Source organism: Jaculus jaculus, chromosome 10 (assembly GCF_020740685.1).
Source record: "Jaculus jaculus isolate mJacJac1 chromosome 10, mJacJac1.mat.Y.cur, whole genome shotgun sequence".
NCBI classification, from domain to species: domain Eukaryota; kingdom Metazoa; phylum Chordata; class Mammalia; order Rodentia; family Dipodidae; genus Jaculus; species Jaculus jaculus.
The window spans coordinates 46188827-46333005 of NC_059111.1; the positions used below are offsets into that span (position 1 = coordinate 46188827).

Below are 144179 nucleotides of genomic sequence, written 5' to 3' on the forward strand. Positions count from 1 at the left end.
CATTTAGTAACAACCTAACAATTCAGTGGCTTTTTTTTTTTCAACATTTGCCTAGAATCTCTAGTAAAATAATTTTGATTTGGGACCTATGTGTCTTTAACTATAAGAGGGCACATATGCCAGGCTAGCCTCCTTTACCTTCCTACATAATCCCAGCTTGTCCCAAAGCCAATGTCTTCCTTTCTGATTTGCCAAGTCAAAAGCTCAATGAAAGTAATGGTGAGGACATATTTATTAACAACATAGCCAGCCAATGATGCACACTGCCCTTTTTAGCTCTAACTTTTGTTCCTCCTTCTCTCTCATCAACTTATCCTGACTCTTTTTTCTTCTATGTTCCTCATTCTGATTCAATCCATTCAAACCTCAAACCAAAATATCTCCGATAATGTTTGCTTATTTTTCTGAATTTAGAATGGGTAGAAAAAGTGATGGAGGCTGGAAGGAGTTTCCAAATATTGGATTCTCACTTCTATCACCAGGCCATTTGATGTCTGAAAAACACAGATTCTCAAGGATAAAAATGAATGTAAACATGCATTCAAGTCTACACTATTCTCTGTACAGATCATCCAGTCTAGATGTTTGCATCTAAGTTAAGAATGAATAAGCTTTTGAGACTGTCTTTTGTGGCAACTGGACACCATTTCCCCTCACATGAAAGTAGCAAAGTTTTGTTTGCTGTGGCTTTCAACACTTCTATACCTATCACCTTGAAAGCAAATAATAATGTCTATTGCTTCTGACTTCTGACCTTTCCACAGTCATTGGGAAAGGATTAACAGGCTACTTGTATCTTCTCGTTCTTACATTAACTGTCCATAATTTTCTCTAATGATATCTTATGACTCACTTTAAATTTATTTTAAAACCTGGTGTCCTTAGCTAAATGTGTTCCAATTTGTCTCTTAACATATGTGTCTAAGTCTCTTAGCATATGATGTTCAGTGTTATTCAGCAATAAAAAAAAAATCAAATAATGAGATGGACTACAACATGGGAATATCTTGAAAATGGTAAGTGCAAGTCAGTCAGAAATGGTGCTCTTTGTTTGTGTGAAGTGTCTAGAAGAGTCAGAGGTAAAGAGAAATTAGACTAGTGGTTATTTAGGCCTTGAGTAATGGGGCGACTGAGATGATGGTAAAGGAAGGTGAGGCTTCTTTTGGTGGTGAGGAAAATGTTCTAAAATGGCTATGGTTATGGTTGTAGAACTGGAAGATACTAAACGTTCTTGAAAGGTATGCTCCAACTGGGCACATTTCTATTCTTACAATTGTCTCGATAAGGCTGACAAGTTTTATCTCAATAAAGCAAACATGATGTTCAGAAGGAAGACTAATACTCTGAAGCAGAATGTCCTAATTTCTGTAATTTGAATTTCATGCTATAACATAGATGAGTTAATGTCTGCTCCGCCACCTGGACAAGGTTGTAACATCATAATTACATAAGTTATTCATCTGAGTGACTCTTACCACCTCATATCTGGATTACTAACACCATTGACTTGTTTGTAACTTATGTGCATGATAGGAAGAGATTTTTTTCTTTTAAACATCTGATAAAGCCTGAGAAGAATGTGAGAAACACTTGATACTCATTGCATCAAGCCCAACTCTTCACCTCAATGTTTATAGTTCTATTTTGTCACACATGTCCTGTTATTCACCATACATCCAAATTACATCTTGACCATGAAATCATTGGATCTTCTTTGTGCAGTTTGTGTATTAACTCTCAAGCTGGTTTTTCTTGAAACAAAGTATTTCCCATTCTGGACTGAATGCTTTTGTTGCCGCAAAACTCATAAGTGAAAGTATTAACATCCAATGTGATGACAGGAGACACAACCTCTGGGAAGTAGGTATGTTTAGGTGAGATGTTGGAAGTGGAGCCCCTATAACCGTTAAGAGAGAAATCAGAGGTCTCCCTGTTTCTTCCCCTTCTTTTGCTCTCACCCCATTTACCATGAGCCCAGATAGTAACAAGGGGACCCTATGAAAGCTAGGAAAAGAACCCTCACTGTTATAATCCAGCCAGCTGGCACTTTCGCCTTAGATTTCCAAACTTTGAGAAATGTGAGAAATACTTTCCTGTTGTTTAAGTCTTCTGATATGGTATTTTGTCATAGCAGCCCCTTCTGACTAATACATACTCCTTGAAAATCCCCACTGATATTCTGCCACCACATCCTTCAATATAATTTCAAGTGATTTTCTTTTGGAATTCCCTTCCCTGTCCTGTACTCGTCACTCATTTACATCCTCTTGGAAGTTTTGCAGTTCAGTCTATTTTGCAGTTCTTATTTAGATTATATTTTAACTCCTCACCTACTCAAATTACAGGGCTAGTTCATGTAATTCTGTTACAACTTCCTTTCTCCACAACACAGTTCTGTAGTCATTTCCAGCAGCCCTCGCCCATGATTCATCTCTCTTTTGTTGAAAGCATTGTTTCTACCCTCATCTGGCCTGAAGCCTTTGAGACAACTGATAATCACATATGGGTAATATATAAACACAGTGTTGAAAGTTGGTTCCTTGTTTCTGGAGGGCATATGACCAACGCACCATTAAAGATAGCATGCTCTCTTATGTTGTTATATTATGAAAGGCCATGGGAAACGTTGAGGCAGGTCATGAAACTGCATGTGGGTTTGAGTCTTTTCACAAAGATTCTGCTAACTCATTAGCCTGGTGTGAGAGGCCTAACTCAGAGCCATGGTGCCTCCCTCTTCTTAGACTTTCCAGCCCTGTGGTCACAAATGATTTTTAGAAAACACAGTTTTCAGAAGGAAAAGCTAAAGAGCAGTTTCCCAATTTTCAATTCATCAAGGACATTTTCTTCTATACTTTCTGTGGTGTCTATAAAGGAAGTTAATCTTATGCTCATTTATCCCAACCAGGGTGGATGCCTTGGACGCCTTGGGTTGGGGCTGGAAGGATGGAACAATGGTATAAATCAACTGCTCATTTCTATAAAAAGGAACGAGATGCCCTATTTGGCTTGACATGGGGTTTAATCATATGTGACCCAGAGGAGGTGCGTTACCTTGGTGGTGGAGACTTGTGTGTTTTATCACTGTTGTCATTTTCCAATATACTCTGGTTCTTGGCCTCACGAATTTTCTCAGTTCTTGAAAAAATACTTCAAAATGTGTGTACTTATGAAAAGCAAGCATGGATCGAAGAAGGGAAGGCTAAGGGAAAGGAAAACATCACCACCATCAAGTGAAAGGAAGTTGACCTTGGGGCCCCATAGGACCCCTTCTTGGGGCTGGCGTAGGCTGCCCACTGTCCCTACTTATGGTTTCTCCAGGGTTCCATTCCCTTTCCTGCACAGGCTTACATTGTAGCAAACCCCTGCGTGGCTGGGCATGCTCAAACGCCCGGGACTGGCTTTTTTTGGTTTGCAACTTTGGCTGCTCTCCCACCCTGCATCCGTAGGACATGCGGAGGAGCCAGCGCCCATCTCGGCGGACAGGCCGGGAAGCGGCGGCGCGGTCGGCGGCCACGCGGGCGCGCGGCAGGGAGGGGAGGGGAGGGGAGGGGAAGGGGCGCTGTCGGAGGGCACGTGCGCGCCCCCGAGGACTGGTCGCGGCGCTGGGGGCGGGCGGGCGCGCGCTCCGGGAGTGGTCGCAGGGTTAGGGGCGGGGCCGCGGTGGCGCGCGCGCGGACGCCGAGCTTCCCTGGGCGGTCCGGGCGGTGCGCGGCGGCGGCTCGGCTACGGGCGCGCGGGACGACGGCAGCCACCGGATCCCGCGCCTCGCCGCGCCTCCCGGAACTCAGCGGCGGAGCCGGCGGAGGGCACGGCACGGCGCGGCTGTCGCGCGCCTCGGTTGCTCTTTCGGGGGAGGACGTGGCGGGGGCGGCGCGGCCGCCGTCGGGAGCCGCCGGCAGTCTCGGGGAGAGCCTGCCTTCCCCGGAGCCCGCCGCCAGCAGCGCGCTGGGCGCGGCGCCGCTCGGGCACCATGGGCTGCACGCTGAGCGCTGAGGACAAGGCGGCGGTGGAGAGGAGCAAGATGATCGACCGCAACCTGCGCGAGGATGGCGAGAAGGCGGCGCGCGAGGTCAAGCTGCTGCTGCTTGGTGAGCGCCGGGGGTGGGGTGGGGGGGTGGGGGGCTCAGACCTCCGCCCTGGGGGCTTTGGGCGACCGCGGGGAGCCGAGCCCAGAGCGGGCCCGGCGGCCGCGCGCGTGGGAACCCTCCTCGGGAAGTTGAACTCAGCCCCACAAAGACGTAGGGACATTCGGGACCAGGAAAGCAAACCCTCCCACGCTGGGCGTCGTGCCGGGGGGCTGCTGGCTCTCGCCGGGAGTGCCACGTTGGGTGGGCTCAGAACCGTTTGGGGGCGGGCTGTGGGGTGGCTGAGTCTCTGCGGTCAACTTCCCGAATCCGTGAGTGTAAAAGAGCAGATTGTGTTTATCCTGCATAAGGAAATGGACTGCGCTGCATGCTTGGTTTGGTCCCTGCGGGGGATGGAAAGCACCGAAGTTGGGTTACGTTAGCTCCGGTAGTAGGAGAGGAAGATGCTCAGCGTTGGAAGCCGCCTGGAGAGATTCGAAGGGGTCACAGCAGAACGCACGGTTCTCTGGCCCTGCCAGGCTTTCTCACCTGTGAGGTTTGACAGGCACACGCCAGGCATTATTTGTGTCCTCAGCTCTGTTCTGCTGAAATGTGACGTGGAGGGCTTTTTCCATTTATTTAAAAGGAAAGAAAGGGAGGGAGGGAGGGAGGGAGGGAGGGACGAAGGCAGGAAGGAAGGAAGGAAGGAAGGGAGGGAGGGAGGGAGGGAAAAAAAAGACCACAACCTTGATTGAGGGATCTATCAGGGAAATAGTCACAGCTTTGGATGCTCAGATCTGGGAGTTAGGGTTTCTTTTTGTTTGCTTGTTTTCTTCCCACACTCTAGGTATTACAGTAGATGAAAGATTTCCATTTGTAGTTTCAGAGATGGCTTGTCTTTTTCTAATAGTTGTATTAAGAGAAATATTACTGCACAAACCTGTTTTCAGTAAGCTTCTGTTTCATTGGTTTAATGACTGCGGAATCATGGTGGTTTTTTTCTCCATTGCTGGTAGGCTTAGACGAAGCAAACTTGCCATGAATAAAAGTAATAATGATCTGAGTCATTTGGCAAGCAAACTGTGAAATAACTTTGCATTTTAAAGACCTGGGTGGCTGTTTTCACCTTCCATTGCCTCCTCCATAAATCAGATAACCCTAAGGAGAGCATTTTTATGTTAATATGAATACCATAGTTTGACAAAGCCAGTGGCACAACTTGATAACCAACCATGTAGAGGCGCATGTGTTTACACAGAAATGGAACAAAAGGATTCTGAATATATGCATGCATTTCAGTCTGACTCTGGGAGCCAGCCATCCCCTATGTTTAAAGCAATTGAAAAATGAGGCCTGTAGTTGTGATGCTTCGCCTTTTCATTCCTTGAGATGCTCTAGTGTCAAGGCTTGAAAAGTAGTATTTTGCTTCTGTGGTATTCACCAGGCATTGGTGTTTGTTCTAGCACTGTTGACAAGCAGAATAGCTATTCTTTACTCTTCTTGTGTGTGGTAGGATGTTCAGTAACATCTTTAGTGTTTACCCACTATATTCTAATTACTCCCCTCTCCTATCCGTGACCCTCAAAAATTTCTAAATGCCCTCTGGAGACAAAATTTAACCTGTGTTGAGAACTGTTTTAGATATATAGTTGAATGTGTAACATAGACCCCACGTTCCTCTCTTTAGGTGGCTAAGGTGAGTTAATGAGAGAGATGTACCAGTGACATTAGAAAGATTTCAAAACAGTTACTTTTCATTTAGCTAAATGAATTCCTTCGGCTGTCTATTCTAGTTGAGTTTTTACTTTTCCCCACATCTTATCTGTATCTAGTCCCATTTCTGTCTTGTTATCTCAGAGCTGCTCCTCTTTCCTCCCTTTTACTCTCCCTCCGGTCTAGTCTTTTGCCCAGAGTCCTGGCACCTTAGCTCTTATAAACAGAACGCTGACATGCTTATTTCTTAAATCTTAATTCTTAGAATGCTGAAAAACATTTCCTCCTACATTTGACTTTCCCACTGAATTTTGAGTTATTTGGATGGCCTGCTTTGGGTGTGAGCAACTCTTAAAAAATGGCAACCATATCAACTGGAGGAGTAAATTGGTTTCTAGGTAACTTTACCTAACCCATGTTATTTCAGTCTACACCCCAGGTGGTCTTCCTCTTTAGTTGCTTTTTTTCTTCCTCATTGAAGAGTTTTAAACATTCTTTAAGGCATAAAACATTTGGAACAGCTTATTAAATAGCCTGTTATCCTCACAAAATGTGTTGCTTTTGCAGGCATCTAGCTGAGAGATTTGGGAGTGAGATTTGCACAAGTTTAGTAGAATGTGGTGCTGAGCATCAAATACATCAAGTGTAAGTTTCAGGTATGTCGCTGCCTAAGTAGGCGTGGAGAATTAGGTATCTTAAAAAAGAGGAGACCCTGTCTTATCACTGACCTTTAGGAAATTAGGTTAGTGCTTGGGTCACTTAAATTGTTCAGGTTAATTTACAGGTTTACAATTTGAATAATAATCCCAAGGAAATATATAATAAGACAAATTTTCTTATTATAAATGGTAATTTTTTTCAGGGGATGGTACCTATTTTAAGAATATTGCAATGCCTCATTATTTTAAGGTCAGGATCTTTAAGAGCAGGTATTTTTGATATTTACTAAATTGTATTTTACTATGATTGTCAAAGATATATAGGGTTAGATTATATACAAGTGCAATTTTTATGAATTACTTGGTTCCGACTTGAATTTTCACTCTGAAGCTTTGGATTATGTTTTTACTTTGTCCCTCCAACCCCCCCCCCCCGCACTGACTCCTCTTCACCTACTTCTGAAATCACTGGCAAGCAGTGGTCTAAGCCATCCTCTCCTTCATCATAGCTACAACCACAGACAAACAGCCGTCCATGCCATCCTCTCCTTCAGCATAGTTACAATTACAGGCAAACAGCTGTCCATGCCATCCTCTCCTTTAGCATAGTTACAATCACGGACAAACAGCGGTCCATGCCATCCTCTCCTTCAGCATAGCTACAGTCACAGACAAACAGCCATCCATGCCATCCTCTCCTTCAGCATAGCTACAATCACAGGCAAACAGCTGTCCACGTCATCCTCTCCTTTAGCAAAGTTACAATCACAGACAAACAGCGGTCCACGCCATCCTCTCCTTCAACATAGCTACTACAGTCACAGACAAACAGCGGTCCACGCCATCCTCTCCTTCAGCATAGCTACTACAGTCACAGACAAACAGCGGTCCACGCCATCCTCTCCTTCAGCATAGCTACAATCACAGGCAAACAGTGGTCCACGCCATCCTCTCTTTCAACATAGCTACGACAGTCACAGACAAACAGTGGTCCATGCCATCTTCTCCCTCAGCATAGCTACAGGCACAGGCAAACAGTGGTCCATGTCATCCTCTCCTTCAGCATAGCTACAGTCAGAAAAACAGTGGTCCACGCCATCCTCTCCTTCAGCATAGCTACAGTCACAGGCAAACGTCGGTCCATGCCATCCTCTCCTTCAGCATAGCTACAGTCACAGGCAAATAGTGGTCCACGCCATCCTCTCTTTCAACATAGCTACTACAGTCACAGGCAAACAGTGGTCCACGCCATCCTCTCCTTCAGCATAGCTACAGTCACAGAAAAACAGTGGTCCACGCCATCCTTTCCTTCAGCATAGCTACAACCACAGGCAAACCGTGGTCTGCGCCATCCTCTTCTTCAGCATAGGTACAATCACAGGCAAATAGCAGTCCACGCCATCCTCTCCCTCAGCCTAATTCGCTCTGACAAAGTTGGTTAACATACAGTGAGACATTGGGCATGTGTGTGAAGGGAATTTTCTGGTGCTATTTGAGGTGCTACATCATTAATCTCGCTTTCTTTGAATTTGCACTGTGACTTCCCCCTGTTGAAAAATGCTGGCCTTGCAGGGCTTCCCATTCTGCATTGCTTTTACTCAGTCCTTACAATTGGCTCAGGACTGAGTTAACCGGGTATTTCAGCAAGGGCTGTGTCCCTGGTCTCTGTATGAGTTACTTTACTAGCAGCCACAGGTTGAGGTGGAACGTGTTGTGAATGCACTGTTTTCTGTGCCTTACCCTTTCCTCTCTCACACTTTCATGTTCAGTCCTCACCTTGTTCCTGAAGGTTTTCCTGCTTACTGGTCTCTCCCCTTCTTCCTGCAGTTGGTACCAGGTTACTTGATCCACCAAAAGCCTTGATGGCCTTCTTCCTTGCCTGCAGAATGAGAGCTTCTTTTAGATATGGCTTTCCTCCATCTTTGCAATACCTTACCCAGGGCCTTCCTGCCCCCCTCACAGGAGCAATTAGCATATTGACACTTGGCTTCTAGTGCCATTTAGTCTGTTGCCTTGCCTGTTTCCCTCCTGTGAAAGAACACATTAGGGGGTAAAATCTTTATGTTGTCCTTGTGTTCCTGACCTTCTTACTGAGCCATGCATAAAATGTTGCTAAATTTTGTAAAATCTGTAATCCACAGTCTTCAGTATCTATGGGGATAAATAGCTAAACAGTGTTTCAAAGAATAGTAAAAGTATGCAATAACCAAAATAAATACGCGATATGTAAAGGTAGGTAGTTTAGTTTAATACTTTATTTGATTCTAAGAGCTCTTATAGGCCTTCACTATTTGGTAGCTGAAATGGATTTTAAAAAGTGGTGGTTGTACTGTACTCTTGTACATATTTTGGTTGTAATATTATTCCTGATTTTTTTCTTTTGGTATTTGTAGATCTCATTTCTAATACTTCTTTTTGACTTTGTCATATAGAACATGAGGCTTGTGAAGTTTATCCAGGATAGAACATCTAATACCTACCTTATAAGATGTAATAGATGAATTTAGGAAACACAGTGGTTATCTCTCAGAACTTAGTAGGTGTTGCTAAACCTGGGGAAGATTGCTGTAAGTTTTGGAACAACAACTTCAGTATTCAGGCACAGATTTCATTTTTATTTTTTTTTATTCATTTCTCACTGCCTTGGAAAAAGATATAGCATATTTATGTGAGGTGACTGGAGTGTTTTGGTCACATTTGTAGGTCACATTATTTCTTGATCACATGTCCTGGCATGTATTTACTCCAGTGTGTGACTACCTAGAATATGACATTGAAGAAGTTCAGATCCCAGATGGCATCTGTGTTCTGAACTTAGGTTACCAGTGCATAATCTTTTATGTGCTTTTAGCCATACATTGTCACATGGTGATTACAGACCTTAATAAAAGGGAAAATAATTTGAAAGTGTTTGTTGCCCTACATCTAGTGGCCTCACACTACACAGAGCTTATTATATGGTTCTGGAGGTTAGAAGTCAAGAAATGCTTTGTTTCCACTGGGCTAAAATCTGGATGTTGGCTGAGCTTCTTTTCTGGAGGCTGCCTGCTTCATGGGCTCCTGTTGCCTTTCCTCACCTTTAGTGACCAGTGCAGTTTTCCCTTATGGTGTTACTCCTCTATGATTACATTAGACTCATCCTTGAATTACAGGATAATGGCCCCATATCAAGATTGGTACCTATAGCCACAAAGTATGTTTTAATACATAAGGCAATAGTCACAGGATCCAGGGATTAGGACATATATCTATTTGGGGGCTGTCATTGTGCCTACCTTAGCCCACCTCTGGCTCTTAAAAATTCAGGTCCATTTAACATAGAAAATGCCTTTTCCCTAACAACTCTAAAGCCTCAGTGCTTCATGGCACCAGCAGGATTGCCAACACATGGTCTGCCCTAAGAGTGGGTAAGATTCTAGATATCAGTACTGGAATAGATGTCTTTATGTTTGGACCTGTAGAACTAAAAAATTATCTGCTACTGGATTGCAATGGTGGTATAGATTCTGGTTATCAGTTATAAATATTCCAATTCAGAAGGGAGGAAATGGAAGTGAAAATGGAAAAAAGGAATGATCACTGAGGCACTCTCAAACTTCACTAGGCTTCCAGTCCTGGGCATAGTCAACTGTGACTGTTATATCTATGAGCACTACCCTTTGACCATCTTCCCTTCCTAATGAAAGGGGAAGTTTTATCAGTCTTCTTCTTGCTCACAGAATTTTGGTGGGCTGACATGATTTTATTTTTTAAAATTTTTATAGTGCATGTGTTTTCCATTCCCACTTTATTGTGTCAAGGAATGGGAGCAAGCAAATAACAAACAAACAAACAAAAAACCCCAAACCAAAGCAAACAAGCATAAAAACCAGATCAAACCTTTAATACTATGCTTGGAAGCTTTTCATCTAAATATCCAAGTTCATGGCTTATAAGGATGCTTTCCACTTAAATGCAAGACCTAATTCAGCTGAGCTTCCGTGTACATAGCAAGGACAGTCTTTATCGTCTTTCTTCCTTTCCACCCCAGCCTTCACCAGCAGTCGTTGTCTCATGGTAAATTGGGTGTTTGCTAAGATTACATCATCTCCCTCCCTCCTGAGCTCAACATAGTATGTGTGCTGACAGTATAAAGTGCCACTGTACCAGTTAAATTCATTGATGTCTTACATATAACTCCATGGAATACATAATGATTATAATATATATTGTCTATTTTATATATATATATATATATATATATATATGAATGAGATCATCATGTATTTATTCTATATTCCAGCCATGGAAATTTACTAATGTCATAATGTGTCCAGTGTGCTTCCTTTGTAATGAAGATTTTCTTGCTCATCTAGTCTAAATAAATCCTCCTCCTCCCTTCCCAATTGCACCATGGTACAATCATCTTCTCTGCTTACTTTTTAAAATTTTAATTGTTGGTTGACTCTATCTTGGCTCCTTAGAGCATGAGGCCTGCAGGACTTATTTACTATTTGTTGGGATGGCACTTGGAAGCCATCTTAAGTGTTGGCAAAATGGCTGGATACAATAGCGAGCATGATGTTTGATTAGTAGTCCTTTAATGAGGCACAACTGACACTTTTCCTTTGTGTCTTGGATAATTTAAGTGAATTTTAACTCAATATGTTCCCATTTTTTCCATATATATGTATGTATGTATGTATGTATGTGTATTTTTTTTTTTTTTTTTGAGGTAGGGCATTGCTCTAGCCCAGACTGACCTGGAATTCACTATGTGGTCTCAGGTTGACCACAAACTCATGATGATCTGCCTCCCAAGTGCTGGGATTATAGGTGTGCAGCACCATACCTGGCCCCATTTGCTTTTTTAATATCTTGCTGGATAGCGTAACTAAAATCTAATATATTATTAACATAATTGTATAAATTAATTTTTTAAACTATATTTTGTTTATTTTATTTACGAACTCCAGATGCATGTGCCCCCTTGTGCATCTGGTTTATGTGGGTTCTGGAGAATCAAACCAGGGTCTTTTAGTTTTGCAGGCAAATGTTTTAACCACCAAGCCATCACTCCAGTCCCCTACAAATTAATTTTAAGGACCAGATCCTAGTGTGTGATTGGGGCAGTATTGTGACTCTTGGTAAGTGAAGTGGAGTGAAAGGGGAGTTTTGTGCCCATATGTGTGCGTGCACGTGTGTGTGTGTGTGTGTGTGTGTGTCACACACACACACACACATACATACATGTGTGTATATATATATACACATATATAATATATATATCCATATATATTATATATTATATATAATATATATATCCACATATATTATATATTATATATATAATATATATATATATATATTATACTATATTTTCAGCAGTAATTGTACATTGTTGCTTCTCACTTGACTACTTTCTTAAACTATGTTTGTCTTATGAGAAGGCATGGGATCTCATAGCTTACCCTTGCTTTCACAAGTCATCAGGCTACTTAGAACCTTGCCCCCATTTGTTCTTTATTTCATGCCTGTCCGTATATAGACAGAATTATTGTGGTGGTTGTAAAGTGTATCCTATGCTTCTGTTTTCAGGCCATGGCTTATGCTAATGACAAATGGGGAAGAAAGTGAGTAGGAATAGGGATACTAAGAGAGTTTAGTATTGGGGCTCTCAGGTTTACTCTACTGGAATGGAAGTAGAATACCTTGGCGAGTACTGTAAGTATAAATTTGTCAGTTTCACTCATTTTGTTCTGGGCGTCTTTAATCTTAATTGCCTGTAAGGTTTGCGTAGTGTAGAAGGTGTGAAGACACTTTTGCTTTCTGAATTATTTTCTTCCATTCTTCATGCATAAGGAATTTTTTTCCCTCTGATGTTTGTTTAGCCTCTTGTAAGAGGGCTCTCCTTATAGAAGACAGTCCACTGAGAACTCTGGTAGTAAGATATTTTTCTTTAGATATTAGTTAAATAGTTCATATTCTTTAAATTTCAGTTTTCTATATGTGCTGGATAAAAACTATCTATCTTACAGGCCTGGGGACAAAGTAAGTTCATATATTAAAATGCTTAGAATGGAACAAAGCACATAAACTTAATAAATATAAGCTGTTACTACAAACACTGCATTCCCCACCCTCTCTTGTGGTAAGATCTATTTACAGTCTCATACATTAATACTTTCTTTGGCTTTTCTTAGTAAAGGTGTGTATATAGCAAATATGTCAAAAATAAAAAATCAATTTTAATTACTAGCTTCTCATTCTACTAGAGATTCCTTGTGGAACTGGATTTCTGTTAGCAGCTTCCATGCTGGAAGCACATGAGGCAAATGCCTGGGCTTTGTTTTGAATTCTCTAGAGACTGAATTTTAAGAAATTAGAAGAGTCCTAAAAGCAGTTCTCTCTCCATGTTATTATTATTGATGGAAGAAATTCTGTGGTTTCTTACAGAGTTTCTTCTTAGGTTTCCTGCAAACAAAACAAAGTAGTTAGTGTAAATTAGGAAACATTATTAGAATTGATTCAGAAGAATATGTCTTTCCCAGGAGGAGGGGGAGAGCACAGTTAGTTTCACAAATTTTAAAATCTTGCTGAAAGTTCCTGTATTATTGGCTACAGAGATTTTATGAATTTTGAATTTTATGAATTTTACATGAATTTATCTTTAAGAGAAGAAAGTAGTAGTAACCTGTACTTAACTATGGTGAGGTATTGGCTTCATTATAGAATTTGTACCCTTTAATAAAGTGAAAAGAGTCCCTTATGACTCAGCCTGACTCAGAAGTGTCTCCTGTTCACTTTGCCTGCCCAGACTTGCTGCCGTTTGTTTATTTATTTTTACCAGTTTACTTATCTGTATTACATATTTCTGTTCATTGGAGACACTTTTTATTTGGCAGTCTTAGGGCATATACCATTTGTTATTCATGTTATTTAAGAGGTATAGGATTTGGAAGTCAACTACAGTTGACTATTATGATATAGTGGGAGTTAGAAGGAGGGGATGGTTCTGAAGTCAGTTCAGTTTGAAGAATGATACTTATTTCTGAACAAGCTATAATTGTCCATGTGTGATAGTGCACAGATTTCACCAACAGCTCAGGACAATGTTGTCACTAGTGAGATGGGAAACTGTGAAGGATGTATCATGGCTACAAAGTCACAGTGCTGATAGTCAAGCTGCCTGGGTTGCCACCTCTTGGTTCTTCCCTCCCTGCCTCAGCACCTGTCTTTCACCTTAATTCTCTCTGCAACCCTCATGTTGCCTTAAGACTTCTGTGTCCTTGTTCATAGACCTTTTCAAGTCACACCTAGCATTAAAGTAAGAAAACCCAAAGAAAACTGATCCTCCACCCTTTAATAATATTTAATCTCTTTTTACTTGAACTTTTCAGAATATTAGACTGTACTTCATTTCTTTTTCTTTTTTATTTCCTAGTCATGCTTCAAATTAATAGATATTTATTTATCTATTTTTTGTGGTGTTAGATAACGAACTGAGGGTCTACGGATCTGAGTAAGGCGTGTTATTGAGTTACATACTCAGTCTCTGCATTTTTTAAATTTTTTTTTCTTCAATGTTGTGAAGGGTCTCCCTAAGCCTTGACCTCACTCCTCACTCTATAGCCCAGGCAGGCTTTGAACTTGTGATTCTTCTTGTATTCTCCTCTTGAATAGCTGGGATCATAGGCATCACTAACTTACAGATATTTTTCATTGATTGAAACACATTTTTAGAAGCATTGAGTACTTACCAGGCACTCATATGACCACAGTTAGCTCTTTCTACCTAGAGAGATCACATCCTTCCTCTTTCCTCCTGTATGGGTGAAGTAGTTTACATGTTGGTTGGGCCTCTCCATGCCTTTTTATGTTGGTTATATATCTTGTAGACTTATTTCATCTGTTTAGTAATAACCTAAACTGCCTTTAATGATGACATTTGTATTTCTAGAAAGGATTTATCTTTTTAAAAACATCTTTATTTATTTATTTGAGAGGGAGGGAAAGAGACACACAGAGTATTGGTACACCAAGGTCTCTTCCTACTGCAAACAATACTTCAGACACATGTGCCTCTTTGAACATCTGTCTTGACATAGATATTGAGGAATTTAGCCTAGGCTGTCAGGCTTTGCAAGCAAGCACCTTGAACCATTGAGCTATTTCTCTAGCCCTGATCTCTTTTCTGTCTTTTGTAGTCAAGCTTTCTGTCTTTTTCAGTCATTTCCATTCCACCATGCCAGCTTTGCAATTTGGAAAGTTCAAGAACTCATTGTCCTGACGGCATCCCATGGTGAATGTGTCCTCTCATAACTCTTGCCTGTCATGACTGGACATTATCACCACATTATTTGAGTGTGGTGTATTCTACATTGGCTGCAGCTTTCCACTCAGTTCTGTGAGGAAGGAGGGGAAAGCCAGATTTTCTTCCTTTCTCTAATATAGGATGTCTAAGACTTAAGACATAGTTTCTTATCCTTTATTATCACTTTCTCTTCCTTCTTTGTTCTTATTTTGTTTTGCATGTGTATATGTGTGGTGTACATGTGTGTGTGTGTGTTCATGTGTGTTCATGTGTTTGTGTTCATGTATTGATTTTGAGTATTTTCCTTGATTGCTTTCTATTTGGAGACCATGTTTCTCACTTAAACCCTGCAGAAAATTCCCTGGCTCTTCCTCGTGAGTGCTGGGATGGCATTCATGCTATAACACCCACCTGACATTATGAGGAGTCTGGGGATTCTAACTGAGGTCTTCACACTTGTGCAGCAAGGAAGTACTTTATTCACTGGGCCACCTCTGCAGCCTGCCTCTTTTGCTTCTTCATTTGACAGCACCACCAATCCTTGATATCTTGGGGAGAGGTGGGATCTCCTAGATATTGTTGGGATCTTCATTGACTTCTGTGATTCATTGCCCCTGATTGCCGGCATATTTCCTTCCTGTTGGCATCCTCTGCCAGAGTGTGATGTGCTTGTTAGTCCACTTTCTCTCTTTGTCTCAGCCAGGATCATCTCAAGTCTCAGGAGGGTCACACGTGGTATCTGCTGTGTCCTGGTACCCAGGGACTGGGAGAGGTGAGCTCCGGCTTTCCTACCATACTTTACCAGGCTACATGGTCTTTCTTATTTCACACAGGCCCCTCTGTCTTTAGCAATCTCTTCATCTTTTATGACCTCCCTCTAAACTTTGGCCCAGAGGGTAAATTATGAGAGGGATTAATTTCTTGGATGTCTTCTTCCCATCTGTCTTCAGTCCTTGCTGCCAGCGTACTGTGCCTCTCTGACTTATAAGCATTGTCAAGTGGTCTGGGAAAGTAAACTGCTTGCATCCTGCCAGGATAACAATAATGTTTGCCTCTTTTCTCATTATTTTTGTTAAGTATAAAGGAAATGAAAGGCCCACTAGTAATAAAACATTGCATTCTATATTGCTTGCTTTGAAGCTTTTAAATTTTTTCTTTCTCAGTCGTTTCTCTTTTATGTCCCCACTTGTGCTGACATAGCTTTTCTAGAGCTACTCTTTGTAAACTTTTAATAATTTGAAACTTTTTACTTGTAGATTCCCTCTCAGTATGTCCTGGATAGGGCCCGATTCTGCATTCTTCACAAGCTGCTTGATCTACGTGCCCACAGATTCAAGTCCTCAAGAAGAAAATCCTTTGGCCTTTTGACATTTATCCATTTCATAAGCATTTCAAGTCTTACCTGTTTTTGTTACATTCTTGAAACCACCTGTAAGCTTATCAAGAAAGTGTTTCCGACAGTACCTTATACAAAGTATACCCTTATGTTTTCACATTCACATAAATGCACACACATAAAACATCGCACTTAAATGTGTTATTCTGGAACCTAGTTTTAGTAGTGCATTTTGAGAAAAAATCATTTAGAGCCGGGTGTGGTGGTGCACGCCTTTAATCCCAGCACTCGGGAGGCAGAGGTAGGAGGATTGCTGTGAGTTCAAGGCCACCCTGAGATTACAGAGTTAATTCTAGGTCAGCCTGGACAAGAGTCAGACCCTACCTCAAAAAACCACAAAAAAAAAAAAAAAATCATTTAGTACTGTCTTATGTGAAAACATGAACTTCCCGAGGAGTGACTAAAAACTGTCATGAGTGATTATCACCTTCTCTTTCTGTGTGTGCAGGAGCCTTCAGTGACTTCCTTTTCATGTTGAGGTTTTCAGGTCAAGTTGAAGGTCCCCTCACATCATGTTGTTATTATGTTTTCATCTGCTGATGTCCCTGATGAGGTGAAATTCCTTTGCTGGAAGTCAATAAAAGGCAGTTGGTACTGTGGGCCGAATGCTTGTGTCTGCCCCAAATTCATGCAAATATGCAGGTCCCCAATCACTAGATAACTAGAGATGGGCCTGTGGTAGGTGATGAGGGTTAGATTTGTTCATGAGGTCATGTGATTGCGATGGATCATGATGATATCCTGGGCTTGAGCTTCCAGACTCCAGAATTGAGAAATATATGTTCAGTTGAAGACATCTAGGCTATTTTTGCTATCATAGCAGTCTAAGACAACAGAGGCATTTGTGAAGTAAGGTGCTGGAGTCTCTGATATGGCTTAAGAGTAATCAGACTTGAAATCATTGATGATGCTATTTTTAATATAACCCACAGTCAAAATATGATTTGCATTGCCTCTAAAAGGAATTCTAATATTGTAAAACTAACCTTTACATGAACATTAGGTGATAACCAGTTGTGACTAAGTGCAGCCCAAGTGTTCTATAGCTTATTTCTTTCATCATTCACTGATTGGGCTTGCTTTGAAGTTAATTATCACATCTGGTTCTCAGGAAATGTGTGCAATGCATTTAACAAATATTTATGGAATTCCATTCTATGTCCTGTGTGCTTTGGATATCTCAGAATGGAACAATCTTTTGGGAAGTAATACAAATTAAAATTCTGTTTTTAATATTTGCCATTAGAGAAAACAATAAAGTTATTTGATCTTGTTTTTATTATGAGTTACAGTATCTAAAAAATGGGTTCTTGGTATTTTCTTTCTCCTATCATCTTAGTATGTCAATGACTATTTTAACTTTGTTTTGAATGACTGAATGTCATAGGTCAGGTTATTACGATTACTTTTATTTTTTTGCCAAAAGATTGTGAAACACTTGAGTAAAGACTTAAGTAATGATATCTACAATAATTTATATAGTGCACATGAAGATGCTTGGAGTTTCAGGAGAAGAAAATCCATCAATGGAGAAATACAGTGCATTGTAGATTTAGCAGTCATGTTTGAAATACTGTGCTGTAATTTAAAAATAAAATAATTATACACAGTGATTTTGAATAAACTATAAGACTCTTGGTATGCTTGATTGTTTTTGAAGCAGCTTCTTGCTCTGGCCAAGGCTGACCTAGAACTTGCTCTTTAGCCCGCCCCCAGCCTGGCCTAAAACTCAGTGGTTTTCTTAACTTAGTCTCCAAGTGCTGAGACTTAGGGCATGTACATGGCCGCAAATGTGAAACTCTTAATGATTTTTATTTGTGGTTTCCTTGGGGGAAACAGCAGGGCTTAGCTTTATAACCATAGACTTAGGTAGACTTTGAATTGAATTTGGTGCATGTGAATGTTTTGGTTCATTGCTAACCAACTACTATTTTGTAATTAAAACATGAAGAAAAAAACTGAAATATTTAAGGTCTGAGTAATTTTGCCAGATAAGCTTCTTAATGTTATGAGCATGTAAGTGAACACTTGTTGGGAGAAATTTCTAGAATGTGTCTGTAGCAGGTAAATAAGCTCATAGACAGACTGCTATTGGAATTACATGGTGACATTCCCAGAAATAATTTTACACATTGGTCTGTACTTCTGAAGGTAAAGAATAAGTATTTTTTTTAGTTGATAATCACATTATTCATCAGTTGTGGCTAAATGTAGACACAGTTGGCCAGATTGACAAAACTTTTCAATTAAACATATAGGTGTAACGTACTTGTCCTTTATTTGCCATGGTTACAAGTCTGTGAGGAAGAGTTGGGTTTTAATAACATGTATCATTTTCATAAGTAGTATTGTCAGTGATGAGTTTATAATAAAGGTTATATGTGAGTGCCTTAAATCACTCAACCAGAGTACTCACTTATGACAGAAATCCTCTGATACTAATGATGAATTTTGTGTTGTGATCCAAGATGACATCATACTTTAATGCAGTCTACTATTGCAACTTTAGTGGAAAGAGATATTTCTGTAACATTTTTGCCCATAAAATATTTGCAAAGTGCTTTTCTTTGCTCTCTCTCATCTTATAGTTAAGTGTTTAGATATTATTCTTGAAGTTGGCATGATTGCCGTGTAAATATCTGGCATGATGTATGAAGACTAGTTCAGATTTGTGGTTTGCTCCTCCATGTGCTTCTGGTCAGTCTGCAGGATTGATACGGTGAATTCAGGTTTTCCACAGCACAGTCAGGACAAGTCCAATCCCTTCCCATTTCCTGTCTCAGGACCCCTGAGCTCAGTTCCTTTACTAACCTCAGGTTTTACATTTGTTTTCGAACAGCAGATGAGTCTGATGTTGTCCTAGGCTGTGGATTCCTGGGCTTTCAACTGGTAGAAATTGGGCTGCCTTTTCGTGTAACTCTACCCTGGTCCAGGCTGTTGTGATTGGGGAATGCAGGGCAGAGACACTGTGCCCACTTGGCAGCCAAAGTAAAGAAAATGCTGTTAGACCTTAAAAAAAAGTGCTTGTAATGCTTCCCAATCATTTATCTCAATGCATACAAATCATTTATATCCAGTATCAGAACATAGCTTATGGGGGCAGGAGAGATGGCATAGCATTCAAAGGCTTTTGCTTAAAATGCCTGGTGGCCCAGGTTCAGTTTCCCAGTACCCAAGTAAAACCAAATACACAAAGTCAGATACATCTGGAGTTTATGTTTGCAGTGGCAGGAGGCCCTGGAGTGATCTCTCTCTCCCTCTCATAAATAAATAAAATAATATTTTTTAAAAGAACATAGCTTATGTTTTGGTCTTCTAAATAACAGTGAAGTAGCTTTTACTAAGATTTTCTGTTTTGGTTAACCACCTCTCTTGTTTGAAGTGTTCAGTCTTCAGACCAGCATGTACTAACTGATAGCTCCATGAAATTTCAGTGCCCTAAGCTCCATGTAGCAGCAGTAATTTACTGTAGAAGACATTATAGATATTACTATAGTTTATATGGTATTTAATTTTTCCACTGTGGTTTTCTGTTATAGAATGTTAGGTGCACATTATGGGCTTTCAGAACACTTAAATTTTTAGTAAGTTTTTTTTTTCTCTGAATTTTGAATAGATGCTGTCCTATTGTGTGATGTTTTTGGTTTAAATCTCTAACCAACATTAAAAATCTTCTATAAACCTTCTATAAGTTCTAAGCTTAGTGGCTTTGTAATCTTTTTTTTTTTTTGGAGGTAGGGTTTTCACTTTGGCCCTGGCTGGCCTGGAATTCACTATGTAGTTTCAGGCTGGCCTTTAACTCATAGTGATCCTTCTCCCTCTGCCTCCTGAGTACTGGGGTTAAAGGCATGCGCCACCATGCCCAGCTTTATAATTCTTCTATAGTTCTTCCATAGTTTATCCAAGCACTCTAATGTTGAACATTGAGGTCTTCCAGTTTTATAGTAATAAAACTGCTGTGATGATCATATTTTGGGAGTATATCATTGCTTGTGTTCCTATTATTATTAAATTACTTAGTGAATATTTTGAGCTTGTCTTCATAGGATCTTTAGAAGAGGCATCCAGAGTACTGCGATGTTTTAACTTTCACACTGGGTATGGCGTGCCCAGATACTTATGTCATTTGATATTTGGAAAAAATACTTCAAATAAAGAGAAAGTGTGTTATTATAGGTCAACTCTTGTCAATGTTGTCACCTTTGTTTCCTATGTGTTAACATGGCTGTTTCCTGAGCCTTGAATACTCTTCCCTGGCAGTGTGAGGTGCTTTGTCCTCTGTGTTTCCATTTGTACATCAGTCTGTGGAATATCCTCCTCCATGGTCATACTGCCTACACACTTATGCCCTTCTGTCTATTTCAGCATCCTGAATGACAGCTTTGATCTTATCAGCAGCTGTTCAGAAGTCTCTAGTGGTTTCCCATTATTTATAGATACCATCCTGATTATTAGTATGGTATTCCGGAGCCTCTCTGTTTTGGTTGCCACCCTTTCTCTCTGTGTTTCCCATGGCTCTTATTTTGACACTTTCCAGCCCTTCCTCTGATTCTGTGTGATATTATACACGTCAGTATGGCTTCTCATTTGATACCTTTAAATGCCATTCCTTTTGCTAGAAATGTCCTTCCACTCTTACTATTTCTAGTTTGGCCCATCTTTGCTCATGAGTCCAGTTCTGGACCTTTGTTTTCCAGAACTGAACATCTGGATCCTTAATGGATCCTTAATGATTCCTAATAACAACTTAAGTGAATTTAAATATCCTTTGGATATATACAATTAAACTAACATATAATGAATTATAAAAGTTGTGTTTGTGTCCCGGGTCACGACAAAGCCAAGCAGTAGCACTGAGACCACAGAGTAGTGCGGCTTCACTCTGCTCACTTGTCCTGTGTTGGGTGTGATGCAGGCAGGTGTGACTCTGCCTTTGGCACACTGTCTCACATGCCAGAAGATGTTCTAGCACTCTCTTCTTTCTTTCATTGCAAAACGTCATTCCTAGAATGGTCCTGCCTTTCCTGTAGGATGCATTCTTCAATGACATAATCGTCTATGATAGGAAGCAAAGTCTCTTACTGTGCTGAGTGCCTGCTCTTTTTGTTTTAAGAGATGAAAAGAGCATATCCAGCATATCCAGGCCCAAGTTCAGATTGCCTAGGTGTGCAGTTCATCATCCAATGCATGTTAAATTATTTTCTGTTGTGACAAGAATTTTGTGGGTCCAAACATAGATTCTGGTCTCAGGAAGCTTGGTGGCAAAAGAGAAAAAGAAACATCACTTATGGAAAGGAAGAATAAATGCTGGGGTGTGGGATATGAATTACGTATGAAAACACTTGAGTTTTGGGTTGAGCTGTTAACCCCTTAGCTATTTTAGCTCCTAAAGAACATAAGTAAGGATATGAGGACTGCATGTTCATTTTTTTTTTCATTGTGAAAAAGTCTTTATTTTAAGAAAAAAATTTAGTTAAAAAAATTTAACAAGTTTCACTTAGCAAAATACACCCAGAGGAAATCACAGTACAAGGAAAGCTTTAAGTCAAGGCCTCACCAATTCCTACAGTATTAGTATTGTGTCTCAATTCTCAAAACTAATTTTTAAAAAGCTTAAAACTTAACCTAAAAGATTTAAATGAAAATATAAACCAGAATGAACATGAGAAATGCTTCTTTAAATCGGGGATCTAGCACCTTTGAGTTCTCCAAAGTACATTTCCCCAATGTGTTCACTGTGGTATGCTGGAAGGATCCACACTTCATGTACTTAAAAACTACTTTTAACTCAGATAACATCAACCTGAAGTATACTACCAAAATGTTAATTGAGAAAAGTGAAGAAAATATTTTAGTTTACCCAAATATTACACGCTAGAAGAAAAGTTTGCATGAGAAACACCGAAGAGGTAATTTTTTAATCCAGATTTCACAGACTCATGGTGCAAAGTAGGTCCCACAGCTTCCTCTAGTTATAAACTGCTTTTCACTGCTTATTGGCTGCCTGTGAAATTTTGATTGAAATAACTCAAATGTTCCTACAATACTAATCATATCCGCCCATGCTGTTCTGACCGCTGTAGCTGGTCCTGTAACAGCCACTCACTGACTGACTCTCCAGGCCACTATAGGTGGCCTGAGCTGCTGACACACCCATGCCCTGCATCACCTGGCTGCTATAAGCCCCATTGCTGGCCCTCATTGTTGAATTCAGAAAGAGTTCTATATATCTGTGCTGCATGTTGGCCCTGTCTTTTGACATAGCTGCCACAGCTTCTTCATGGGTGGCAAACTCAACATCAGCTTCGCCCGTCACTCTTCCATCAGGGCCAATTTCAATATGGACTCTCACAGGGTTGAGTGGAGAAGAAGAAGTTATAAATGTCATTTTCGGTTGCTTTGTAGGGCAGCCCCCTCATGTGGACGCAGTGGCCAGTGGTGCTCTGCACTGTGAACTTGCTGTCTCCATACCTGTGGTCATACATTCCTGAGAGACAGTAGCTGAGGTCTCTCCCAAACAGGTCTGTGGTGAAGCCATTGCCATCGCTGAGACCACTGTACTCCTCATAGCCCCCATAGCCTGCACTATAAGCACCAGACCTCATCCTATCCAGGCCAGCCTGCTTCACAATGCCAGTGTACCTCCGGGCTGTGCCAGGCCGGTCATAAGGCCCAGGCCTCTGCACAGACATGAATTTTAAAGGTGGATCTGAGTATGACCTAACTTCTTCCTGACTGCTCTTGAACACCTCAATGTATCTGTGTCCTATTCTCTCCTTGTGCTTCCCTAGAGCCTTCTCAGCTAACTCCTGTGATGCAAACTGAACGAAGGCCTCCCCTGTAATCTTGCCCTCTGGGAACACAGGTAATGTGATCCCATTTGGCACAATTTCTAACCCTGAGAAGAACTGAACAATTTCTTCCTTTGTGCATCCAAATGGGAGTCCCCGAAGCCTTACAAAGCCATCGTTGGCACTGTCGGCGCTGTTTGGACGCTGTGCTTCAACACCCAATCCATCTCGGTTCTATGTGACTTGAACACCTCAATATACCGGTGCCCCATGCTTTCCCTGTCCTTTTTAAGAGCCAATTTTACATCATCTTCTGACTCAAGTTCAACAAAAGCTTCACCACCCTGCCTCCCTTCTCTAGTGTAAATGAAATGAAAATGCATGTTCATTTTGAGGTATTTATTCTTTTTGAGGCAATCCCAAAAGACTGGCCTTTTTTTTAAAAAAAAATAGTTTTGTACTCAGTGAATACAGTCAAGTTGGTACTGTTGTTAACCTCCTCCCTGTCCTCCCCCCCGCCACAGGGACCCTTCTTGTTGGGGTATATGGGTTGTACATTGTGGGGTTAGCCATCAGTTATGGGTAGGAGGAAATGTCTTTGTGTAACATGACCCAACCTGTGGCTCTAACATTTTTTCCACTCCCTCTCTCGCAAATTTCCCTGAGCCATGTTGGGTTCATTTTAGGTCTGCGTCAGCCATGGTCTTGGGAGCCTCTGTAAGACTGGCCTTTTTATCTTAAGCGAGCGAGAGAGAACCAGAGAGAGAAAAGAATTGATGAACCGGGGCCTCCAGCCACTGTAATCGAACTCCAGAAACGTGCATGTGTGACCTGGTGTGCTTGCATCACCTTGTGCATCTGGCTTATGTGGGATCTGAAGAGTCCAACATGGGTCCTTAGGCTTTGAAGGCAAGTGCCTTAACCAGTCAGTAGTCTCTCCAGCCCAGTTTTTCTGTTTTTGTATACATGCACTTCTCTATTCATTACCTATTTTCATGATTTCCTCTATCCTTCAGTTTTCCAAGACTAATGTAAACAATGTTAATGTCATGTTTCAAAGCAGGAAATTGATGCTTTGACTATTATTTGCTCAAACACCATGTGATAAGTAAATGGCTAGAGTGGGCCTGAGATTTCTTCTGGTTAATTCTGTTTCTTAACCCTCCTGATCTTCCAAGATTCTTACCCTCTCACTGTGCTTGAATCCAGAAAGCATCCATTCTTGTCTTATTTTATGTGCATATCTTCTGAATGCAGAGGTATGAGGAAAGTTAAGTAGTTAGTGAATAATTTGCAGTAGTTTGCATGAAAGCAAAGTGATCAGGTGCTTCAACTTTTCAATTTTTTAAAGGAAGACTGAATATTACTTACACATTCGAATAATGTAGTCTGCTTTTTAAAAAAAGTTAGCCTGAGAAACAAATTTCAGTATATAATTTGGAGTTAGTAAAAATCCACTGTCATATCTTATGTCTTCATAATCTAGGACTGTAATTTTCCAAGTGAAAAGTGAAGTTTACTTAAAAAAAAACTTAAGGCAATTAGGTGTCCTAAATCTTTGAATATAGACTTAATATAGAATATATATAGACTTTGTACACTCAGACTGTTCTAGTTCTAGTTCTAAACATCAGTGGCTTTCGAATATTTTATAATGTGAGCTTTTCCATGTCAGGAATAGGCTGAACAGGACAGACATCTGACATGGGCAGAGTGTATGATAATAGTCTTAAAAAAGGACCAATAATACACATTTGAATTTTGTATCCTCCTTTTCCTTTAGCCATACTATATTTTTATATCCTGGCTTTAAAGTTTTATTGTAATCAGTTTATCTTAAATATTAGTAGATAGGGGCTGGATAAATGGCTTAGTGGTTAAGGCACTTGTTGGGAAAGCCAAAGGATCCAGGTTTCATTCCCTCGTACCCACATAAAGCTGGATGTGCAAGGTGGCACATGCATCTGGAATTCATTTCCAGTGTCTAGAGTCTGTGTGTGCCCATATTCTCTCCCTCTCTCTCTCTCTTTCTGCCTCAAATTAATTAATTAATTAAATTGAAAAAATTAGTAGATCAAATTAATGCTTACATTTTTCCAGTAGTACTTAAAGTATGCTTGAAAACTGATTTGTCTTAATTATTAAATTAAAATGAAAACCATTTCTACCCCTGTAGGTTCACCAGGAACATGTTGAGTCTATTCTTCTATGTTATATTTGTAAGATTCCCGGGGGAGGGGGAATCTTCCGTGGTGGGAGACCCGCGCCCAAGAACCAAGACCGAGCCACTGGATGCAAAGGCAAGAGGCAGCTTTATTGTTTACACAGGCGCCTGCGGGCACTCCAGTCCTTCGAGAGGCTGAGTGCGCCGGGCAAGGGGAAGGGTCTCTTTTTATAGAGTTAGGGAGAGCAGAAGCAGGTTTACAGAAGCAGAAGCATGATTTCAGTCCCAGCACTGGTTACTGGTTACTTATTAATAGACTTGGAGTCGGTGGGGATCCTCTTTTTTTTTTTCTCTTCTCGGAAGCATCCTGACAGGGTTATCTATAGTACATTAGGCGGAGTTTGTGGTCATGCCTGTCTGCATCTGGGGGTCACAAGGCTGTCTGCATCTGGGGGTCATAAGGCTGTCTGCATCTGGGGCTGTTTTTGGCTCCTGGTATCTTTCCATGGGTTTTACAATATTTACAAGCGAAACCAAAGATGGGGGCTGGATGCATACTCCATCCAAAGTACTCAGGTTATGTACCCACATGTGAGAATGTTGCTGGTCAGTTTATCTCAAGGGGTCATACTGCTAATGACCTCAACGTTCTGAATCACGATCCTAAGTACTCCAAAGGCCATCAAACCTTTGTACCATCATCAAGAGGAAAAAAAAAAATGAACAGAAAATACTGTTTCCGTTCTATATAGATTACATAACTTTCCTAACTTAGTCTTATCTTTCATTTCCTTTAGTATTACACTCAGAAATATTTTAGGCATTCAGTTTACATGAATCTCAGGAAATCAGGCTTGCATAGTTATTAAGTTGATATTTTAAGGAAATAAGTAGAAGGGTGCATACTTATTTTAGTTGCCATTTTTATGGCTATAATGTCTTTTGGTTGAATTCTGGTTTGTAAGTATTTCTCAAGGATGGATTTTTAAGTATCTATGTGAATTTGCTGAATTTTGTATGTCTGTAGTTGTGAAAGCTAGGGTTGAACTTAGTAAAGAGGGAAAAGTCACATTTTTCCAAGTGGGTGGAGCTCTACCTTGGTGAGAGTGTTAGAGGCATTGTTCTGCAAACTCTGTGTGGATGTTAATATCCTGAGTCAAGTTCTCGAGCATTTCCAGATTCTAGTTTTTAATTTGAATATTTCTTACATAAATAAGCTCTTAGCACAATTTATATCTTCACTAGAGTATATTTCTGTAGGTAATGGTTAACAATCCAGGGTTTTTGATTCAGATGAAAGGAAATGACAAGTACATTTTAGATTTAAGACAAAATTTTAAGATACCACTTGAAAATGATATTTTTCCCATGTTGTAAGACTGAGAAAGGATTATTATAACTAGAGCTGTGGGATCAGCAATAGCTTTCTAGGTGGTGGTCCAGTACAACGAGAGGGGTATGATTGTGGAAGGCTTGGATTTATAGTTTATTAGGTTACACATTTAATGTTTGAAAGCTGGCTGTTTTTTTTTCCTCTGTAGTTTTTTTTTTTCCTTAATGTCATACCCATCTATAGGATATAGTATAGAAAAAAGTAAAGTGATCCTTTGTTCATTCTATTTTAATCTGCTTTTGAATTCATCTTAAAATGTGCTGTTTATGTTATAAATGTATTTCTAACTGCAGTACCAACAGTTTTCAAAGTCAATGACTCTATCTGGGATTGTGCAGCTTTTGAAATTTGTGCTTATGTCCGTACAAAGAAAAGATTAATACATTTTGTAGTCAGTCTTCTTACATTAAAAAAGCAAAGTATTGCCAGTTTTTAGTAATCAATTATTTTGTGTTTTGGATACTTTTAGTTAGAGTGAATTTTTCTTAAATAAGTAAAAAATTTTTTTGCTGTATCAATATTAGTCTTGATACTATATTTTGATCAGATTATGCATAAATTATGAAAATTATGCATAAAACGATTTTTTTGATTGTACAAGCTCTATGATGGTTGAAAAATTTAGTGATTTCATAATTTGGTTGTTACAGATTTTACTTTTATTTGTTCTGAAATCAAGTGATTTCAACACAACTGTAGCTCCTATGTGCTTTACCTTCTTTAAATATATTTCATGTAGTCTCGTTCTCAAGATTGTACTCATAGTTATTAAGGTGTCAAACTCAGTGAGTAGGCTGGTGTCTTTATTATTAAAGAACAGTGATTATAATTGAGGTTTTGAAATTTTAAGTAGCAGTGGTATTCCAGGAGGAATGATAGCAGAGTTATGCAGTTAGGTGTTTAAGAAAAAAAAATCTGTGTCATTGAGCAGACTATTAGGAAGCTAATGTACCTGTCAGCAGGCAAGTCTGCCTTTCAAAACTAAGAGCTGTTGGAGCAGGCCATGCTAGTGTGTCACAAGATGCTGTATTATGATGCACATAACCTTTAAAGACACTTTTTCTCAGCTTAAAGTACTAGTTTGTGTTCACTAAGTATCTGTGTACAGTTAGAAGAAGGAAAAGCAAACAGGAAAGAGAAGGTTCTTGGACTCTGGGTGTCATAGCAAGAAAGTTTGAGGTTTTCTTCTTTCCATAAGGTGCAACAAACCCCCAAGTATATAATATCCTACTATTGTAAAAAGAAGAGCATTAGAATTCAGATTTGAAGCCATTGTTTTCTGTTTCTGGAACTTTTGAAAATACTCAGTTTTAGAGTAGTTTTAGGTTTACAGCAATCTTGAGCAGAAGACACCAATTTTCTACCCAACTACTTGTGCTAGGCATAGTCAGTGTCCATCACCAGAGTGGGACAGATTTTTGCAGTTATGCATAAGGGATTCTGTGTGAACCTGCTATCAACTCTGCTTGGTAATTAACCAGGGAAGTTGTTGGCTCCTAGGATAATAATATACTTAGCTTTGTAAAAATCTTCCAACCTCTCTTCAAAAGTGGCTGTTTCACTTTCTATTCCCATCAGTGATAAATCAAGAGCCATTGTTGTACCATACCTTTCCTAGCATTTGGTGTCCAATGTTTGGGGTTGGGCTACTCTGATTCGGGTGTGGTATTATAGTGGGTTTTTTTTGTTTGTTTGTTTGTTTGTTTGTTTTGTTTTGGTTTTGGTTTTTCGAGGTAGGGTCTCACTCTGGTCCAGGCTGACCTGGAATTAACTCTGTCATCTCCGGGTGGCCTTGAACTCATGGCGATCCTCCTACCTCTGCCTCCCGAGTGCTGGGATTACAGGCGTGCGCCACCACACCCGGCTGTTATAGTGGTTTTAATTTGCATGTTTTTGAGGATTCTAGATGGGAAGAATCTTTTTCATATATGAATTTTCCAACTGTGTATCTTTTTGATGAGTTATTAAGGTCACTGTCCTATTTTTAAATATATTTTTAAGAGCGTATATGTGTATGTGTGCACGCATACACATGCATGTGTTTAGGAACATGTGTGCAGGTTAGAGGTTAGAGGGGACTTTTATGTTCTACCTTCTTTGAGAGCAAGACTCTTGCTACTGCAAATACGGCTGACTTTACATGGTTATTGGGGAATTGATTCCAGGCTAACAGGCTTTGCAAGCAAGTGCCTTTAACCCATTGTATCCCAGCCCCACACATAAATATTTATTACTGAGGCTTAAGACTTCCTTGGATACTTTATATTCTAAGATATTTTTAAATTTGGAAGAACCATTTCTACACTTGGCATGATAACTTAAAAAAAAAATAATTCTTCCAGTTTTTTTTTTTTCCCTGTGTCGCTTTTGTTGTTGCTCTGTTGACATTGTCTTTCACAGAAGAGAAGTTTTTAATTTTAATGAGGTCTGGGGTGACATTTCTTTTTTATGTATCATATTTGAATGCTGGATCTTGACTTATCACCAAACCCTACATCTAAATTTTCTCGCTTGCTTAGGGGTTATGTAGTTTTTTACTTTACATTAAAGTCTATGACCAATTTTGAGTTAAATTTTTGTGAAGGATAAAACATCTTTGTTAGAAGGGCTGGAGAGATTAATTAGATTTTAAGGAGCTTGCAGGCAAAGCCAAAAGACCAGATTCAGTTCCTCAGTAGCCACATGAAAGCTGGATGCACAAGGTGGTGCATGGATCTGGAGTTCATTTGCAGAGGCTGTAGGCCCTGGCATGCCCATTTTCTGTCTTTACAGTTTTTTCCCATTATTTTCTTTTGTCCCCCTTCTCCTCTCCATTCCACTGGGCCCATTCTTTCTAACTAGTCCCTCTTATATCTTGATGTGTGACCTCCCATCATCTGTGATAACATGCTGATAGGCCTAATTTGTACAGGTAATGACAGCTGTGGTGAGGTCATGAATACTGTGGTGGTTTGATTCAGGTGTCCCTCATAAACTTAGGTGTTCTGGATGTTAGGTTCCCTAGCTGATGGCAATTGGAAATTAAAGCCTCCTGGATGCAGTGTGTTGTTGGGAGCGGGCTAATGGGTATTGCAGCCAGTTTCCCCATGCCAGTGTTTGGCGCACACTCTTGTTCCTGTTGGCCACTTCGGTGGGCCAGGAGTGATGTCCACCCTCTGCTCATGCCATCGTTTTCCCCTGCCATTGTGGAGCTTCTCCTCGGGCCTTTAAGCCAAAATAAACCAATTTTTCTCACAAGTTGCTCTTGATTGGATGATTTGTACCAGCAATGCAAACCTGACTGCAACAGTAAAGAGGAACCAAGGAGTGGGATTGCTGCTAGACACCTGACTGTGTGGCTTTGGCCTTTTGGAGCTGATTTTCAAGAGGAATGTGGAAGCAGTTGAAACCTTGGCCTAAGAGATGACTTGCAGTACTGTAAGTACAGCTTGATTCTGGTCAGAGCTGCAAGACTTGAATGCAGTAAGAACTATGGACTCTGAGGTTTGGATTATGAGGGTGAGAAAGAGCTTTGCTTGGACTGGGCTAGCAGTTTGTGTGAGAAGCTTGCTTTTATGCCCATGGCCTGAGAAATTGTGCAGGGTTGCTTTGCATTGAAATGAACTTGTGTGAGCAGAGGGATATGACACAGAAAGAAAAATCTTTGGGTGAACTGTTGCCTGTTCAGCTGCAATTGAGAGATTACAACCTTTGAGACTGGGCCAGCTGACCTGCACTGGGACAACAGGAAGAATGTAGACTCTTTTGGAGGGGCCTGAGTGCTCTAGAAGTGTCCTGTTCTTCAAAGTCTGCTTTATTCCCCCCTAGATTAATAAATTGGTAGCCTGCCTGTTATTGTGGAGTATAAGAAATGCAAGAAAGAGGGTCTTTGAGTTTGCAACATGGTCTTGTGTTTTGGAAATGGTCATGAGCAGTGTGAAGCAGGTTTGCTGGATGTCTGCATGGAGACCCCATGGAGCTATGAGGTTGAACCATGGATTGCAGTGGAGACCCAGTGGAAATGCTACGACCATGAGATGGCTGCTAAGGAAAGCTGCCGGCCCCAATGAAGTTTTCCAGGACTGTGAGTAGCCTAGCTGGAGGGGCAGAATTGGAGTGCCAGAGACTTGCTGCTGATAAGAATTATCAGACTTGGAGATTTATCACTAACTAGAGTTGTTACACTTGAGCTATAGAGTTTGATGTTTGCCCTGGTTGTTTTAAATCTTGTATTGTTTAAATATTTCTTTGCTATGCCCAGTGCCATCTTTTGCAGTGTGATGTTTATTCTGTGACATTATGGGTTTTGGGGGGGATTTTTTGGTATTATGGCTCAGTTAGAAGATATTGAACTGTGGGGCTGTATGAACATCATTGGAATTGATAAAAACTATGAGGACTCTTAAAGTTGTACTGAATGCATTGTATTTTATATCACATATGGATATCAGTTCATGGGGGCCAGGGGCAGAATGTGGTGGTTGATTCAGGTGTCCTCCATAAACTTAGGTGTTCTAGATGTTAGGTTCCCTAGCTGATGGTAATTGGAAATTAAAGCCTCCTGGAGGTCATGTATTGTTGGGGGCGGGGTTATGGGTGTTACAGCCAGTTTCCCCATGTCAGTGTTTGGCACACTCTCTGGTTTCTGTTGTCCACTTATGTGGGCCAGGGGGTGATGGCCACCCTGTGCTCATGCCATCGTTTTCCCCTATCACTGTTGAGCCTCCCCTTGAGCCTGTAAGCCAAAATAAATCTCTTTTTTTTTCCCACAAGCTGCTCTCGGTTGGGTGATTTCTACCAGCAATGTGAACCTGACTGCAACATATACCATGGCTATTTTGTGCCTGGAAGACAGCTTTCTACAGCATTCCTCCCCAAACTTTGGCTGACATTATTTCTCACACCTCTTTTCCAGTGTTCCCTGAACCTTGATGGGTATGGCAGAAATGTTTCATTTAGTGCTAAGCACTTAAATGTCACGTCTTCTGAAGACATTGCTGAATGTTGAGTCTTTTCAGTACCCACTGCCATCAGCAGTGAGACTGGTCCTTTGATTTAAAGCAGTCTGCGTGGGGTGGCGCTCAGCATTCCCAGAGTGATGTCTGGAAATCACTTGAAAAACTTCTTTCTCTCTTTGGATAGTAGGAAACCTTTAGTTATAGTTCTCTACATATGGTTTTCCTTCATTTCCCTTTCTGTGTTGAAAGCGTACAATGTCTACATAAAGTGGAAAGGCATGGCTGGAAGCAGGAAGAGAGTCAGTCCCCAGACAGTCAGCACGTCCAGTGCCAGAAGGTGCTACATGGGCACCTGGGGGGAAATGACCAATAATCTGTCCAAGCAACTCATGGTCTCACCTACTTAGCAGCAAATAACCTGTTGTGATGCCCACACAAGTGCAATAGTGGCACACAGCCATGGTGGGGTACCAACTGCTCTTGATTTGGCTAACTGATCCCCTCAGTGGTACGGGACCCATAGCTGGAGCTGGGAAACAAGTCAGGACCATATCCAAACATAAGCCCGCTCTCCACTATCAAGCAACCACCAACTGTGGGCTACAAGAGGGCCTACACCTATTAAATTATTTATAAAAAAGTAAGGGTTATCTCACTTGTCTGGTGGGAGAATGTGCTTCTCTTTTTCAGATAGATGTAGATCCTAAGGAGAGAGCCACCCCGTCATACCTCAAAATAGCCCCGTTTGAAACTAAGAACAATTGGTGAAACAAGCAAGGGTGCTGTTTTCTTGGTGAACCAGGTACCAGCACAAAGGTGAAGGAGATCAACACAGAGAAAAATCAACTCCTACCAAATCAGAGATCCAGAGACCCAGAGTCCTCCAACACCTCATCACTGAAGCAGACCCAAAATGAACCCAACATGGTTCAGGGAAATTTTGCAGCAGAGGGGCCGGAAAGAATGTCAGAGCCACAAATGGAGAATCCTTACCTCCAGCAAAATCCAGACTGCTGTGTCGTAAACTCTTCTTCCATTAGAATGCTACAGTAACCAGTGAAGGCCCATGAAGGGACTTGGGACTAGTTCTTAGGAGAACCATATCAATACAATTTATAAAGCAAAGAATTGCATGATTAAGACTAAGATCTTTTTGGTGACTAACCCTTCAGTTCTTTCAAATCTTATTAATACCCATAATCAGTAACCTACCAAGAAAAGCCCTTACTTGGAGAGTGTGACATTTGTATTTGGAAAAGCTGCCTGGAGAGAAGAGTTGTGTCCTTTACAGCAATTCAACAGGACTCGATGAGGGATCAAAATCATAATTCTTAAGTATATATTATCTTTGTTTTTTCCAGTCCTCACAAATACAGAAACTGTAACTGAAATTAACTTTTCTTTTTTTAAAAAAAATTATATTCAGTTTGCAGTAGACATTCCTTAAGTATTTGTATTTATTTATGATTATCAATTTTACGTAACATTAATATTGTATCAAACCTTATGAGAATGAATATGGATGTTCACAGTATGTTTGATTTTTATCCACAAGAATGAATCTGATTCAGAATGCTTTTCAGCTGACATACAGAGCACTAAATAGTTTAAAGCAAGTCCATAGGTCTGACTCTCTTAAGAATTCTCAGTCCCTATGGAATTTAGGGAGGAATTATAAATGCATTAATCCTTATAGTCAATTCTGTGCCTCGGATTTTGCAAGGGAACAGTTCACTGACTAGGACAAGCACTACATTTAGAACGGAGCATTAGTGCACTGGGAGGGGTCTTTACCGCTTGTGCTTGGCATGTCATTGTTTTCATTTGACATTAGGCCTTTCCAAGATGAATGTGAGGAATTGCTTTCCCTTCAAGACTTTTCTTCTTTTCACTAAAACTTTAGGAGGTGTTATGGGGATGGGAGGGGAACAAAAATCCTTAAACTTTTTATTTGGTTTCTGCCATGTTATGATCATGTACCTTTTAAATAAGGGGAAATGGTATCTTTAAAGTCAATGTCTAGCTAAGAGTTTAGCTAATGAAGAATTCAACTGCGATGTTGATTGGTGCTTCGTGTAAATACATCTTATCGCTTGGATTAAGAGGGGTCTTAAGAAGGACAGTTCATTGTAGGAAAGCAATTCTGTACATGAGTTCAAACATACTTGTTGCCTTGTCTTTGCAGATTCTATTTTTGTTTACAATAGTAAAATGTATGTTAGCAAAGTGGGTGGATTTTCAAATAAAACGCAGCTTCCACGAAACTTGTTATGGAAAAGAAAAGAATGTCAGAGCTACATGTTGGGTCATGATGTGTAGACATTTATCTTACCCATAACTGGGCTAACTCCAGAATGCATGACCCATATACTTCAACAAGGAGGGGCCAAGGGGAGGGGTAGATAATGGATGAGCCTAATAATGGTACCAAATTGACTGTATTCGCTGATTACAAAACTAATTAATTAAAAAAAAAGGAAAGAAAAAGAAGAAAAAAAGACTGCAGTGTCTAAAAGAGAGGCCAAATTTCCACATCCCTATGTGAATCATTTATGGGGCAGTGGTGGCACATTTCTAAATATTTTGGAAATTCAGTCTCTATATCATTAAGTTGGCTGAAGCTGCTGTCACCGGGGACCATGAAGAATAGAGAGAGGATCTAGTCCCAGGCATATGCTGCATGCTCGTTATGTGGTGCTGAGGTTGACTTGGGTTGATTGGATTACTCATGAACCATCAGTAAGTAAAGGAATGGCTCTGTTTCCTCATAGGTCTGAGCTGAGAAGTAGCTCTCCTGCAGATTAGTTCTTTGCTGGAAGATTTCTGCTTGTCTTTTGAATGATTACACCAACGTCCTACAAGTGACCTATGTCTCCCATTAGGCAGTTCTATTTTACATAAGGACAGCTGCAGACATTTCCTTCTTAGAAATCTAGAGGGAAGCAGTACATTTGCTAATGTGAGTGTGGAACATTCAGGGTGTACACAAAAATACAATATCCCACAGAGCTAAGTGCCCAAGTTCTCTGGATCATGCATTGGTGACTAGGAAAATAGGATGAATGATGTGATCATACAAGGACTATTCTAGATTCAAAAAAATTGTTACTCCATGAGAGAGGTTTGCATTTTAGACTGTTGGTTTATGTATTTTTATAGGGAGTGTCTAGGAAAAATTTATTTTTGTCAGTTTGTAATTTGATAAGACAGTTTACATCCCTTTTGTTATGGCATTAAAAGATCTTAAAGAAGACTTCTTATATCCATTGCATATCAGATTCAGTTTTTAAATTTTTTTGTTGTTCATTTTTATTTATTTGAGAGTGACAGAGAGAGAGAGAAAGAGGCAGATAGAGAGAGAGAGAATGGGTGCACCAGGGCTTCCAGCCACTGAAAACGAACTCCCGACCCATGCGCTCCCTTGTGCATCTGGCTAACGTGGGTGCTGGGGAATCAATCCTCGAACTGTGGTCTTTAGGCTTCACAGGCAAGTGCTTAACCGCTAAGCCATCTCTCCAGCCCCAGATTCTTAAGTAATATGCCAGAGTATATATTGTGGTGTCTTTTTAAATGACAACATTCAAAAATATTTTTAAGAAGTTTAAAGTTCATTTTTAAGAAAAATAGTATGTTGAATTATTACATTTTATTATATTCTTCATAACAGTGTGAAAATCTGTTTAGTTAAGCAGAATGTTTTGGTAAAAGTATTTGAATATCCCCTAAAGAAGGCAGGCAGTATATATTTTATATTCTTTCCTTTTAGTAATTTTAGTCAGATGGCTTCTTTAGCATTCTGTCCAACAGATGTTGAGGCAAAGAAAAATGTAGCTTTAAAAAATGTGGTACTCTTGAATCTCTAGTTTATTGGTGTGAATTGTAAATCTTCCAATGGAAAGTGTAGTCAACACTGTATTTGAGTAGGTAGCTTGGTCTCTACAGAACACCTCTTTTTTTTTTTTTGAAGACATCACTCACTGTGGCGTGCTTTATTTCCAGTTCAGACATTTCAATTAGATTCTTTCTAAATGCTGCCACTCTCTTCCGTTTGAAATTCACCAGCTCTTCTTTTGCAGATTCAGAAAGCTCTTCAAATTTCTGGCAGCATTCTTGTTGGTGTGCCTCAGCCAATTTGACATCTTTGCTCTTCAACCGGGCCTTGTCCAAAGCTTTATTTGAATTCTCATAGTCAATGAGGGCTTTGGTGCGCCTATATAAGAGATCCTTTGCAGCCTCGATGTTGAGCATATAGTACCGGAGCAGCTCTGTCAGCTTTAAATCTTCATCTGATGAGACTCGACCCTCTACTTTCCTAAGTTTTTCAAATAGCTCTGCAACCTTCAATAAGTACTTTTTAATGACTGTGGGTTCTTCCAAGGCCAGGCTATGCAGGCTGAAATTTTTTTTTTTTTTGGTTTATTTTTATTTATTTATTTGAGAGCAACAGACAGAGAACGAGGCAGAGAGAGAGAGAGAGAGAGAGAGAGAGAGAGAGAGAGAGAGAGGGAGAGAGAATGGGCGCGCCAGGGCTACCAGCCACTGCAAACGAACTCCAGATGCGTGCGCCCCCTTGTGCATCTGGCTAACGTGGGACCTGGGGAACCGAGCCTCGAACCGGGGTCCTTAGGCTTCACAGGCAAGCGCTTAACCGCTAAGCCATCTCTCCAGCCCCTACAGAACACCTCTTGACATTATTCTTGTTAGTGTCTCAACAGTAGTTTGTGAGAAATTGAATAGTTATTTGTAGTCAATATTGCATTCAGACGTCCTTTGATTGTCATGTTGAGTGTTGTTTTCCTGGTCAGGTTTGCGAGCACCTGAGAAACTGTGGTTACCTTATTAAGGCACTCATACTTAGTGACTTGAAAATTAGTGTGTGTTAAGAAGGAAATTAGATCTGAAAGTAGCCACCATGACTTTTCATACGAAAAGTATTTGAAAAACAAATTGAGTGTGGCTATGGTGATTCGAAAGGGATCTGTTAGAAGACAGTGATTTGGAGGATGAGGAATGTCAACTCTGGGCATGCTAGTGAAATTTTCCACTCCTTAATTATGTTTGTAAAAAAGAGAATTTCTTTAAGGATCACATATTTTTAGAAATATATTATGGCTTTGCAATATAAACTTACTAGATTCTTACTAAGTTAAATTTAAATGTATACTAATGTATAATGTTGCAGTTTAAGGCTACATTTGTTTCTGAAGTGGGAGCTCAATAATCCAAAACATCCAGAGTTAAAATTACCAGGAAATTGAGTGCAAAGAGATTCTTGAAATTCCTTAATCCATTTTCCTATTGAGAAAAAAAAGTATTCTTGGAGCCAGTGGAAAGGAGCTCACTTGTTGTAATTCTTGATGTATATTTCTACTATTCTAATCATTTGTCCCAAAGGATCTGTAAATGTCAGATTATTTAGGTAGGTGTGCTTTGAACTACATGTGTGCCCTCGCCATAAATTGTTTTGAATCCTCAGCACATAATATAATGGGATTTAGTGCCCCTTAGGGCCTTTGAAAAGTAGTTGAGTTTGGATGAGGCCATGAAATAGAATCCCATTGATGGTACTGATGTCCTTACAAGGAATGAAGGAGAATTTTCTGTGCCACGAGAAAGTAAAGCAGGAAAAAAGCTGTTTATAATAGAGAGAAGTTATATAGCCTAGCAAGAACCTGGCCATGCTGGCAACTCAATCTCAGAGTTTTAGCCTCAGAAGAACAAGAAAGTAAAGCTTGTTTGTTAAGCCAGCTACTTGGTGGTGTTCATTTGCACAGTCCAATCAGACTATGATGATCTGCTAATGTGCCAAGGAGCTTGCTTAGTTCTTTAAAGGGTTTTATTAAATATCACTGAGAAAGTTGGTTTTATGCTCATTTATAGCTGAGGAAACAGATATTTGTCTAATCTCATGCTTCTCAAACTGAAGAGACACAGCTGTATGACAACATCACTATAAGCTGCATCTTCATAATTTAGTTTCCTGAGGCCAAGGAAAAATCAGCTGTGTTCTTTTCAGCTTCATATTTTCAAGGAGCAAGGTTAATTCTTGAAGTTGCCACTTCATTGTCAATACAAATTATCTCTACCTAGAAAGTAATACTTCTAGGTTGAATGAATGCTTTTAACAACCCCTGGGGGTTAGGGAGAGGTGAATGAGGCACTCACTTACCTAAGAGATGAAATAAATAGTACTTGTTCAGGAGTTCACCACATTTGGTGTGGCTGAGGGTGATGTGATGGATCTTGAAATGGCAATGTGGAAAGGACTGCAGAAAATTGAATCTTGCATTGGCAAGAAGGCTGGAGGAAGAATGGTTGTGTGAAAGTTGTGTTGGTAGGTTTCTGCTTAGTATTGTATGATATAAATGTCTTTCACAGTTTCCTACATTAAATGTTCCTTTTCAAAAATAATTTGTAAAGTTTTACTTGTTATAGGGGATATAGCCACTGACTCACTACAGTCTAAAGGAGTTCATAGGCTTGCTTAGGCCACCCCCCTGAGAAGCCAGGATATCTTGGGTTCATTATTCTCCCTAGTGTTTGTGTTCATTTGCCTCTTCCAATAAATGTGTCCTTTCTTCTACAGAATTTGAAAGTACTGGAAGTACAGGACGGCCCTTGCCCTTCCCTGATCAACATTTTTTGAAATAATTTTATTCCTGTTACCATTTTTGTTACATTCCCCCCTTCCCCCGCTGCCAGTGCCTTACCATTCTAGGAGCCCTTCTGTCAGCACACTAGTAGTTTTCCTTATTTTTTATTCACTCTCTGCCACCGTACTAATTATCAAGCACATTGTCCACATAGGGGTTAAGCAGTGTTCTTTCAGTAGAGTTGTTCTACCAGGTACAAACTCACCTGAATTTGACGTTTTATTCTTATATTGAACACAAGAATATCATGGGGTGTATTAACAAAGGCTTGACAAGATTAGGCCTTTCTAGGTATCGTGTATAGTCATACTATTTTCTCTAATAGTCTTATCTAAAGAAATCCTTCAGTGATCCTATACTACTTCTAGCATTTTCTTTTTTGAATATTTACAATGTTGTCTTCAAAACTGCTAGAGATCGGTTTCATGCTTTATCCTTTACCAACTTCCCCTTTTAATTTGGGGGTTTGTCCATCTATACTTTTCTCTGACGTGCTTCATGATTCTTGAGATCCTGTTTGGTGAATATACAAAGATACCAATGGTGGGAAAGCTACTTAGAGCACCAACCACTTCATTCCTGGTCCCTGAACAGTAAGGGAGAAGTACCACAGGAACAGTTTTATTTAAGTTGAGAAAGAAAAACCTGTGAGACAAAGCTGAAGATGGCATCATTTGTCCCCAAGGGGAGAAGACTGAAGACTTTATGTGAGGGTACATTGTAATGGGTAGATGTTTACAGCACCTCAGAGACCAAACAAAGGGAAATGGATTTAAGCTGTAGTATTCCAAGATTTATTTTGAATGTAAATGGAATTTTATGATTCCAAATATTTCTTATTTCTAGAGTGAGTTTTTGGAAGGAGGGGTGTGATTTTTCCTCTCTCCCAGTCTCTAAAAGTAACAAATTTTCATGTACAGTAGTAACGGTAGAGTCAGAGTCTGCAGTGCTTCCGAGGCTAACGGGTCCTGGGTACCCTTCATAAGTCCTTTCTTGCTCACCCAATGCTCTCTTCACTTTCTGGTGAGCATTAAACTCACTTTTTCTCTTCCTAGCTGTCATTTAAAGTACTGCTAACATTCCATCATGGATCTGCTAATGGAAAAGTGACCATGCAGTTTAGTGTGCTATTTCCAGTGTAAAAATAATATGTTACCTCACAACTTTAGCTAAAACATAAATATTTCATGGTGTATGTCAGTAATTTAAAAAGCATCAAAAACTTGTTATCCATAAAAGTTATCATTTTTTTTACATTCAATTTTGCCATAGTGTTTTTTTTCTCTTGTGAAATTGAACACACCATGCTTCTTAATTTTTCCTTCAAACAGTTCATCAGTAGATAGTTTTTTCTAAGTTATTCTGTAATTAAAAGTATTTTCATGCTACTATTTTAAATGCTACACTTTTTTGTTGTTGTTTTGTCTTTTGAGGTAGGATTTTCCTCTAAGCCAGGATGATTTGGAATTCACTTTTGTAGTCTCATAGTTTCAGACTGGCCTTGAACTAACAACGATCCTTTTATCTTAGCCTTTTGAGGCTGGAGTGCTAGGATTAAAGGTATGCACTACCACGCCTGGTGTAATACTTTTTTTTAGGTACTACTAAACAGGTCATACTGTCTGTAAAATAACAAGTGCTATTTGAGAATATCATGCCTGACAGTGTCTGATTTAGAAATGAAATAAATAATACATATAAATGCCTATATAGGCAGATATGAAGTATTTCTGTACACTCTGGGCAACATGTTGCCATGTCATCTTACTTTGTACTTTAATAAAAATTAGAGATAGAGAAGGTAAGGGAGTAGAAATTTTGACTTCTGGATCTCTGCATACAGATGATGTGTCTTTGAGGCTAGGCCTGGTGGCTCATGCTTTTAATCTCAGCAGGAAGATTGTGCTATAGCTTCAGGTTAAACCTGGTCTAAATGATGAGTTCAAGGCTACTCAGGGCTACATTATGAGAGTGAGGCCCCTTCTCAACAGATGCTAAAAACCAACAAACAAAAAAGAAAAAAAATCATGTTTCTTTAAACAGTTTACTTAATCTTTTTTAAGCTTAGTTTTTCCATTTGTAAAGGTAGCATGATGATATGGTGCTTGTTAAGATCAATGAAAGACTAAGCAAAATGTTTAGCATAGTGCTGGTGACATCATATGATCTTAAAGGGGATTATTTTAGCCATTAATGAAAAGAGGTTCATTAGCAATGTACTAAGGGAAAGTACTTCTTTCTATTTCTGAGGTAATTCTCATGGTTATGTGGGAAATGTGGATGGAAATGAGTAATTATAATGAAAGAAGGGTTACAGAAATAAAGCCTGTCAGAGTATGGAGTTGGTTAGTTTTATAACATTATTGCAGTCAGGTTTGCATTGCTGGCAGACATCGCCCGACTAAGAGCAGCTTTTGGGAGAAAAAGGGGTTTATTTTGGTTTACAGATTTGAGGGGAAGCTCCATGATGGCAGAAGATGGACATCATCTCCTGGCCAGCATCAGATGGACAATAGTAGCAACGGAGTAATGGCAAGGGGACCTTGGCTTTAATACCCATAAACCTGTCCCCAGCAATCCACTGCCTTCAGGAGGTGTTAATTCCTAAATCTCCATCAAACTACCACATTCTACCCCTGGCCCCTATAATCTGATAACCATATATGATATAAAATACAATGCATTCAGTCCATTTAAAAATTCCCATAGTTTTATCAATCCCAGTGATGTTAAATATTCTTGTCATCCAATGTCTTTTAACTGAACCATAATGCCAAAAAATTCCCCCAGAACCTATGATGGCACAGAATAGATACTTACACTACAAAAGGTGGCGTTCAGCATAGCAAAGAAATATTCAATCAATGGAAGATTTAAACAGGGCAAACATCAAACAGCAGGATAATTCTAACCAGCAACAAACCTCTGGAGTTCTAATTCCAGCCCTCCAGGTAGGTTACTCATAGTCCTGGACAGCTTCAACTCTCCAAAGCAGCCATGTCATGGTCCAGACATCTCCACTGGGTCTCCATTGCAACCCACTCTCCATCCTCATGGCTCTATCGGGCACCTCCACTGTAACCTACTATCTGTCCTCATGGCTCCATCGGGTCTCCATGTAGTCATCCAGCAAACCTGCTTCATACTGCCCATAGCTGTTTCCAAAGTATAAGACCCTGTTGCAAACGCAATGACTCTCTCTTTCCTACATTTCTCATACTCCACTATACCAGGCGGGGTGCCAATTTGTTAATCTTGGGTGAGATAGAGCAGACTTTGAAGAACAGGACACTCGTTGAGCATTCAGGACCTTTTAAAAGAGTCTACATTTTTCCTGTTGTCCCAGTGCAGGTCAGCTGGCCTAATCTTAATGGTTGTAACCTGTCTACAGTTGTAGTTGAACAGGCAGAGGCTTCAGCCCAAAGATTTCTTTCTGTGCCATATTGCTCTGTTCATACCAGTCCATTTCTGTGTAATACAACCGTGCACAAATTCTCAGGACATAGCCATAACAGCAAGCCTCACACAAACTGCTACTACCCTGGTCCAGGGAAAGCTTTTTCTCAACTTCATAAGCCAAACCTCACAGTCCATAGTTCTTACTGCATTCAGGACTTTCAACTCTGACCAAAATAGGTCATCAAGCTGCACTTACAGCACTGCAAGCATTTCTTAGGCCAAGGTTTCAAATCTTTCACATCCTCATGAAAATCAGCTCCAAAAGGTCAAAGCCACTTAGTTGGGTTTGTAGCAGCAGTGATGCCACTCTCAGTACCAACTTTCCTGTTGGAGTCAGGTTCATATTGCTGGCCGAACTCACCTGACCAAGAGCAGCTTTTGGGGAAAAAGGGGATTTATTTTGGCTTACTGACTTGTGGGGAACCTACACGATGGCAGGGGAGAACGATAACATGAGCAGAGGGTGTACATCACCTCCTGGCCAATATCAGGTGGACAACAGTAGCAGGAGGGTACCAAAGACTGGCAAGGGGAAACTGGTTACAATACCCATAAGCCCTACCCCCAACAATTAACAATGCACTGCCTCCAGCGGGTATAAATTCCCATATCTCTTATCAGCCGGGCACATAGCATTCAGAACACCTAAGTTTATGGGGGACTCTTGAATCAAAATGCTAGTAGAGAGAGAAGCTTCATTTGCTTAAGTATAAATAATGCAGGACAATTGTAAGAAGGGGAAAAATCTCAGCTCTGTTGTAAAATATTTATAGAGTAATATTAATACTTTAAACTCTTTTAAATTTTAGGATTGTTCACATTGAATTTGTGGGTATGTGATATATATATATGGTGTATGCATATGTGCACAGATGTGTGCAACCAGTATGCAAACTTGCAGAGGCCAGAGGAGGATGCATATTCTCTTCTGCTTTGTTTTCTGGAGACAGAGGCTCTCACAAAACCTGGAGCTTCTTTTGGTTAGTCTGGCAGACATGTGAACCCCAACAGTTCTCTTGTCTCTAGAAGCCCCCACACCATGAAGACTGGGGCATGACAGGCTTGTGTGATTATGTCTAGCTTCTTCTTCTTCTTCATTATTATTATTATTATTATTATTATTTTATTATTATTATTTTAAATAGACTCACCTGGAACTTTGTCTTCCCACACTAGGCTCAAACTGACAGTGAGTCTCCTACCTTTGCCTCCTGAGTGCTGGGGTTAAAGGTCTGCACTACCACACCTGGCTCATGCCTGGATTTTTACATGGATGTTGGGGGTAAAACTTAGGTCCTCATGCTTACACAACAAGCACTGTTATCTACCGAGCCATCTCCTCAGCCCCTCATATTTAATTTTGTTTCTAACTTTTTTTAAAAATTATTTATTTATTTATTTGAGAGCGACAGACACAGAGAGAAAGACAGATAGAGGGAGAGAGAGAGTGGGCGTGCCAGGGCTTCCAGCCTCTGCAAATGAACTCCAGACGCGTGTGCCCCCTTGTGCATCTGGCTAACGTGGGACCTGGGGAACCGAGCCTCGAACCGGGGTCCTTAGGCTTCACAGACAAGCACTTAGCCGCTAAGCCATCTCTCCAGCCCTGTTTCTAACTTTATCTCTAGTTCTATGTAAGATCATTTTAGTACTTTCAGATTACATGGGAATTTTGACAATAATATTTATATTTATAAGGCTATTTTTAGTTTAATTTTCTCCTGCAATAATCTTAATGTCATAGGTTATGAATGTAGTACCACAGATAGCCATCTCATGCTTTATAAAATAAAATAAAACTCGTGCTTCTCAAAGTGACCACTCCAGCTCCCCAAGCAAGTTCTAAGTGCTTTGTTATTTAGTCTTTAGGCTGATAAGTTGACAAGGTCTATGTAGTATTTTAGTCATGACAGATTTATTTGTCCTCATTGGGTATGTTACCTGCGGTGTCTTGTTCATGAAGGATTGATTAGGTAGCAGATGGCAGCATGATAAATAACAGTTAATGGACAGTTGTTTTATAACTGAAGGTCTCAAGTATCATGGGTGCTGTCAGAGTCTTTGAGAGAGAAACTTGGGAGTTGACCCTTATGCAGACTCATAGATAATGCGAGAATGACTTTGCCGTTCTCCCTCTCTTGATGGAACCTCTGAAGCTTGGCACAGGGATAGAAGGAAGAAGAAAGACAAGAAACTTTGTTCTTGCCATGCTTAGCATTCAGTGAAAGATGTGCCTTTGCCATATCTATAATGGGCAGTAGGAGCATACCGAATGAGGTAGATTAGCTACTCTCTACTTAAGAGGCTCACTTGTCCATATCGTGAATATTTAGTCAGATGTGTGGCAAAGCAAAAGAGGTTTAGCTTTGAGATACCTGGTGTTGCTCATCCTTATAAGATTCAGTGCCCCATTTTATAAATTATTTTTGATGCCTCCTATAATGTTTTCAATCAAAATTGTATATAACAACCTGTCTTAATATGTTTACTAAAACCAATCAGTATAGCGTGTTCTTAGTATAAACAATCTTTAGTATGTTTAAGTGCTTTTAATTCTGAGACTCTAGACAACAAGTAAGAACTTCCCATTGCCTCTTCTTCCAAGTTCCTGACAATTGCCATTCTACCATGTGTTTCTTTGAATTTAACTGTTATATATAGGTCATATATGTAGAATCATACAAACATATTTTCCTTTTAGATCTAGCTTATTTAACTGGGCATATCCAGGATTCATCTGTGCTGTGGTGCATGTTATGTTCATCATGCCTCAGAATTTTTTTACTTTTTAAGGCAGACTAGTATTCAATTTTCTTACACATTTACCACATTTGTACATTTGGGTGGTTGTTCTTAGCTGTTGTGAATAATGCTGCCATGAACATTAGCATACACATGTCTATTCAAGACTCTGATTTGAGTTCTTTTTGGTATATATCTGGAAGTAGGATTACTGGATCATGTAGTTATACTATTTATAAAAACACAATTTTTAAATTTTAAACTGATGTACTATTTTTCATAGCATCTGTGCCATTTCACATTCCCACCCACAGTGCACAAGTTCCATTTTCTCCACGCCTTTCTTGTCAGCATCTTTTTTGGTAGTGTTTTTGATTGCAGCCATCCTTATCACAGGTATGAGATGGTATCCCATGGTGGTTTTGATTTGCTCAGAAAGTGAGAAACAATTATAGCCCTAGCCTTGAGGGATACCACATAGTGTAGCACCTTTTAGAAAGTGGTCGATTGTGTATGAATATATTTATGCAGTGTGTTTAGTCTCTGCATGTACTTCCATGACTTCCTTTATTGTGGTGTTTCCTGTACACTGTCCTGTGGTGAGGTTTGGAAAATGATCACTTTTTTTTTTTTTTTTTTTTTGGTTTTTCGAGGTAGGGTCTCACTCTGGCTCAGGCTGACCTGGACTTAACTCTGTAGTCTCAGGGTGGCCTTGAACTCTTGGAGATCCTCCTACCTCTGCCTCCCAAGTGCTGGGATTAAAGGCGTGCGCCACCACGCCCGGCTGATCACATTTTTTTGTATTATATTTTTATTTATTTATTAGAGAAAGAGACAGATAGAGAATGGGCATGTCGGGGCCACCAGCCACTGCAAACTCCAGATGCATGTACCCTCTTGTGAACCTGGCGTATGTCGGTCTTGGGGAGCTGAATCATGGTCATTTTGCTTTGCAGGCAAATGCCTTAACTCCTAAAGCCATCTCTTCAGCCCAACAATCACATTTTTAGTGCTGTTGAAAATACAATGCAGATATACATCTTCATTGTCATTGCTTAAAATGACCCTGCTATTTTTGAACATTTTGGCTAGCTATAGTGTTTTTCATATTGTCAAATGCATGGATCAGCCTAACAATGGTACCAAATTGACTGTATTCACTGAGCACAAAACTAATTAATAAATAAATAAATATATATATATATATATACATACATACATACATATACATATATATATATACACACACATACATACATATATAATGCCTTACATGTGTTGTGGAAAAGGATCTTCGTGCTTGCATTTAGACTTTTGTAAGGCTTTGAGCTATATCAGTTGCCCATTGTGAAAGGTCTCCACAGTTCTGCTTTTCCTAAGTGAGCATCACACACCCTCCCTGCTGCTTCTAACAACTGAGCTGATTGCTCTGACTGAAAATATTGAAAGCACAAAATTTCCATGATAGTGGGTGAGGTCAGTTATCTTTCTGTGTTTATGGGTCATGTGTAAATCATCTGTTGTCAATTCTTCTTTCATTTCTATTTCTTTTTTGTCCTTATTCTATATTGGTGTATTGACTTCATCTTGCCCATGTCAAATGTAAATATTTTCTCATTATCTTTATCCTGTACTTTTGTCCTATATGTCATTTTTTACTACTTTTTTGTTACAGTTTATTTTTAAATCATATTTTTCTCATTGTAAAGTATTATTGGAGTCAAATTAGGGAACATCCTTCACTAAAAGATTATTTGTATGGCTGGATGCTGTGAATTTCATTTGTATGCATGACCACATGGATATGTTGTATATATAGGCTAACATTTTTCATCAGTGAAGGGCCCTTGGTTATTAATAATACTGTTATGATTCTTCATGGGCAACTTTCTGGTTGGGTCTCTGTAAGATTGGAAATGCTGGGTTACATGATAATTGATTAACTCCCTCCCCCCATGGTAGGGTCTGTCTCTGTCTAGACCAGGCTGACTGGAATTCACTAGGTAGTCTCAGGGTGTCCACACACTCATAATAATCTTCCTACCTCAGCCTCCAGAGTGTTCATATTAAAGACATATGCTCCCATGCCTGGCCTGATTAAAGTTTTTGAAGGACCAGCAGAGGGATTTCCAAAGTTCACATGTTCACATTCCTGCTATATGTGAGGACTCCAGTTGTTCCGTATGTCACAAACACTTATATTTAAGATTCTAATGCATTGTTCTTGCCAGCCCAATTAGTAGTTGGTGCAAAGTTGAATCTTTATTGTAGAGTTAATTTATATTTCTTCCATGAATAAAGTTGAAGATCTTGTTTAATTTATTAACTCTTCAAATTTAAGCCTGCCAAATCTCTAATGAAGCTATTGCCTGGTATTAATCCGTTAATGAGGGAAGCAAGGGTCTGGATCATATTTCTTTAATTCGGTCATACACTTTTTTTTACATTTAGCATTGCTAAAATTATCATGCAATAAATACATTATAGCTTTAATAAAGAAATTTTACAAAAGAAAAATACATTTGACAGTTTAAAGGTCTATTGTTTAGTGTTCTATAATCCTACATTGGTTGTACAACTAGACTCTAAAATGGTCTCAAATTAGGTATAAATAGTTCCTTTTCTTTTTTCTGGATGAACCAAAATTCAATTTTAGAATATAGTGATAATTGCACACCACTGTGAATATACTGAAAACTATAGAATTACATATTTTACTGACTATATAATATACTTTATATCTAATAAGATATTTTTTAGAGTAAAATTTCATGAAGCTTCTTTACTTAGATACACTTTCCTGATTGAGTGCCAGTAATTTCCTACTTATCAGAATTTTATAGAATTTGATAAAATATTTATCCTCATTAAAAGTAATTCCCTTTTGGGTTCTGAAAGGCGCAGGCATGAGGCCTAGTGGAACTTCCTGAGCATAGCTAAAGTTTGGCGACCTGTCTCTGGCCAGCTAGGACTCAGCAAGATGCCTAATGGCTTCTGGCCTGCCACTTCCCCTGGCAATTGTAATTACCATTTCAATAGTTACAGTTTACTATTGGCCCTTACCTCCCCCCCCAACCCCGTCCTAAAATCCCTGCCTTCGTCCCCAACATGATATAGGCAACTTCTCTTAGCAATAAAGCGAGTTTTTTTTTCTGTGAGTTCTTGCTTTGCAAAGACTCCCGACTCAGTGTGGTTTTTCTCCAGTGGCCAGGAGAGGTTTCTGAGTTGTCCGATGCTCATCATCCCCTCAACCCCCAGGAAGGAACCAACAGGCCTGGTCCTTCCCTTGGCACTACCTACCTGCCCGGGAAGGAGCTTCACAATTCCCTGTTTCTTTATAACAAAAACATTAAATTATTGAATATGAAGAATTCTGTTCTTTGGAACTTGAGTGGGTTCTTTATTGTGTGGCAGAGGACAGGGACTTGTTGTAGCAGCACTGTCATTTGTCATTAAGCTTACTGTTGTATGGTGGAGATGAATGACGGGGAAAGCAGTAAAGCTAGTCTTTTTTTTTTTTTATTAGTTTTGTACACAGTGAATACCGTCAAGTTGGTGCCATTGTCAGCCTCTTCCCTGTCCTTCCTCCTACCCCTGGCCCCTCCTTTTTGAGGTATGGGTCATGCATTGTGGAGTTAGCTCTCAGTTATGGCTAGGAGGAAATGTCTCTGTGTATCATGACCCAACGTGTGGCCCTGACATTCTTTCTGCCCCTTCTTCCGCAAATTTCCCTGAGCCATGTTGGGTTCATTTTAGGACTGCTTCAGTGATGAGGTCTTGGGAGCCTCTATGTCTCTGGATATCTGATTTGTTAGGAGTTGATTCTTCTCTATGTTGATCTCCTTCACCTTTATGCAGATATTGGTCATTTTCCCCCAGTCACCCATGTAGCACCTTCTGGCATTAGATGCACTGACTGGCTACTGACTCTCTTCCAGCTTCCAGCCATGTCTCTCCATGTTACGTGTCAACTGCATATGGTGTCTACAGCAGCAGGGTCTTACCACTAACCTTTGGTGGGTCATCAAGTACTCTGGCAGAAATGTGTCTTTCTTTTATGAAACCTTGTAGGTCTCACTGATCAAAAGCTCATTGTGGATGATAGGTACTTACTGGTACTGGGAGTTATAGGTCAGTGCCCACAAAAAGAAGGAAGAAGAAGATAAGTAATATAAAAGAGTTAGAGAGAAGTGGGGGGGGGTTGGAGAGAGAGAGAAGCTATAGAAGATTAAGGTCAGTCTTCATCATACCCTCTCCAGTGCCTTGTGACTCAGGTGTTCCCTCTAAGGGCCTGGTGTAAGTTCAATCATTTGGTGTGCCTTTAGGATGTAGAATTTTAAGGTACCATTGCAGTTTGGATCCAGATTTGTGCCCCCCTACCTCCTCCCTTGCCCTCCCTTTCCTCCCCACCAGCTCTATTGTCTGGTCCCCGAGATGCTTGCTGGGTATGTTGGCATCTTGGGTAGATTCAGGTTAGGTGCTGTAGATTAGTGAGACTATGTGGCGATTATCTTTCTGTGATTGGGTAAGTTCACTGATCTGTTCCAGGTTCAACCATTTTTCTTCAAATTTCATTGTGTTGCTTTTTCTTACTGCTGTGTAGAATTCCATTGTGTAGATATACCACATCTTAGTTATCCATTCTTCTAGTGATGGACATCTGGGTTGATTCTAGCTCTTAGCTATTACTAATTAAGCTGCTATAAACATGGTTGAGCAAATCTCTGGACTGTGGTTTAAAGGTTTTAGGGTACATGCCCAGTAAGGGAATAAATGTGCTTGTTGTAACTCTATAGTCAGCTTTTTTAGGAGTCTCCATATTGCTTTCCAGAGTGGATGTACCATCTTACATTCCCACCAGCAGTGGATGAGGGTTCCTGTTTTGCTACATCCTCACCAGCATTTCTTTGTATTTGATTTTTTGATGTGTGCTATCCTTACTGGGGTAAGGTGAAATCTCATAGTTGTTTTAATTTGCATTTCCCTGATAATTAGGGATGATGAACATTTCCTTAAGTGTGTGTTTGTCATTTGTATTTCTTCCTCTCTGAACTGCCTGTCCATTTCCTTGCCCCATCTTGTGAGTGGGTTGTTTGGCTTTTTATTGTTTAGGATTTTGAATTCTTTGTAGATTTTAGAGATTAGGCCTCTGTTAGTTAGATATTCAGCAAGTACTTTCTCACAATCTGTGGGTAATCTATTGGCTCTGCTTATTATATGTTTGCCTGTGAAGAAACTCTTCAGCTTAATGTGATCCCATTGGTTGAGTGACTGCTTAAGATCGTGTGCTACTGGGGTTTTGTGCAGGAAGTCTTTTTCCATTCCTATATCATGGAAAGTTCCTCTTATATTTTCTTCTAGTAGTAGCCGAGTTTCTGGTCTTATATTGAGGTCTTTGATCCATTTGGACTTGAGTGTTCTGCATGGTGAGAGGTGAGGATCAAGTTTCAATTTCCTGCATATGGTTATCCAGTTTTTCTAGCACCATTTGTTGAAGATGCTATCTTTTTCCAGCCTAAATCGTTAGGGCCTTTGTCAAGTATTAAGTAACTGTAATTGCTTGACCCAAAGTCTGGGGACTCAGTTCTGTTCTGTTGGTCTATACTACTGTTTTTGTGCTGTTTTTATTACTATGGCTTTAGATCAGGTATGGAGATGCCTCCAGAGTTATTTCTTTTGCTGAGGATGTGTTTGGATATCCAAGGCCTTCTGCCTTTCCATATGAAATTTGAGATCATTTTTTCTATGTCTGTGAAGAACAACATTGGGATTTTAATTGGAATTGCATTAAATCTGTATATTGCCTTTGGTAGGAGTGCCATCTTCATAGTGTTAATTCTGCCTATCCAGGAGCACAGGAGGTCTTTCCATTTTCTCAAGTCCTCCTCAATTTCTTTTTTGAGTGTTTTTATGTTTTCATTGTATAGATCTTTCACTTCCTTGGTTAACATTATTCCAAGGTATTTTTTGTTGTTGTTACTATTGAAAATGGGACCATGTCCCTTATTTCTTTCACTGTATCTTTTCCATTTGCACATAGAAAGGCTACTGTTTTTTTTTTTTGCATTGATTTTGTATCCTGCTACTTTGCTAAATTGTGTTAATCATTTCCAAGAGTTTTAGATGGTGTCTCTTACATATACAGTCATGTCGTCTGCAAATAGAACTAACTTATCTTCTTCCTTTTCAAGTTGTATCTTTTTAATTTCTTTCTCCTGTCTTATTGCTTGAGCTAGGACTTCCAGTACTATATTGAAGAGCAGAGGTGAGAGTGGACACCCCTGTGTTGTTCCTGTTCTCAATGGGAATTCTTCCAGTCTCTCTCCATTAAGTATTATTTAAATGTATATAAGTATATACAAAACTTTAGGAGCTTTGTATATAGCCTTTATTATGTTAAGATGTGAGTCAACCATGCCAATTCTCTCTTATGTTTTGATTATGAAATGATTTTGTACTTTGTCAGAGGTCTTTTCTGCATCTATCGAAATGATCATGTGGTTTTTGTGTTTAACCTTTTTTTATATGGTGTATTATATTGACAGATTTCCGTATGTTGAACCACTCCTGCATTCCTGGAATGAATCCCAATTGATCAAGGTGGATAATGCTTTTGATGTGTTGTTGGATTCGGTTTGTGAGGATTTTGTTAGAATCTTTGCGTCTGAGTTCATCAGGGCAATAGGCTGGTAGTTTTCTTTTCTTGTGGAATCTCTGCCTGGTTTTGGAATTAGGGTGATACTAGCTTTTTAGAAAGAGTTGGGGAGCTTTCCCTGTTCTTCAGTTGTGTGGCACAGTTTGAGAAATACTGGTTTGAGTTCTTCCAAGAAGGTTTGACAGAGTTCAGCTGAGAGGCCATCTGGTCCTGGACTCTTCTTTTTTGGGAGGTTCTTTTTTACTTTTTCAGTCTCAGTGAGGTTTGTTTAGGAGATTAATCTGCTCTGAGTTTAGCTTTGGTAGATGGTATGTGTCCAGGAATTTATCCATTGCCTCTATATTTTCCAATTTTGTCGAGAAGAGGTTTGTTAAATAAGTTCTGATGATTCTCCCAATTTCACTTATGTCTGTTTTGATCTCTCCTTTTTCATTTCTAATTTTGTTAATTTGAAGTGTCTTTTCTTTTTGCCTGATCAAATTGGCCAAGGGTTTGTCAATCTTTTTTTTTTTTTTTTTAGTTTTTTGTGGTAGGGTCTCACTCTGGCCCAGGCTGACCTGGAATTAACTATGTAGTCTCAGGGTGGCCTCGAATTTAGGGCAGTCCTCCTACCTCTGCCTCCCAAGTGCTGGGATTAAAGGCATGCGCCACCACACAGGCTCTTGTCAATCTTGTTTATTGTTTTCAAAGAACCAGCTCTTTGTGTTGTCAGTTTTGTTAGTTTCTAATTCATTAACTTCTGCTCTGATCTTAATTATTTCTTTCTGTCTGAAGCTTTTTGGGTTGGATTCTTCTTGCTTTCCCAGTGCCTTTAGGTGGATGATTATGTTACTGTTTTGGGATCTCTCTGTCTTTGTTATGAAGGCATTTAATGCTATGATTTTTTCCCCTAACACCACATTCATTGTGTCCCGTATGTTTTGGTGAGATGTTTTCTTACCGTCACTCATTTCTAGAAATTTTGCAGTTTCATTTTTTATTTTGTCCACTACCCATTTATTGTTTAAAAGTGTGTTGTTCAGTTTCCAGGAGCTGACGGGTTTCGTGGTGGGTCTTTTGTTGTTAATTTCTAGCATTATAGAATTTTCATCTGATAATCATGCAGGGAATTGTGTTAATCTTCATAAATATATGGAGGCAGGCTTTGTGACCCAGTATATGATCTATTTTAGAGAATGTTCCATGGGTTGCTGAGAAGAATATGTAGTCTTTGGATTTGGGATGGAATGTTCTATAGATGTCTGTTAGTTCTAAGTGATCTGTGGTTTTGTTGAGGTCTCTTATGTTGAGTTTCTGTTTGGATGATCTGTCTATTATTGATAATAATGTATTGAAGTCCCTAACTATGATGGTGTTGGTGGTTATATCTGTTTTATTGTCAAATAGGTTTTGTTTTATGAACTGTGGTGCCCCTGTGTTTGGTGCATAAAGATTTATGATTACAATATCCTCTTGATGGATTGTTCCCTTGATAAGTAGGACGTGGCCTTCTTTGTCTTTTTTGATTATGTTTGAAGTCTATTTTATCCAATATTAGTAAAGGTGTGCCTGCTTGTTTCTTATTCCCATTTACTTGGAATATTGTTTTCCACCTTTTTACCCTGTGTGCCTTAAGAACAGACTGAGCTCTTGCATGTGGGCCTCCTAAGCAGCCTGAGCTCTTGCGCGGTGGGCCCGTAAGCAGTCTTGAGATCTCATGAGGCAGGCAGATGGGTGGGCAGCGGACATGAGAGGATTGGGCCTGTGCTGGCACGGGGGATGGACAAAGTGAGCCTGAGCTCCTGTATGGTCAGGTTAAATGGGCCTGAGCTTGCACATGGACAGGCTAGCAGCTGGAGCAGCAAGCTGGCAAATGGCCTGAGTGGGCTGAGCTTGAACTGGTGGATGGGTGGCATGTGCAGCGAGCAGATGGATGGATTGGGCCTGAGTTCGGGGGACCAGCGGGCGGAGCCTGCCTGAGGTCATGCGTGAATGGTGGTAGCAGGGCTTTCACCCCTGTGCAGTGAGGCTAGTGGAAATATGCTGGCCTGGGTCCCCTTTCCCATAGTAAGCTGGGGCTATGGCTACGGTGGCTGCTTGAGGGTTTGGGGGACTGGTGGGCCACCCAAGATTTAGAGATCTTTTATTGATCTCCTGTGAACTTTAAACTTCTGCAAAACAAGCATTATGAACTCCTGCAGTAGTTTTTTATTGATGTATATATGAAATGAAATATTTACACTGCTGTCTAAATCACAGCAGATATGCTCTGGTTTTCAGGAGAGTAAACTAATAGTTTTTAATCCTTTTTTTTGTTATTATTTTTATGAGAAAGAGAAAGTAAGACAGGGAGAGAATTGGCACTCCAGGGCCTCCTGCCACCGAAATCTAACTCCAGATGCATGTGCCACCTTGTGCACATGTGCGATCTTGCGCATTTGTGTCACCTTGTGAGTCTGGCTTACATGGGACCTGGAGGGTCAAATGGGTCCTTAAGCTTTGCAGGCAAGCTCCTTAACTGCTAAGCCATTTCTCCAGCCCTACTCTGCTTCTTTTGAACCTACATATTGATGTAAAATGACATCTAGTGAAGCTATGTGCCTTTTACAATAGAGGATCCATGTGGAGGGTGACAGTCCCATTGATAAATGGTACAGTTTTATAGATTCTGGAATCAAACTATTAATAGATGGTTCTTCCAGAGCCAAATTTGCTTCTGTGCTACTGCTGTTATAGATCTTAATGCTGGACTTTTGAGTGTCACATGGCATAACTTCTTTCTCTATGAAGGATCTTCAGTGATCTCTAGACCTCTAGTTTTCCCCTCATCTTTTTTGTTCTCTAAATACTCCTCTTTACCTCACCAGCCCTTAAATGAAATGGGTGGTTATCTTCTATTGAATCTTCTTATTAGAGTCCTTTCTAGAAGAGTGGTTTTAAAAGTGGTAGTTGAGATAGTAGTGGGCTAATGTAAGGTGTGACAAGGCAGTAATTCTTATATTTTGGTATTACATATACTTTTACAATTTTACTTGCATCAAATTTTCTTTCACTGCCATGTTCTTATTTTTGAGTTATATGTATATTAATTTGTTGATGAGCTATGTTAATAGCAGGTGATAGTATTTTATATAAACCATTACCACACAGGAAGTGCTTCTTGCCACCTGTTCTCCTCCTGTAGTGAGCCAAGGAACACAAGCCTTATGTCTGTGGGTTCTTTCCTTCGTGTTTAACATTGTACCTGTTATATAGAAGATGCTTCCTCCAGTTTTTTTGAATGAAGAAACACGTATTATAATTGCTCATTTGCATGGCTATCTCAAAGTCTACACTGAACTTCAGAGAATTAGAAGACCTACCCTTTATTCAACTTTGGCTGAATTTTTTAAAAAAATATTTTATTTTTATTTATTTATTTGAGAGTGACAGACAGAGAGAGAAAGAGGGAAAGAGAGAGAGAGAGAGAGAGAGAGAGAGAGAATGGGCTCGCCAGTGCCTCCAGCCACTGCAAATGAACTCCAGACACATGTGCCCCCTTGTGCATCTGGCTAACGTGGATCCTGGGGAGCCAAGACTTGAACTGGGGTCCTTAGGCTTCACAGGCAAGCGCTTAACTGCTAAGCCACCTCTCCAGCCCAACTTTGGCTGAATTTTTTTTTAATTTTATTTATTTATTTATTTATTTGAGAGCGACAGACACAGAGAGAAAGACAGGTAGAGGGAGAGAGAGAGAGAATGGGCGCGCCAGGGCTTCCAGCCTCTGCAAACGAACTCCAGACGCATGCGCCCCCTTGTGCATCTGGCTAACGTGGGACCTGGGGAACCGAGCCTCGAACCGGGGTCCTTAGGCTTCACAGGCAAGCGCTTAACCACTACGCCATCTCTCCAGCCCTGGCTGAATTTTTTAACATAGTCTTAGATGCAGAGTGCTGTAATGTCCTGTCTGAGTTAATTGAATAGAAGCTGATAGGCATTTGGAACTTTATTTTTTATTTATTTATTCTTTGTGTGTGTGTGTGTGTGTGTGTGTGTGTGTGTGTGTGTGTGTGTGTGTAGTGCCTTGTGCAGAGATTTTCCGTAAAAAGCTAGGCATCTTAGGACAGTTATGAGAGGAAATGGAGATAATTGTGTTCATTTGCAGAGGGAAGTTTCCTCTTCACTAGTGGGATCAGAGTTACCTGTCAATAACAAAATGTCTTAAAGGTAACACCTAAAATATACAAAAAAAAAAACATACCTTTGATTTTATTTTAGTGTAAAACAAGTAAGAACACTGTTTTCCAGAGATCTTTATGTAGATCCAGGAATTTTTTTTTAATTTTTAATTTATTTATTTGAGAGCGACAGACACAGAGAGAAAGACAGATAGAGGGAGAGAGAGAGAATGGATGTGCCAGGGCTTCCAGCCACTGCAAACGAACTCCAGACGCGTGCGCCCCCTTGTGCATCTGGCTAATGTGGGACCTGGGGAACCGAGCCTTTTACCGGGGTCCTTAGGCTTCACAGGCAAGCGCTTAACCGCTAAGCCATCTCTCCAGCCCGATCCAGGCATTTTTGAAAGCATGATTCACTTATTAGATTTTAGACCCCCCCCCCCACATATCCAAAATGTACTTTTCTTTCAAGAGAGTGAGAGTATAAACACAAGCAATTGGAATGAAGTCATTCAAAATGTTAAAGTTTTTTCCCTGTCGAATTGCAATTTTCTCAACCTTACCTACTTTAATACAAGATTTTTTAAAAGTTACTTAATCCTCATTTCTTCTAAGGCAGTCAACTTAGTTTTCAAATGAAAACTATGTAGAAATACTGTATGTCTTAAATTTTGTATCTGTTGACTTGTATGCTATTTATTTGATCTTTTTAAAAAAAAAGACTGCTGGGACAGTGGGCAAGGGAAGAAAGGATAGATTTATGGACTGCAGTAGAGACTTCTGGTCATCCCTGAGTATCCACTGTCCCTTACTATCTAGATAATGTAATGTAACTGGTGACTAGGTTCTGGCCTCAGTGTTGTGAGTAGAATTAATGGCAACCTTTGCATTGTGCTTTCATAAGAAAAAGGCATTCCCTACATTGTCTATCCCACTCCTGGCCAGGCACATATAAAAGTGGAATTGCCTCATATCTGAGATTGAAGCCATCTCATGAAGATGGAAAAGCAAAAGTACAATATTCATGTCCCTTTCCAAATATGCTTAAAAACTCATTATGTATGTTTGAATAGTGAAGGTCACAAGACTTAATTCACATTATTGCTTGCATGTAGAAGGAAATTCTTGAATTTAGTCTAAAATCAGACCAATTCTTGCTACATAGGAAAAGCGACAAAATGTTCAAAAAATTGAAATTCCCCCTCCTTCTACCATATAGGGCCATGTCCCAACTCAGTGTCTGTCAGCTCAGTTAACGTAGACATTGACAATGAGAGGAGCATTGTTTGAGTAAAATGAACCCCGAGCTCTGCCCTCCCCCCTCCCCTGCTTAGACATGCCATGGGCCTTTTAAATGCCCAGATTGGAAGGGGACCCAATGTGGGAAAGAATGTAGGAGATTAATGGGGGCAACGATAATCATGTAACTTTTGAGAATAACAATAACTTGCTATGACTACAGTTTCATATTTATGTGCATGCGTGATGAGATAGGAAGGTGAGTAGATGAAAATGACTTTAAAAAGACTGATTTTGGGCTGGAGAGATAGCTTAGTGGTTAAGCACTTGACTGTGAAGCCTAAGGACCCCGGTTCGAGGCTCGGTTCCCCAGGTCCCACGTTAGCCAGATGCACAAGGGGGCACATGCGTCTGGAGTTCATTAGCAGTGGCTGGAAGCCCTGGCGTGCCCATTCTCTCTCTCTTCCTCCATCTGTCTTTCTCTCTATGTCTGTCGGTCTCAAATAAATAAATAAATAATGAACAAAAAAAATTTAAAAAAAAGAATGATTTTATTCAACTTTCATTATGGGAGAGATGCCACTGATTTTTTCTAAATAAATTACATAGTTTTGATTCAGTCTTATGTGCAGTACAAAAATTCAGAAAACACATTATTTCAGTGTATTGTTATGTAGGTTTCTTATTGCAAATATATGTGTGTGTGTATGTATAGTTTAAAATTTTTATGATTGCTTGTTTTTTCTCAGTGAGTACTTTAAAAAATTTTTTTGTTTATTTTTATTTATTTGAGAGCGACAGACACAGAGAGAAAGAGACATATTGAGAGAGAAAGAATGAGCATGCCAGAGCCTCCAGCCACTGCACACGAACTCCAGACACGTGTGCCCCCTTGTACATCTGGCTCACATGGGTTCTGGGGAATTTAGCCTTGAACCGGGGTCCTTAGGCTTAACAGGCAAGTGGTTAACTGCTAAGCCATCCCTCCAGCCCTCAGTGTTTTTTGTGAGTTGTGCTATTTGTTCTTTTAGAATACTACTCCTAGTATTTAGAGTAGTACCTGGCATACAGTAGCTACTGTATAAATATTTGCTACATGGTTGAACTTATTTGGAGTCCTTAGAAAGCAAGTGATTACTATTATTATTGCAGGATTCTTTATCAACTCCTATACCTTGTTAATATTGGTATTTTTTGCTATCAGTTGATGTCATAGCAAAGAAATCCATGTTTTGATGTTCACTGATTATAAATATTTCTCTGTTTTGTAGTTTGTCTTTCCCTTTACATGCATAGGTTTTGGCAAACTTAAAAAAGCATTATTAAAGCACTAGTCAAAGGAACTGTTTGTCTCATCCATACTGAAATCTAAGCTTAAGTAATGTCGGGGTGTTCTGCCTCACAGTCATTCAGAGACCCAAGCTTCTGCCTTGTCTTTGCTCTACTGTCTTCTGAACACTGTCTTACACATGTGGTAGAACAAGTCCATAAGCATATCTCTTATATATAGGGGCAGGAAAGAGAAGGCACATGACTGTATTTCTTTCACACACAGTTGGTAAGACTTTGATGAGCATAGTAGCAATGTGGATTATTCTAGATAGACATGCTCTCATATTTTTGCATGTTTAATATCATTTTGCTGGCATCAAATTCAGGGACTACTCCAGCATGGAAGGAAAGTACTCTGCACTAAGCTCTGCATTCCCACCTCCTCAGCTACTATTTATTTTTATTTTAGTTTTTGTTATTTATATATTTGCAAGCTGGTAAAGACAGAGAGTGCAGACAGTAAGAGACAGAGAATGAGCATGCCAGGCCTTTACCCACTGCAATCAAACTTCAGATTGATGCTCCCCTTTGATTATCTGGCTTTACATGGGTACTGGGGAATCAAACCCTGGTCGTTAAGCTTTGCATGCAAGTGCCTTAACTGCTGTACCATCTCTCCAGCCCCTCAGCCACTACTCTTAGTACAAAGAAAGGAGAGGACCTTTCTGAGTTTACCATCATAAGCTTCCATCACACAGAATTCTCCCATAGTTCATATATTCTCTATGAAATGCTTCTTCCCCTTCTAGCCAGTAAACTAATGTCTATTGAGCTGCTGGTGTGCTAAGTATAGCAGTATGTTCTGAGAATACAGTGATGCAAAACATGGGCTGTTTCTTCTGAGGTTGTAGTCAGTTGTGTGATGATAAAATTATAAGTGTTGAGTGACCCATGAATATGGAGGAGAAAGTCTGGGATGCTATTTTCAAAATTACATGTCTATAAGATATTGGTGCCAGGCGTGGTGGCACACACTTTTAATCCCAGCACTAGGGAGGCAGAGGTAGGAGGATTGCCATGAGTTCAAGGCCACCCTGAGATGACAGAGTTAATTCCAGGTCAGCCTGGACCATAGTGAGACCCTACCTTGAAAACAAAAAACAAAACAAAACAAAAGATATTGGTTACCTTTTCTATCATAGTATTTATTAATACTAGTATATACTGTCTTTCAATGTACATTCTTTTTTTTTAAACCATGTAGCTACATTCATTCAGTTCTGGATGCTAAAGCTCTGAAATTAAGGTGTCCGTAGGGTTGGTTCTATTGTTTTTATAAGCATATACTATCTACATACAATGAAGTAGAGATGCAGATGTATATTCACAATGTTGAATTTTATATTTTAACATATGCTTGTGTTAATGGTTAAATTCAGCTAATTAACATTTCTGTCACCTTATACCACTTTTACATACTCTATTTTCATATTGAAGACATTTAAGATCTCTCAGCAGACGTCACACATACATCTTCACCATATTTTTGTTATCTACTTACCTGTCTACAAAGTGATGATATATATGGACCGCTGTAGAAAGGCTGCATCAGACATGTGCATAGCTCATGGGCATGCTGATTTTGCTTCTTCTGTCTGCACTCTTCATTGTGACAGTATGACATTTGTCTTAGGCATGGATGGTTTGACAAATAGTTTTATGATTGGAGAAAGTGAATATTTAGATATTTGTGTTTATGGTAATCAAATTATTTTTACATATTAGAATGCCATGCATTTTACATGGTATCTTCTTGTAGTTAAATATAAATGATTATAGATTATTCATTTTGGAGAATTGTAACTAAAAGCAAAATCTCTCAACTCATTAAACCAAAGTATACTGTGCTGCATATCCTAAGCAGTCTGCTGTAAGATTGTAAAGACAGAAAATGGTTTCGCACCTTACCAACCAGGCTGATGCTGTTGATGACATGCAAGTTCAAAAGATGAGTAGTGGCTGAGTCCTTAGGTAGTAGGACTCCTCCACAGACCCTCTTCTCACACATAGTCCATCCGAACTGTACTGTGGGCATTGGAATGACCATCCACGTTAGCCAGGTAGCCCTACCTAGAGGAGAAATAAACTTGACTCAAGATGTTAGGCTTGAGGAGGAATTAGGCTCCTCCCCTCTCACAGAGTAGCGTTAGGGGCATATCACCTGGATGTCTGCTTTTCAGAAACATAATTTCCATTTCTTGAGGAAGACATTCCAGTCATCAGACTGGCAAAGGGCCTCTTTAGTTTTCTAAAGAATATTTAGACATTGCAAAGAGAAGCAGATCACTTCCAACAATTTTTCTAGTATAAATGCTGTAAGGAAAAGAAGGGTGGGAAATCTTTCCTCCTTACTTTTAACAGGGAGGCAGACATCTTCATATTTAATTTATGTTTGCCCTTACTCTATTTTTGTTTATTGGAAATGAAACTTCTTTATCTTGTTAATATTACTGTACCAATTTGAAACAGAAGTGACTTAAATGTACCTGCAGTTGACATTCATTCCATTGTATTTTGAATTTTAATTTAGTTTTACTGAAGGTAAACATTTAACATTCTTAAATTTTAGATGATTAGGATTTCTTTTTTTTTTTTAAATTTTTATTTATTTCAGAGTGACAGACACAGAGAGAAAGACAGATAGAGGGAGAGAGAGAGAATGGGCGCGCCAGGGCTTCCAGCCTCTGCAAATGAACTCCAGACGCATGCACCCCCTTGTGCATCTGGCTAACGTGGGGCCTGGGGAACCGAGCCTCGAACCGGGGTCCTTAGGCTTCACAGGCAAACGCTTAACCGCTAAGCCATCTCCCCAGCCCGATTAGGATTTCTTAAAAGGACAGTAGTCATTTCAGGCATTTAAGACATGGTTACTTGACAAAATCACCATACTAACAGCTGAGCTGTTTGTGCTACTGGACCGTCCATAACCAGGAAATAAGCACTGTAAACATAACCTTAAGCAGAAAATTGGACAGGATTATTCTTCTAAGGTCACAGGTATTTTTGTTGGTTTCTAAAACTTTTCCATTATTAAAATTTTCAACATTTGGAATGGAGAGATGGATTAGTGGTTAAGGTGCTTGCCTGCAAAGCCTTAGGACCCATGTTCGACTCTCCAGATCCCGTGTAAGCCAGACACACAAAAGGTGAGGCTAGCACAAGGTCTCACATGCCCACTAATAGACACAAGCATCTGGAATTTGATTGCAGTGATTGAGACCCTGGGCACTAATTCTGTCTCTCCCTCTCTCTCTTGCTCTCTCTAAAGTAAAATAAAAAAAAAAAAATCAGTATTTTCTATATAGCCATCTACCAAAAGAAAGGGCAGAGACATGTATTTGCTTATTTACATAGTGTTAAATTCCATTTTTCTGGTCAAGGAGTTAAGAATCTAGCCAGTAGTGGTTCTTGTCTTTGGCCTTACATGTTTTCAGGTTCTCCACTGGATTGACTTTACACACTTCTCTTTTAGAGGTCCCATTAGTAGGATGTTGTTCTTGCCTTTGGGTCTCCCTAGTACAGTGCCTTCTCCACATGTCTGTTGCCCCTTTGCTCTGCCAGCATTTGTTTCTGCAGTCATGCTTTGCTAAACTCCACTTCACACACATGCTGTGCTCCGTGTGTGCTCTTAGAGATGCAGTTTTCCATCAGCCACATCTTAAAAAGAGGCCTGAGGGAGGACTCCCTCTGTGTGCAGCTTTTAGCTTCATATCCTTAGGCCCGCTACAACCCATAACCATATGCACAGGTCCTTCACCCTCCTCACTATCCGCTGAAGCCGTATTTCACTGTGACCAGCTTGTTGAATGTTACTTCACCTACTGTCACCTTGACCTGACTTACCCTGTGATCAGAATGCTCACACTTTGATTTTTGTCTGACCAGCATATGCTGCACGTGGATGTTTTTATTTCTCCTTGCAGCTGCAGTTGGTAAATGGGGAATATTTTATATTTCTGAATGTAAGTGAGAAGTAATAGCTGCCTGGCTTATACTTCTGGGAAAATGTGGCCCCCCCCCCCCACTTCTTTTTGTTTGCCTGTTCCCTATTTATGAGCCCTGTGTGGGTTTTGTTTTTGTTAGTTTGATTTTTAATCTTGCTTCCAGACAACCTCTGGAAGGAGACTGTTTTGACCCAGCTTTAGAGAACAACATTTAACTCTTCCATCTATGCTGTAAGGGGAAAGAACATCAGTATTTAGAAAGTTGAAGCCTTTGCCATATGGCATCAGTATTTTATTTACTTATTTTGCTAAATCTCTGTGTGGAAGTGAAAACTAATTACATAAATTGCTAAGATATTTCCAGGTCTTTGCCTCTCAAGTACCTCATCACTGGTAAAGAAAATGGAAATCAGGACAACTGTCTCTGGTCTATAATGTTAAACAGATTTCAGGACTTTTTGAACCACAAGACATAGTCCCCATACTCATTGCAAAATTAACTAAGTGTTTCATATCACTGTTTTATTTTAAGGGTCAAAAATGAATTAAAATATAAAGATAGCAACATCATAAAGTTTTTCTTTTTCTTAAAGTTTAAAAATTCTAATGTTTGCATATGTAGCGCCATTCAGGTCAGTATGACTCTTTTTATCTGATTTTCTCCTTGCATGACTCTCAAACTCAAATGGCTCATATCACTTAACCTTTCTCTGGCTTTGGAGTTGTCGGCTGACAGCATAGACCGTGGAAAGCTAATCAACAAAGCTTTCCACGCTTGGGGTAGTCACCCCTTGTTTAGCATGTTCTGTCACAGCATGGCAGCTCTCACTCTACATGGAGTATTCTAGAAATTCAGAATGTCCTCTTATATATGGTAGTCTTCGATGCCCACCCCAACTGCCTATCCCTATGTTACCTAGGTTTACTGCCTCTGCATTGTAGAAATGTGTTAGCCATAATGCTTGGCATTGTGCGATTCACTAAGCCTAGCACAGTGTTGTTGATTAAGAAATAATGGGCTGTTTTTTAAAAATTGTTTTTATTGGCAGTTGCCCCAAAAGATTTCAAAGTGTGTCTATAAATGAAGAATACCCTGTTGTTTGTTCAGTGCTGGATTTTCTACTTAATGTGAGGGTATCTTGTGTAGCCCTTTCTTGAATATCAAATCACCAGTAAAGCTTTCATCCTAGATCATTCAAATAGACTATTTGACTCCAACCTCTGCTGAGATATCTTGTAGGATGTTCATGTGTACGTGTGTGTCTTTGTGTGTATCTGCAAAGGGAAAAGCCAAAAGGAATAATTAAGCCTAGATGTTTCACATCTAACTATGAATCATAAATAACTTAAAGAAGATTAACTACATTTCTAGTTGGTTGCCTGTGTTTGTAGCAAAATATAGCTGCTGAGAATTCAAGTAAAAATATAAACAAGAGAGGCAGTGGGAATCATCTGGAGCATCAGGAGGAGTTGACAAAAGGAGATAAATGTGATGGTTAATAGAGGATCACCAGTGTGGTAAGGGGAAGAACAATGGCATTGTGAAGATTTGGGGTGTGATCAGCGGTTTGTGGTCTTCAAAATTGCTGAGTCTACAGCACTGCATGAATACCCTCATGAAAATGGGAAAACAAGGTCCAATTAATGACAGCCCAGGCTCTACTCTCACGCAGTACTCAATTTCTTCTGAGTATGTGGTCATGGCCAAAGAAAACATGAAAAGATTGGTATGTGCTCAGATACTCTCAGTTAAGAAATCAAGAAATAGATGATTGATGTCATTCACTATGAACAGGGCAGCTACTCTGAAAGGGGAAGGACATCAAAGAGGTTGTTCCCTAGATAAGGATGGTGTAATGCTGGAACTCTGCATAGATAAGGCTAAAGGAGACATTTGAAAATCTTGGGTTTCTGATGTTTCAAGGGAAGATGGGAACACTCTGTCAGAAGAGTTACATTTTGTGTAGTAATTCATGTTGGCCGTATTTTGTTCAGTCATGGTGATTGTACATACATTGCATAGAAACAGTTTTGTTAATATTTACTATTGAAAATTTCTTCATGTGACTTGTTGATTATCAAAAGAGCCAAAAGTGAAGGTTAAGATATTGGCTGAGCAGTTAAAATATCTTCCAATGAAGAGCAAAATCTTGAAAAAACTAATTTATAGTTGTTGTAGTTACCTGTGCATTGTTGGCACAAAGCACCTGACCAAAAGCAGCTTTTGGGAGGACAGGGTTTATTTTGGCTTATAGATTCGAGCTCTATGATGGCTGGGAAAACTTAGCATGAGCAGAAGGTGGACATCACCTCCTGGACAAGAGCTGGTGGACAAGCAGCAGGAGAGTGTTTCAAACACTGGCAAGGGGATCTGGCTATAACACCTATAATTCCTCTCCCAGCAACACACTAACTGGGGATCAAGTATTCTGAACATATACTTTTATAGGGAACACCTGAATCAAATCAGCACAGTAATGCTTCAGTGTGCAATAGGAGATTGAGTTAAATTTTAACTTTTTGTTTGTTTGTTTTTGTTTTTCAAGGTAGGGTCTCACTCTGGCCCAGGCTGACCTGGAATTCAATATGTAGTCTCAGGGTGGTCTCGAACTCATGGTGATACTCTAAATTTTCACTTTTAATATTTATTTTTGTTTTTTGAGATAAAAGTTTCACTGGTTGGCCTAAAAGTTACTATATAGTCCAGGCTAACCTCTAACTCATGGCAATCCTTCTATCTCAGCCTCTCTACTGCTGTGATTACAGGAGTGAACCACTACTCCCAACTGAAGATTAAATGTTTTAATGCTTTAGACAGTATACACCTGAGGTGGAAGCATTTTTTTCAGTTGAATTTATTGAAATTAAGTATTGTAACATTATATACAAATGGAATTTTTCAGGGTTTGGAAATCAATAGTTTTCGGTTTTAAGTTTATGGTAAGTTTTATTGGATAATGTTGACATGTTTTATATATATAGTGAAAAATTCACATATCCCTCCTTTTACATAATTACCCTTTTTTTTCCCTGTGCCCAAAATCTACTCATTTACCAAGAATCTTGAATACAGGGCTGGAGTTCATTGGCAGAGTACTTGCCTTGCATTTGTGTGGCCTTAGGATTGATTCTTCATTGCAAGAAGAAAGGGAAAGGGAAAGAGAAAGGTAAAGGGGAAAAGAAACAGGAAAGGAAAAAGGGGGGAAAGAGAAAGGAGGAAGTAGAAGGAAGGATTAGGTAGAAGGAGAAAGGTTAGTCCTAAGAAGAACACATTATTGTGAGCTGCAGTACTCTGTTTGTACATTTGGTTCTTATACCTTTTCACCCTTCATGTTTTCTTTGCTGTGTCTCTTTTGTAAGAGCTTGTATGTGTGTGTGGGCGCGCATGCACACATGTGCACATGCGGTTGGGACGTAGATATACTTATGTGCTAATGTTGAAATTAGAAACCTGTATTTTATTTTCTAGGTGCTGGTGAATCTGGGAAAAGCACAATTGTGAAGCAGATGAAGTAAGTAGAGTTTAAACATTTAGTGTGATTTTTGTCTATGTGTATCTTTCTGTCACATGAACTGTCTTCTTTCATCTTTTTAGAATTATCCATGAAGCGGGGTATTCAGAAGAGGAGTGTAAGCAGTATAAAGCAGTGGTGTACAGCAACACCATCCAGTCCATCATTGCTATCATTAGGGCCATGGGGAGGTTGAAGATTGACTTTGGTGACTCAGCTCGGGCGGTAAGTCATCAGATTTGTGGAATAGGCCTGATGAATTACTCATGTGACAATACCACAACTGCATAACATAGGTGGGTCAGTTATCAGGAACATTCTGTACAAAGAGTCGAGGTTGGATGTGAGTCACGAGTCTTGGAACTAAGTGAAAGACAATCTAGAGAAGTATCATTTCCTCTCTTTTGCTGTGCGTTCACTAACCACTCACCAATTCAGCAATCACTGCAGGATTTTCTGCATAACTTGGGGTGCTGTTCACTTTTCATCACTGACAAAATATCCTGGTAAAAGCAGTTAAAGGTGGAAAGATGTATGTTGGCTCCCAGTTTAAGAGGCCTCAGTCAGCTAATAATAATTATTGTTAGCTAACTCCATCACTATGGCAGAGGTGAGGCTGAAACGTGGAGGGTCTGATGGACAGGAGAAAGAGAAAGAAAGGGGCTGTAGGCAAGGTAGACCCTTCAAAGACAAATGCCCAGTGACCTACTTCCTCTGTTTAGGCCTCTCCTAACTGCTCACTCATCTTTTAATTTATCATCAATTTGATCCAGTCACCTCTCAATCATGCCACCAGTGGGGGACCAGCTATCAACACATGGGCCTTTGGGGTCATTATGTATCTAAATCATAGCATTTGGGCTTTTGTGTTCTTCAGCTTGTTGCTGTAACAAAATGCTTGAGATAAATAGCTTAAAATAGGAATAGTTTTTTGGCTCAGTTTTAAAGGTTTGAGTATATGATACTTAGAAGGCCACGGCAGGAGAATTACCACAAGTTTTAGGCCAACTTTGGGCCACATATTAAGTACCGGGCCAGCGAGGATTACAGAGCAAGACCCTATCACAAAAATAAATAAATAAATAAAACATTGTAAGTTGTAAAATGAAATTATCTAATTATTCATATTGTACTGAACAGACTAAAATGACAACCTAATCTTGAATGGTAAAAACAGTTATGAAAGATTGCTCCTCTTTAGAACAGGAAGATATTTACTCTTAAAAAAAATACAGAACTTCACAGCCAAACAGGACTTGGAGACAGGCTAGCTGGTGCTAAAGAAATTGGCAGCCATAGAACCCCTTGTGGTTATCACGGCTCTGTGTGGGGCTTCCTCTGACCAGTAACATGTTTTGATTGGAAGTACCTCTGCTCCAATCCATAAGCCACTTTATATCCCTTCTCTTCAACTTCTGTTTGATTGCTTAACCTATATGTTTCGAGTTTATCATTTGCGATTTGTTCATACCCAACCAGAGACTTTTAACTGAACCCTCACTTAGCTGTTAATATTTCTTTTTTTTTTTAATTTTTTTAAATTTATTTATTTATTTGAGAGTGACAGACACAGAGAGAAGGACAGATAGAGGGAGAGAGAGAGAATGGGCGCGCCAGGGCTTCCAGCCTCTGCAAACGAACTCCAGACGCGTGCGCCCCCTTGTGCATCTGGCTAATGTGGGACCTGGGGAACTGAGCCTTGAACCGGGGTCCTTAGGCTTCACAGGCAAGCGTTTAACCGCTAAGCCATCTCTCCAGCCCTGTTAATATTTCTTGTACAAAGTTGTTATCTTAATTTTCTGTCATTGCTTGTTTCATGGTTGCTTTGTGTTTCTGTGAATCTGATGTGTCTGTGAGCTATTTCCCTACTAATACTGTGAGACTCTGTCCTAGTGTCTGTTAGGTTTATCTTTTAATGCTTAGCATGAAAGCAACAAAATTAAATATACCTCAAAAACCAGTAAAATAAATGTTAACTTGTTTGTGAGGAACTTTAATTTTTCTTAGTTAATTAGGCCCCAATAATGTGTTCAGTTTTTCTGTTTAAACAAAATTCCCAAGCTTAGTATGATTAAAATGTCTACATAGATTTCAAGATCCTTTTAAAAATAAAAGTTTCATTGTGCATATTTGAGTTTTAAAACATATTATGGGCTGAGTATAGATAGTAAAATGTCTACTGTTAGTGAAACTAATCATATCTATATAGTCATAGTCTCCTTTTTTCCTGTTTGAGGAGCTGTTACAATCTTATTTAATAAAAATCCCTAACTTTTTAAATCATAGTCCTCTTGTTATTAAAAAGGTGAGAGATAGCAAGTGTTCATGAAGCTGGAGAGAACAAGAAACTCCAATACACTGTGGGTAAGAATGTGGAAAAACAGTATAGAGATTCCCAGAGAAATTAAAAATAGAGCTGTCATATCACCTAGCAATCCCTTTTCTGGACATAAGTTTTAAAGAGCTGAAATCATCACCTCACAAAAGACATCCACACTCCCATGTTGGATGGTTTAGTATTCACAATGGTCAGACAGGGAAACAATTTATCTGTCAGTGGATGAATGGATTAGGAAAATCTGGCACATGGGCACATTAACACATGCACACCCTGGAATACTATTCAGCCTTAAAAAAAAATATCCTACGGGGTCTGTGGAGATGGATCAGTGGGTAAAAGCATGAGAACCTGAAGTTGTATCTCTAACACTCAGTAAATGCTGGACATGGTGGTGCATGCCTACAATCCCAGCACTGGAGAGAGAGAGACAGAATTCCTGGGTGGCTGGAATGGCTAGTTGGATATAAACAAATTGTTGAGCTCAAGGTTTAGGGAGAGACATTATATCACAAAGTAGATGGAGAGCACTGGAGAAAGATACCTGACATTAGCCTCTGGCCTCCACATGGTTGTATCCATATGTATGTGTGTATAGAAAGAATATCCTTCCTACTACTAGTTTCAACACGTATAACACTGGAGAAGATCATGCAGTAGGAAATATCACTACATATAGAATCAAAAATGCAAGGTCAGGTATACAAAAAGAAACCAAAACAATAGTTACCAGGGGTCCATGGATAGGGTGGAATGAAATGAAGATGTATAAGCCAAAGGATACAAAGTAGCAGATAAAGAGGATGAAGAAATCTTGAGATCAAATATACAATTTGAAGACTATGGACAAGATCATCTTAAATAATGTATTTATCAGTTATTAATTCTATTCAAAGTACTTGTTAAATGGATAAATGATAAATGTACAAATTACAGAGTGAATGAATAGTAGATAAAGGAAAATATTCTGAATATAATGTAATCTTTTAGGAAAGAAAATTTGAGAAGAATGGTATGAATTATTAAAAATTATCTTGAAATCTTGGAAATGTTAATAGCTCTAAGCTATTAAGTCTTTCTTTAAAGGGACTGCACAGAAGGAATCCACACTTAGATTAAGGAGAAAAAGTGAACAGAAATTCTACTTTGAACAGATTTCAATTATGGTAGTTGAAAGCTTGAAATTCACATATCCAAGCTGAGTCTGTTGCCTCAGACCTGAGTTCTAGCACTTTGAGAGACTAAGGCAAAGGATTTCTGTGAGTTTGAGGTCAGCCTATGTGTAGAGCAAAATCTCCTTCATTCTTTTTGTTTTTTTTTTTCAAGGTAGGGTCTCAGTCTAGCCCAGCTGACCTGGAATTCACTATGTAGTCTCAGAGTGGCCTCAAACTCAAAGCAATCATCCTGCCTCTGCCTCCCTAGTGCTGGGATTAAAAGGCATGTACCACCACACCTGGCGAAGAGTAAAATCTTCTCTTAAAAAAAAACAATGTTTATCACATACCTGGCACTCTGAATTCAGATCTTATAGTGGCTGCAAGACTGAACAGTTTGTAGCCTGTATTTTGGGACATATTAAAGGCACAATGCAAGCAGCTTTATAAGAAGTCATTTGGTTTTCATGTTTTTCTATGAAGGAATGCTATTATTCTCTTTCTAAGTTACATTTTGACAAATTTTATATGTGCATATAATACATATTGATCATATTCACTCCCATTTTTTTCTCTTGCCCTTTCCCATTAAACCCCTTCTTTCCAACGAGGGTCCGTCTCTCAGCTGTTGTTTATGTCTTGTGTGTATGTGTGTGTCCCATTGAGTTTAATTACGGTTGCTTGCATGACAGTGGGTGGAGGGTTATATACTGGAGCAAGGGCAATTTACCAGTCACTATCTTATTGAAATGGATGTTTTTGTCAACAACCATTGAATGCAAGTAACTCCTAGGCGTGCAGTGGAGCTCATGAGTCCCCCTCCTCCATTGACAGATTATTGACGGGCCCAGTCTTTTGCAGGTCTTGCACAGGTGTACGCAGCTACTGTGAGTGTATGAGTGTATGACCATGGCATACCCACAAAGGACAGCATTTCAAACCATTTCTCCTTTCTGCCTCTTTCATTCTTTGTAATCCTTCTTTACTTATGTAATTTTATGCTTTACCAAAAACTTCAAACAAACAACAACAACAAAAGATAATTTGGGGGCTGGAGAGATGGCTTAGCAGGTAATTCGTTTGCCTGCAAAACCAAAGGACCTCTGTTCAATTCCCCATGACCCACGTAACCCACATGCCCAAGGTGGCACATACATCTGAAGTTCATTTGCAGTGGCTAGAGGCTCTGGTGCACCCTCCCTTTCTCTCTCTCTCCCTCTCTTTCTCTCTCTTTCTTTCTTTTGCTCTTGCTCTCCCCCTCTTTCCCTCTCTTGCTTTCTCAAATAAATAAAATTTAAAAAGTAAAAGATAAATAAAATAAAAAGATAATTTGGGCTTAGTTTCAGAAATTAATAGAATTTACAACTTTCTGTATTAATTTCTTCTGTTAATTGATTTTCTCTTATATAATGTATTAGTGCTTGGAATTCTTTCTGGCTGGTCTGCATTGAACCCAGACTGTTCTATTTATTAAAATCTTTTAATTTCTGGTAATTCCAGCTCTCCAGATCTCTTTTTCAAAATGTCCCTAAGGTGTTTTGTTTCCATTATTTCCCAGGTGATTATTTGAGTGATTTATAAGAGTTGTTTGGTTTATGTTAGAGCATAAGATGAAGAGGTTTTTATTTTATAATGCTTTGATGCTGAGAAATTCCTATATATAAATGATACTAATATTTGAAATGTACTATATGCTTCTAAGAAGGGTAGTATGATTTCTTAGCTCAGTGCACTTTTATTATATATTTCTTCATCTCTGCTGACAGTAGGTTCTAATATCTATACAGGTTACAGATTATACAAATGTCTCTATTTATTGATTTTGTTAAACTTAATGTGTATTTATAATTGCAAATATACATAAAAGTTACTTTTGTGGGATTTTGTGTTTATTGGTACTTCTTTTTTAAAAAAAATATTTATTTATTTATTTGAGAGCAACAGACACAGAGAGAAAGACAAGATAGAGGGCGAGAGAGAGAATGGGCGCGCCAGGGCTTCCAGCCTCTGCAAACGAACTCCAGACGCGTGCGCCCCCTTGTGCATCTGGCTAACGTGGGACCTGGGGAACCGAGCCTCGAACCGGGGTCCTTAGGCTTCACAGGCAAGCTCTTAACCACTAAGCCATCTCTCCAGCCCTATTGGTACTTCTTAATATAATGCAACCTATGCTTCATGTGATACTACAGTTTAGTCAAAATTTTTTGCTGTCTGCAATGAAAAATTGACGTAGATTATTTTATTTGCAAGCTTTCTCTTCATTTTAAATAGTCTTATAGGGGACAATATAAACAATGTACATTTTCTTGCCTAAAGTCATGTTTACTTTTAATGTTAGAGACAAATGTGTTTCGCTTTCATATTTCTTCAAGCAACCCTTCAACATCTACAGTTGGCATTATAAGCAATAGAGTAAATTCCTTAAAGATGCACTAACTTTGGTAAGAGTAATGCAGTTTCCTCAGATTCATAGATGTAGTAATACATGCTGTAGACATGTGGTAGGGTGAACATATGATGATACACAGTTTAAACTCTCATTGGCCAATTCTATTAATGCATAACCATTGAAAGAAAGGATGTCTATCATGACATCAGCATATTATTACTCTTATGGCTCCAATTCAAAGATACCACTATTTTTAGAACATATTTATCATGTCATTTACTCTGTATTTTTTTAATTTATTTATTTATTTATTTATTTATTTATTTATTTATTTATTTATTTATTTATTTATTTGAGGTAGGGTCTCACCCTAGCTCAGGCTGACCTGGAATACACTATGTAGTCTCAGGGTGGCCTCGAACTCTCGGCGATCCTCCTATCTCTGCCTCCCGAGTGCTGGGATCAAAGGCATGAACCACCATGCCTGGCTTCATTTACTCTGTATTTTAGAAGCACTTTGGATGTTTTCTCATATTTAAATTATATCTGCTGTATTATAATTAGTCATGTCGTTATGTTTCCCCTCAGGTTCTCAGTATTTAAGGTTGCTTTGATAAACTATTCCTGATTTTGAATTGAAACCTGATAGCTTTGGCCTTAGGAATGCACCATTTTCTGCTGTGTGCACAGCAGGCTTTTATGATCCTTCATATTTCAGAAGAGTCCCATGATGGACTCTCAATCTTTTCTTCCCTCTGCTGGGTATACTTTTGTGCGTTCTGTTAGTGGGTGAGAGTTTCATATAAAATGAACACTATTAAGTAAGCATATATATGCTAGGTGTTCCCTGGCCACCACTGGAGAAACCTGCTATTTGTCCCTAACAGAATACCATACAGTGACCCCTTCCCTGCTTCCCAAAGCAAACATTTGTATGAACTGCAGTTTACACTCTCAAGTCATCTTCACACATTTTAACTTTGCTATATCCATTTCTTTTCCTTGCTAATCTAACATAATTACCTTTCAGATAATTTGTTCTATCTTTTGGGAGGCAGCTTATTGGGAAATTACTAGGGACTAAATTTGGTCTTACTCTGAGCTATACTCTAAAGCCCCTCCTTTTTAACATCATCAGAGGCCCCATGAACTGCTTCACTGATTAGCTTCCAGGCATCAGTGATCACTGTCCTTTCTGCCTTCTACATGTTTCAGACATTGCTAGCTTATATGATGGCTAGTGACTGGCTGTGGAACTTTAAGCTTAACCCATCTTAGTCTTGTATTCTTTTTGTTCAAACAGAAGAATGGAAATCCTACAGTATCTTATGCTCACATTATGTGCCCCAAAGCAAATCTAAATGTACAACTAATGACATGCAAATGGATTTCCCAGAGATAGGGTCTTAAAAGTAGTTCAAGCTGGAACTAACTTCATTCTGTAGCCCTAGAACTTGCGATCCTCCTGTCTCAGCCTCTCAAGTGCTAGATTGCCAGTGTGTTCCAATGCACCCTGCCAGACTTCCAATTAATTTTTAATAATAAGCTCTTTTACATTTTGTGAAGAATAGACTTTTTTAAAGTGAATTTTATTGTATATATTTGAGGTTTACAGTTTGAAGTCATGAGATACCTATGGATGATAAAATAGTTACATAAGTGAAACAAATTGACATATCCTTCATCACACATAATCACTTTTGTGTGTATGATAAGAACAGGTGAAAGTTCACTTAACAAAAATTTCTCCAGTAACATACAACTTCATTTATGGGAACTTTTGTTGTCCATTAGACCATTTACTTCTTTAGGCTACCTTTTTTTCTTTGTGTTTTTTGGACTACATTTCCTGTTTCTTCTTGTCCTAGCCCCTGGAACCATTGTTTAATTTTCTATCTGTAAATTTTACCACTTTTAAATACTAAAAACATTATACCAGGGGAAATAAATCAGACACAGAAAGAAAAAAATACTTTATGATCTCACTTATATGTGGCTTCTAAAAAATAGAAGAGAGTTTTGAATGCCATAGACATTACAGTTTAAAAATACACCTTTGAAAGTCCCTCTGCCTTTTCTTTAGGACATGTTCCTAGAAAGTGTGAAAACACTGGGATCTGATGACCCATCCTGGAATTAATTGTAAATGAATATATCATAACAGAATTTTATTTAAAAACCTACTTGAGTAAAATGTAAATTTCTGAATATAGAAATTGCTTGATATAGTTCAATAAATATAAGTGGCCAACACTTTTTATGCACAGATAATTATCTAGAAAGTGGTATGATTATGTATTAGAATTGGGCTAATGTTGCTAAGGATGACTTGAAACCATGATATGTGGGGTTTGCTAAGGATATAGTACATGAGGTACTTGCTTGTATGCATTATTTTTCTTGTGATTTACTGAAGAGGGAAACATATGCTTGAATAATATGTTCCCATGCTGAATGACTTCATTATTTTTCATGAGTTGCAGCTGAAAAGAAAATGTTTCACAAATGGGCATCAGGATGAGTTTATGTTACCAGCTAGTGCACTGTTAGCTTGCGTCATCACACACATCTTCCTTTCTACAGTTGGCATTATAAGCCATGGAGTAAAATGCAGTTTCCTCAGATTCATAAATGTAGTAATACAGTCTGAGCTATATAATCTCTGCCCCCTGCAAATGGAAAAAACTGGCAGAGTATATGCATAGAATCTTTATACATATTTCCTGTGTACTATAAATAATTTTTAGATTACTGATGATACCTAACTAGAAAGTAACTACTTGTTACACTGTAATTTTAGGGAATGATAACAAGAAAACAACTATACTACTTCAGAATGGATGTGATTTTTTTTAAAAAAATATCTCTAGTCTGAAGAATTGAGAGCAACTGTATTTTGGAAGAATGCTGTTAAAGAAGAGGGATTATCTGTCCAGTAGGCACATGCACATATCTCAAACTAAAGAGAACCTCTTTAAAGTAGTAACTTGTCATCTACCACCTCATTCCCTTCCTCCCTCCCTTCTACTACCTGAAGGCTATCATATGGAATATGCTAACGGGGATGGTAAATATTACCCATATGTGCTTTTAAATAGTAAAAGTATGGTTCTATTCTGAATTAAGATATCCTAAACTACCACCAGATTTTTAAGACTCAGCATGTATAGCATGCATATGAACTATCATCTCATAATAAGTGAAATTTACCTGGCTCTTTCTGTTTTCAGGTTTTTTTTTTTTTTGTTTGTATTTGTTTTTTAGTAGTTACTAGAAAATTAAATTTCATTCAGTGGCTGAGTTACAGATCTCTTTTTTTTTAAATTATTTATTTATTTATTTATTTGAGAGCGACAGACACAGAGAGAAAGACAGATAGAGGGATAGAGAGAGAATGGGTGCGCCAGGGCTTCCAGCCTCTGCAAACGAACACCAAACTCGAGCGCCCCCTTGTGCATCTGGCTAACGTGGGACCTGGGGAACCGAGCCTCAAACTGGGGTCCTTTGGCTTCACAGGCAAGCGCTTAACCGCTAAGCCCTCTCTCCAGCCCTACAGATCTCTTTTATATCACTGACTGGAAGTGGTTGATGACTAGTGGCTGAAAACTGTTTAATAGCCTCAGTACTTTAGCAAGACTGAGTTAACTTGCCCATAGGATTCTTTCTTTTAGAAAGTTTTTGCATGCCATCATTGCTTTTATCATGGATGTATCTATTCCAAAGTTGAGCTTATTTTTTCTGTGCCCTACTTATCAATCACCTGCTCCTGGCTGCTTGCTCGTCACTTTAAATATGTATTAGATGTGTAATGCCTTATATGTATGATATATAATATATATTATATTACATGATTAATGTGATTGTATTTCAAAGCTTCTAAGAATTCTGTGAGTCTGTTGTTGATTATTCCACATCAACTTACACCTTCTCTGAAAAAATCTGTTGATCATATTGGAATTTTGATGTTCAATAAATTCTTTCTTAAGCTAATTTTTAATGATGCCTTGCTTCTTAGATGAAAAACACTTGAGGTCTGAGGAGCAAGCCATAGGTTCTTCCTCTATTTTCTCTAAGATGAGTATCTTGTACAAAGTGAACTGTCAGTTGATGTTTAAGATGCCCTTCATACACTGCAACGTCAGTCATTGCTCCCAGTTTCTGGTGCCTCAATAGGTTCATTAATACTGCACATACTGCAAAGCCTTTACGTACGATTTTGTTCTTTTTTTTAAACCATTTTTTTTTGGGGGGGTGGGGATTTAGAGAAGGACCAGTTTATGACACTTGTATAAAAAATATAAAAGAAATTCACCATTACATTTTTTCCCTCTAATCTCACCTTTTGTGCTTTTAATCTAATTTTCTCCTTTTTCCTCTTTAAAAAACTGGTCTTTGGGTGTTCAGGATGATGCTCGCCAACTCTTTGTACTTGCTGGAGCTGCAGAAGAAGGCTTTATGACCGTAGAGCTCGCCGGGGTTATAAAGAGATTGTGGAAAGATAGTGGTGTTCAAGCCTGTTTCAACAGATCCCGAGAGTACCAGCTTAATGATTCTGCAGCATAGTAAGTAATCATAGCTTCAGAAGTGAACTATCAGAAATGATTATCTACAAGTCAGTTTTACTCCATAATTGGCTGACACATTCTTGTACAACTCAGGATATTTGGGGTGATAATATTTGAAAACTTTCTCTTTCTGGTATGTTTGTACATAGCAGTGCTTGGATTTCCTTTTTATTCATAGGTGTTGCTAGAGACTCATGTTTATGTAAATTCTTAATTGCATTATACAGATTAGGAATGTTTCCAATATATTTCCAAGAAAGTAACTGGCATTTTTAAGCATTCAGTCTGAATTTGAGCACATCTCTAGTTTACTTGATGCTGGCAAAAGGAAAGTAACTAATCCATGTTATTTTCATTATTCCGTTGGTGCTTAACAAAATTCCCTTGTTCAGTGACTGAACTTTAACTCAGACCTCTGAAAGAATGAAGCCTGATGATCCCAAGGTATTTTCTGACAGATAACTAAACTAAGTAAAATATCTGTCTCTCTGCTTGGAATGGCTGGGTGTACGCACCTTACCTCCAGGCTGCATTGGGGAAGAAGAATCTGCCCTACTTTTCTAGGTGTGGCCCCAGAAAGCTTCTGAAGCCAATTGTGATAAAACCTACCTCACTTTATGTTTGGTGACTTGCACAAAATGAAAGAAATACAAGTTTTTGTTTGTCTAATTTCACACGTCTCCTCATAAATGTCAGGTACTGCCTAGAGAACATTAGTTGGTCGTTGAAAAGAGTACTGTGTAAACTACTTTTCCATGCTTTTCTGTTTTGTTGATAGAATTATTGACTGTTAAAGATGAAAGTAATGATTAGATTAAAGATGAAAGGTTTTGGTAAATGAATACACTATGCCACAATGAAGAATCCAAACAGGGAGTGTGGAACAAGTATCTTCCTATATCACTTGTGGTCTGCCTTTTAGGATGAAGAATTTTATGGTACCATTGCCGTTTGGGTCTAGATTCGTGTTTCCTGAACTATCTGAATGTGCATTCTGTGTTACCTGTTAGATGTGAGTGAGTGAACATGCATGCCATTCATTGTGTCACACAGCAGTCTTTAGGCCCCGTATTGCTCAAGCTGTGTTTCCAACATTGCATATTTCCATAAACATGTGTTGTGTAGAGTTTATATATGCATGTGTAACAGATTCTTGTTGAATATGAGCCTGTCACTATAATTGCTCTCATACTTATGCAAAGCCAACCAAGTAGATCTTTGGCTCCCTATTTCAGGCCCTCATAATGCTACTTTTTCTTTGGATTTATACTCACTGAGGTCTTTGATTTATATTTATATTACAAGTATGTGATTTTTCTTCTTTCTGCCACTATCATGAAGTCTCTTTTTTTATAATGTTGCTCTACCTTGATAGGTAGCCATCACTCAATATGATCTGATTTCATAATGACTGAATTAATAACTCACATAGCTAGAAGAAAAATTGGAAAACTTTCTCGAAGAGTTAAGTCTGAAGCCTAATTGTTTGCTTTGCCACTTCTGGAAAATTCCAATGGCCATCAATTACAGTAAGGAGCTCAGCAGCAGACACTACTTTGAGAACTGAAGGGTGCTACTTGAGGACAGTAGATTAAGTCCTTTTCCATACGTACTTCCAGATCCATGCAGCTTCCTACATGCTCTAGACATACGTTGAGAGAAGTATGTGGTCTTGGATCCCGATGATTTCACTCTAGTGTTTCAAGCCTTGAAACTGTCTTTCACTGAAGGAAAGCCAACCTTTTTCTGCACAGTGCTCCATGGTAGCTTTGTTTGCAGAGCCTTCATGTGAAGTGGTGGCATTCTGCCAAGTTGCTCATTAGGACTCTCAGTTTCATTTGTGGTCATTGAAAACACTGAGAGTTTGTCACAATGCCTGTTAGTCTTTTTTTCTCCTATTGAAAAATAAGTGTATAAGCTTTTTTTTTTTGTAATGTGAGAACTGTAGTCTTAAATCAGAACATATCTGTAAGTATAAAAGCACATTTTAAATAAGAATAACCTACTATTTAATCTGGCCATGGGTTGTTTATTTAAGTCAGATTTTTTAAACAATAAATGTAACATTGCATATGTAATTTTAAAAGCACTGGAAGTCATATAAGCTAATAAGACTTTTTAAAAACTATACATGTAAGCATCCATGATACAAAAATCCAAAATCTGAAACTTTTCTACTTCTGGTACTTCAGATACCATGTACTTAACCTGGACAGGTAACAGGTTGTAGTTTTTGTATGTATTTTAGTGTCCATAACACATACATACATAGGCTGTGGTTTCTGTATATATATATGTATGTGTGTGTGTATGTGTGTGTGTATGTATGTATATATATATATATATATATATATATATATTATATAAATTTATTTTATTATTATTTATTTATTTATTTGAGAGCGACAGACACAGAGAGAAAGACAGATAGAGGGAAAAAGAGAGAATGGGTGCGCCAGGGCTTCCAGCCTCTGCAAACGAACTCCAGACACGTGTACCCCCTTGTGCATCTGGCTAATGTGGGACCTGGGGAACCGAGCCTCGAACCGGGTCCTTAGGCCTCACAGGCACTCGGGAGTCAGAGATAGAGGATTGCCATGAATTTGAGGCCACCCTGAGACTACATAGTGAATTCCAGGTCAGCCTGAGCTAGAGTGTGACCTTGAAAAACAAAACAAACAAAAAAATGGGGTAGAGAAGTGGCTCATCAGTTAAGGTGCTTGTCTACAAAGCCTAATGACCCAGTTCAATTCACTCCATTACACACATAACATCAGATGCACAGACTGGCTAATGTATCTGTAGTTTGTTTGCAACTGCTAGACCCCCCCCCCCCCATATGACTGTTTTCTCACTGTCCTCCTCTGCTTGAAAATAAATAAATAAATAAAATAAATATTTTTTTAGAAAAGGATTATAAGAAATAAACACATGATTAGTTTGGACAATTTTTTTTAAGCTCCTCTCACTTGAGTTACTGTTCCTGCAAAACAAGAGTACACATTAAAAAATGCTAAGTTGTTTTTTGTGGCTACAAACATGCAAACCTTTTCATTTGTTAGCTATTGTATCTAAACTTAAATTGATAGATTTACACTTGACAACTTGTGTGCATTGAAATATGTTTTAGATAATTTATTGGATATAGTTACCATTAACATGTTGTGCTACTTTTCAGCTATTTGAATGACTTGGACAGAATAGCTCAATCAAATTACATCCCAACTCAGCAAGATGTTCTCAGAACTAGAGTGAAAACTACAGGAATTGTTGAAACCCATTTTACTTTCAAAGACCTTCATTTTAAGTGAGTAGCTTCCAAAAATATGGCTTATATGTTGGCTTATAGAACCCATTGTTTGGGAAATAGAAGGTATAATAACCAAATGCTTTTAGGCTTCCACTCCCAGATCACCTACTGCTTGGTTTTAAATATCATTTGTTCCTTTCCAACATTCCAATCACTGACCACCTGGCTCAGCCAGCGTTTCCACACATGTGTATTGTTTCTCAGCATTTTATTCATCATTTTACTCTATGAATAGCTGTAGAATCAGCAAAGAGAGACTGGATATCTCATTTGAAGAGTGAGGCAGGATTAGGGTACTTTGACATCAGGATATTTTACTGAAACACAGCTTCCATTTTACATAATCCTTAGCCACTGTGCTGTTACATGATCATTTAAAAACACTGATTAAGCTGGTGGTGGTGGCATATGCTGGTAGGCTATTGCTGAAGAGGCAGAGGCAGGAAGATCAGGAGTTCGAGGCCAGCCTGGATTAAAAATACTGATTAACCCATTCTCTGCCCCCTCCCTCCCTCCCCCCTCCCCCCCTCAAATAAATAAATAAAAATAAGGTTTACAAAAGGGCTAGAGAGATGGCTTAGTGGTTAAGGCATTTGCCTGCAAAGTCAAAGGACCTCAATTCACTTCTCCAGGACCCACACAAGGCAGATGCACAAGGATGCGCATGCATCTGGAGTTTGTTTGTATTGGCTAGAGACCCTGGTGCGCCCATTCTCTCTCTCCCTCTCTCTGCCTCTTTCTCTCTCTTTCTGAAATAAATAAATAATAAAGTTTAAAAATACTGATTAAAATTTACCAATATTCCTTCACTGTTATGTGATTAGTTTCTATAACAAAGTTAGTCTGCTATTCCTTAAAAATGTTTTGAGAAAGACTACAGCTATAGTAGAACCTAACAGATAAGTTGATTCAAATTGAGCATACCCCACTTGCCACTACCGAAGATCTGATTAGAAAAGAAAGTTCAAATTCATTCTCTAGTGGTTAGTAGTCAGAAGTCTTCTTCATATAAAGGAGAATTTTTGTGTTGTTTAGATAAAAATTGGGAATTAAATATTTAAGATATTTCTGTTGTATATGTAGAACAATGAGTAGTGCTCTGTGCTTTCTCATGAAGTATGACATGAAAGTAATGAAAATGAGTGGTTATTCTAGTTATCCTCTTCATCTAGCGCTGTACTTGCTAACCAACTGTTGGGCATGGTCTGCTTATTGGTAATTGATTGTTTCCCAAAAGATGTCCCCAGATGTCACTTCAACTTCAACCTCTTATAGCTAATGTTTGGGAGCCACTGGCTTGCATGAAAAGTTCTGTCTTTATGACCAGTATAAGAAAGGTCATCACTTGTTTAAACTTTACATAAATTTAATTAATTAACATTATAACTAAAGTGCCTTCATTTTTAACATTCTCAAAACAGAATGGACAGCTCCGTACCTTAAAAAATAACAAAGTTAGTCTGCTATTCCTTAAAAATGTTTTAAAATATTCACTAGGCAGTTTATTAATTTAGTCATCAAATATTTCTGGAGTACTCTCTTCTCAGGATTGGGTGCTTAATCAAGAGAGACAGCATCTATGTCTTTATGTTCTTTGTGTGGCATTGGCCTTGGGGAGGATGAGATGAAAGAAACAGATATTTTGTATTGGGATTGTAATTGCTCCAGAGAAAAATAGTATTTATCGGGAAATACATGCATGGTAAAAGAATATATTCACTTCTTATGGCTGCCATAATAGATCAGCACACTGTGTGTGCATGAGCAGGAGAGGCTTATTACTTCTTGTTCTGGGGCCTGGAAGACAAACCTCAGTGTTTGGAGCCATACCGCCTCTGTAGGTGCTGTGGAAGAATACTATTTTCTGTTCCCAATCTGATGACGACTGCCAGTTTATGGCATGCCTTGGCTTGTGGCTGGCTCACTAATACTTGCCTCTTCTGTCATATGTCCTTCTTACCTGTGTGTAGGAAAGATTCATTCCTCTATTTACCTTTCTGCTCTTACATTACTCTAGCAGCAGATTTCTTCAATTGAGCATCCAAGTTCATTGCTCTATTTTCCACCTAGTGACAGGAGGCCACTGAGCCAACTGCTTGCCAGTTTGTGACAGGATTTCATTTCCTTTGAGACCTCATTAAAAGTGTCTCCAAGCATTCACATACTTCCAATCTGTTTGTGACCATGTGTATTCTCTAAGCTTTTCTCCTTGTACTACTTGCTTTCTCCTGGGCTGGTACCAGAATCAGCCCTTTCTTGTCTAAATTCCCCATCTTCAGGATAATCTAGACATTTCTTTATTCTGTGAAGTGATTCAGGATTTTATAAAATGCAACTTAATTCAGTTCCAAAGCCACTTTCATAATGTAGATGTTTGTAACAGTAGTGCCCTTCTCTTGATACTGTCTGTGCCAGACCATAGTCTCAAGAGACATAGACAATTAGGTTGCAGTTGTTTGGAAGGATTGGTAAACATTGTTGTGGAGGCTGAGGAGCTGATGTTTGGAGCTTTCAGGCTCAGACAATCTTCATGCAGTCATAAGGAAGAGTTTCATTTTAGTCTGAGAAACTTTGGTTGTCCATAAGGCCTTCAATTGCATGAAGCCTCACTACATTGCTGAGGACAGTCTTTACTACATAAAGGCAGCACATTGGTGGTGTACATCAAACACATCAGTGTAAGTTGACATACAAAACCTTCCACTACAGAAAAAATGTGGAATGAGATAGATTGGTATGTTACTGTACATTGAGCAGACAGGGAGTAGTACATGATATACATGGAAAGTTATGAGTCCTTAAGTTTCGTTCTTAGGGAATGGCCATCTAATGAAATCTGTGTTTTTATTTTGTTCTTGTATGGCCTCTATTACCCTGTTTCATATCCATGTTGTATCCTGTTCTTTCCTTTTTAATACTGTCCACTTTGATCTATTATATGGTATGATCCGTTTGTTACATAGAATGCTTTAATGACTACTTCCCAGCCAAACTAAAATGAAGGCTGCTTAAATTTTTTTAAAAAGTTACAATTCTAGCTGATGGACTTTGACTTGGTTTATAGGCCACTACTGCTCTGTAGGGAAAATTCCTTTTTTCCTGTGAATTAAAATGGGACTGTTTTAATTAGCACACCATCCAGATAAATGGAGCCTTTAAAAATGTACCAGTTCACATAGTGTACACTTACATAAGTAGTTATTTCTAGGTTGCATGATGTAGTGGATGCAAATTGACACTTTTGCTTAACTTTATAAACAATTGCCAAGGAAAAGGAAGGAAAGACCATTAACATTATATTGTTGGGTTGCATGACAATTTCATACACTAGCCTACAATGGTTCACTATTTATGTAGTATAAAAATTAAGGTAACTTTTAATGCTAAATTTCAAGTATATTAAATGGTACGACCACTTATCTCACCTCTTTCTCCTTCCTCATCTCCTTCTCAGTGTTTGTAAACAGAACAGTCTATTCATTTTTGCTGTAATGTTCTAAGTATACTCATATTTTTAATCAAAAAGCAATTTAAAAAATAGAATTGTTTTCCCTTTGTGCAAACTCAAGTTGTGACATTGTTTTCCACTCCCTAAGTCCCCTTCTCCCTTCCCTATAGTCTCTCAGCTACTCTGAGCTTTTTATTAGGAACACAGAACTCCTTGGAGCTTTTGAACCCTTAATGTGATAATCAGCTCATATTTTTCCTCTTACAGAATGTTTGATGTGGGAGGTCAGAGGTCAGAGCGGAAGAAGTGGATTCACTGCTTCGAGGGAGTGACTGCCATCATCTTCTGTGTGGCACTGAGTGACTATGACCTAGTTCTAGCTGAAGATGAAGAAATGGCAAGTAGAACAACTTCTAAAGGTTGAGCATAAAATGCCAAGAGCTGGAGATGTTGCCAAGAACTTTTCTGGGAAAATATCTTGAGAAATTCTTGCTTATGCCTGAATTATTTGAAAGTTCAGGCTCTTTCCTTCAGTGTTTCTGTTTGCACTTTAGAAGGGAAGTAGGCTAAAGAAGCATGGGTGCATCTTAGGGGAGAGGAAAAGATTGAGAGTGAGAGTTGCTCCTCCACCCTGTAGTTGCCTATAAACTTCTGTCTATGGTTCAAGGCTCATTTTTTCCTCACTTGTTTATTTCTGCTGGCTTGTTATCTTTGTAATTCAGATAACTTTTAATAAATGTGCTCTCATCTGAGGAAAATAATTTTAAAGTTTAAATAATTAAATTTAATTAATTAATTAAAGTTTTATACTTCAATATAAAAATGAAAGAAGTGGGAATATCAGTTTTGTATTTTTAAAGAATAGTACATACAGCTGCATTGCAGTAGTTGAAATGTATCATTATACATTTATTTCTCGGATTTTAGCACTATATAATATGACAGTCGTCTTTGCAACCCAGATTCTAAAAGAAAAATCAACATGAATTACAAGCCTCCTCTAATATTTAGAATGTCGGACCAGTTGTATTTAAACTTCCAGTTGTCTTAGTGAAAATTTTGCCGGGCGTGGTGGTGCACGCCTTTAATCCCAGCACTTGGGAAGCAGAGGTAGGAGGAGCACCTTGAGTTCAAGGCCATCCTGAGACTCCATGGTGAATTCCAGGTCAGCCTGAGCTAGAGTGAAACCCTACCTTGAAAAACCAAAAAAAAAATTTTTTTTGGCTGGTCTATATCATCCTAGATGGTCACATCCTGCACCCACAGTTCCTTTGTCATGCAACATGTTACATAGTGGTCCCTGAGCAAGTTAAATGCTACTTGATTGGATGGAGAAAATGACAAGAGAGTATGAGAGAGGTGTGCTTGTTCTGAAATAGCAGAAATTTGTCATTATAGAATTCTTAAGACTGCTGGATCATTGACTTGATTTGGCAGGAGTCTAACTCACCCCATGTAGCCCCCAATCAGCTTGAGTTCATCAAGAGACTAGTGGTGGTAAGGTAGGAAGGGAATGTGTTTAGTATGGCCCTACTAGAAAGAACAAGGTACCAGTACCCTAAACCTGTTTCTGGAGTACTTAGACTAAGGCATAAGCAGGAGGCAGGAAGATTCATTGCTATATGGTCATACTGGATCTGCTTCATCATCATTTCAGGACTGGCTGTAGAGGGTTGCCTCTTGCTCTTGGGAAGCAGTAATTTCTTGGTGTATAATTAATTTTCCATAAGAATATATTTTTCCCACCTGGGGGCCAGCCTGATTTCCATTGTAGGGTGTAAGTCTCCAAGGCAAGATAGCTAATCCTAGAATTTGAATTACATAGGAATCAGAATAGGTTAAAGTTAAAAATGGAGTCAGGATTATAATTGGGTCCTCTTTTAGAATGTCTCCTATTTTTAAGCTGGCTAAGCTCTGTCTTACTGCAATATTTGTTATTTTAAAAATAATATTCCTCAAAATATTTACTGTTCATGAAAACTTGATTTTATTTGTTATTACAGAATCGAATGCATGAAAGCATGAAATTGTTCGACAGCATATGTAACAATAAATGGTTTACAGATACATCTATTATACTTTTTCTAAATAAGAAGGATCTCTTTGAAGAAAAAATCAAAAAGAGCCCTCTCACTATATGCTATCCAGAATATGCAGGTATTTACTTTCCTGGAATAACAGTTCATTCATATCTAAGTGAAACTTCCCCTAAGGCAAGATTTCAGTGAGTTTGAATTTATTGGTTTAGAAATTGTTACACATACCTGAGGAGATTTTAATTATCAAAGTGCATTCAGGCACAGATGTTTTCTCAAGATGTAGAAGAGATTGTGGAAATACCACCCCACCCCTCCCCCCCCCCCCCCGCTCATTTTGTAGAATCACTATTAGATAATTTTCAGGGGTGACTTTATCAATTTTAAGCATCAAATTTTTCATACAGTCTCCAGACCCCGGATCAGTTCTATGTGGTACAAGATAAATAAAGCCTGTCTCTACAAAGGCAGATACTAATTCATAGGTAATAAGCAAGAACACTGCAACCTGCAAATGGGAATGCAAAGGGACAAAAGAAGACAAAGCCGGTGAAGTGGCTAACTCCTCCAGGGACAGGGATGGTTTTGAAGGAGATGTCACCTTTGATAATGAGGCTGCTAGTGCAACTACTACAGAAACTGTCCTGGAGAGAGAAGCAGCCTTTAAGTGCAGACCCAGCTTTGATAAAGTCACCTCTTCGATCGTGAACACGTCAGTGACTTCATCTGGCTTTCACTATCCATGTGGACAATCAGAAATTGAGTGACAGTTGATTTTAACCTAGTTCATTGGACTGCCTCCCTGGCTGCTGTGGGAAGTGAGACTGAGCTTTCTGAATGCATCTATAATCCCAACAGTTGGTAGAAGTAGCAGGATCAAGATTTCAAGATCATTAGGGGCTACATAGTGAGTTTAATGCCAGACTGGACTACATGAGACCCTGTTTAAACACAAACAAAAAGACTATGAGTGAGAAATTTTTCATCTGCCTTTACACACTGGACTTTTGAGTGAGGAGACTTGTCCCTTAAAAAAATAAATGACTGCCATTGGTGCTATGATCTCTGAAGCTAAAATCTTAGCATTCTGTAGTATGCTCATTTAATTCCTTTATCTCTCCTTTCATGTTTGAAAACCAAGTCTCAAGAACTTGTTTCATTATAAAAAAGAATTGATTCAGTGTTATACCAAATAGATTGTACAGTGGGTACTGAGTGCCATTTCAGAGGTGATGAGAGATAGCCCTGTGATGTTTATATTTAGGGAGTCCCAATCAGTCAAAAACATAAGCATAATGAAGCCAGAGTCTTAATTTCATACTGAGTTCATTGCATCCTACTACACCCTGACCAGTAAATATTTGGCTACATTTAATGAAGTTCTCAATGGAACCAAAAGGGAAGTGTTTTTTTTTTGATTAATTGTGCTAGTCATTATTAATAGCCTTTTGCTGTGCTGTGAAGGTATATATCAATTAAAAATAACTTTACTGTATCTCAATTAAAATATTCCCTTTGGGCTGCAGAGATGGTTCAGTGGTTGAGACCCTTGCCTTCAAAGCCTAACAACCTAGGATAGATTCCCTTATTATTAAGATGGTAATTTAAAATCTGCACTGCATTCCCTAAGTAGTGATTCAATTGCTTCTTGCCTCAACCTCAACTCTCAGTTCTCTTGGCTAACACTTCTTATGGGTGAACATTGTGTAGCCCTCAAAGAACTTGAGAGGTTTATCTCTCACTTTGCCAGGCCCTGCCTTCTCCTCTGCTTACTCTGGGATGCCATTTCACCCAGTACAATGAGAAAGATTACAGACTCTTTCAGCATGTTGTCCTTTCCTAGTCATATTTATTCTTAGTATGTGAACTTCTGCTGTGAATCCCAGTTTTCCTCTGGAGCCTCAGACCTCCATTTTCAACTGCTGCTTAAAAATTCTTGACTTTTTTAACACCTGAAACTAAAACAATACTAATGTCATTTTCTTGCCTTCATACTCTTTTGATTATATCAACTTTCTAATTTTCCAAGTCTTGAACTCTTGTTTCATCTACATTTTTATTCTAGTATGTTCCACATGGTTTAAAAGGTCTACCACCCTCCCACACACATGCTTTATGTTTTTTTTTTTTTTTTTTCAAGGGATGTGTCTATTAGTTCATTCTTTATCTGGTAGCTCTTGTAGTATAGTAATTTAACTAGATACCCAGAATATAGATTGCAAATATATATGTAATACATGCATGTATGTATGTGTGTATAATGTTGATCTCTTGACCCAATATACATATTTAATTATAGACCAATAATAAAATATTTCTCACTGCCTCAGTATTTCAGAGTACCAGCATGACCATTATTGAATAAAATTTTATTTGCAGAAGTGTGTGGTTATATGCTAGCAATATAAAACAATTAAATTATAAATTTATTCAAGAACTTTAGTATTATAATTAGTGTTTGAACCACACTTTAAGTATAGCATGCACTGTGGGCCATTGTCATGATGCATTGTACCATGGCTTATTCCTACTGTGATGAAAGGAGATTGAGGGAGTGTAGAATATAGGTTTTCTTTTCCTTAAGGTGTTCGCATTCTAGTTAGAAGACAATGCTAAAGAGGCATATGAGACCCAGTAAGGTAGCCTAAAGGGATCTGAATAGTATTTTTGTAGTCTGGAGGACTGTTGACATGATACAGAGTCTGTCTGGATTTGGTTGCTTAGGAAAAGCATTGGAATGCTACCTTTGAGTACATGTGAAAGATTAGGGATGCATATGGTGGAGTAGTGGCAGTTTGTATGCCAAGTGCCACATGGTGAGCTCCAGCTATGGAATAGGACCTCTCAGAACAAAATTCCAGAGCAGGCTAGGTTCCAGATGGCTTTGGCAGATGATTTTGACTTCTTATGTAAGAGGCATTTAAACAGATTATATTGTATTATGTACTTTAACACATTTTATAACAAAGTTATTATGCATACATGCACACACTCAGCACAGGTGTGAAGCATTGATGTTTTAAACATGAGCACACAAAGTAAAACATGGGAAAGCACACTTCACCACCCAAGTCAAGAAATGGAACATTTTTCAGCCCTTAGGACCCCTTTCATGCCTCCTTCTGACCCTAACTACTCAAACCTCTCCTCCTCCCCATGAGAATCATCTGGATCATGATTTCTGTCTTCACTTGTTCATTTGGTTGTTTTTCAAATATCACGTGGACCACAAAGGTTTTGTATCTGGCTGCTGTAGTTCAGCAGAATGTTAAGATAATTCCTCTTTGTTAGTACATGTTACTATATGTAGCATTAACACTTGAACTCTCATCTCTGTGTAGCAGCTTATCATAAGACTGTTCCAGAATGTATTGGTCAGCTAACCTCTCCAATGTTTCCTAAAGTCAACAGTAGCATGCTGTTAACATTCTTAGCCTGCTATTAACCTTATTTCTGTGACCATGTATGTTTAGTGTTATCAGATTTACACCTAAGAACTGAATTGCTGTTTGTGAAGTGCTCATACTCAGAGAAAATCTTCAGCCTTTACCCGAAAGCAGGAGGGTAGGGTGTCCTTCACTGTTTATAACCCCATATCTTTAAACCAAACCACATTATAGAACTCTGACCATTTTGAATAAAATATGAAGCTAGAAAAGGATGATCAATATGCAAATAGGAAAGAAAACAAAGATACTGATCAGCACTCAGCCAGCATTATTGATCCACCACTAGGCTAGCACTGTAAAAGCATGTCACTATCAGGAAGTGAAGAGCTCAATTTGGGGCTGGAGATGATGGAGGATAGTGGAACAAAAGAGATATGACCCTCAGGGATCGATTTAAAGACAAATAAAGATCATAGCAAACAGAATGCCATGCAGAAGAATTTTTAAGTTTAAAAACAACAGATAGTCTTTGAAAAGTAATTTTCCTAGGATTTATTTTCATTTGGAAACAATTGTTTTGTTCTAGAAGGGAAAGAGCAGGTGTAGAGTCCATATATTTTATACGCATGGAACTGACCTCAGTGTCATAAGGCTAATTTGCTTTGCTGATACAATTTTATCTTTTTACTCTTTTTCCACACATGTCTCTTTTTTCCTCCTCAGGATCAAACACATACGAAGAGGCTGCTGCTTACATTCAATGTCAATTTGAAGACCTCAATAAGAGAAAGGACACAAAGGAAATATATACACACTTTACATGTGCCACAGATACTAAGAACGTGCAGTTTGTTTTTGATGCCGTAACAGATGTCATCATAAAAAATAACCTAAAAGATTGTGGCCTCTTCTAAGTTTTGCAGTTACTGGTAAAATGCATTTTGAAGCCAAATGAGTACTTCTCTGTGGATCTCTCTAGACTAGAGTTTTGCAGCAGCACTGAGTGTGTGTAGTGTACAGCAGATGCATCCTGGGCTTGACCAAAGTTCTTGTGTTGTGTGTCTTTATCTGAAAGTAGTAGAAGGACCTTTCTGAAAGGTCAAGATGGTTTTGCAAAGTGAAAATGAAGTACAGTGTCAAAGCTGGACTCTAGTTGTATGATGATTTGTGTCAGTGTAAATATGCAAATGTATGTATAATGTATTTATAACTTTAATTTTCCATAGTACATTTAAGAGTGGCAAGTTCCAATTCTAGTGTGATGGCTTTGGAAATAACATAGATATTAAGTACCTTGTACTGAGTGACAGACTATTACTGTGTTTGCCAGTTTTTAACAGCTTTATGTATGTTCATGTCCTGTAAAGTTTTAGGTTCAGTAAGAAATATTAGGAAATGTCATAGCTCTTACCAGGGTTATATGTATACTTGTATTCATAAAATGTTATTTGTACAAACATTGCACAGACTATTTTAATAACATTATTTGTTCTTTAAACTGTGTTTCCCTGAAATGTCTTTAAAGAAGATGAGTATCCCTGCTTTTGGATCAATTATTTAAGCACTGTATGAATTTTAATGTTTCTTTTATTTAAAAATGTATGTTGCTCTGATTCTAAATTAAATTTGGTTTACGAAACTCAAATTTCAGATTTTTGAAGACACACTATCTTAGACTTAAAAACAGTTTCTATTCAGTTGGTTGGCTTTCACTTTGGATTTTAATATCCATACATTGCCTTAGAGGCTAGTGAGGATGGTAAGTTGATTTTATACACTTTAAATAACTGTATTTTTATTTATATCTAAGTATAGGTGGATATTGAAAGCACTTTTGTGGGTAAAATTTTTAGCATATTGAATTTCTAGACATTCATTTGTATATTTCCTTTGGGAAATCCCTTGTACTTTGGCATATATGACAGTTCCTTGTTTGGATGATAACAAGAAACATATTTGAATACTGCTGATATTATGCAAACTTTAAATTCATAGGTAACTAGTTTAATCATCATTCTGTGCCAAAATTACTTTTTTCTTAGATACTCAAATTGTTTCTGCTTGCTTATTTCTTTTTAAATTATTCTAGTTTTTCTGACATTAATTGGACAATTACACTTAGAAAATGAATACTAGTATTTAACAAGGTCAGTGATTGTATGTATGAACCAATAAGTGTTACATAAAAGCTAGATACTGAATTTTGTTCATTTCATTTTCTTTTGTTTACTTACAGTGTTTCTTTGACCATTCCGCAGCTCATGTCCTTTTTTTTTTTTTTTTTTTAACTCATCTTGACAAATGAAGTCTTTCAGGAAGCTTTGCCTCTAGTAGTGTCTGCATTTAGTCCTGTGTTAACACTGGTTAAAGTACAATTGTTGAAGTTCCTACACATCTGAGTGTATGGAAACCATAAACTACATTCGTGAGTGTTTGATTTGGGGAATTTTTTTCTTATTTGTAATGTGAAGAAATTCAAAGTTGTAAGAATTCCTACAGTGTTAGCTTAGATTCTTTATGTGCCTTTCATGAAAGGTATGTTTTCATTCATTTACTAATGGAAGACCTGTCAGGTCCACATTGTGAAGCTCTGTATAAAATTCAACCATAATATGAATACATTTGAATGGTGAGAAATATGGTTTAAAAACCACAAAGAAGCACATATTTGTGACCATCATTGAACAATTTCTGAACCTTATTCTGTGTAACTGTGTTACTAATAAATCCTAATAAATTTAAATTTTTAAAATTTTACAAAACTGCTGAACCCATTCTGTATTAAATGTTGGTATAAAGTGTTGGTATCAGTGGGTGGATGTGATCATCATTCTGTCTTCGTAGTTTTTACAGTTCAGAAAAGGTTGTGTGTGTGCATGCGTGTGTGTTTGTGTGTATATGTGTGTCTGTCTGTCTGCAAGTATTGCCACTGCAAAGGAACAGCGGATGCTTGCACCACTTTTTGTGTCTAATTTAGATGGGTAGATTGGGAATTATACCCAGGCTGGTCAACTTTGCAAGCAAGCAACTTTTAACCACTGAGCCCTATTCTCAGCACTCAGAAGCTTTAGTGTTCTCACATAGTGTGATTAGACAATTTTGATTGCCTGCCTTTCTCCCATTAAAGAATTAGTTACTTGTTCCAGCTTAGTCTGTCTCAAATCAAATTCATCCACATTCTCACTGACTTCTGGTCACCACTAACTTCTATGGTTTGGATGCTGAATGCTCTCCAAAAGTCCTGTGTTAAAAGCTTGATCATAGCACATTAAGAAGTTGGTAAAATCTTTGAGAACTGAGGCCTGTTGGGAAGTCCTTAGGTCATTATGGATGTGCCTTTGAAAAGTACTGGTCCCTATCACTTCCTTTCTTTTATGGCTGCCACCATGACGTGCTGCCTCACCACAACCCTAACACAGTGGGGTCAATCTCTTATGGATTAGAATGTCTAAAACTGTAAGCCAAGGTAATCCTTTTATCCTAATAAGTTAATGTGCTCAGGCAAGTTATAGTGACAGCTGACTAACCTTACTACTAAGAACCATCAATATTTAAATAGCTTAATCAGACAGAAGTAATATCCTTTATCTTCATCTCCAGATGGAGAATTCTTCAGTTTCTCACATCTGGCTCTTTTCATTATCCATTCGTCTTGTTTTCCTTTCCATCCTCATGACTGCCTGTGGAATTTGGATCTCTGCTACACTTCCTCTTGAAAATACTTACTGATGAAAGCCCCACCCATCCTCTCCCTCTTCTACTCTAGGTTGGTTACATTATTACTGAACTATGCCGCCTTGCCCTTTGGGTATGGACTGCATAGTTCTGATCTGCCAGTAAAACCAGCATTACTTGGCCTCCCATCCAGAGCTATTCACCCTCTGAGCTCCTCACAGCTCCCCCACTCCTGTCCTATGCTGTGAATATAGTACTGTCATTCCTCTAGTGTTGTTCTGTGATGTGCTTTGAAGCCCCCCTGCCCAGACCATGTTCATTGATGTCAGTTCTTATTTTATGTCTTAATGCTGTTTGTAATACATGATGGCACTGGCATCTGGCCTTTATTGTTCTCACTAGGGAACTCTGTGGTTCTGGAGGCCTGCCAGTCAGATTTCTCACTTCTTGGACTCAGGCCTGCGCAGTCCTCATCCCTCATTCTTAATTTGGGGACCCACACTGAGCCACATTTAGATCAAGTTTCTATTCCTAAAGTCTTAATTTCTAGAATCCCCTTCATGTGAGTGCCCTTCTAAAAAACAGTTTTCCTACTTAGTCTAATTAGTTGGTTCAATCTATTGACAAAAGTACTGAGTAAAATGTATGTATTGAATGCTGACTCAAACTGAAATGTAAAAAGCTTTGAGGCTAATCTTAACATGAGGAGATCAAGGTTTCAAGACCAAGACTTCTGACTTCTTGTCTATCAGATGATGCCAAAGAATATTGCCTTCTTACCAGAAAACATACATGTACTCTTTCACCAATCCTGATGCACCACCTTGGAAATTCTCTGAACCATAATACTATAAATTACAAAAATATGATACTATGCCTTACTTGAAAGTTATGTATGTTATCAGTACCCTATTTGAATATACTGAAGGGCACAAATAGTTATGTGCATTTTCACATCACTTTCTTGTCTGCAGAACTGTCATTGGTACCTTGAGTTTATTTAATAATGTAATCAGTGGTACAAGTGTTAACATACTCATTACTCAGTGTATCATTTTAGAGAGGAGTCAAAAGTGATGGTGAGCTGGGTGTCATAGTGCACACCTTTAACCCCAGCACTCGGGAGGCAGAGGTAGGAGGATTGCTGTAAATGTGAGGCCGACCTGAGACCACACAGTGAATTCCAAGTCAGCCTGAGCTAGAGTGAGACCCTACCTTGACAAACCAATTATGGTACCCAGTCTGGATTCACTACCTGGTTTTCTTAGTACTTGGTTAACCTTTAGGCAAGCTCTTAAATAATGGTTCTCACTTCATTTCAGCCTGCAAGAACAATGGGGTTAATTAGTCAGCCATTAATCTTTTTATGTGTATATATGTGTTTTATGTATGTGTATATGTATTCATGTGTGTGGATATGAATATGTGTGCATGGAGGCCAAAAATCAATATCAAGTGCTTTCCTCAGTCACTCTCCCCTTAATCTTTGTGTCAGGAACCCTTGCTGAACCTAGAACTCACTGATTTCAGCTAGACTAGCTAGCCAGAAAGTCCTAGCACTCCTCCCACCTCTCACTAGCACTGATACTACAGGTATAATTCACCACAACCAGCATTTTACATCAAAATTTGGAATGTGAACTCAGGTCCTTGGGCTTGTATAAAAAGTATTTTTCTCACTGAGCCACTTCCCTAGCCCTGGCCATTCATCTTAATGGTAGGTTTATAATGAATGTTAGGTACTTCAAAGAAAGTGTGGCATGTTGTAACCCTCAGTAAGTTTGGCTTTTCATTTTTCCTTTTTCTTCATTTTAAAGTAGCTTTGAATCTAATCATTGTTTAACAAATAGTTATTGATACAAGTTTTACATAAATGGTCTCAAAAGTTAAGTGACTGTAATTCATTATTAACACTAAAATTTCTGAATGTCTTATGATGGTATTGATACTAGAAAATGAGATTGATATAAAAACTGGCAACTTTAGAATATCTGTTATTTTTAAATAATGCAATAAAACTATAAGAGATTTGCAATTTTTGAGATTTTTTTCAGTTGTTTATCAAAATGATCTTAACAGTCAAATTACATTTCTATCAAGAGTTCTGTATTTTACAACTTCATTGTCCTGTTTCCTAGGCATTTTTTCTTCACCAACAAGTTCTTGCTTTGGTATTTGTTGTGATTTCTTTTATTTACTTGGATTTCCTTAGTTATATTAAAGTTATAAATCATTTCATGAAGTTAGAGACACTCAAATATGTAGACAGTAGTTGACTGCAATGGCCCAGGTCAGAACTGACGGATGACACTTACACTAACAGTCCACTGTGTGTAAGGACTTGTGAACACCTTTTACAAGGCCAGGCATTTCCAGCTTCTCTAATGTTACTGTCATCCGTGCTGCATCTCCATCCATAAAGTGGACAGACATGGCCATTATTGCAGAGAGTTCTCATGGTGAAGTTTGTACTAGAAGGGCTGGAGAGATGGCTCAGTGGTTAAGGCACTTGCCTGCAAAGTCTAACAACCCAAGTTCAATTTCCCAGTACTTACATAAAGCCAGGTGCACAAAGTGGTGCATGCATCTGGAGTTAATTTACAGTGGCTGGAGCCCCTGGTGTTGTGTTTTTTTCTCTCTCTCCCCTCCCTCCTTCCTCCCTTTTCTCCCTCCCTCTGCCCTCTCCCTTTTTGCTTAAAAATGAATACAAATTTAGGAAAAGAACTTGCAGCCAAGCGTGGTGGTGCACACCTTTAATTCTAGCTCTCAGAAGGCAGAGGTAGGAGGATCCCCATGAGTTCAACACCACCCTGAGACTACATAGTGAATTCCTGGTCATCCTAGGCTAGAGTAAGACTCTTATCTTGAAAAGAAAAAAGAAGGAAGGAGGGAGGGAGAAAGAAGGAAGGAAGGAGAAAGAAAGAACTTGCTAGAATAAAATGAGACAGTATGTTAAGGAAAACATGCATAAAGAAAATCTAACCAGGGACTGTTTCTGCCAACTATTAGTAAATAAAAGAGTGCTTCTTCCTAACCATTATAGTGCATTGTCTTAAAAACAAGAGTGCACATAGTAGGACCCTGAGAGCAGAGATACTAAAGACTTTATCCCACTTCAGTCTCTGAAGGTTGTTGTGTTTTCATGTTGCCACCACAAGTTCATATTTTGGAAATATCCCTGGGTTGATAGATAGGGCCCCTGAGAGGTACTTCAAAGTCAGAAAGGTGGGGCCCCCATGATAGGATCAGTAGACTTGCAAGGAGAGGAAGTGTTCTGAGCTCAATACATGGCACTCCTCACTATGTCACAGCACACCTTGGTTTTCTCCCTGACAGCCACATCATGGCTGTCGTACTCCTAAGGTGTACTTGAAGGTGTGCCCTTGAAACAGCACATTTCTAAATCAAATACCTTTAAAATAGTTTGACTCACTGAAAACTATATACACATGTATAATTTCAAATGCAGTGTACTCTGTTTCATGTAATATAAATGTATAGAGAAAATTCACATATGATATATGTATTTAGTGCCTTCTGTGTGCTGGGCTGTTTCTGAGTCCCTCTATAATACTCAACCATCAGAACAGTCTTGCAATTTCAGTAAAATTTCCACTTTCCAGATAAGGGAACAAGATTAAGAGAAATGAGCATTTTATGCAATATTGGCTACATAATAAGTGGCAAGGCCTGTAGGAAAATTTAACTCTCTTGTTTTTAATCAAAGTCTTCAGAAATCCAGTGGAATTAAGTTTTTCCTAAGGAAGCTGTATGGTGTAGTGGAACAACTATGTAACTCAAGTAGATGCTGTAAGTATGTGTGGTGCATATTAGCATAGTTAAGCAATACATTTGAATTCTATAATAAAATGCTAATACTGTGTCATTGTCACTTAATGAATAGCAGCTCCTACTTGCTTGTGGCACTGGCAATACAGCCAGTCAAAATTGTGATGGGAGATGTTAGTGTAAAGTACACAGGACAATTTCAAGACATATACACACACTCACACATAAACATTGAACTGATGGTAGTTTTGATATATTGGGTTAAATTATCATCTTTTTAACATTTTAATGTGACTCATAGAAGATACTTATTTACTCATCTGTCTTATATTTCTGTTTGGAAAGTGAAACATAATTTTTTCCAAAAGCAATTCTATTTGCATTCCATGAAAAAATTTCTATGTTTGACAGCAGGAGACAGAGATCTGAGGCTAAATGACTTGGAATGCGTACATAATGCCCTTGGAAAAGGGTGAGCGTCAATGCAGCTTAGACTATTTCACTTCTCAAGTGCTTTGGGAGGCTCAGTGGACAAAGTGCTTATATGAGATCCAGAGTTGAGATCTCCAGCACCAGTGCCTTAAATGCAGGGCAGGCACAGCCACTCACCTAAAATCCCAGCATTTGGAAAGTACAGACCGGGGGTCTCTAACACAAGATAGGTAGCTAACCACATTTGAAAGACCATCTTCTAGAAGTGAGCTTTGAGACTACCTTCCGGTCAATCCCATGATATAGATCCATGGGGTGCTCTAAAACTACTAAGCGGTGGTTTACAACCCATCTCTTCCTATTCTTTAGCCAAATCACAAGATTAGTTTTCTTTTATGATGTGGTTATGTTGTATTTTACTTTTTAAAAATATGTGTCAATTCCCCTCCCAAATTCCTTCCTTTCCCCATACTTCCTACAGCACTATGCTGAGACATTCATGCATGAAAACGCTTCCTAACTTTATACAGAAAGAGTGACTCCAAGGAAAGGTAGAAGAGGGCAAGAATTAGATGTTTTGGAGGACCTAAATCGGGGCAGAATATCAAATCTCCCAGGCTTTAGACAAATATCTTTTGGTTTGTTGTTGTTAAATACAGATTACAGACTTTTTTTTTTTCTTTTTCTTAAGGTCCATAGAATCATGTCCGTTATTCTGCATGACTGAAGCTGACTAGATTCTGAAACTTCTCTTATGATTTGAGTTTATTAGATTCATAAAAAGGTTACATTATTTTGTTTTAAGAAAAAAATATGCATACATATACATATATACATGTATATATGTACATATATATGTACATTCATGAGAGTTTTCTACTTGATACCATGTTCTAATTATACTAGATGTAAAACAATATTTATAATTAGTTGAAATTGTCAACTTGTTTCAGAAAAATATGTGTACATATATATGCAGGTGTGTATATATATATGTGTATATATATATATATATATATATATATATATATAAATAAAATGTATATATACACATCTATAAGTACACACAGATAGATAGATAAATTAGAAGGCTGTAAGTGACTTGATTAAGTTGTTTAAACAGTTATGAAGAAGTGGACTTTTCTATCAATTTAATTGTCAATTAATTCAGTAATCAAATGTCAAAGGCATCAAAATTCAAGTGAATTTAAAGTCATATTATTTTATATTAATCAAATGATTTAAAATTAATTTCTTTATTAAATGCTCATGCTCATACAAGACATAATTATTTATGTAATTCCAGAACTTCTACCCCTTATATCACTAAATTAGTAAGGTGCACTTGCTCTTTGGAACTTTCTATGCCAAAGAAGTATATCAACCCTACTACTGTACTTAGAGATCATGTTTATCTCCTAGGCCTAGGATTGCTTCTGACATGAGTGTGTGGATAATCAGAATCTATGGTTCTTCTGTTTACTAAATAGCAAAAAGCTTCACTCATTTGGTTGCAGTCCCAACCTAGGGCTGTTTTCCAATATGTCTTATATCATATTAGCAAAAGTATTCATTTTAGGCATCCTATAAAAGCTCTTTTTTTTTTTTTTTTTTTTTTTTTTTTGAGGTAGGGTCTCACTCTAGCTCAGGCTGACCTGAAATTCACTGTGTAGTCTCAGGGTGACTTTGAACTTACTGTGATCCTCTTACCTCTGCTTCCCCTCCCAAGTGCTGGGATTAAAGGCATGTGCCACCACACCCAGCTGCTCTGTCTTTTTTAAAATTCAGTGCTATCTTTCTTGTCTAAGAACCTTTTGTAAGAGTGACCTTTCTGTTTGGTTTTAGTACAAGAATAAGTTTGGAAGCATTTCACCTGGTAAGGAACATAAGGCTGCCAGTTCCACTTATAGACACTGTGGTTATGCACTCATCAAAAAGCAACTTTAAAAAAATACATGTTCCTTCCCAATAAGTCTTATTTGCCTTAATCAATTCTAACATTTTAATTTAGGTCTGAAGAAAAACCAAGGTCAACATTTTTTATGGGTAGCTTTTCTTTTAGTTAGCCACAGAAGTTTGGACAGAATACAAATTTATGTTCTTGCTTGTATCCTAAACCCCTTTATCCTGTAGCATTTGCTATATAAGAGTGCAACCTACATGTCTTGTGCTTCTCACATGACTACTCAGCGCCTTATCTGTTTGGGATAGGAAAACAGGGACAGTGATGAAAAACTGAATTCTGGCCCTTTTTCCTCCTATTGTGTAAACCTTGAGCAAGTTAGCTTCTCTGCCTCGGTCATTTCCCTAAAGAACAGAGAATTGTCATCCTTCTTGCTGTCACTGCAAGACTAAAAGAAAATAAGTACATGGTGTATGCAGGACATATGATGGAGATAGTTATGATACTGATGGTGTGTAACGATGGTAAAGTTAAGAGAAAACAGGAAGACGTGGGAGGGAAGGGCAGAGTAATAAGCAATGAATTTTGACTCTAGGCAAAATGAACTATGCACTATAGGAAAAATATAAGTAGGATATATTTGTTCCTTTTCTGGATGCTGTGACAAAATACCTAAGAAAATGCAACTTAAAGGATGGAGGGTTTACTTTGTCCTGCAGTTCAGGGGAATACTGGTCCATTTTGTCAGGAAAGACATGGTGGCAGAAGGAGGTTGCTTGTCACACAGTGCCAGAACGCTGAGAGTAAACATGAGGCTGGGCTACAAAACCTCAAGGCCTGCTCCCAATGACTGACTTCCTCTAGGGAGTTTCCATCTCCTAAAGTTTCCACACCTTTCCCTAGTGCTACCAGGGGCCCATGATTTTAAACTCATGAACCTATGAGAGACATCCCTCATTTAAACACACCATAGAGCATTCATCTGTCCCAGCTGAGTTCCAATATCACTATGTCCTAACATAAGTTTTCTAATACCATTGCACATTGAGAATGGACTAGTAGTTAGGGTAAATAAAAGCACCCATTAGGCCAGGCATGGGATTTAAGACTTCATGTGGAAACTACTTTTACACTGACCCATGAAAGAAGCAGGGGTAAAGAGATAATCCCATTTCTCTTCTCCATGCCAATCTCTTCCTGAAAGAAAACTGGCAGACTGAAAGCTAAGTTTTCTTTGACTGTTTTGCCAAGTAGAAAAAAAAAATCCAAATAAGGCTTTTATTTATTTCATATCTGTATTATAACAAATTTCTCCAAAATTAGTGGCTTAATGTAATACAGATACATTCTTCCAAATGCTTCATGTTAAAAGTCTAAAGTAGATCGACAGCACAAGGGCCCAGGTTTGATCCCCAATACCATAAAAAAAACCTAAAGTATAACAAAATAGGTACATGAGATTTCATACCATCTGTAGACTCCAGAGGTGAAATCTATTTCCTTTTCAGCTTCTAGAAACTGTCCACAATCCTTGGCTCAAGATCCATTCATCTGTATTCAAAAACATACAGCCTTACCTCTTATGTCTGCTTCTGCCCTTACATTAGTTATAGTATTCTATCCCCCTGCCTCCTTATTAGGACCCTTAAGGTAAACTTGGTCTCATTTAGATAATCCAGGACCACCTACCCATTTTAAGATCCTGACCTTCACTGGTATTTTCCAAGTTCCACCCACCATGAAAAGTTAGCAAATGTTCCAAAGATGGAGCAAGGACTTCATTGGCAGCCATTTATTCCAGCTGCCATAGAGACTCAAGGCTGTCATTGGCCTAGCATGAAGAGCAGAGTATTGAAAGTCAACAGCTAACCTACTCAAGATGAAAAATTCAATGTTTCAACAAACCTACACTCATGATAAGTCAGCTAGTTGCAATTTCTAGAACCAGAATCAGAATCTCACTGAAAAAAAAAAACAAACAAAAAACGTGGCAATGGAGAGCTGGCTATAGTACCCCAAAATCCACTCTCAGTAATACACTTCCTCCAGCAAGGCCCCACATCCCAAATTGCTACCAGCTGTATTCAAAACACACAAGTTTCTGGGGAATATCTGATTAAAACCACCACAGAGGTTTTTGAAAGATAGACATCACCTGTTGTTTCTTGGTAACATTAAAAACAGAAACATCAGGCTGGAGAGATGGTTTAGCACTTAAATGCTTGTTTGTGAAGCCTTAGGACCCCAGTTCAAGGCTCAATTCTCCAGGACCCACGTTAGCTAGATGCACAAGGGGGCGCACACATCTGGAGTTCGTTTGCAGTCGCTGGAGGCCCTGGTGCGCCCATTCTCTCTCCATCTGCCTCTTTTTCTCTCTGTCTGTTGCTTTCAAATAAATAAATAAAAATAAACAAAAAAGTTAAAAACAAAACAAAACAGAAACATCTCAATTGCCCCTTCATAGGAAAGAGCCACTTCCTCCTGTTCCTTTGGTCCTGGGTTGAGTCTGTCAATGATTCACGTGGTGAAGAGACCACCCCTAAACTACAGGATGCCTAAGCATCCTAAGGAGAGTGGAGAAATATTTCTCCCCATAATGAAATAATGAACTCTACCCACCAAAGCCCCTTCCTGGATGCAGTTGCTCAAACCTTCAGGTAGCCTGCCTGTATTTCTGAGTTCCAACTCATAAAGTCAAATTTTTCCTTCTTCTTCTTCTTTTTTTTTAAACCCTTCTTTGGATGCCAGCTAAATACATAAGCATTCTTGCCCTGTGTGGTAGTTTGAATGTGAATGTCCCCTTTTGCCTGATGTGTTTATGATTAAGCCGCTTCCTTAGTTTTCAGCTGATGACAACTGGGGAGGTGGAGCCTTGCTGGAGGAGGTGTGTTGTCAGGTGTGGATTTTGGGGTTATAACCAGCTCCCTGTTGCCAGTGCTAGTTCAACTCAGACTTTCTGCCTTCTACCAGCTTGTGGCAAGAAATGACACCCAGTCTCTGCTCTACCACCCTTTCCTGATCATGTTGAAGCTTCCCCTCAACACCATAAACCAAAGTGAACCCTTTACTCCTAGAAGCTGCTTTTGGTTAGTTGTTTTGTCCCAGCAACACAAAGGTCACTAGAACATCCTCACTCTTGGGGCTTTGCCACCTTTTTCTCAATAAATCTCTTTTGCCTTCCTCACACCCCATCGTCCATGTGCCTAATTTTTTTCTGGTTGTGAGACAAACATCAGTATGAAAATCTGAAACCAGCTGTTTGTAGAGAAAAGCTAAGGAAGAGCTCATAGTTTAGTTCTTTTCTCAGGAAACCTCTGGCTTTTATGCAAATTAATCTTCACATCCCTAGTTTTATAAGGCAAGAAGTCTAGGAAGAGCCCTGGAAATTGACTGACTGAACTTTGACTTACATTAACCAAAGAGCATACCTGAGTGAAACTGTATTAAAATTCTTCATGAAAGTATGTATTTATGAATGAATATGTATGATGTAAGTGACCTATGTGTATGTACAAAATGTGGAATATGTGTATACATGGATTAAAGGAGAATTAAAGCACACTCTTTCTTTGTCATGGAGTTATTACATCTATGCCCTCATGTGCCTTTCACTGATCACAGCTCTGTCTGTGTCCTTACAGGTAATCAATTCCCAAGATTGTCTTGTATTGCTTTGATTTAACACACAACACACACACACACACACACACACACACACACACACACACACACATCTTTTAATTATGCATTATGTAGGTTTTGTGTTTTGAGATTTAGACATATGGCCCCAATTTTTACTCCTCTCCCATGCCTTGCTCTTTAGGTGCTTGACCTTGCAAGATTTTTCTATGTTGGTGTGTGTGATAGTTAAAATGTTGTCAACTTCATCTGTTTAGTAATCCACAAAAATCCCTTTGGGTGGGTCTTGGAGGTTGCTTCCAGGAAGGATCAACTAAAGGAGGAAGTTCTCCCAGAGTGAGCCCTTCCCCCAGAGTGGGCAGCCTGACTCAGAGGGGGACTTGATATAAGGAAGCTGTGGGTAAAAAGAGTTCCTTCCTTCCTCCCTTCCACTTGGCTGCCAGAGCTTCTCGCTACCTTCCAGCATGGATTGAAGACCAGTGCGGACCAACATCAACTGAAGACCCAGGTGGATCGAAATCCAGTGGCTCCTCAAGAAGCCTCCAGGCTTTCTGGCACCATCTGCAGTGCTGGGTCAGGATTGCTGAGGCATCTGGCCATGTTGACTGAGCAGCTACCAGGTTCAGTGATTCTCAGGCCTGCAACTACTATTGGATTACTGTAAAATAACCCAATAAATTCCCTTTTTAAAATAATTTATTCTAGCAGTTCTGTTCCTCTAGAGAACCCTGACTAATACAGTGTGTATCATTGTCCATGTGTTTTCACTGCTACCTTCTGCTTTTTGTATGGCCATATTCTAATTTATTGGGTCATTATTCATTACTGAACATTCTTTTTTTTTCCCTTTTATTTAGTAAATACTGCTGTGAACATCTTGAACATTTGGGGAGTAGAATTACTATGCACAGATATTTTCTCACTATGGACTTCATTAGTTGTGACATTATTCAAAGTGGGTGTGGTTTCCACTCCTTTGTACATTTTATAAAACTTGCAGTTTATTCATAGCTTCAAGAACACTTGCCTCAGTTCAACTTACATATAGTCTGAAGTGGAGCAGAAAAGTTTATATCTTGATCAGCTGCTAAGAGGCAGAGCTTATAGAATTTTGACTTGACCTTCTAAGGACCTCTCTGCTGCTCTAATCAAATCAACCTAAGCTGAGACACAGCCAGTCTGCTTTATGTCCTGTTGTAAGTGGCAGTTTTTCTGAGAAAATAAATCTTTACCCAAGATGTACATCCTTGCAGCCAAAAAATGGTAGCCATTCCATCCTGTGCTGGTATATGGACTGATACTGATGTCTTTGCAGGAGGGGATGGGTAATTGATTGAGATGTATGGGTCCAAATTCATAGTGGATATAAAAACATTATCGCTCACTCTTCTGTCTTATATTTTGAAACAAAATAATCTTTCTACTGAGTTAACCCCCTTGTTCTTTTGACAACTCAGTGGGTAATTGGGTAGCAGTTTATGTAGGAAAGGCCATTGTTAAAAGGAAAATATAAGACCATATAGGGAGACTTCAAAACTCAAATGGAAATAAAAGAGGTGAATATATTCTTACAAGTTAAATAAAAGATGCTAGTTTATTAGGAGATATGAAAGTTCTCCCTTTGTTCAGTATTTCAATTGAGGCTTCTGTAAATAAAATGCTACACTTTAACCCAATCCTTCTAAAATTAGTCAGACTTATTTCTCACAACACTTTCCAAAATTTTACATCATCTCATCACTTCCATCTTCCCAAAGCCTTGGGAATGACTATAGTTCATTGTCAACACTTTCCTCCCTGAAGACGCTATTCAGTTATGTTAGCAACTCAGGCTGATCCAGTTTAGGAGCTGCAGATGAGTGAGAGCATGCGACGATTGTGTTTCTGTGATTGTGTGAGTGCACTTCAAATGATATGTTCCATGCTCGACCATTTTTCTACAAATTTCAATGTGTCATTTTTTTCTTACTGCTGAGTAGAATTCTATCCTGTAAATATACCACATCTTGGTTATCCATTCATTCAATGGTGGGCACCTGGGTTGATTCCATTTTTCAGCCGTTATGAATTGAGTAGCTATAAATATGATTGAGCAAATATAAATGTGGAACATTTAGGGTAAATGCTCAGTAAGGGAATAATAGGGTCTACTGGTAAGTGTATATTCATCCTTTTCAGGAGTCTCCAAATTGATTTCCATAGCAGTTGTATCAGTTTACATTCCTACCAACAGTGAATGAGGGTACCTAATTCTCCTCAGCCTCGCCAACATTTGTTTTCATTTGATTTTTCAATGTTTGCTATCCTTACTGGGGTAAGGTGGAATCTCATAGTTGCTTTAATTTGCTTTTCCCTAATGGTTAGGGATGTTGAACATTTTCTTAAGTGTGTGTTAGCCATTTGTAATTCTTCCTCTGAGGATTCCCTATTTAATTCTCTGACCCACTTTTGGAGTGTGTTGTTTGATTTTTTTATTGTTTAGTGTTTTTGAGTTCTTTGTAAATTCTAGGTATTAGGCTTCTGTCAGTGGCATAGTTGGCAATGATTTTCTTCCATTTACTGGGTAATCTATTGGCTCTGCCTATGGTATGTTTGTCTATTCAAAATCTTTAAGCTTCATGAGACCCCATTGGTTGAGTGCTTGCTGAATTTCCTTGGCTACTGAAGTTTTGTTCAGGAATTTTTTCTTCCAGTAGTTAAAGAGTTTCAGGTTTTAAATTGAGGTTTTTAATCCATTTGGACTTGATTTTTGTGCATGGTGAAATGAGTGTGTGTAATTTGTGCAACATCATTTGTTAAAGATGCTGTCTTTTCTCCAGACTACATTAATACAGCTTTATGAAAGGTCAAGCACCTGTATTTGTTTGCCTATTTGTTAAAGATGCTCTTTTCTCCAGTCTGCATTATTGGCACCTTTGTCAAAGATCAAGCAGCTATAGTTGCTTGCCCTAAAGTCTGGGTCTTCAATTTTATTCCATTGGTCTATACTTCCTGTTTTATTCCAGTACCATGCTGTTTTTGTCACTATGGCTTTATTTCTTTAGCTGAAGATATGTTTGGATATCTAAGGCTTTCTGCCATTCCATATGAATTTTTCAGATCATATTTTTCAATCTTAGTGAAAAAGGATGCTAGTACTGTTATTGGTATTGCATTAAAACTGTATATTGCTTTTGGTAGAATTGCCATTTTCTCAATGTTAAAATTATATGTATCCCAGAGCATGGGAGGTCTTTCCACCTTTTTATGTCCTCCTCTATTTATTTCTTGAATGTTTTTATTGTATAGTTCTTTTCCATCCACTTTCAGTGTTATTCCAAAGTATTCAATTTTTTGTTGCTATTGAAAAATGGGACAGCCTCACTGATTTCTTTCTCTGTATATTTGTCCTTTGCATATAGAAACACTATTGAGTTTCGTGCATTGATTTGTATCCTACCACTTTGCTGAAGGATGGAGACTTTCAGGTCACTATAGAATCATGTCACCTGCAAATAGAACTAACTTGACTTCTTCCTTTCCAATTTGAATCTCTTTTTTTCCTTTCTCCTATCTTGTTGCTTGCGCTAGTACATCTAGTACTATGTTGAGGAGCAGGGGTGATATTGGACACTCTTGACTTATTCCCCTTCTCAGTATGAACTTCTTGAGTTTTTCCACATTAATTATTATTTGGGCTTTAGGAGCTTTATATGTAGCCTTTATTGTGTTGAGATATAAACCCTCCATGCCTATTCTTTCCAGTGTTTTGATCAGAAGTGGTGGTGTATTTTGTCACAGGCCTTCTCTGCATCAATTGAGATGATCATGTAGTTTTGTGATTAATTTTATTTATATGGTGTAGTACATTGACCAATTTCTCTATGTTGAACCATCCCTGCTTTCCTGGGATGAAGCCTGCTTGGTCAAGGTGGGTAATGCTTTGGATGTGTTGTTGAATTTGGTTTGCAAGGACTTTGTTGAGGGCCTTTGCATCTAAGTTCATTAGGCATATAGGCCTATAATTTGCTTTCCTTGTTACATCTCTGTCTGGTTTTCATGTTAGGATAAAAGGTGTCTAGGAGGATTCCCTGTTCTCTGATTATGTGGAATAGTTTGAGAAAAATTGGCTTCTGTTCTTCTATGAAGATTTGATAGGATTCAGCTGAGAAAACATCCGTTCCTGGACTTTTCTTTTGGGGAAGTTTTTGATTAACTTTTCAATCTCCATGGATGTGATAGGTTTGTTTATGAGATTAATCTGCTCTGAGTTTAGTTTTGGTAGGGGATATGTAAATTCATCCATTTCTTCTAGTTTATTTAATTTTGAGGAGTAGAGGTTATGGGAGTATGCCCTGATTTGTGGTTTTGTTAATTTGAGACTTCTCTCTTTCTCTCTCTCTCCCTCCCTCTCTCTCTCTCTCTCTCTCTCTCTCTCTCTCCTTCTTTCTTTCTTTCTCTCTCTCTCTCCCCTCCTCTCTCTCTCTCTCTTTTGCTTTATCAGTTTGGCCAGGTTTTTGTCCATCTTGTTTATTTATTATTTTTCAAAGAACCAGCTCTTTGTTTCATAGGCTTTTAAAATAGTTTTTTAGTTTCCAACTCATTAATTTCTGCTCTAATTTTGATTATTTCTTTCCATCTGGAGATCACTGGGCTGGATTCTTGTTTTTCCAATGCCTTTATGTAGACAGTCAGGTTATTGATTTGTGATCTCTCTACCTTTGTAATGAAGGTATTTAGGGCTATGAATTTATGACTGCCTTCATTGAGTTCCATAAGTTTAGGTACGTTGTGTTTTCATTATCATTCAAGTCTAGGAATTTTACAATTTCCTTTTTGATTTCTTCTATGGCCCATTCATTGTTCAAAAGTGTTTTGTTTATTCTCCAGGAGTTGGTGGAGTTCTTGGTGTGTCTCTTGTTGTTAATTTCTAGCTTTAAAGCATTGTGATCTGACATGATGCAGGAAGTTACTTCAGTTTTCCTGACTTTATGAAGATATGCTTTATGGCCTAATATATGGTCAATTTTGGAGAAGGTTCCCTGGGTGCAGGAGAAGAATGTGTATTCTGTAGAGTTGGGGTGGAAAGTTCTGTAGATATCCTTTAGGTCTAGTTGATCTATGATGTTGTTGAGCTCTATTATTTCCCTTTTGATTTTCTGCTTGGATGATCTGTCTATTGATGATAATGCAGTATTAAAGTCTCCAACTATGATGGTATTGGTGTTTATTTCTGTTTTATTGTCAAATAAATTTTGTTTTATTAGCTGTGGTGCCCCTGTGTTTGGTGCATATGTATTTATGATTGTGATGTGCTCATTTTGGATCATTCTCTTTATGAGTAAGAAGTGGCCTTTGTTTTGTTTGATTACATTTGGTTTTGAAGTCTGTTTTATCAGACATTAATATAGCAATACCCACTTGTTTTTTTGTTTTCCTTGTATTATCATTTTCCAACTTTTCACCCTGAGGAGTTATCTATCTTTAGTGGTCATGTGGGTTTCTTGAAGGCAACAGATAGAATGGTCCAGTTTTTTTTTTTTCATAATTTTTTTTAAATTTAATTTATTAGTTTTCTTTTCAGTAAATACAGGCAGTTTGGTACCATTATTTAGGCTCATCTGTGATCTACCCCCTCCCATTAGACCCTCCTTGTTAATGAAAATGGTTCTTGCATTGTGGAGTTAGCCCCCAGTTATTGGTATGATAAATGTCTCTGCAAATCATGACCCAACATGTGACTCTGACATTCTTTCCGCCCCCTCTTCCACAAAATTTCCCTGAGCCATGTTGGGTTCATTTTTGGTCTGCTTCAGTGCTGAGGTGTTGGGGGCCTCTGAGGCTCTGGCTTTCTGAGTTGGTAGGAGTTGATTTTTCTCTGCGTTGATCTCCTTCCCCTTTGTGCTGGTATCCAGTTCATGGGAAAACATCACCCTTGCTTATTTCGCCAGTTGTCCTTAGTTTCAGTTGGGCCCCTTTTGAGGTATGTTGGGGCAGCTCTCTTCTTAGGATCTGCATCTATCTGGAAAAGAGAAGCAGATTCTCCAACAGAGAGTAAGTTAGCACCCGGAAAATTGAGATAACACTTACTTTTTTGATAGACAGTATGATAGGTTTAGGCCCTCTTATATCCCGTGATTGATGGTAGCTTGATATTATAGAGTGGGCTTGTGTTTGGGTATGGTTCTGACTTGTTTCCCAGCTCCAGCTATGGGTCTAGTACCACTGAGTGGATCAGTTAGCCAAATCAAGAGCAATTGATTCCTCACCATGGCTGTGTACCACTATTGCACTTATGTGGGCATCACATCCGGTTATTTGTTGCTAATTAGGTTAAACAATGTGTTGCTTGGACAGATCTTGGTCATTTTCCCCAGTCGCCTATGTAGTACCTTCTGGCACTAGACACGCTAACTGTCTGGGGACTGACTCTCTCCTGGCTTCCAGCCATGTCATTCCATTTTACCCATCAGCTGTGTATGGAGTCTTCAGCAATAGGGTCTTACCACTGGCCTTTGGTGGGTCATCAAGTACTCTGACAGAAGTCTGTCATTGTTTTGGGAAACCTTGTAGGTTTCTCTGATCAAAAGCTCATTGTGGATGGTAGGCCCAAGCTGGAAGTGGGGGTTACAGGTCAGTGTCCACTATTAAATTGAGGAAAAAGATAACTAATATACAAGAGTTAGAGAGGAGAGAGATAGAGGGGAGAGGGGGAGAGGGAGGGAGGGAAGATGTAGGAGATTTAGGTCAGTCTTAATCCTACCCTCTCCAGTGTCTTGTGGTTTAGGTGTTTCCTGTAAGGGTCTAGTGAAGGTTCAGCCATTTGGTCTGTCTTTTAGGAAGTAGAATTTTATGGTGCTATTGCCGTTTGGGTCCGGATTACTGTTTTCCACCCTTTGATTCCCTCCCCGCCTTCCCATCCATCTTATTGTCTTGTCCATGAGGTGCTTGCTGGGTATGTAAGGCATCTTGGGCAGATTCAGGTTAGGTGTTGCAGATGAGTGAGACTATGTGTTGATTTTTTTTCTGTGATTGGGTAAGTTCATTGAGAATGATCTGTTCCAGGTTCAACCATTTTTCCTCAAATTTCTGTATGTCATTTTTTCTTTTGATGCATCCTGATAAACTGTGTCTTTTGATGGGTGAGTTAAGACTATTAATATTTAAAGTTATTACTGTGAGGTTTGAATTATTCCCTGCCATGATGAAGTATTTTATGCGTTTGTGTACTTTCTTGTACTATGTACTGTTTTGAGTGTGGTTTATTTTGGTTATCATGATCTTCTTCCTGTTGGCTCCTGAGGTTGGTTGCTTGACTGTTCTGTGTGGAGTATTCCCTCAAGTATTCTCTGTAGGTTTGGCTTTGTGTTCATATAATCCTAGACTTGACATTTTCATGGAAAATTCTTCTTTCACCAACTATTATAAGGTATACTAGCGCTGATAAAGTACTTTGGGATGGAAGCCATAGTTTTTCAAACTTTGAAGTGTTCCATTCCAGGCCCTTCTGGCTTTCAGGGTTTTCATTGAAAAATTTGATGTTATTCTAATGGGACTGCCTTTGTGTGTTGTGAATTGCTTCTCTCTTGCTGCTTTTAACACTCTGTCTTTGTTTTCATTGTTAAGAGTTTTAACTGTGGAGGCTGGAAAGATGGCTTATTGGTTAAGGTGTTTGCCTGCAAGGCTGAAGGATCTGAGTTCGATTCTCCAGGACCCACCTAAGCCAGATGCACAAAGGGGCACATGCATCTGGAGTTCATTTGCAGTGGCTGGAGGCCCTGGTGAACCCTCCCCCCCCCCTCTCTCTCCCTCTTTCTCTCTCAAATGAATAAATAAATAAATATATGAAATATTTTTTGAAAGAGTTTTAACTATAATCTTTCTTCTTTGGTCCTGCTTGTTTGGTATTCTGTGGGCTTCTTGTATCTGGATGGGCCTCTCTTTTGCAAGATTTAGAAAATTTTTCTTCAATTTTTTTTACTATGTTCTCTATGTCTCTGGTCTGGAGTATCTTTCTTTCTGGTATATCCATGATCCAGATGTTTGGTCATTTTAGGGTGCTCCACAGTTCCCTTGTATTCTGTTCACTTGATATTTTTGAACTTAGCAATGTTTTTGACCTTCTGATCAATTTCTTCAGTCTTATCTTCCAGGTCAGAGCTTCTTTCTTCCACATGAGTAACTCTGTTGGTAAGTGGTTCTAAAGAGGTTTTTATAACTTCTATTTGATTTTTCTTTTCTGTTTTGTCATTTTGTATTATGTCCATCTCTATTTTGAAGTACAATTTCAATTCAAGTTCTGATTTTCTTGATGCTTCCTATAGTTCATTGTTGTATTTAATTAAGTCTTCATTAAGCTTAATCAACTGGCTGCCTTCCATTTTTTTACTTCAATTTATTCATATCTCTTTGGAGGTTTCTAACATTTTCTTCAATTGAGCTAAGCTTACTGTCAAAGGCTGAATGCTCTAGGAAATGATTCTGTTCGATTAGATTGTTGGTTCTTTGATTGTTTGCTTCAAATATAGAGATTTTTTTTTTTTAAATCAGGGTCTCTTTGGTTGTCCTTTTATTTTGGGAATGTATTTCTGTTGATTTCTCTACAATTGTACTGGATTCTTCCATAGTAGGACTAGGAATCCTTGGTGGAGATCTCTGCTTTTTTACTTTTGCTGGCTTTTTTGTATTATTGTCTACCCATTTTAGTAAGTGTTTTTATTTTATTGAGGAGGAAGCAAGCTTTTGTCCTTTGGCCCATTCACCCTCTGCTTTAGGTGAACAGGGATGTTGGTACCTAGTGGCCAGTCAGGATACCATAGCAAAACTCTTGATTCCACAGGTCAGACAAGGGCCAGGCCTCCCTGAGCAAGGCACAATTGGACCTTCCAGGACCAGAGGATTAGGAGGAGAAAGCGAAGAGGAATCTGCCTTACTTGGTGCTATGCCTTCCAGGACACAGACCAGTACAGGCAACCCAGACTGGGGAGGTGGGAGGAGCCCAGGTACAGGGCTCTGACCTACTTACTTCAGACCTCCATGCCTGCCCACAGGCTGATTGTGTAAGGAACTCAGACCCAAGATGTGGGAGGAGCCATGAAATGGGTCGGGCCTAATCCAGTCCACTGTGCCTGCCCGCACACTGACCATGCCTAAAGTTTCTTTTTTCTTTCTTTTTCTTTTCTTTTCTTTTTTTTGAGGTAGGGTTTCACTCTGTCCCAGGCTGACCTGGAATTAACTATGTAGACTCAGGGTGGCCTCAAACTCACGGTGATCTTCTTACCTCTGCCTCCCGATTGTTGGGATTAAAGGTGTGTACCACCATACCCGGCTCTTTTTTTTAAGTTCACAAAATGTACATAATTTAGAAAATAAATATGAACTCTCAGTTTCCTAATGATAAGGGAATAGCCCCTAACCTCCATTACCCTTGCCCTCTCCCCTCTCACCTCTCCTCCTCCTCCTCCTTCTTCTTCTTCCTTTTTGAGGTGGGATCTCACTCTAGTCCATGCCTTTCTTGAATTCACTATGTAGTCTCATGGTGGCCTTGAACTCAGTGATCTTCCTAACTCCAGCGACAAAGGGATGTGCCACCACTCCAGATACCTTTTCTTCTTGAAGCAAGAAATTTACTGATTCATTTAATCTATTGTCTCTTAAACCCTTTGACTTGACAGTTTTATAAGATGTCTCTCTTCTGAAAATTTATAAAGAAATGCTTACTGTTTTGCCTTTTGAAGATGCATAAGTCACATTAGCATAATAAAAATTCTGTATGTTCTGCATTAAAAAAAACCTGCCTAATTTAACCCAGCATTTCCCAATCTTATCTGACCAGGCATAGTTTATGTGGAACACATGTTAACATCTTGCAGGTCTGTGCTTCAGGAATATGCTGTGGGAAATGCTGACAAATTAAGAGCTGGGATTTTAAAATACTTTAGTAATTTTTTACTTATTTGACAGAGAAAGAGGGAGAGAGAGAGAATGAATGGGTGTGCCAGGGTCGCCAGCCACTGCAAATGAACTCCAGATGCATGTACCTCCTTGTGCATCTGGCTAATGTGGGTTGCGGGGAATTGAACATGGGTCTTTGGCTTTGCAGGCAAATGTCATAACCGCTAAGCCATTCCTCCAGCCCAAGAGCTGGGACTAAAACACTGATATCTCTGAAATATTTTCCCAGAAGACACTTATTTCTTTCATAACAAATGGCAAAAGATTAAAGTGTCAGGACAGTGCAGGGAAAAAAGGGCACTTATCTTGCTCACTTATTAGCTTGATGAGTATCACAGCATATTCAATGTACAGTATTCACTCCTAAGTCCTTATGAACTTACTAATGTTTTATTTGGGTTCATTTTTTTATTGATCTTAATTTGTTATTCAGTTGCATTAACTTGTTTTCATATTGTTTTAAATGCATCTTTTAATTCTAACACAGGATCAAAATTAGCCAGATACAGAAGGGGGTGCATGCATCTGGAGTTCATTTGCAGTGGCTGGAGGCCCTGGTGCTCCCATTCTCTTTTTCTCTCTCTCTATCTTTTTTTCTCTCTCTTCCTATGTCAAATAAATATAAATAAAATAGTTTTAAAAATTACCATAGATATTTAAAAATCTTTTTTTAATTTTTCAGTTAATTTGGAATTGCAGAAGGTCATCCAGCTATCACAGATTATATCTGACAGGTGATCCTAGAGTTTCTCAAAAACTGTTGCCTTCTCATGGTCTAACCTACTTAGCAGCAAATCACCTGTTGTGATGCCCACACAAATGCAATAGTGGCACACAGCCATGGTGGGGAACTAACTGCTCTTGATTTGGCTAACTGATCCCCTCAGTGGTACAGGACCGATAGTTGGAGCTGGGAAACAAGTCAGAACCATATCCAAACATGCACCCACTCTCCAATATCTAGCTACCATCAATCATGGGCTACAAGAGGGCCTACACCTATTAAATTCTCTATAAAAAAGTAAGGGTTATCTCATTTGTCTTGGAAGAAATATCACAGACAGAAAGGATGAGGGAGTGATGGTGAGGTGCTTCAGTAGAGGGAAGTATGTGTTTCAGTAGGAGGAGAGAGAACATGCCAGGATTAAGAAGCTAAAGATGACATCAAAGAACATGCATCCCCATGTGGCTGCTGTGAATCCAAACTCAGGTCCTCATGACTATGCCACAAACATTTTATTCACAGAGACATATGTTGTCCAAACATACTTTTTTTTGATACAGGGTTTCACATTTTATCCCAGGCTAGCTACCTCAGACCATAGCTCAGACTGGCTTGAATTTAAACCAATCCTCCAGTCTCAACCTGCTAGGGATATAGGCATGTGCCACCACACTCAGTTTGGAATGGAACCTTGAAAACAAGTGGGTCCAATGGGCAGGAATAAGATCCAATGAGAATCAAGAGTCTATGTGCAAATTCAGACATATCTACTTGCGCTTCATTTATTTACATTCTGTAGGCACATGTTGAGAGTCTCAAAATGAATAAGATCCAGAGTGACATGAGGAGTTGGTGAAATTCAGACAAATAGGGACAAATATGAGACATTATGGTTTACTAGTCAGTGTGAGACCTGAGAATATGCACTAATGACAAACAGATGCTGCTCTAGGTCCAGACACCTGGCTTTGAGAACCAGTGGCCAAAGATCTAAAGTAATCATTGTGAAAATGAGAACTCTTAGAAATTATTTTATTTTGGGTCTAACATTTGTGGTGTGTGTGTGTGTGTGTGTGTGTGTGTGTATGTATATGTGTGTGTGAGAGAGAGAGAGAGAGAGAGAGAGAGAGAGAGAAAGTGCATATATGTATAGGTGCACATGTCTCTGTGTGTGGGCGAGTACACCCTGTATGTCTGTATGCACATACATTTAAACATCAGGTGGCTTCTTTAATCACACTTCATCTTATTTTTGAGAAAGTCTCTTACTAAATGTGGAATTGACCAGTTCAGCTAGCATAGCTAACCAGAAAGCTTTAGGGATCCTCCTGCTTCCACTTCCCCAGTGCCAGGATTACAGGCATGTGCCATCACACCCAGCTTTTGTGTGGGTGTTGGGAACCCAAACCCTGGTCTTTACACTTACATGACAAGCAATTTACTGACTGAGTCATTTATCAAGTCCTGAAATGATTTTACTTTTTTGTTAAAGGAAGTAATTTTCATTAATTTACACATGTAAATTATTTTATTTATTTACTTATTTATATGCATACAGAGAGAAGATAGAGATGGGGGGAATGGCATGGCAGGGCCTCTAACCACTGTAAATGAACTCCAAATGCCATGTGCCCCTTTGTTCATCTGGCTTTACGTGAGTAATTGAACCCAGGTTGTTAGGCTCTGTAGGCAAGCGCCTTGATTGCTGAGTCATTTCTCTAGCGCATAAACATGTTATATTTCTTGACGTCATATCTGTGCATTGTGTAAACATTAGTGCACTGCAAAAATATTATCATAGAAACAGAAATTTTTATACTTGGGAAGTAAATGAAGAACTTTAAAGAATTCTTCAATGTACTTTTTAGGATGAATTTTTTTAATATCTTATTTTGGTTCAAATAAAGAACCATACCTATGTTTTTTGAATAAGATAAATACAACGAGGGAATATAAAAAGCAGTTTGATAATTCACCACTATTCATAATTTCAGGACAAATTTGTTTTCCATCCTTCAGCTATTTCTGACCTGTGTTTCTTTCTAAAATGGGTTTGCCATGAAGATAAAACAAAGCAACTTGGCATTGCTGATTCTCATAACTCACAATCAGAATACTGTGGTTTAATTATGCTAATTCATTATTTTTATATTATTTTCTCATAATCATCTAGGAACATTGGCTAGTTTATAAATGACCCCTATTCCTGCAGCAAAATATTACCAAAAAGGGCATATTTCTCAACCTTAAACAAATCATTTCAATGTTCCATTTTAGTAATATCTTACTTAAATTTAAATCTATTTCAAATCTATTTCAAAAGTAAAATCTACTTTTAGATTAGCAGCATGATTTGCTCACTCAAATGCACTTTAGGTCAAGAAAGCAACACTTTTTTTTCCATAAAATCTTTCATTCTAAAAATATATAATAGCTATAATGTTAAATTACTTATGTCTTTCCATTACCTTTTCTGCTTAACATATACATGTGTGTATATGTTATGTATGTAGTCTCAGGGTGGCCTTGAACTCACCGCAATCCTCCTACCTCTGCCTCCCGAGTGCAAGGATTAAAGGCATGCACCACCACGCCCAGCTCATATTAATATTTTTATGCCTATTGGTAAGTAAAGCCTAATGGATAGCAAGGCATTTTAATCCCGAGTAATTGAAAATTTTAACAAATTTTGCATATTTTGCCATTTCATATATTTTCCTTAACCACTATTGTTTTAACTAATAACATAAATACCATAGCATAAATATGATAAAATAAAAACATAAAAGCCATGAACACTAAAAGCAAAACCATCAAAATAAAGTGAAACAATGCAATTCTGAGTCTAAGTAACCATTGACTTCAAATCCATTAGGAAAAAATCTGGCTTGACAGATGGATTCTACACTGAGCCCTTGGGCCAGCAGATGTGGCTTTTTGGACCATGGCCACCAGCCATGGTTTTGCCCTTCCCTTGTCATAAACACTTTGCCAGATTGGAATATTTCAAAACTAAGGTGATCATTAAGTTAGTTTTGAGGTACATCTTAAAAACCAACAGGATAAGTAGATGAATTAAGTCTGTTAACTTACCATTCCAGATTACATTAACATCAGTACTAGAACTGCAAATTCTGTGTGGTTGATAACTTTCATCTTTACCTCCATCTTTTGTTAGGCATTCTTCTTCCATATGATGCCTTTAATTTCTACTGTTACTGAAATTCCATTATAACAGAAATAATAAAGAATCCTAGAAAAATTTACTAGTGGCTACTTAAGTTATGTAAACCATGTCTTATAAATTATGTGTGTGTGTGTGTATGTGTGTGTGTTTGTGAGAGAGAGAGAGAGAGAGAGAGAGAGAGAGAGAGAGAGAGGGCGCATTCATAGACTATTTAATCATAAGAATCATTTTCTAATACAATGCATAACATAAATTTCACATGCCCTTTAATATAGGTTAACTTTCTTTTTAAGTTTATGAAGTATTTAACTTATTCATATGTTCAGAAGATGGTTTAAGACTCAGAGTGATGGTTATTCTGGCTTAGTATGGTAATTCTAGTATTAAGGAGGCTGAGGTGGGAGGATCACAAGTTCAATGGCCATTCTGGGCTACATACAGAAGTCCTGTCTAGGGCTGGAAAGATGGTTTAGTGGTTGAGGTGCTTGCCAGCAAATCTAAAGGACCCAGGTTCAAGTTCCCCAGTACCCACATAAAGCCAGATGCACAAAGTGGCACACACATCTGGAGTGCATTTGAGTGACTAGAGGCCCTGATGTGCCCATTCTCCTCTCTCTCTCTCCCCCATATATGTATATAGATATGTTTTAAACTCAAAATAATAATAGAAAGTCTAAGAGAGTAACTGGGGAGAAATAAGACCAAAATACATCCTACACATGTGTGAAAGGATCAAAGATGGAAAAAAGACACAAAGATTTTTTAAAAGAAAGTGTAAAATGATTATGTATATAATCAAGGCAGTTATAAGAAGCATATAAGATATGAATAGAAATTAATTTTTTTGCAACACATAGCATTGGCTAAAATTGGATTTGATATAAAGTAGTATTGCTATAGTTTGGATTTTGTAAGTCTCCCAAAGGCATATATGTTAAAGACTTGGTCCGCAGTCTGTTTTGCTATTGGGAGCTGGTGGGACATTAAGGAAATAGAAGAAAGTTAGGTTGTTGAGATTGTGTGTGTGTATGAGCATCTCTGCCTCTTCTGATATCTGCCTTTGCTTCCTGGTTGCCATGACAGGAGCAGCTTTCTGTGCAACCAATTCCCCATCACAGTATATAGCCTCTTTTCTTGGTTCAAAGGCAACAAAGCCAAGTGTCCATGGATGAAACCTCTAAAAACATGACTAAAATTAATCTTTCCTTTTTAAAAGTTGCCTAAGAATTGAAAAGCTAACACAACATTATTATGGGGTCATTAGATTTCAGATCTTAAAAACCTTTTATCTTTTATTAACACTTTTCATACATGTATATTGTATTTTGATCATATGACAATAGGCTTCCTCCTTCCTGAGCCTGGTTCCTGCTCTTCCATCCCACAGGGCATTATATCCAAAGCTTTCCATTTAAATCTCCCTGGCAGATGATGGTTCTATGGGTCATGTCTAATAGAGTGAACAACCAGAAAATAAATTATATACGAATGAGAACAAGATCTAAGACAAATTTCTACTTAGAAATAAATACAAAGAAAATGAACAAATGTAAAATGTCATCTGAATTCCAAAAAGATCAATTAAAGATCAAAATCATAAAATATGTTGCCTACTCAAGTAAAAAAACCCAAACATTTACAAATACAATCTAATAATTCTAAAGAGAAAGAAGATATACATAGATATAAACCCAATAAAACAAAAAATGCAATAAGCTCAATGAAATAAAAAGACAAAATATATATTTTTTTATTAATATACTATTCTGCAAGTACAGGCAGTTTGGTACCATTATTAAGCTCATCCATGACCTACCCCCATCCCCATTAGCCCCTCCTTATTGAGGTATATGGATCGTGCATTGTTAGCCCACAGTTATTGGTACAATAAATGTCTCTGTATATCATGACCCTACATGTGGCTCTGACATTCTTTCCGTCCCCTCTTCCACAAAATTTCCCTGTGCCATGTTGGGTTTATTTTTGGTCTGTTTCAGTGATGAGGTGTTGGGGGCCTTTGGGGCACTGGCTCTCTGATTTGGTAGGCATTGATTTTTCTCTGTGTTGGTCTCCTTCACCTTTGTGCTGGTATCTGGTTCATCGGGAAAACAGCACCCTTGCTTGTTTCGCCAATTTTCCTTAGTTTCAGCCGGGGCCCTTTGACACAATATATTATAAGTACACATTAACATGCTTTTTAAAGAGAAAAATGAGAAAGAAGGTCTTTCCTACAACTTGTCTTATAAAACCATGCTGATTGTATCAATTTAATATTAAATGAGAACTAAAGAAGCTATGAAATAGAAGGTTGTAAAAGCAACCTTAGGAATATATGAGAATTTAGTTTGTATTAAAATAGAAACCTATATCCTTGGGGAAAGGATGAATGCATGGAAAACACAAATAGTTTTAAGTGAATTATTGGGAGTGATGATAACCATGGTGATTCCTAATTCAAGACCAGGGCTCCAAAACTCCTTGGATTCTATTTATGAGGAACACAGCTTCATACAGCAATGGCTGACTCATGCTATCAACAACTGGGGAGTGGCTCTCATTCTCACAAGGAATCACTTTTAAGCTGACATCTTACATATAAGACACAAGTCTGTCCCCATCAAGGTCGATTGCTTTGGAGTTGTGTAGTATGTAGGGCATCCATTGGTTCCTCACCGGACCAAAGCTAATATGAGGTAAGAGAATTGAAGGAATATACACAGAGCATGTACCCCTCTCTCTCCCACTCCTCTTCAGAAACAAACCAACTAATCAGGCCCAGCACTAGGCACTTTATCCTCTGGGAATTCTTGTCACCAGTGACTTTCAGAACAAGTCCTAGATTAGATACCAATGCAGAAAAGGCCATTCTACCTTGAAATCACCATTCCAATTCACTCTCCATTCATCCTATTTATCCTTTCTCCTTATCTAGATTAGTAAATAGTTATAAGTGAGCTGAGGAAAAGTGCCGCCCTGGCAGCTGCCTGAGAATGTGAGTGATGTGTTCATGACTTACTTGTTCTTTCTGAGCCTGTCATATTTACTTTCAAATAGGGCAGTTCCATCTTAAAATAGATTCCTTATGTGTCTGTCTAGCAGCTCATGAAGAAATTGCTGGGCTTGTGATGAATTGAGGGCTTAGGATCTAATAATCATACCTATTTGGCTTGCTGTAAATGTAGTGTCTATTTTCATGGCAGATTATTCTACAACTAGAGTTCCAAGTTGTCAGACCTAACTGACAAGGTTGCTTAGAATTATTCTTTTCTGTAGGGGTATAACTTGCTCATGTCTCCATTAAAAGATGGCAATGTTCCCTGTACTTAGTAAATCATCTCAAACACTTACTTCTAATTGAAGAACTTGAAATGTTACCAAATGGATTTAATGATAAGTCTTTAAAATCCTTTAATATTTTTGAATGTGGAGAAAGAAGATACACTGAATTGCCTCTTATTTTGGATGGGATATGTTAATACACCCCAAATTATTTGTTGTCTAATATTTCCTAACATGGCAGTTTGCCAAAACACTATAGCATTTATTTTCCACCCTATAAAATACAAGTGTGTATGAACCTATAAAGTATGAGTGTATGTGTACATTAGACAGGGTTCTCCAGAGGTATGGAACCAATAGAATGTATATGTGAATGCATGCATGCATACATGCATGTATGTGTGCATCTATCTGTCATCTGTATTAAAAAGAGCTTACTAGATTATTAGGTTGGCTTACACAATATGGGTTGGGTATACAAAAATTGAGTATCTGCATGCCAGAGAGGCAGAGAATCCAGCATATGTTCACCCATTAAACTGTATACCTTAGTAATCCCCATCTTATGCTGAAGGCTTGGGTATTTCCTGGAGAGCAACAGGTAAGCAGCCCACATTAGAAAGCCCTCTGGTTGAAGTAATGTCTATACAATGTTTAAGTAGTTCGTTTGACTTTGTAGTTTGGTAGATAACAGTGGATGCAAAAGACCATCAAGTCATGTGTTTATTACATCCTGCTTTCCATGTGAACAAGAAAAAAGGCATGTTCCAGGTTCCCAGCCGTGTGTGCAGACTGTGTTCACCCATCCTTTCAAATGCTGTCTAGTCTAGCCTTCAACAACAATCAAGACTACTGTTCCATCTAATTTGAAGCATTTCACTAGTGATCACCAATATTCATCTGACATTTACAAATTAAATGGATATTATGTAGGATCAATTACTTTTGCTTTCTTTAAAATGTTGCTTCAGCTTCTCTTCCTCTGGCTGTCATTTTGTCATGTTTGCTTCTGTCCTGCTTTTTTTCCCAGTGTTTTCTTCATCCCAACTGGATAGTTTAAATCCATGTAATATCAACTACCACATTTTTATGCTGATTTTTTTTTCCTGGGCGGGTATATTGCTTTTGGGACATTTTGTAAACCCTACCAAGGCTCAACATGTCAAAAATGGAAAGTATCTTCCTTGCATAAAGGAAGATGCCTATCCCCAAGTATCTTATCTCAGCAAAATGTTGCCTTTCTGTGATTGTGTGACTTCACTTAGAATGATCTGTACCTAGGTCGACCATTTTTCTACACATTTCAATGTGTCATTTTTTCTTACTGCTGAGTAGAATTCCATCATGTAGATATACCACATCTTGGTTATCCACTCATCCAATGGTGGGTACCTGGGTTGATTCCAGTTTTTATCTATTATGAATTGAGTAGCTATAAACATTGTTGAGCAGATATTTCTGAACTGAGATGTGAAGCTATTAGGGTAAATGCCCAGTAAGGATATATAACTGGGTCTGTTGGGAATGCTATATTCATCCTTTTCTGGAGTCTCCAAGTTGATTTCCACAGAGGCTATACCAGCCTACATTCTGACCAACAGTGAATGAGGGTTCCAATTTCTCCACAGCCTCTCCAACATTTCTTCTCATTTCATTTTTTAATGTTTGAATATCCTTACTGGGGTAAGGTGGAAGCTCACAGTTGCTTTAATTTGCATTTCCCTAATGGTTAGGGATGTTGAACATTTTCGAAAGTGTGTGTAATTTGTATTTCTTCCTCTGAGAACTCCCTATTTATTTCTCTGCCCCACTTATGGAGTAGGTTGTTAGATTATTTTATTACTTAGTTTTGTGAGTTATTTGTAGAGTCCAGATATTAGCTTTCTGTCATTTATATATCTGGCAAAAATTTTCTCCCACTCAGTAGGTCATCTATTGGTTCTGCTTCTTATATGTATATCTATACAAAAGCTTTTTAGCTTCATGAGATTCCATTGCTGGAGTGCTTTTTTAAAATTTCCTTAGCTATTGGTGTTTTCTTCAGGAAGCCTTTTCCAAGTTCTATATCATGGAGAGTGCTTCCTATTTTTTCTTCCAGTAGTTGAAGTGTTTCAGGTCTTATATTGAGGTCTTTAATCCTTTTGGACTTGATTTTTGTCTATGGTGAAATGAGTAGGTCTAATTTCATTTTTCTACATATGGTCATCCAATTTGTCCAACACTATTTGTTGAAGATGCTGTCTTTTCTCCAGCCTACATCACAACATCTTTATCAAAGATCAAGCAGCTGTATTTGTTTACCCTAAAATCTGGGTCTTCTTCTTATTGGCGCCTGATATTGGTTGTTTGAATATTATATGTGGAGTATTCCCTCAAATATTCTCTGTAGGTTTAGCTTTGTGTTCATATAATTATAGAGTTGACTTTTTTCATGGAAAGTTTTTCTTTCACCATCTATTCTGAAGGATACTTTCCTGGTAAAGTAGCTTGAGTTGGAAGCCATAGATTTTCAGACTTTGAATTGTTCCATTCCAGGCCCTTCTGGCTTTCAGGCTTTCCATAGAGAAATCTGGTGTTATTCTAATGGGACTACCTTTGTTTGTTGTGAATTGCTTCTGTCTTGCTACTTTTAACACTCTCTCTTCATTTTCATTGCTGAAAGTTTTAACTATGATGTGTCTTTGAGAATTTCTTTTGTCCTGCCTCTTTGGTGTTCTTTGGGCTTCTTGTTTCTGGATGGACCTCTTTTATGCAATATTCAGAAATTTTCTTCTATAATTTTGTTGAGTATGTTTTCTATGCCTCCAGTCTGGATGTCCTCTCCTTCTAGGATGCCCATGATCCAGATGTTTGGTTGTTTTATAGAGTGTCCCACAGTTCCCTCATATTCCGTTGATTTGATTTTTTGAACTTAGCAAAGTTTTTGACCTCCCAATCTATTTCTTCTGTCTTATCTTCCAGGTAAGTGGTTTTGTCTTTCCCATGACTAACTCAGTTGGTGAGTGTTTCTAGAGAGGCTGTCATAAGTTCCATTTGATTTTTGTTTTTGGTTTTGATGTTTTGTATAGTGTCCATCTTTTTTTTTTTTTTTTTAGGTATGATTTCAATTAGAAGTTTTGTTGTCTTGATGCTTCTTGTAGCTCATTCTTGGATTTGATAGTCTTAATTCAGCTTATTCAACCAGTTATTGAGTCCTTCCATTTTTTGACTTACCTTCATATCTCTTTGGTGGGTTCTAAAATTTTCTCCCATCAAGTTAAGCCTAATGTCAAAAATTGAATGCTCTATGAGATGATTCTGTTCAATTTCATTGATGTGATTGTTAGTTCTTGAATGGTTTGTTTCAAGAACAGCAATTTTTAAAAATGTTTCTCATTGATTGTTGTTTCATTTTGGGAATGATTTTCTGTTGATTTCTCTGTGATTTCACTGGAGTCTTTTGTAGCAGGACAAGGCATCCTTGGTGGAGATCTCTCAGTTTTCTCACTTTTTTTTTTTTTAATTTTTATTAACATTTTCCATGATTATAAAATATATCCCATGGTAATTCCCTCCCTCCCCACCCCCACACTTTCCCGTTTGAAATTCCATTCTCCATCATATTACCTCCCCATTACAATCATTGTAATTACATATATACAATATCAACCTATTAAGTATCCTCCTCCCTTCCTTTCTCCACCCTTTATGTCTCCTTTTCAACTTACTGGCCTCTGCTACTAAGTATTTTCATTCTCACGCAGAAGCCCAGTCATCTGTAGCTAGGATCCACATATGAGAGAGAACATGTGGCGCTTGGCTTTCTGGGCCTGGGTTACCTGACTTAGTATAATACTTTCCAGGTCCATCCATTTTTATGCAAATTTCATAACTTCATTTTTCTTTACCGCTGAGTAGAACTCCATTGTATAAATGTAGCACATCTTCATTATCCACTCATCTGTTGAGGGACATCTAGGCTGGTTCCATTTCCCAGCTATTATAAATTGAGCAGCAATAAACATGGTTGAGCATGTACTTCTAAGGAAATGAGATGAGTCCTTTGGATATATGCCTAGGAGCACTATAGCTGGGTCATATGGTAGATCAATCTCTAGCTGCTTTAGGAACCTCCACACTGTTTTCCACAATGGCTGGACCAGATTGCATTCCCACCAGCAGTGCAGAAGGGTTCCTTTTTCTCCAAATCCCTGCCAACATTTATGATCATTTGTTTTCATGATGGTGGCCAATCTGACAGGAGTGAGATGGAATCACAATGTAGTTTTAATCTGCATTTCCCTGATGACTAGTGACGTAGAACATTTTTTAAGATGCTTATATGCCATTCGTATTTCTTCCTTTGAGAACTCTCTATTTAGCTCCATAGCCCATTTTTTTTTAATTTTTATTAACATTTTCCATGATTATAAAATATATCCCATGGTAATTCCCTCCCTCCCCACCCCCACACTTTCCCGTTTGAAATTCCATTCTCCATCATATTACCTCCCCATTACAATCATTGTAATTACATATATACAATATCAACCTATTAAGTATCCTCCTCCCTTCCTTTCTCCACCCTTTATGTCTCCTTTTCAACTTACTGGCCTCTGCTACTAAGTATTTTCATTCTCACGCAAAAGCCCAGTCATCTGTAGCTAGGATCCACATATGAGAGAGAACATGTGGCGCTTGGCTTTCTGTGCCTGGGTTACCTGACTTAGTATAATACTTTCCAGGTCCATCCATTTTTCTGCAAATTTCATAACTTCATTTTTCTTTACCGCTGAGTAGAACTCCATTGTATAAATGTACCACATCTTCATTATCCACTCATCTGTTGAGGGACATCTAGGCTGGTTCCATTTCCCAGCTATTTTAAATTGAGCAGCAATAAACATGGTTGAGCATGTACTTCTAAGGAAATGAGATGAGTCCTTTGGATATATGCCTAGGAGCGCTATAGCTGGGTCATATGGTAGATCAATCTCTAGCTGCTTTAGGAACCTCCACACTGTTTTCCACAATGGCTGGACCAGATTGCATTCCCACCAGCAGTGCAGAAGGGTTCCTTTTTTTCCACATCCCCGCCAACATTTATAATCATTTGTTTTCATGATGGTGGCCAATCTGACAGGAGTGAGATGGAATCTCAATGTAGTTTTAATCTGCATTTCCCTGATGACTAGTGACGTAGAACATTTTTTTAGATGCTTATATGCCATTCATATTTCTTCCTTTGAGAACTCTCTATTTAGCTCCTTAGCCCATTTTTTGATTGGCTTGTTTGATTCCTTATTATTTAACTTTTTGAGTTCTTTGTATATCCTAGATATTAATCCTCTATCAGATATGTAGCTGGCAAAGATTTTTTCCCATTCTGTAGGTTGCCTCTTTGCTTTTTTCACTGTGTCCTTTGCGGTGCAAAATCTTTGTAATTTCATTAGGTCCCAGTGGTTAATCTATGGTTTTATTGCCTGAGCAATTGGGGTTGTATTCAGAAAATCATTGCCAAGACCAATATGTTGAAGGGTTTCCCCTACTTTTTCCTCTAGCAGTTTCAAAGTTTCCGGTCTGATGTTAAGGTCTTTAATCTTTAATCCATTTGGACTTAATTCTTGTGCATGGCGAGAGAGAAGAATCTTCTGCAGATATTTATCCAGTTTTCAAAACACCATTTGCTGAAGAGGCTGTCTCTTCTCCAATGGGTATTTTTGGCATTTTTATCGAATATCAGGTGGCTATAGCTACTTGGGCTTACATCTGGGTCCTCTATTCTGTTCCACTGATCTACATGTCTGTTTTTGTGCCAGTACCATGCTGTTTTTGTTAGTATGGCTCTGTAGTATAGGTTAAAATCAGGTATGGTGATACCACCAGCCTCTTTTTTGTTGCTCAGTATTATTTTAGATATTTGAGGTTTTTTGTGATTCCAAATGAATTTTTGGATTGTTTTTTCTATTTCCATGAAGAAAGCCTTTGGAATTTTGATAGGGATTGCATTAAATGTGTAGATTGCTTTAGGTAAGATTGCCATTTTCACGATATTGATTCTTCCAATCCAGGAACAAGGGATGTTTCTCCACTTTCTAGTGTCTTCTGCAATTTCTCGCTTGAGTGTTTTAAAGTTCTCATTGTATAAGTTCTTTACTTCCTTGGTTAGGTTTATTCCAAGGTATTTTATTTTTTTTGATGCAATTGTGAATGGGAGTGATTCTCTGATTTCATCCTCTGTGTGTTTGTTGTTAGCATATATGAAGGCTACTGATTTCTGTGTATTTATTTTGTATCCTGCTACATTGCTGTAGGTTTTGATCAGCTCTAACAGCTTGCTAGTAGAGTCTTTAGGGTCCTTTATGTATAGAATCATGCCATCTGCAAATAATGATAACTTGATTTCTTCCTTTCCAATTTGTATCCCTTTTATGTGTGTCTCTTGCCTTATTGCTATGGCTAAGACTTCCAAAACTATATTAAATAGTGGTGGGGACAGTGGACACCCTTGTCTTGTTCCTGATTTTAGTGGAAAAGCTTCCAGTTTTTCCCCATTTAGTAATATGTTGGCTGTAGGCTTGTCATAAATAGCCTTTATTATATTGAGATATGATCCTTCTATTCCCAGTCTCTGTAGGACTTTTATCATGAAGGGATGTTGGATTTTGTCAAATGCTTTCTCTGCATCTAATGAGATGATCATGTGATTTTTTCCTTCAACCCGTTTATGTAATGTATTACATTTATAGATTTGCGTATGTTGAACCATCCCTGCATCTCTGGAATAAAGCCTACTTGGTCAGGGTGAATGATCTTTTTGATATACTCTTGTATTCTGTTTGCCAATATTTTGTTGAGAATTTTTGCATCTATGTTCATGAGGGAGATTGGTCTGTAATTTTCTTTTTCGTTCTATCTTTGCCTGGTTTTGGTATCAGGGTGATGCTGGCCTCATAGAAAGAGTTTGGTAGAATTCCTTCTTTTTCTATTTCCTGGAAAAGCTTAAGAAGCAATGGTGTTAGCTCTTCCTTAAAAGTCTGGTAAAATTCAGCAGTGAATCCATCCAGGCCTGGGCTTTTTTTAGTTGGGAGATTATTGATAACTGTTCGGATCTCCATGTTTGTTATAGGTCTATTTAAGTGATTAATCTCATTTTGATTTAATTTAGGTAGGTCATATAGATCAAGGAAATCATTCATTTCTTTCAGATTTTCATACTTTGTGGAGTATATGCTTTTATAGTATGTCCCTATGATTTTTTGAATTTCTCTGGAATCTGTTGTGATGTTACCTTGTTCATCTCTGATTTTATTAATTTGTGTCTCTTCTCTCTTTCTTTTGGTCAGATTTGCTAAGGGTTTATCAATCTTGTTTATCCTTTCAAAGAACCAACTCTTTGTTTCATTAGTTCTTTGGATTGTTCTTTTTGTTTCTATTTCATTAATTTCTGCCCTAATCTTTATTATTTCTTTCCGTCTACTAATTTTTGGATTGCTTTGTTCTTCTTTTTCCAAGGCTTTAAGGCTAAGCATTAGGTCGTTTACTTGCAACCTTTCTAATTTCTTAATATAGGCACTTAAGGCTATAAATTTACCTCTTAGAACTGCCTTCATTGTGTCCCAGAGATTTTGGTATGTTGTGTTCTCATTATCATTTGACTCTATAAATTTTTTGATTTCCTTTTTGATTTCTTCATTGACCCACTCATCATTTAGTAGTGTATTGTTTAGTTTCCATGATTTTGTGTATGCTCTATATAGCCTTTCTTGCTACTGATTTGTAGTTTAATTCCATTGTGGTCAGATAGAATGCAAGGAATTATTTCAATTTTCCTGAATTTGTTAAGATTTGCTTTGTGTCCTAATATATGGTCTATTTTAGAGAATGTTCCATGTGCTGCTGAAAAGAATGTATATTCTGCAGCCTTTGGATGAAATGTCCTGTATATATCTGTTAGGTCCATTCCTTCTATGACCTCATTTAGTCCAGATGCCTCTCTGTTTATTCTTTCCCTGGATGACCTGTCAATTGATGAGAGTAGGGTGTTAAAGTCACCCACCACCACTGTGTTTGGTGTTATCTGTGACCTTAGTTCTAATAGTGTTTGTTTGACGAATTTGAGAGCCCCCATGTTAGGTGCATATATGTTTAGGATTGTAATGTCCTCCTGTTGGAGTGTGCCCTTAATCAATATAAAGTGACCTTCCTTATCTTTCTTGACTAACGTCGGACTAAAGTCTACCCTATCTGATATTAGGATAGCGACCCCTGCTTGTTTTCTAGGCCCATTTGCTTGAAACACCGTCTTCCAACCTTTCACCCTAAGATAATATCTATCCTTTGTAGAAAGGTGAGTTTCTTGGAGACAACAAATTGTAGGATCCTGCTTTTTAACCCAGTCTGCAAATCTATGTCTTTTCGTTGGGGCATTGAGACCGTTGATATTAAGAGATATTATTGAAAGGTGTTTATTTATGTTTGCCATTTTTGTGTGTGTGTTACTGGTTCTACCTGTGCTCTCTTCTGTTAACTGGTATTTGAGTATAGCTGTTTTTTTTCTAGGTTCCTTATATGTGTGCTTTTCCTTTTGTTCAGCATGGAGGATTCTATCAAGTATTTTCTGTAGAGCTGGTTTTGTCTTCAAATACTCCTTTAACCTGCTTTTGTCATGGAATGTCTTTATTTCTCCATCTATTTGAATGGATAACTTTGCAGGATAAAGTAACCTTGGTTGACAGTTGTTATCTTTCAGAACTTGGAATATATCACTCCAAGCCCTTCTGGCTTTAAAAGTTTGTGTTGAATAATCTGCTGTAATCCTGATGGGCTTGCTTTTGTAGGTAACTTGATTTTTCTCTCTAACTGCTTTCAATATTTTTTCTTTGGTTTGTGTGTTTGGAAGTTTGATTATAATGTGGCGAGGAGAGGTTCTTTCTTGGTTTTGTCTGGCTGGGGTTCTAAAGGCTTCCTGTATCTGTATTGGCACCTCTTTCCCAATTTGGGGGAAATTTTCCTCTATGATTTTGTTGAAGATGCCTACTATGCCTCTGGAGTGGATTTCTTCTCCTTCTACTATGCCCTGAATTCTTATATTGGATCTTTTCATAGTGTCCCGAATATCTTGAAATTCCCACTCATACTTTTCTATAAGTTTGTCTTTCTCTTTGTTGGACTGCATTAGGTCTGCCACCTGGTCTTCTAGCTTAGATATTCTGTCCTCTCCCTCATCCATCCTACTGGTGAGATTTTCTACAGAGTTTTTATTTCATTAACTGTGTTCTTCATTGCTAGTAATTCTGACTGGTTTTTCTTTATTATTTCTATTTCCCTATTTATGTCTTGTATTGCCTTCTTTATTTCATTAAATTGGTGTCCTGCCTCTTCTTTGATTCCTTTGATTTCCTCTTTGATTTCCTCTTTGATTTCTTCTTTGATTATTTTCATGTGTTCTTTGACCTCTTTGAACATATTTATAATTATTCTTTTGAACTCTTTCTCAGGTATTTCCTCTAACTCTTTCTCACTGGAGGACATTTCTGATGCATTAATACTTTTAGGTGGATTTATATCGTCTTGCTTTTTAGTGTTTCTTGTGTTATAATGTATATATTTTTGCATCTTGGATTAAGTTAATGCTTGGATTTACTAGCTAGCTGTGTATTCTTAGCTGTATCAATTGATTTGATGTAATATATTTTCAGGGTAGGACCTTAAGGTATTAGGTGTGGCTCTTAAGACTCTCAGAGTATCTACAAAGATGTTCTTAGGGGTTGAGTTTCCCTGCTATAGGAGTATTCAAGCAGGCTGAGTGGAATAAAATACAGGTAGATTCTAAAATTTAACTAAACACTGTACACATTCAATCAAAATAGCCCCGAGTATGTATGCAAGAGTAGTTATTATAATGGCCAGATCCTCTATCAACAAAGAGGTTTAGATTTCTGGTTTGTTGAGGGATCCCAGTCAGCTTGTGACCAAGTGAGACCCTTCCCTGGTGCAATCCCAGTTACCTTGGGTGATTTTGGTCTCAGTCAAGTTGCTGCCTGGGTCGTCAGGCTGCTGTTCTGATTTCTGGAGCTGGGCACTTGCTTTTCCTACGGGGCAAACCGAGCCGCTGCTGCTGCCTCTGCTGATGTCGTAGCTGCCACCACCGGAGCCACCACCGCTGCTGAAGCTGCCGCTGCCGTGTCCACCGCCGCTGCTCCCCCCGAAGCCGCTGCTGCGGGATCTGCCGCCGCTGCTGCTCCTGGGTCCGCTGCTGCTGGGGCCGCTGGTACCGGTGCTGGAGCCGCTGAAGTTGCTGCCGAACTCTGCTCCTTCTTGGGTCCCACCGTCAGCCCAAGTTGGCGTGGCCGGTCCCGGGCCGCTGCTCTGTTCGCTGGAGCTGGGTTCAGGCGTTGGGGTAGGGGAGGGGAGGGAGCCGCGGCTGCTCTGGTTGTCTCGCTGCTCCACGTGTGCTTCTACCTCGCGGTCTGCTCCTCCGTTGCTCGCTGCCGCTCTCCCCTCACGTTTCCCGAGTTGCGGAGAGCGCGGTGCAAGGGGAAAATTCCGCACCTGGCTTCTCCTGCGGCTCGTTCCGAGAGTCTGGCGGTTTTCTGCTGCGCCGCGGTTGCGGCGATTGGCCGAGCTGCCAGAGCCGCCCTTCCCGCCTGTGCAGGCTCTGGATGCTCTATAACTCTTCCACTTCTCCGCTGCCGCCTCAATTTCCTATACACCTCACTTTTTAGTAAAAGTGTGTATTCTGCTGAGTTTTTTTGGTCTTTTTCCCCCCTAGGCTGCTTTGGCGTGGTACCTACGCCGCCATCTTAACCGGAAGTCTTATTTCTTGTCTATTTGAATGGATAGCTTTGCAGGATAAAGTAACCTTGGTTGACAATTGTTATCTTTCAGAATTTGGAATACATCACTATAAACCCTTCTGGCTTCTAAAGTTTGTGTTGAGTAATCTGCTGTAATCCTGATGGGCTTGCCTTTGTAAGTAACTTGATTTTTCTCTCTGACTGCTTTCAATATTTTGTCTTTGGATTGTGCCATTGGTAGTTTGATTATAATGTGGTGAGGAAAGTTTCTTTCCATGTCTTGTCTGTTTGGTGTTGTAAAGGATTTCTGTATCTCCATTGACACCTCTTTTCCAATTTGGGGGAAGTTTTCTTCTATGATTTTGTTGAGGACATCTACTATGCCTTTGGAGTGAAATTTTCTCCTTCTACTATGCCCTGAATTCTTAAGTTTGATCTTTTCATAGTGTCCCGAATATTTTGAAATTCCCATTCATAGTTTGCTATTAGTTTGTCTTTCTCTTTGTTGGACTATATTAGATCTGCCACCTGGTCTTCTATCTTAGATATTCTGTCCTCTCCTTCATCCATTCTATTGGTGAGATTTTCTACAGAGTTTTTTTTTTTATTTCATTAACTGTGTTCTTCATTGCTAGTAATTCTGACTGGTTTTTCTTTATTATTTCTATATCCTTATTTTTGTCTTGTATTGACTTCTTTATTTCGTTAAATTGGTGTCCTGTGTCTTCTTTGATTCCTTCTTTGACTTCTTTGAACATATTTACAATCATTCTTTTGAAATCTTTCTCAGGCATTTCCTCTAACTCGTTCTCACTGGAGGTCATTTCTGACGCATTAATACATTTTGGTGGATTTATACTGTTTTGATTTTTGGTGTTTCTTGTGTTATAATGTATATATTTTTGCATCTTGTATTAAGTTAATGCTTGAGTTTTCTAGTTAGCTGGGTATTCTTATCTGTATCAATTGATCTGATGTTATATATCTTCAGTGTAGAAGATGAAGATGTTAGGTGTGGCTTTTAACACTCTCAGAATATTTAGAAAAGTACTCCTAGAGGTTGAGTTTGCCTGCTATGGGAGTATTCAAGTAGGCTGAGTGGAATAAAATATAGGTAGATTCTAAAATTTAACTAAACACTGTACACGTTCAATCAAAAACAGCATTGAGTATTTATGCAAGTGTAGGTATTATAACAACCAGGTCCTCTATCAACAAAGAGGTTAAGATTTCTGGTCTGTTGAGGGTTCCAGGTCAGCTTTTGACCAAGTGAGACCCTTCACTGGTGCAATCCCAGTTACCATTTTGAATGATTTTGGTCTCAGTCAAATAGGCTGGCTGTGTGGCTAGACCACTGTTCTGTTTCCTGGAGCTGGGCACTGGGTTTTCCTGTGGGGCAAACTAAGCCTGGCAACTGTGGCCCTACAGATTGGCACCCTTGCTGCTGGATCTGCCGCTGCTGCTGCTGAAGCTGCCACTGCTGGGTCCACCACTGCTGCTGCTGAAGCTGCTCCTGCTGGGTCTGCTGCTGCTGGAGCCACTGTGGCTGGTGCCAGACCTGCTGGTGTTGTTGCCTGAGCCATTGCCGTGGCTTGCATTGCCACTTCTGCTGCCGGAGCTGGGCCACCACTGCCAGAGGTGCTTCGGTCTGCATGTGTGGGCTCTGGATGCTCTGGATCTCTCCTATTTCTCTGCTGCTGTTTTGACTTCTTATACACCTTAGTTTTTAGTAAAAGTGTGTATTTTGCGGTGTTTTCTTTGGCTTTTTCTCCCCTAGGATGCTTTGGTTTGGTGCTGCCATCTTAACCAGAAGTCCGAAACAATGCACTTTTAAACAATGAATGTGTTGTGGAAGAAATCAAAAAAGAAATTGTAAAATTCCTAGAGTAGAATGATAATGAAACTACAACCTTCCAAAACTTATGGGACACAAGGAAGGCAGTCTTAAAGGGAAAATTCATAGCAATAAATGCCTTAATAATAAAGACAGAGAAATCCCAAATTAATTATTTAACTGTCTACCTGAAGGCCCTGGAGAGACAAGAATATTGCAACCCTAGGAGCTCCAGGTAAAAATAAATAATCAAGATCAGAGAAGAAATTAATGAATTGGAAATAAAGAAAACAATTTTTTAAAAAATAATGAAATAAACAGCTGGTTCTTTGAAAAAGTAAACAATATTGATAAGCCCCTGGCCAGTTTGATCAAGAAAAAAAAAAAGAGAGAAATCTCAACTAAACAAAATGAGAAATAAAAAGGAGGGATCTCAACAGACATCAATAAATTTGGAAGAATTATCAGAGCATACTTCTAAAACCTCTATGCTACAAAATTGGATCTGGAATAAATGGAGAAAGTCCTAGACACATACCACCTACCCCAACTAAACTCTGAGCACATAAACAAACCTATGACATACATAGACTGAAAAGGTAATCAAAACCTCTCCAATAAGAAAAATCAAGGACCAGATGGCTTTTAGGCTGAGTTCTAGGAAACCTTGAAACTAAAGCCAATTTTGCTCAAACTGGTTTGCACAGTGGGAGACCAGGGAATCTCCCTCCCAACTGTTTTTATGAAGCTAGCATCACACTAACACCAAAACCAGACAGAGATGCAACAAGAAAACAAAACAATAGACTACTAGCCCTGATGAATTTACATGCCAAATCCTGAACAAAATCTTCTCAAACTGAACTTAACAACAAAACAAAAGCATTATCCACGTTGATCAAGTAGGTTTCATCCCAGGGATTGGAGATGGTTCCACATACAGAAATCAGTGGTGGAGGGATGACTTACTGGCTAAGGCATTTGCCTACAAAGCCAGAGGACCCTGGTTCAATTCTCCAAGGCCCACATTAGCTAGATGCATAAGGGGGTGCACAAGTCTGGAGATCACTTGCAATGGTTCGAGGCCCTGGTGCACCCAATTTCCCTCTCTCTGTCTCTATGTCTATCTCCCTCCCTCCCTCCCTCCCTCCCTTTTTCTCTGTCAAATAGATAAATAAATAAAATATTTAAAAAGCATACAGTAGTAATCAGTCAATGTAATACACCATGTAAATAAACTTAACCATTATAACCACATGATCATCTCAATTGATGTAGAGCAGGCTTTGAGAAAATACAATGACACTTCATGATCAAAATGTTGGAAAGAAAAGGCATGGAAGGTTTATATCTCAGCACAATAAAGGCTACATATAAAGCACCCCAAACCCAAATAATACTTAATGTGGAAAGACTCATGGAGTTCCCATTGAGATCGGGAACAAGACAGGGGTGCTCACTCTCACCCCTGCTATTCAACATAGTACTAGAAGTACTAGCCCAAGCAATAATACAGGAGAAAGAAATAAAAGGGATTCAAATTGGATAGGAAGAAGTCAACTTAGCTCTGTTTGTAGCTAATGTTTGTATAACATGATCCTATATATAAGCGACCTGAAAATCTCCATCTAAAAACTTCTAAAGGTAATTAATTCCTTCAGTAATGGGGCGGGACACAAAAATCAATGTATAAAAATCAATAGCCTTTCTATGTGCAAAGGACAAATATACAGAGAATGAAATCAGTGAGGCTGTCCCATTTTCAATAGCAACAACAACAACAAAAATACTTTGGAATAAAAATAACCAAGGATGTGAGTGACCTATATAATGTAAACATTAAAAAGCTCATTAAAAAAATTGAGGAGGCCATGAGAATGTGGAAAGACCTCCCATGCTCCTGTAAAGGTAGAATTAATATTGTGAAAGTGAAAATTCTACCAAAGGCAATATACAGATTTAATGCAATAACAATAAAAATACCAGCATCATTTTTTTTTTTTTGAGGTAGGGTCTCACTCTGGCCCAGACTGACCTGGAATTCACTATGTAGTCTCGCGGTGGCCTTGAACTCATGGCAACCCTCCTACCTCTGCTGCCTTAGTGCTGGGATTAAAGGCATGCACCACCATGCCTTGCCCTACCAGCATCATTTTTTCACAGATACAGAAAAAAAAATAATTTCAAAATTCAAATGGAATGGCAGCAGGCCTCAGATATCTAAACATACCCTCAGGAAAAACAAACAAACAAACAAACAAACAAACAAACAAACAAACAAAAACACACTTCTTGTGGTATCACCATACCTGATCTAAAGCTACTCTACAAAGCCATAGTAACAAAAACTATGCATGGTACTGGCATAAGAACAGAAACGGACCAATGGAACAGAATTGAAGACTCAGACCTTAGGTCAAGTAACTACAGATACTTGATCTTTGATAAAGTTGCCAATAATGTAGAATGAAGAAAAGACAACATCTTAGATAAACATGTTGGACAAATTCAATGGCCATATGTAGAAAAATGAAACTAGACTCACTCATCATTTCATACACAAAAATCAAATCCAAATGGATTAAAGACCTCAACTTAAGACCTGAAACTTCTCCTACTGGAAGAAAAAATAGGAGGCCCTCTCTATGATATAGGAGTGGGGAAAGACTTCCTGAACAAAACCCCAGTAGCCCAAGAAATTAAACAAGTACTCAACAATGGGATCTTAGAATGCTAAACAGCTTCTGTACAAACAAACATACTATAAGCACAGCCAATAGATTACCCACTGAATAAGAGAAAATCTTCACCACTTACACCACTGACTGAAGCCTAATATCTAGAATCTACAAAGAACTTAAAAAAATCAAACAACTCACTCCAAATGTGGGGCAGAGAACTGAGTAATTCTCAGAGGCAGCATTACAAAGGCTAACACACGCTTAAGAAAATTTTCAACAACCTTAATCATTAAGGAAATGCAAAATTTAAACAACCAAGAGATTCCTTCTTACTCCAGTAAGGACAGCCATCATTAAAAAAATATAATGACAAATGGTGATGAGGATATAGGGAAAGAGGAATCTTCATCCACTTTTTGTGGAAATGTAAACTTGTACAACCAGTATTGAAATCAATTTGGAGATTTCTAAAAATCAGAAATGTAGACCTACCAACCAGTAATTCCTTTGCTGGGCATTTATCCTAAATGCTTCAGGCAACAATATAGAAACATTTAATCAAACATGTTTATAGCTGCTCAATTCATTATAGCTAAGAACTGGAATCAACCAAGATATCCATCATTGGATGAATGGATAATGAAGTTGTTGTATATTTACACAATGGAGTTCTACTCAGCAGTAAGAAAAAAAATGATACAATGATATTTTAAGAAAACTGGACAGACTTGGAAGCAATTGTACTCAGTGCACTCACACAATCACAAAAGGACAAAAGCCACATGGTGTCACTTATCCTCAGTTCCTAACCTGGACCTGCTCAAGTTGCTGTCATACCTTATAGGCAATTCAAGGCCCAGACAATAGGGATGGAAGGATATAGGGGGAGAGAAGGAGGGAAACAAACAGAAAATTAAATCCAAAATAAGCTGATACCATAGAAACATTTATCCTTGGAGATAGTCTAAAAGGTATAACCTTCAAAATGAGTAAGGGGGAGCACCTGAAAAGTAGGGCTCTGGTGAAGGTGGGATGAAACCTAAGCTTAAATGATATTTTTTCTGTCTCTGATCTGTAATTCCCAGTATAAGAGATTGCTTGCTACCCACACTGAGCTCTTGATTGGAGAGACCTATGAGGTCCCCAAATCAAGAGAGCTTTATGTCAAAGCACTTGATTACCCACCTGATGCAAAAGCTAAGACCCTATTGTTGAAGATGCCATATGGTGCTGACACACAGCATGGAGAGACCTGGATGAAATTCAGAAGAACACCAGTCTCCAGACAGCCTGTATAGTGCTGGAAATTGCTACATGAGCTATTGGGGGAAAATGGCCAACAATGGTCTGAACAACCAAAGGTCTAATCTACCCAGAAGCAAACACCCTGACATGATGTACACACCAGTGCAATTGTGGTACACAGCCTCAGTGGATAACAAATAGCTGTCTTGTTGGCTAAGAGATCCACTCAGTATAAGGGAACCCATATCTAGAATTGGGAACCAGATCAGAATCCTATGGAGACAGATTATGTTCTCCAGTGTCAAGCTCTCACTAGCCTTTGGCTGAAAGAGGGGTTACATACATCAAATTATCCATAAATTAATGCTTATCCCATTTACACTATGCTGACTTCACTTTCCATTGAAGAATCTGTTCTTCTTTTTCAGAAGGTAGTGAAACACGAGGAGATAAACTACCCCTCACAATTCAGCCAAGTCACAGAGAGAAATTGGGGAGATGAGCAAGAGTACTGTTTCTGTGCTGTTCCTGATAGTGAGTGCCAGGGTGTAGGAGACAGACCCTAAAGATACTCAACACCTACCATAGTACAGATCCAGAGGCTCCTGAGAGCTCATCACTGAAGTAGACTTAAAACTCACCCACCATGGCTCAGGCAATTTTGTGAAAGAGGGAGCAGAAAGATTGTAAGAGCCTCAGGTTGAGACATCATGTCCAGATGACCTTCCCCTAAAAGTAACTGACTGCTGTTCCTACAACACATAAACCACAACCCCATGGGAAATACCTGCAACCCCAATGAAGAGCATCTCCAATGGAATGGGGGCAGGAATGAGGGGAAAGAAGGTACCAACAAATGATGTATCCACATGAAACATCTTGTTTAATAATAATAATCAACATTTTTAAAAAAGAAAAGAAATATCCTGAAATATACAAAATCTTTATTGCACATATTCTAGCAAATTAGAAAACATAAAACTGAAAAGAAATCTATGAGAACAATCACATATATATTATATGGCTTATTAAAATGTTTCAAATTGTATTTACTTTAATTCCCAAAATAAGCCTTTGGAAAAGTTAACAGGGGCTGCATTTTTAAAAAAGCTTATATATAACAAGAGAAAATGATTGGTTTCCCTATCTTAAGTTCATTACAGTATTATTTCATGATAAGAGGATGGAGTGGCCTCAACCTTTCAGAAACTTTGTAAACTAAACCACATTCATCACTATGGAAAAAACCAAGTTCATATCAGACATCTGGCACTATAAACATGTTCATGTTTTAAACGCCTGTTTACTACTTCTGGATCTTCTTGCTTCCCCTTTAGGATGAACAGATTAGATATTTATAAAGATGTGGATGCTGAAAATAGCATAAAGTATTAGCATGTGAAATTATTAGACATTTGCTGATAAATAAAATATAAGAAAAGCAATTGGGCTACTAGTGCTTTTAATAATGTCACATTCTACTTATCACAACAGCAACAACATAGGTTTGAATCCCACATATAAGTGTGTACACACTCAGTGTATGTATGTCTTCAGAAACCTGTGGCCTTTCCTTCAAGCCTCCTAAGTCCTTCAGTTAGGATCCTTTTCAGAGTCTTTCCTTCTCAGATGGTATTGTGGTCCTAAAAAAGCAGCAACCATGATTAGTGAGCTCTAGAACTGTGGTCCTAGAAGAGCAGTAACTGTGATCAGGGAGCAACTGTGATCAAGTGACCAGTGACTCAGACTCAGTGTCTTTAGATCTCACTGATCACAGTTACTGCTCCTCTAGGACCACAGATTCTGCATTATAGTATCACATATTGGTCTCTATTGTCATGACAAATTATAAGTAGTTACTTAACACAAGTTTATTACCAGTCAGCTTAGAAGTCCAAAACAGTTCTTGTTTGGCTAAGTTTAAACATTAACAGAACTATGCTCCTTCCCAGAGGACCAAAAGAATTCCTTGCCTTGTGTTTGCTAGTTTCTAGAACATGTTCATGTTCCTGGAGTCATGTTCAAAGCCAGAAATGTGGACAGAGTCCTCATGCTGCCAGTTTTTTGGTTCCCCTTTTTCTGCCTCTAAAGGCCTTGTGAGTACACTGACCATATTCCAGCCATCTAAAATAGTCTCCCTATTTTACAATCAGCTGTCCCTCCCCTGTCATGTTACCAAACATGTTTACAGGTTCTAGAAAGTAGAACATGCAGATTTTACACACATACACTTCCCTGCCCATGTGTCATGCAGATTATTCTTAGTGCCTAACTCTTTGCCAGAGTTAATCTACACTATATAAATAAATATCACTTACAATTAACATACCTATAGTGGAATGCTAGGTCAGAGACCCATCAGATCTCAGACTATGCTTCTCAAATTATATGAATTTTGGGATGTTTTTCCATCTACACTTCTTTTTCCACTTAAAATATGCAAAAAAAAATAAAATATGCCATCCAGAGACCCAGGTCACTAGAAAAATTGAGAACATCATCAGAACATTTTTAATGAAAATCCAACAGTTTTAATTAAGTGCATAATACATATGTATGAGTGTATTATCTTTTGTACTAGAAGACAGCTGCTTGCTGTGGGGTTGAAATTCCACTTACAAAAATGTCCTATGCTAATGATCTAAAGAGGAAAAGAAGTGACAGACAATAATATTTTGCTTTAACATTAAATGTTCTCAGCGCCATGGGACTTAGCACTATTTCAGTATTAATTATTTTATTTTTCTCACCCAGTAGCATATTTTCTTGTGGTATTGTTTCCCTAGTCTTAAATATGCCAAATTACTTTCCATAAAGCACTGCATTCATTACTAAAGACTGTCTTCTTCATGCTCAAGATTATATGATCAAATGAACACAGTTGGACATATTTTATATAAAATAGAGAAGAAGGACTGGCTATGTTTCTCTAGTCTACAAGGAATGACAGCTGACCCAGCTCTTCCCTGTTCTGTGCACTCATGCCTCCTCCTCCATCTGGAAAGAAGCTACCCAATAGCATATCTCAGATCTGCTGCTGTCAGGCCACATCCTTCCATGTAACTCCTGGCAGTACAGCCAGTTGCCCTGTGGTGGGCCTGGCCCTTCCTCTTCACAGAAAGCAAGAGATGGGAGGAAGCTCTTGGCTGCCTCCTGGAGTTCTTCAGTGCCCAAACACATGGACCTACTGAGGAGTTGACATCTGCTTCTCCAGAAGAAGAAGTTATGACTTACTTCCTTGCTTGCCTACCAATATTTTCCTCCTAAATTTTTGCTTCCCTTGCATTTCAGCCAAGTATGGGGAGGAACTGCTTGTTTCTCTGTTTCACTACATTATCAGCCATCAGCAGATGGTATCAATACCACTGCGAAAACTACAAGTATTTTCTTTCCTGGTCCTAAGTATAGGGCTTGACTCCTGGCCCTTCATTCTTCCATTACTCAAGTACATCAGCAAGGAATCTATGCCTACAATATAAATTACCTACCTGAGAGCCTGGGTTCCAGATGAATTTTGGCACCTCTTTTTGTACAGATGAAGGTTATAGTAAGGTTTAGTTAGTGCTCAAAGCAGTGCTGTATATATCGTAAGAAATACAATGTAAATGTAACTATTATTATCACTATGAAGGCACATAAAATCCTTATGCAGACATATACACCTACAAATATAGACTTTCAGAAATCCTAGTCCTAAACTATGACAGGAAAATCACCATGAATTCAAAGCCAACTTGAGCTGCATAATGACTTCCCGGCAGCATGAGCAACAGAACAAAACCCTGCCTCCAAAAAGGAAAAAAAAAAAAAAAAAAAAAAAAAAAGGAATACAAATATCCTGCTCTAACTCAGACAGAAACTGGAACTACCTATTTAGTGGGAAAGTTTTAGACAGAAGGAACAATTCTCTAGCTAACAAACACTTGCCCCTAAGAACAGCACAAAGCAGACCTTGCTAGCAAGCAACTAGTTAATAAACAACAAAGGTAGATATGTGCATTACCTGGGACATTCTCAGAAAGAATTTTAAGACCAAAGACTTAGGCTGGCTTAATGCTGAACACATTTGGCCATGAAATTAGACCAGCATCAAAGAGGAGGCTTAAAGATTTCTTAGGAATTCTGCTCACCTTTGAGATTTAATGTATAAGGGATATAAGGTGTAAGGAGGGCCTGATTCAGAACAAGAACTATGCTAAGCAATTCATTGATTGGGGGATTTTTTAAGCCTTTACCTTAAGCCCTCTTATTGAGCTCATTGAAAGGTCTAGCGGCAAATGCTACTATGGAGAGCAACAGCTTGATTAGATGGAGTTTTCCCTTAAGACTTAATGATTTATTAGGCTTCACCCATCCTTTGACTCACTTCTGAATAAGTCTATGAGCAGGTGGAAAGACAGCTCCTGGAAATGGCTAGGCTCTTGGCAATGTTCCAGCTGCAGTACTATAATTTTATGCCTATAGCAAACCTTTCTCCAAATTACACCCACACTGTAATCAGCTGCAGAGGTCTTTTGTGACTATTTATAAAGGTCACCCTTTAATTCACCCTTATGATTTAGCTGGTAGCATTTGCTGAAAAACAGCTATATAGCACAAAACCATTTCTATTAAGGGCTAAATGTACCTTTTAAGTATCGAGTATGCCACAAGATCATGATAAGATAATTAATACTGTTGCCACCAAATTCCCATGGGAGACTCACATCTCTCACTTCTTGGCAAATACTGTAGATTTCCTTGGTCTCTGCTGTCCCTAAATCAAAAATTATAATGAATGGCTGGAGAGATGGCTAGGTGGGTAAAGCACTTGCCTGGGAAGTCTAAGGACCCATGTTGACTCTCAAGGTCCCATGTAAGCCAGATGCACAAGCTTATGCAAGTGTACAAGGTCACAACAGGGGAACATGTCTGGGGATTGATTACAGTGGCTGGAGATCCTGGCCAATTCTCTCTCTTGCTCTCACTCACATAAAAAAAAGGCCAGTCTGTTGGGCTTGCTTCAAATATATACATATATATTTACATATATATATATATATATATATATATATATATATATATATATATATATATATAGTGAAATATATGCCCCCTCCCACTGTACCTGTGAGCCAGTTCCTGTGAGCCAGTCCTGTCCTCATCAAAAGTGCATGCCAGCATCAGCATCAGCGTGACTCCAGCACTCTAGTATTTGCATACTTGGGATCTGGAGTTTTTGTTAGGATGAGGATCCTAAATCAGCAGGTCTGAAATGCAGCTGGAGTCTACAGTTCTATCAAGCTCCCAGCCCAAGCCACTCCCTGAGCAGATTTGGGGAAGATGGTTGATGTAATTTTCACAGATGTGAAAAGACTACATTATAAAATCCTCTCAGTAATTATGAAATCTTCATTGAAAATGAGTTGGTAGAGCTATCTTTACTGTCTTCTTGTGGGTATTACCACCATCATCAAAAAATAATAGAAAAAAGAATATCATCAAAAAGATCCATAAAATAAATTTATGACTGGTGGAAAGTTTAAAGTAGTGCACATGACATCAATGTTCCTTATTTTGTAACCTATCACTATTTAGGGTCCAAAATTATTCCTTACTCAGATTTAAAATGAACAAAATCAGCTGTTGGCTTGAGAAAGTTAATCTTTCATTCCTCAATTGTCTCACAAATATGGTAAAAGAGCTGAATCATATTATCTAAAAATTTATTTCTAGGTCTAAAATATTGGGGTATAACATCAATTTACTTTAATTCAGTGTGACATTTGTCATACAACATATTTTATTTTTTTGCTAACCAAAAGCATTTAAGTGGACTTCTGGTTAAGATGGCAGCGTAGGTACCACTCCAAAGCAGCCTACGGGGGAAAAGACCAAAAAAACTCAGCAAAATACACACTTCTACTAAAAAGTGAGGTGTATAGGAAATTGAAGTGGCAGCGGAGAAGTAGAAGAGATCCAGAGCATCCAGAGTCCGCACAGGCCGGCAAAAGTGGCCCCGGCAGCTCCACCAACCGCGGCGGCAGCGGCGCACCACAAAGCTGCCAGACTTGGCTCCAGCCGCAGGAAAAGCCAGGTGTGGGAGCTTCCACTCACACTGGTGCTCTCCGCAACTCAGGAAACGTGAAGGGAGAGGGCAATGAGCAATGGAGGAGCAGACCACGAGGTAGAAGCACACGTGGAACAGAGAGAACCAGAGCAGCTATGGCTCCCTCCCCTCCCCCACAGCCTGAGCCCAGCTCCAGCGAACAGAGCAGCGGTCCTGGGACCAGGCCACGCAAACTTGAGCCAACAGCAGGACCTAAGCAGGAGCAGAGTTCGGCAGCAACATCAGTGGCTCCGGCACTGATAACAGCGGCCCCAGCAGTAGCAGCTCCAGTCGTGGCAGCAGTGGCAGACCCAGCAGTAGCAGACCCAGGAGCGGCAGCAGTGGCAGATCCTGCAGCAGCAGCTTCAGTGGCAGCAGTGGCAGTGGACACAGCTGCAGCAGCTTCAGCAGCACTGGTGGCTCCAGCAGTGGCAGCTACAGAAGCAGCAGTTCCAGCAGCAGGGGTGCTGATCTGCAGGGCCACACTTGCCAGGCTCGGTTTGCCACGCAGGAAAAGCCAGTGCCCAGCTCCAGAAATCAGAACAGCAGCCCGACGACTCAGGCAGCAACTTGACTGAGACCAAAATCATCCAAGGTAACTGGGATTGCACCAGGGAAGGGTCTCACTTGGTCGCAAGCTGACTTGGATCCCTCAACAGACCAGAAATCTTAACCTCTTTCTTGATAGAGGATCTGGTCGTTCTAATAACTACTCTTGCATACATACTCGGGGCTATTTTTGATTGAATGTGTACAGTGTTTAGTTAAATTTTAGAATGAAAGGCCCAAGAATTCAGAAGCCCAGAAATACTATCACGCTCCAAAGGGAGCTTAAGCGGGCCCCTGCATACCTCAAACTCCAGGCTTTACTCTCTGTTGGAAGCAAGTAAAGAATCCCTCTTCTCATTATATCAGAGCCCGCTCCTAATATAAAACTAGTAAAAAGGGCATGAGATAGCCCTCAAGGATGGGAAATGAGTAATAAAGTGAACCACTTATTTGGTTTCTGTAAATAGCCTGCACCATAAGCCCTAATAGCCTGCACCGTAAGCCTTAGTAGCCCGCACCATAAGCTGTAGCAGCCTGCCTCAGACCACCAAGGTCATAGGAGACTGATTGGTCCATGAGGGGCTTGAACAAATTAAACTAATTGGCTTAGAAACTATGGAGTGGCACAAATTGACTGGCTCGCACCCCACGGGCTCCTGATGTTAAAAAAAAAATGATTGTTCTAATGCACAGGCTTTATTAGAAACCCTATAAAAACTGTCCTGTTCCTGCCTTTGGGGCTCTGCAGTCCTCTACCCCTGCGTGGTGTACGACTGTGGGCCCCAGCATGCTTGGAATAAAAATCCTCTTGCTGTTTGCATCAAGACTGTTTCTTGTGAGTGATTTGGGGTGTTGCCATTTCCAGGCAGAGCATGGGGTCCTCGTTCTGGGGGTCTTACATTTGGGGGCTTGTCCACGATTTGTGACCACCCCTCACACCCGAGAACTGACTTGGAGGTAACGGGCCCCCCCCCCCCCGCCCCTGGAGTGAATGTGTGCCAGCCAGTGTTTCTGTTCTGAGTATCTGTTTTCTGGGACGTCTGAGTATGTTTTCTGGGATGCGCACTTTCAGTTTTCTGTTTGCAGCCATCCTCTCAGGCCGTAAGGAACAGAGGACTGTGATCAGCAGACGTGCTAAGAGGATCACAGGCTGCCTCCCTGGGGGACGCCCCAGGTGGTGAGGAGAACCAGGGATGCCTGGTGGTCTCCTATTGTCAGTCAGAGGACCGAGTTCTGTTGTTGAGGTGGAGGCTTCCCCCTCCGCAGCCATCAGATCCTTTTGCCTGCTTGTGGAGGACATGGACGAGCCACTGATGTCTGAATCTGTTAGTCTCAGTTGTGTGCATTGTTGTCCTTTGTGTCTTTGTCTACAGTTTTTGTCATGTGACACACAATGATAACTTCCCTTAGCTTGACTCTTGACCATTGGACTGAAGTTAAATCTAGGGCCCATAATTTGTCAGTTGAGGTTAAAAAGAGACCCTGACAAAAGTTTTGTGCCTCTGAGTGGCCAGCTTATGAGGTCAGATGGCCATCAGAAGGAACCTTTAATTCCGAGACTATTCTGACTGTTAAAGATATTGTTTTTCAGAATGGACCAGGCTCCCATCCCAACCAAGAGGCTTATATCCTCACATGGCAGGATTTGATGGACAACCCCCCGCTGTGGGTCAGGTCATAATTAAATAAACCAAGGAACTCAAGCTACAGAGTCCTGACTCTTGAGGAAAAAAAAAAAATGTCCCTGGGGCCGACAGGCAGCCCACACAGCTGCAGCATGAGATAGACATGGGGTTCCTTCTGACTCGCCCTGTTTGGGACCACAATATGGCTGAAGGTAGGGAGAACTTAAAAATCTATCTCAGGCTCTGGTGGCGGGTCTCCGAGGTGCTTCCAGAAGGCCCACCAATTTGGCCAAGGTGAGAGAGATGATACAGGGGCCAACGGAGTCTCCCTCAATGTTTCTTGAGAGGCTCATGGAAGCAATTAGGAGTTTCACACCCTGTGACCCCCACCTCTGAGATTCAAAAAGGCTCAATAGCATTAGCTTTCATAGGACAGTCAGCTCCTGATATCAGAAAGAAACTTCAGAGATTGGAGGGATTACAGGAAGCTGTATATTACAAAAGGGAGACAGAAGAGGAAAAGGAGCAAAGGAAAGAAAGAGAGAGAAGAACGCGAGGAGAGATGTGAGAAAGAGAGAGAGGAAAGGGAGGATAGGCGCAATAGACGACAAGAGAAAAATCTGACCAGGATACTGGCCACAATGGTAGAAAAAAAAAGGAAAAAAAAATTGAAAAATTTAGGACAGGCCCTAGGCAGATAGGGAACCTGGGTAACAGGACCCATCTTGATAGAGATCAATGTGCCTGTTGCAAGGAGAAAAGGCACTATTAAGTGTGCCTGCCCTAGCCCTCCCTGATGTGATTAAACCATTCACCCTTTACGTAGATGAGCATAAGGGGATAGCCTGGGGAGTCCTAACTCAATCCTTAGGGCCATGGAGAAGACCCGTTACCTACCTATCAAAGAAACTTGATCCTATGGCTAGTGGATGGCCTATACATCTAAAAGCCATAGCAGCAGTGTCCACGTTGATCAAAGATGCTTATAAACTAACTCTAGGGCAGAGGATAACTGTCATTGCCCCCCCCCTGCCCTGGAGAGCATTGTCCGGCAGCCCCCAGGCCGATGGATGACTAATGCCCATATGACTCACTACCAGAGCCTGCTCC

The 144179-nt window shown here is 38.9% G+C and overlaps 1 protein-coding gene and 1 pseudogene across 1 annotated transcript; one reads left to right on the forward strand and one right to left on the reverse strand.

Annotated features, from left to right (window-relative positions):
* Positions 1-3936: 3936 nt before the first annotated feature.
* On the forward strand, positions 3937-90465 carry Gnai1 (G protein subunit alpha i1). Its single transcript, XM_045160224.1, has 8 exons — positions 3937-4088; positions 65037-65079; positions 65163-65304; positions 75365-75522; positions 78704-78832; positions 82551-82680; positions 84287-84440; positions 88432-90465. The coding sequence occupies exons 1-8, from the start codon at positions 3971-3973 to the stop codon at positions 88620-88622; spliced, it is 1065 nt and encodes a 354-aa protein (XP_045016159.1). The 5' UTR covers positions 3937-3970; the 3' UTR covers positions 88623-90465.
* Positions 22007-23158, reverse strand: LOC123464010 (annotated as a pseudogene).
* Positions 90466-144179: the final 53714 nt, after the last annotated feature.

Coding starts and splice junctions, on each gene's coding strand:
- Gnai1 (XM_045160224.1), top strand. CDS start 3,971: ATGGGCTGCACGCTGAGCGCTGAGGACAAGGCGGCGGTGGAGAGGAGC. Junction 4,089..65,036: donor GGTCAAGCTGCTGCTGCTTG/GTGAGCGCCGGG, acceptor TTTATTTTCTAG/GTGCTGGTGAATCTGGGAAA. Junction 82,681..84,286: donor TAGCTGAAGATGAAGAAATG/GCAAGTAGAACA, acceptor TTGTTATTACAG/AATCGAATGCATGAAAGCAT.